The 143129-nt window shown below is 44.9% G+C and overlaps 4 protein-coding genes across 10 annotated transcripts in view; 1 reads left to right on the top strand and 3 right to left on the bottom strand.

The window, feature by feature from the left end:
• The window catches only part of BOK (BCL2 family apoptosis regulator BOK), a 23733-nt gene extending 4120 nt beyond the window's left edge, over nucleotides 1-19613 (bottom strand). Inside the window, exons 1-4 of one of the 2 annotated variants that reach the window (XM_041416412.1) lie at nucleotides 19391-19613; nucleotides 18169-18525; nucleotides 13146-13274; nucleotides 2894-3057 (exon numbers count right to left, since the gene is read on the bottom strand). In XM_041416412.1, coding sequence (XP_041272346.1) covers nucleotides 2894-3057; nucleotides 13146-13274; nucleotides 18169-18391 — 516 coding nt within the window. In that variant the 5' untranslated portion in view covers nucleotides 18392-18525; nucleotides 19391-19613. The remainder of the gene's footprint in view (nucleotides 1-2893; nucleotides 3058-13145; nucleotides 13275-18168; nucleotides 18526-19390) is intronic. The other variant, XM_041416413.1, reaches the window with a different exon arrangement.
• A 16353-nt stretch (nucleotides 19614-35966) lies between these two features.
• Nucleotides 35967-56476, top strand: STK25 (serine/threonine kinase 25). 4 transcript variants are annotated; one of them, XM_041416292.1, is made up of 12 exons: nucleotides 35967-36019; nucleotides 36747-36863; nucleotides 43029-43259; nucleotides 44418-44474; nucleotides 45530-45638; nucleotides 46826-46983; nucleotides 47232-47417; nucleotides 48107-48252; nucleotides 49085-49199; nucleotides 49492-49563; nucleotides 52920-53056; nucleotides 54362-56476. In XM_041416292.1, the coding sequence occupies exons 2-12, from the start codon at nucleotides 36834-36836 to the stop codon at nucleotides 54399-54401; spliced, it is 1281 nt and encodes a 426-aa protein (XP_041272226.1). In that variant the 5' UTR covers nucleotides 35967-36019; nucleotides 36747-36833; the 3' UTR covers nucleotides 54402-56476. The 4 variants fall into 4 exon arrangements, with proteins under 4 accessions (XP_041272226.1, XP_041272230.1, XP_041272227.1 ...); XM_041416296.1 differs by having other exon boundaries at nucleotides 35997-36015; XM_041416293.1 differs by lacking the exon at nucleotides 35967-36019 and adding an exon at nucleotides 36044-36154.
• Nucleotides 56477-57434: 958 nt separating this feature from the next.
• FARP2 (FERM, ARH/RhoGEF and pleckstrin domain protein 2) lies at nucleotides 57435-127751 on the bottom strand. 2 transcript variants are annotated; one of them, XM_041416316.1, is made up of 27 exons: nucleotides 127668-127751; nucleotides 123239-123462; nucleotides 108442-108546; nucleotides 106968-107010; nucleotides 104267-104345; nucleotides 102356-102453; nucleotides 100264-100378; nucleotides 93818-93965; nucleotides 92965-93054; nucleotides 91701-91864; nucleotides 91503-91571; nucleotides 90032-90089; nucleotides 89106-89358; nucleotides 78343-78515; nucleotides 73514-73603; nucleotides 72059-72192; nucleotides 71120-71201; nucleotides 69097-69334; nucleotides 68155-68285; nucleotides 67303-67371; nucleotides 66837-66926; nucleotides 66088-66170; nucleotides 65047-65165; nucleotides 64107-64270; nucleotides 61462-61569; nucleotides 60557-60708; nucleotides 57435-59057 (listed from the first exon to the last, which is right to left on the bottom strand). In XM_041416316.1, exons 2-27 carry the CDS (start codon nucleotides 123440-123442, stop codon nucleotides 58970-58972), a joined length of 3147 nt encoding a protein of 1048 aa, XP_041272250.1. In that variant the 5' UTR covers nucleotides 123443-123462; nucleotides 127668-127751; the 3' UTR covers nucleotides 57435-58969. The 2 variants fall into 2 exon arrangements, with proteins under 2 accessions (XP_041272250.1, XP_041272251.1); XM_041416317.1 differs by having other exon boundaries at nucleotides 89118-89358.
• A 10075-nt stretch (nucleotides 127752-137826) lies between these two features.
• Nucleotides 137827-143129, bottom strand: part of SEPTIN2 (septin 2) — a 21022-nt gene continuing 15719 nt past the window's right edge. For both annotated transcript variants that reach the window (XM_041416320.1, XM_041416322.1), the window contains 3 exons: nucleotides 142228-142285; nucleotides 140844-140956; nucleotides 137827-140437 (listed from right to left, as the gene is read on the bottom strand). In XM_041416320.1, coding sequence (XP_041272254.1) covers nucleotides 140852-140956; nucleotides 142228-142285 — 163 coding nt within the window. In that variant the 3' untranslated portion in view covers nucleotides 137827-140437; nucleotides 140844-140851. The remainder of the gene's footprint in view (nucleotides 140438-140843; nucleotides 140957-142227; nucleotides 142286-143129) is intronic.

Genomic DNA, 143129 nt, shown 5'->3' with positions numbered 1-143129 from the left:
TTCCCCAGACTGAAGGGAGCCCTCATTTCTAGAGGGAAAGCCTTTCCTTTTCACAACCCAGAGGTGCTATCAGGGTCTTGGAAATGGGCTGTATCAGAGCAGCCCAGCAGCCTTCACAGAATTGTCCTTGATGAGGGGCAGTGAAGTTCCCTTCCCTTCCTTAGGGCCAGGTCCCAAGAGCATGGATTCAGCAATTCCAATGAGAATGTGCTGTCCATCTAAAGAGGGATGGATGGCTGGCAGAAGGAGCCAGTGGTGGATTTATCTCCTCAGCTGCACAGAACCACAGAACCAAGCTGTGTTTGTAGCCACAAGCTCTCTTCATAGAGAGCAAACACGCACAACTTCCCAAGGGTATTTCCTGGGAAAGGCAGCAAGGAACCTCAGAGAAAGAGAAAACAATTCTTATCTCTATTCTCTGCTCCTGTTGTTTTTGCACGTGAAGAATGTGTTAAGAAGATTGTTTACCTGAAGGGGTTTAGTAATTAGATTCTAGTAATAGTTGTTTATAGTAATTAACCAATTAGGTCAAAACTGTGTCCTAACTGTCTTAAGACAGGCACGAGTTCTTCTTTAGTATTCTTTAGTATCTTTTTAGTATCTCTTTACTATACTGTCTCTCTAATATAATATAGTATTAATGTAATATAGTGTAGTTTTAATAAAACAATTATTCAGCCTTCTGAATCAATAGAATCAGAACCAGCCGTTCCCTGGGTCCTAAGACATACATACAATAAGTGCTGGTCTGGAGATGGGTTTTGCAGCTTGTTTGCTATGCAACAAATTTTTCCAAAAATATCCTTTTGGAACTATCCAAACATTCTGTTTTGAACTCTAATGAAGCAATACAAAAATGAAAACAAGATGCTAGCTTATCAGAGCATGCAAGTTTTACCAGAACAAAGAAAAAATAGTTGGAAACTAGAAAGAGATGCTTTCCTACACAACAGTTCTGTTTTAATTAAACCAGATCTTAGGGGGGGAAAAAGTTTCAGAGAATACATTTCAAGCAGCTCTACAGGTATGCAGTTAAAGAAAGCCTCAAATGATACTGAGGCAGGGACTGGCATTCACAGGCAGGAACAGTGTCACTTAATTCCAGGATATCCTCTTCACCTGCCTCAGCACAATTAATTTTTGGAACACAAAATGAAACAGATCAGGGCATTCAAATCAAAGGTGACTTTTAGCCCAACCAAAGAGTTCCCTGAGACAGCTGGCCTCCAGGCGACTCAGTTTTAGGGAGGGCAGGGATGATTTAAGGTAGGATTGGTACTTAGTAAGTGCAAGGGATCCAAAATCAGAGCAATGATACTTTCCCAGTTCTTCACACTCCTGAAGCAATCAGGGAACTGAACCAGCTACTGACACAGCCGGGAAGTCTCAGCACAAAGGAGCAACACTCAGTTTGGAAAAAGACACCCCACTCTCTCCAGTTCTGTATGGGTGAGGAGCCTGACCATTTCCTGACAGCTTAGGAATACATTTCACCTCTTGGAAAAGAGGAAACTTGCTGCTGTGGCTCAGTCTGGAAAGAGTGCCTGCCTTGGGAACAAGATGTCCTACTAACTGAATGGTGCCACAGGGCAACATTCTGCCCCAAGCAGCGTCTGCCCAGCAGCATGCCAGAGGATCCAAGGACTGTCTGTGTCCCTCCTGGTACACACAGACATCACCCAGCTGCCAGCCACTCACACAGCCAACCAGTCTCTCCAGTCAGCTGGGGAGGTCACTGGAAAGGTTTAGCTATGCCACAGCGCCAAAATAAAGTTCTTACTATGAACCATCCTCCACAGGAACCAGTGCTCACATTAAGAGAGACCAAAGAAGTCAGTGCTTAGAGGTGAAATGAGAATTAAGCTGGCAGGCCTCATTTTTTGCTAGTTTCTGGAAAACACTGGTCAAGAGCATCACAGAATCAAAGAATGGTTTGGGTTGGAAGAGACCTCAAAGATCATCCAGTTCCACCCCCTGCCACAGGCAGGGACACCTTCCTCTAAAATCAGCCTGCTCCAAGCCCCATCCAGCTTGGCCTGAACACTTCTAGGAATGGGGCAACCACAGCGTCTGTGGGCAGCCTGTGCCCATGTGTGGTATTTCTGAGACCCCATTGGAGGAAGGAAATTATGAATCTGACTCCATGTTCTTACAAGGCTAATTTATTGTTTTATATAATATTAAAGAATGCTACACTAAAACTATGCTAAAGAATAGAGAAAGGATGCAGACAGAAGGCTAAAAGAACTAATGAAAAACTCATGACTCTCTCTCCAGAGTCTGACACAGCTGGACCATGATTGGCCAATAAGTAAAAACAAATCACATTAAATCAATCAAACATGCACCTGTTGGTTAAACAATCTCCAAACACATTCAAAAGCAGCAAAACACCAGAGAAGCAAATGAGATAATATTGTTTTCCTTTTTCTCTGAGGCTTCTCAGCTTCCCAGGAGAGAAATCCTGGTGAAGGGATTTTTCCAGAAAATATGACAGTGACACCCCTGCCCCGCAGGAATGACCCTTATAGTGTCCCACTGTGACTGGCTGTTAGCTCTGGAGAACATCAGGAACACACCAGGTTCTGGTGGGTCAGGACTGAATTATTATTATTATCATTATTATCATTATGTCTCAGCTATGCAGGAAGCTGAGACAAGGATAACTGATGGTTTTGAGGATGGGACCACGAGGCAGTAACAGAGTTATGTAAGTTCAGCACAGGTGTGAGTGTAAGTAGGACAGCAGCAGCCACAGCATCGTGAAAGAGAATCTCACGCAGCCTTTTTCTGCACAAAGCTGCAGAGAGCGCACTCTCACTTTCACTAACTGGGATATCTCCAGGTCTGGGCACACAGAAGCAAGTGCAATGAGACATGCAGCATTTCTTACCCAGCCTCCTCTCCTCTTCAGCCACGTCACCAAGGTCTTGCGGACGAACTCGCCCAGGCAGTCCACGATGGTGTGAACCATGGCGGGCTGCGCGTGCCGCACGCAGTCCACGGCCAGCCCCGCCGCCACGGCGTACAGAGACACCACCTTGCCCCACGTGATGCCTGTGAGGAGCAAAAAGGACACTCATATTTACACACACACACTCTCTCAGTTCAATCTTGAACAGCCAAAGGAATGACTCTGCTTCATTTTGGGTGCCCGCGCTCCCTGCGTGCAGCCACAGCTCTGTACGAAAGAAATGGTAGGGGACCAGAATTAGGGAAAACTCTCCACATGGAGAAGCAGAATGAAATAATCTGAGCTTGGTGTGGTTTGATTGCCTCTCAGCAATGGCTGCACAGCTTTGGAAAAAAAGCAGCCCAAAGGCACCACTGGGATAGGGGAAATCTTTTGTATTGCTCTCAGCCATGCGCATGCTGCATAGGAGGTGACAGAATTCAAATAGTTTGAACAACCTGGGGGTTTTGTCTTCAATATAAAGCATTCCTGGTTTTCTCTATGTGACACTCAAAGCATACAAGATAAGCATCTTCAGTTCTAGAATGGCACAAAAGCAACACGGGGAGGCAAAGATACAGGGCCAAGAATAGAGGAGTCATAGAATCCTGAGCTGGGTGGACCCACAAGGATCATTGAGACCAGCTCCTGGCCTGCACAGACACCCCAACAATCCCACCTTGTGCCTGACAGTGGTGTCCAAATGCTGCTGGAGCTCTGGCAGCTCTGGGGCCGTGACATTCCCTGGTGTGCCTGTTCAGTGCCTAACCACCCTCTGGGGAAGAATCTTTTCCTGCTATCCAATCTAACCCCCATGACACAGCTTCATGCCATTCCTTGGGTTCTGTCACTGCTCACCAGAGAGCAGAGTGCCCACCCCTCCACTTGCACTCAGGAGGGCTGGTGTCCTCTTCAATGTAAGCATCAGGCCTCAGTCTGCTCCTGAAAAACAGGCAGCTTCGAGGATTTGGCCACTGCCTACTTAACATTGCCTGGGCTACCCCACTGCAGACAGCGCGGGGCTGGAGAGTCAGCCAGCTCTCTGACCTCCCAGAAGACAGCCTTCCTGCCAGGCAGACCTGCCTGCAGCAAGTGCTCACAGAAGTTGTCCCAGCAGTGGTGATCTTCCTGCTGGTGTCAGCAACAAGCACGGGGGGCTCAGCTCTAGGTACCAGCCAAGCTCCTGGGGGCTGCCCTGTGCTTCACCAACACTCCTGGGCATAAATCCTCCATGCTCAAACACTGCAGGCATAAATCCTTCATGCTCAAACACTGCAGGCATAAATCCTTCATGCTCAAACACTGCAGTCAGCTGCCCCTCATCAGGCTTTCCTCAGGAGCAGTGACATGGAAACACAACCCTTTAGCTGCCATACAGAACTACTGCTGCACAATTTACTTCATTATCTGTAATATCCATATTTATCAAGCATACTGGGAAGTATTTTGCAGTGTTGGGTCTCTATGGAATCTATCCAAAGTCTCTCCCAAACATAGTTAGAAGCCTGGTGAAGTTCTAATATTTAAAAACCACACAGAATTGTTCTTGAAGGGTCGTGGCAAGGTGAGAGGATGGAAGATGTGTGCAGTGACTAGATCTGTGGATCAGGAGAGGTTAAACACACCATTAGAAAACTGGATGTGCTCAGCAAGCAAAAATATAATTTAAATGGGGTAAAGAGCCTCCCTCTTTCCTTCACTGCACTCTCAGATCCCCAGGTAGCCTGAACCAGCTCTGGGATGGAGCTCCAGCCTCCCCACAGCAGTTCTCATTGCAGCAGAATGCCCTATATTCTTTAGAAAACATGCAGATTTCAGAGCATTTCCACAATTCTTGCATGAACTCTTGCAAGAACTCTTTAAATGTCAGCACTGGAATTGCAATTGCTCCAGCACCCACCCTTGTTAGACTGAAGAAAATCCATCCAGCATTACAAAAAACCCAATTTTTCATGACTAATGTAAGGTAAAAATCTACAGGTGAACCTTCTGTGAGGCTCTCACATGCTCTGTGATACTCTGTCCTTCCCCAGAACTACCCCAGAGATCAGAGGAAGTTATTAATGTAGCTAAAGTGACTGTTCTTCTTTTGGTGTCCCTGACACCAGCGCTGTCACTCAGGAAGTTCACTGCCTGTTTGGCATTCACGCTATTTATCTGCCTTTCTCACATTGTGTGTCACCATGACAGCCAGCAGAAGGAGCCAGCAAGAGGCTATGAAACCACAGAAGGCTAGACAGGGGTTCTCCCTGCAGGGAAGAGGCTGTCTGTGTGCAGGTCAGTGCAGTTCCACCCAATGAAAGAGGCTTTCAGGGGTTACCCTCCTTGCTGAAGACATATTCAGCACCAGAGCCTCAGCTGGCTTATATTCAGCTTTGGTATAAGTCAGTTTTACTGTTCTCCATCCCTGCAGAAATGTGCTCATTCTGCATCTTGAGTTACATAACAAAAGTTACCCAAAATTCCAGGGAAGAGTTCACTGGCTTACTCCCAAGATTTTGCTGACAGCACTCTTCAAATATCTGAAGCAAGTCCATTAGCTCTGAGATATTTACGTGGCAGTAACAAAGACTGACAGGGCTGAAGTCACTCTGCCTCAGAAAAACAGCTCCAGTCTTGTTTAATGTTGTTTTGAACCCAAGTTTCACTTTCCAAGAGAACAAAAGCATATCCACAACCTGTGAAAGACAGAGACCCATGACTTCCCCAGCACACAGGAAAGCAGTTTACTCTAGGGTACATCAGCCCAGAGAGGATGGAGAGGAAGCCCTTCAGCTCCAGTTTCCTGCCAAGATTGTTCCTGCTGCAGGACTTGCACGAGGGGAGTGCTTCCCTGGCACATGGAGAGACCTCTCCCCCTTTCACAGCAGAAAGAACACGAGTTCTTGGTTAATGCTTATAATGGTGATGGATGTGGAGGGCTCAGGGGTCACATCCTCCTCCCAGAGCATGCCCAAAGGGGTCAAAGCAATCCTTCAGTCTGCCTTTCCTGTTACCAGCAGTCAGTCCACGGGGGAAGGAGAGGGGGAAATCCCTTCCTGATTCCCATTTGTCTGAAGTCCCCTTGCCACTGCTGGAGGCAGAAGATGGAGACAGCAGGCTGGGCTTCTCACTCACCACAGCAGGGCACAGCTAATGCTCTTCTTCTCATATTGTAGGAAGCAAGGGAAGAGCAGGCACCTCCAGCACCTGGGTCATGCCTGTGGCTGGGCCCCCTGCCCAGGAGGGCTCCAGCAGCCACCCAGCCCCAGGCAGGAGAAGGCAGCAGCCATCCTCTGCACTCTCCCAGGACACCAGCTCCATGAGCTTTTGTCTCTCAAGGACTCCCTTGGCAGGGGCAGAGGAGCACAGTAACTAAGTGGGCACTGCCTCTGTCCCCCGTGATGTCCAGGCCAGGTTCAAAGTGACACTAGTGTGATACATCTCAGCACAAGCTGGGATTGCATCTGCCCCGTGCACATGAGAAGTGAAAACACATTGGCTCGCTCCAAATTCCTCAAAAGGCCTGGCTGTGATCCACACTGGGTGAAACAGGCACTCATCACCAAGCAAGACAATCCATTCACAGCTTCCCACTGCGTGGATTAACATGCACAGGAGCTAACAACAGCAGGGAATGGAAAGCTGCTCCAAAAAGGAACCAAAAGAGAGAAAGCTCTGCTCACAGACATGGAACAAAAGGATATGGAAAAAATGAAGGGCTGCTTAGAAGGCTTTATAAAAAATAAGAAATTCAAGTTTCACTCTAGGCCAGCCATGGAGCTGAAGGTATGTAAACACTGCTGAGCCCAGGGTAAAATGAATTAGCAGGACAGGAATGCTCTTGAAAGTGTTCCTGCTCATATGAGCTTGTCTGCCCCAGGGGAGAGATGAAGAAGCCATGAGACATGAAGTCTGCCATGTGCCGTCTCAGGGCACCACACAACCTGAGGTTATTCAAATAAACTTCCCTCTGCTCCACTCAGCACCAAAGCCCCGCTCACAAGTCAGACCTCAAAGAAACACCATCCACTGCTACACTTCAGCAGCTGGGAGAATACAGACACAAGCTTTGGTGGAGAGAAAAGCTGAGAGGGCTGTGCACCAGGCAGGAAGCTCAAGCCATAAGGCCTAAGTGATGAGGGATTAGCAGGATGCATTTCTAACAGCATTTCAGAGAAACTCAAAATAGTCTGGGTTGGAAGGGAACACAAAGCTCATCTCATTCCAATCCCCTGTTATGGACAGTGTTACACCCCAGTCACTTAATTTCAGGGTTAAAACCAAGGTTCTTTTGCTCTGGATAGATTCAAAGGAGAAAATCCCAACCAGATATTCTCAAGAGGTAAAAAACCACGTGAAAGTTTGCTGGCAAACTACAGAAAATTAAGGAACATTGGCAAAAGAGTAAGTGCAACATAACATCACTTACCATTGCGTAGACTTAGCCCACTGAACATAGAAAACCTTTAAACCCATTCAATGTAATGTTCCCAAGTATGAGAAAAGAGGAGAAGGGAGAAAAACAGAAGGACAGGAAAGATACAGAAAAACAGACATATAGCTACTAACTCCAGTTCCAGTGAATTAAAGCTCCAAAATGAAGGTAGGGTCAAAGGACAATGTGCTTGCCTCGTGGTCAGGCTTCTTAAAGCTTTGGCCCATCCTGGGTCTTCCTCCCATGAGGGATTTGCAGTTTCTTGGACACACTGGGGGCTATGGCTGGCAGACACTGGGGGTACAGGGCCAGGGCACCACCCCACCACAGCAAGGTCTGACCCACCCCCTACCATGCATTCCAAGCATCCTAAGATGTCTCAAAACAGATTCCTTTTTCCACTCTCTAGCAGGCAAGGGCACCTTCCACTGTCCCAGGTTGCTCCAAGCCCCATCCAGCCTGGCCTTGGACATTTCCAGGGATGGGGCAGCCACAGCTGCTCTGGGTAACCTGTGCAGGGCCTCACCTTCCTAGGGAAAAATTTCTTCCTTATATCGAATCTAAACCTACTACCTGTTAGTTTGAAGCCATTCCCCTTCACCACTCCAGGCCCTTGGAAAGAGTCTCTCTCCAACTTCCTTGGCTCCTTCAGGGGCTTAGAGGCCACCAGGAGCTTTTCTCCTCCAGGCTGAACAATCCCAGCTGTGCCAACCTTTCCTCCCAGCAGAGCTGCTCCATCCCTCTGCTCACCCTGGTGCCTCCTCTGGACTCTCTCCAGCAGCTCCAGCTCCTTCCTGTGCTGGGCCCCAGGGCTGGAGTGGGGCACAGGGGCAGAATCTCCCCCTGCTCTGCTGCCCACACTGGTGGTTTCTGGGTCCCAGTACACAGGGCTGGGGCATGCCCAGCCCTCACCCACCTGCACCCCCAGGTCCTTCTCCCAGGGCTGTTCTTGATCTGCTCATCCCCATCCTGGACTGATCCTGGTGGTTGCCCCAGTGCAGATGCAGCATTAGCACTTGGCCTTGTAGAACCTCATGAAAATCCCATGGGTCACTTCTTGAGCTTGTCCAGCTCCCTTTGGTTGCCAACCCATCCTCCAAGTGTGTCAACAGCACCAGTCAGCTTGGTGTCATCCACATCCACTTGCTCCTGCAGGGAAAGAGCTTTCTCCTCAGAAAGCATTTACCCTACATTCCTGTTACACAGGGCTCACTTCAGCCCAGGCACTCTTGATGAAAAGCCAAACCCAGTGAAAACCAGGCTGAAAGCTTTTAAAAAGCCCTCATGCCTAGCAGCTCTCATCAACAGGACAGAACTGCTTCCTTTAGGAAAGGAAAATGCCTCTCCCTTTTCTACTTCTGTTTTTCCACCAAGTGACCTCTTCCTTCTGGCATTTGTTTTAAAAAGTAAGGAAAATGTCAGCTTAGCCAGGCCCCAAACCAAAGCTTGTTGAAGTCAGGGGAATGTCTCCTGCCACCTGCACATGGAGCACACACGAGAACCAGTGGTAACATCACAGAGATGGTGCTGCAGATCCTTTACCACCAAAAGGAGATCAGGGCCCTGCAGTGCTTGAATCCACTCAGGTGGGCTCACCTCACCCTCAATAACTAATGAGCTGTATGGAAACAGGGGAACAAAATACAGCTTGAGTCTAAAGTCTCTTCTCCCAGATGACAAGCCATGGGACAAGAGGAAATGGCCCCAAATGGCACCAGGTCATGTTTAGATTGGGTATTAGGGAAAATTTCTCCACTGGAAGAAGAGGCATTGAGACAGGCTTAGAGCTTTGTCAAGACTTGTAGACAGTGTGGACAGGAAATGAGCACACAGCTACAGTGAGAAGACTCAAAACCAGACCAGAATGTGGAAGATAGACATGTAAAAGATTAAGGAGAAAACCTCTCCAGAAAAAAAGGGTCAAAATCCCCTGCTCCCTTGCTGGAAAGGCATTTTAAGTGACTAGTGGGGCTCCCCAAGCTGTCTAAGCACTGTAGTGTCAGACTGTAGCTGTTTTCTTAATAAACTTGGTAATTGGCATGAAAACTCACCCTGAACTTGAGTGTCTGGTTTCCTTCGCTCAATAAGAGCCTCTTTCCTCTGAAGTATGAAAAAAAAAAAAAAGGAATGAACGTCTGGCTGCTACAGCCAAGTCCAATTTGCTGGATTTACTGTTAAATGCTGAGTTTTGAGACTGCAGTGGGATCCAGAAATGTTAAAAAACAGCAAGCTCCTACTCCTTTGCCACTCAGCAAACTTCTACCTAGGAGAAATTACAATAATAAGTTGATAAAAGCAATTAAATACACAACTCCCAGCAGGGATGAGAAAGAATTAAGAACATACACGGAGAGCTCTGGGAAGGTTTGAATCAGCCCCTGTGCACCCAGCACACTAGAAATCATTTCTGCAGCAGGGTGGCTCCAGAGGAGGGGCAGCACTCTCAACAGAGTCCAAAGTCTCCAGCACTGTCAGCCCCAGAGGGCTGAGTCCAGATTCTATTCTTAATACCCTGAAAACCCAGGTTTAGAACTATGAGATATGATTTCTACTTTAATTTGAAACTACCCACACATTTGGCTCCTGAGCTGAGAAGCTGAAGAACACACACACACAAAAAAAAAGTTCTCCATGAAATTGTCAATACACACTGAGAGCAGAATTCCCAGGAGGCAGCAGGCTTTCTCCCCAGCATCATGGGTATGCAGCACCACAGCACACACAGTCTGCTCCCCCTGCAGCATTCCTGCCCTTCTGGCTTAGCTCTCTGTGTCACTCCAGCCCTGGAGGTGGCCAGTCCCAAGGCAGTCAGCTAAGTCACCTAAGATCACCTGAAAGGCAAATTGCACCTGAGCCTGCCAACCTGGCTGTTTTCTGTCAGCCTTGACACCAGTAAAGCTCAGCACTAAGGGACAGGACAGGCACCTGCACTTTGTACACAGCCACACTGAGACATTCCTGCCATATTTTCCCAGCTCCTGCTTTCTGAGCTCACAGGCCCTCCCAAGCCAGCCCAGTGCAAGGACAAGCTGCAGCCCAGGCATGCTCTGAAAGGCTGTTGAGGGCTGCAGTACCAGGCACACAGTCCAATCCCACCATTTCCAATGACACAGCATCAATTTCCCTAACCCAGGGAGCAAAATCTGCCCTGCTCAAAGTGCCAGAAGCCCTGCTTGGGCAGCTCCTCTCAGAAATCTATTTTGCCATCTCTTATGATTCTGGGGACGATCTGTGCTCTCCACCACAGGTCTTCAGTGCATGTCAGGGCTTCTCCAGAGTGTCAGTGGTTCCAGATAAAGAAGCACAGTTGATTGCAAGGATTAAAAGGTTTTGAGTGAGGTCACCTATTTGAAAGTACAACTGAAAGCTGGACTTCTATTCTGTAGCAAGTACTGCCAAAGGGACACGAGTCCCTGCATCCTGTGACACTTCCATGCTATTGCCACTGGTTTCAGTGGTTTCACACTGCTATGCTGCTAGCAAGTTTCTTTCTTTGTTTTGTTTTTTGTTTTTTCTTTTTTGGTTTTGTTTCCAATCTTTAACATCTACCATCCCTTCCACAGACAACTCAACAAGACATTGCAGAAAACCTATAACCGTGTCAGAACCTGCCTGACCTAAATCCCTCTAAAAGGCTTCTCTTCCCTCAATTCCCACAGGCTGCTTTTCCAGTTGTGAGCAGGGATTGTTTCCAGGAAAAGCTGAATGCAGCACAGGGCTTATTTTTGCTTTTGACCATCATCTCAGGAGCCAGTCTAACAGCAGCAGCAGAATATTCACACCTAAGCGGAGAGAAAACTCAAAGCACCTGCCCATGTGGAACAGCCTTAAGGACCAAGACTTCCTCAAGATGAGAAAGGAGAAGCAGCAGGTCTCATTACAGCTCTGGGTGTTGCTGTGGGAAAGGAAGCCAGGAGGAGAGGAGCTCTCTTGTGATGAGTTGATTCTGGCTCCCAGCGTCAGCAGCCTGAGCTGGAACAAGGGAGACTCCCAAGCAATGAATCTTCTGCAGTTTGCCAGTGGTGAGCAAAGAAGCTTGGAATGAGTGACCTCCCTCTGCAATGAGGTAACAACCACCTTCTAATGAGGAAGGGCAGGAGGTGCCTTCTAGAATGAGACAGAACCTACTGGGAGGGTATTACAACCCGGGCCATTTCCCTGACAGAAGACAGCAGAGAGGAGCTGTCATTAAATCATTAAAGCAGGGCACACTGCCAAACTGCCCACAGCCCTTTCAGAAAGCAGGCCCCACCTTGCAGGCTATGCCTTCTCTGAGAGAGGTGTTGGATAACACCCTTTTCTTGACTCAGAGATGGGGCACCTGAGAGGTGCTTTAAAAACTTTTATTCCATTTTCAGTCTCAGATGTTATAATTCACGCTACCAAAATCAAAAGCCAACTATTTCCTAATTACAGTACATTATAAGTGGTTTTTGGCTTATCAGCTTTTTACCACACCATGCTATAGATGCCTTAAAACCAGTCATCTAAAACTACCCCTCGTGGATCCCACTAGAATGCATCTTTCATAGGTCTATTTAGTCTTATTTGTAAGGCTATTTTTTGAAACTTTTTTTTTAGCTCTATTTCTCTCTCAGCAATATCTCTCCTATTCCATGGCATTTCTGAATCAACATTTCTTGTCTCAAAGTTCATACACAAATACATCCTATGTGGGCCTTCTATCGGGCCCTGAGAACTCTCTACAAATCACAGAATAATGAGGTTGGAAGAGACCTCTAAGATCATCGAGTCCAACCTATGCCCTAACACCTCAACTAGACTATAGCACCAAGTGCCATGTCCAGACTTTTTTTAAACACATCCAGAGATGGTGATTCTACCACCTCTCTGGGAAGAGCATTCCAGTACTTTATTATTCTTTCAGTGAAATTTTTTTTCCTAATATCCAGCCTATGCCTTCCCTGACATAGCTTGAGACTGTGTCCTCTTGTTCTGTCAGTTGCTGCCTGGTGGAAGAGACCGACGCCCACCTGTCTACAACCTCCCCTCAGGAAGTTGTAGAGAGCAATAAGGTCACCTCTGAGCCTCCTCTTCTCCAGGCTAAACAACCCCAGCTCCTTCAAACATTCCTCATAGGGTTTGTGTTCCCAGCCCCTCACCAGCCTTGCTGCCCTCCTCTGGACATGCTCAAGCATCTCAACATCCTTCCCAAACTGAGGGCAAAGATCTGGACACAGCACTCAAGGTGTGCCCTCACCAGTGCCGAGTACAGGGGCAGAATGACCTCCCTGCTCCTGCTGGCCACACAATTCCTAATGCAGGCCAGGATGCCATTGGCCTTCTTGGCCGCCAAGGCACAGTGCTGGCTCATGTTCAGCCGGCTGTCGACCAGCACCCCCAGGTCCCTTTCTGCCTGAACTCGTCCAGCCACACTGTCCCCAGCTTGTAACGCTGCAGGGGATTTTTGTGGCCAAAATGTAGAACTCGGCACTTAAACTTATTAAACTTCATTGGGCCATTGGACTTTGCCCATCTATCCAACCGATCTAAGTCTCTCTGCAGAGCCCTCCTTCCTTCCAATAGATCAACACAAGCTCCCAGCCTCGTGTCATCTGCAAATTTACTAATGAAGGACTCGATGCCCTCATCCATGTCATCTATAAAAATATTAAATAGAACTGGTCCCAGTACAGAGCCCTGAGGGACACCACTGGTGACTGGCCGCCAGCTGGAACCCATTTCCCACAGGAGGTGGCTCCATCCTGCTCCCTGGCAGGCAGCCCTGTTGGTGTGCGCGCGTGGGCACCGTACCTGCGGTGAAGATCTGCGCGGCCACGGCCAGGAAGGCGTCGGACACCACGGTCTCGGAGTGCAGCGAGATGTTCAGCTGCCGGGCGACGTTCCGGTACACGTTGGGGCGGATGTACTCCAGCTCATCCCCTGCCAACAAACAGCCAGCGCTCAGCAGGACACACAGCACCAAGCCCTGCTCCCACCGTGGAGGAGTCACGGCTGGGCTCGCTCCAGGGATGCCGTCAGACAAAGAGTCTGAAGGCCAGCTCCACCTGAGTTTAGAGTTTAGGCAGCCAGTGGAGTGCTTAAGGTTGTTGAGATGCAATTCCCCACCATCTGTGTAATCACATATCCTCTGAACAAAGAGATATAGCTCTCTCCCAGGGTTTTCCTGGGAAGCTGTGAGAAAGCTCAAAGAAAGAGTGAGAAATAATTCTTATCTCCACTTGCTGCACCTGTTGTTGTGCACATGTGGAATGTGTTATGGAGATTTGTTTAGCAAAGGGTGATTTCTTAACTGGACTCTGGTGATGGCGTGTTGGATTCATTGACCAATTGGATCCACATGTGTTGTGACTGTCTGGCAAGGGCAATGGGTTTTTCTGAATAGTATGGCATAGTATTGTGAAAAATGAGTATTTTATGATTGGCTTTTCACAAATATTAAAATGGATATTGCATGTGTTATGTTAGAAAGTTATGCTGTATTAATTTTCTTAAGTAGTGTGTTAAATATAGTTTTAGGTTATAACATAATGTTAAAATAGAAACTATGCTATGCAAGGTAGTTTTTTTCAAAAGAGAGGAACGAGGTACTCCCACTGAGATAGCAGCCACAGGACACCTAAATCTTTCAGAAAAAATAATTTATTGTTCACTTATCAGAAGAAACTACTTCCCACCTCTGTTCAGCCCCGAGGATGCCGTCAGGGACACCTAAATCTTTCAGAAAAAATAATTTATTGTTCACTTATCAGAAGAAACTAACTACTTCCCACCTCGTTCAGCCCCGAGGATGCCATCAGGATTAAGAGATTAAGAGGAAGAAGTTGACGCTGACCAGACAGAATCCTTTGTTTGAATGGAATTTATGCATCATGTATGAGGTGTATGAATATGCAACAGGCTGTTGTTTTTAAGGGTTAATCCTCTGTTAATGTGTGTCCTTTTTCAGGCTTATTTTGCCTAGAAAGAGGTACCTGGACTGTCCCTAACTCTTTGTTCTTATTGTCTTGTATTGTCCTAATCCTAACTGTCCAAATTTTTATTACTCTAATTATATTACTATTTTTAGAACCATTTTATTACTATTAAACTTTTAAAATGTTTTAAACAAGCGATTTTCACAGTATCATATAATAAAGTACAATAAAGCAATTGATCAGCCTTCTGCAGTGATAGAATCAATGCTAGTTATTCCCCAGCAGGGACTGCTGCTATGATCCATCTGCACCCTGGGACTCCTAAAGGGAGCAGAGGCAGGCAGTGCCCCGTACCCGTGGTGTGGCTGCAGTACTCCCTGAGATAAATGCTGCTCCCAGCCTGGCTGCCTGCCTTTCCTCCAACACAGGAGACAGGCCTCAGATAAGCAAAGCCATGTCATTTTATTTAGAAGTGAGAAGGAGGCATGTACATCCATGTAAGCTTTTGAGAGATACGCCCTTCCTCAGCACCCCATCAGGCTTGTACAAAAATGCCTCAAGTGCAAGAGAGTGACTCAAGAATGCTGAAGGCTGATGAAAGCCAAGGATCCACCCAGGGCTGCACAACATTAATTAAACAAAGAGACTGCCAGCTATTTTATGCTCACACAGGCACTTGAGAGTCAATCTGGAGTTCTTTCTCCCCTCCAAATGGTTAAAGAGATGTTCATGTGCATGGCTGACTGCTCAGCAGCAAGGTATCTGACTTTCACCTCCAGAGTGCTTTCTGCCCAGCTGGAAAATGGCAGGAGGTGTTAGGCCAGCTTGAAGACCAAAACAAAAAACACCAAGGACAAGCAAAGAACCTCCTCCTAAAGGACTGAGCTATGGGAAACAGCAGTAAAGCTTTTCATTTTGTAGCAAAACAAGCCATTTTTTTGAGTAGTAGAATTAATAAAGCCCAGTTTCCAAGGGATTTCTCTCTCTGCAGAGGTTCATGGATATTTAATGAAGGTTGCACAGCTGCTGTAGGAGCAGGACACAGTGCAAACATCACATGGGGCCAAGCCCCTTTGTGCACAGGGAGCCCTTTTTGGCTTAGATTTAGGACACACCGTGCTCTTCTCCTGCACAAGGGTGCTCTGGGAAGAGGAAGAGGTATCCCAACAGCTTTATATATCCCACTTCAAGATCCAGGTGACTTGGCCCAGCCAGAGGGCAACTGATCGTCCTCAAAATTTCATTTATATGAGAGGTAAAAAGGAAGATGTCACTGCAGTCAGGACTTTTTTATAGAGCCATTAGCCACTGATCCTTAATTCATTTATCTGGCACTCAGCACAGGCAAAACCCAGAATTCCACAGCTGAGCTCTCCCAGCCCTTTCTGAGTAAGGGATTGTCCGTGTTTGACAGAAAGAGGAAACCTGCCAACACATGGTCAGCCCTGATAAGAGGAAACCTTACTTGGACTACTCAACAGCTGTTTTCTCCTCACAGGCAGCACACAGGCTTCCTGGTAAATGTCAGGAAATGGGGATAGCCCTGGTTAGCTAAGAGGGAGGCACAGGAGCCTGGGAGCAGCACTTGGTAGCCTGCCACTGCTCCAACTCCTACCAAGCAGTTCCTGGAGGCCCCAGATGAGATCAGGGTTTGGTTGGAGGCACATATGCTCTGTTCTGCAGCAAGGCACACAGCAGGCAGGAGCATCTGGGGAAGGAAAGCACAGGAAAGCATTCCCATGCTTGGAGAGCCTCCCTTGCCCAGCGGCCCCAGGACCTCTACATTGGTGCTGGTCTCCAGTGTCCTTGTTCTGATGCCCAACTCTGCAACATTTAGAGCAATTTGAGGGCTTCTCCTCCTTTCTCCAGTGATTATGGAGGAATTAGCAGGGCAGCAGGAGCAGTTTCCATGTGCAGAAGCTCATTGCAGTGGTCAAAGGGCACCTCCCTGGGTCTTGGCCAGAGGAAATACAAGTTCAGATAAACCAAGCCTAGGACAGACACAGCAGGTTGGTCTGGGGTGCCTCATTTGGCTATACCATTAGGTTTTACCATGTCTGACTCATTAATTGCATTAATTAGCTGCTAAGCCTCACTGAGCTGATGGAGTCTCCCTCCCTATGACCTCCAACAGCATTGCCTGTGCCCAGGACTTCTGCTGGTCCACCAGGCAACTCACCAGAGCCTCTGTGTGCAAGTGGGCTAGGAAATACTCCAACTTCCCATCTCCACAGGCTTCTCAGCACCACCATGAAGGAAAATACTGGTGCTGCTTGTTGCACTGCTCAGGAAGTGGCTGAGGATTAGCATTCCTGGCAGGTGGCTGGATACCAGCTGGCCTTGTGCTGGTTACAGCAGCAAAGGGAAAAAGAAAGGGATGGGCCACATGACAAGTGGAGTTTCCAAAGAAACAGGATGGAAACTATTCTTCACCTTAATGAGAAGGACTGCTCACCTTTCTGGTTGCATGGGTACCGCATGGTGCTCTCCAAACACACTTGCTTAGAGAAGGCACAAAGTTTGTGGGACTATCAGCCAAATCTGTCCATCTGGCCAATCCAGGAGATGCCTTCAAATCCAGTGAGCCACCTGCTTGCCCATTAACATGTTCCTGGCCACCCACAGAATATGGGGTTGAAAGCACATAAATCTCAACCCCCAATGCAGGTGGAGAAGAAAGGGAGTACAAATAGCCAGTGAGATTGACAGAAGAACAAGAAAATTCCCCCAAAGACCAAACAATCACTGGAAACAAAAGCAGAAATAAAATCAGCATAGAAGAGAAAAGGTGAAAAAGAATGAATTAAAAAAAAAAAAAAAAAAGGCCTTTAAAACAAACACAGCTGTGCCTTAAAAAGAAACTTGGGATTGTATCAAACTGGTAGAAAGGGGAGAAAGCGGGACCACCAGCCCTGGTCCTGACTTTGTTAGGCCCAGCTAATGCTTACTTCACCAGACCTGTCTGAACTCTGATGTAGTTAAATCAGATGCAAATGCTGGTGGTAGTTTCCAGATGTGAGCTAATACACCAGCCTGCAGGCAAAGAGGGATGTTGGAAGCAGCTTCCAAGAATAAAGGTGTTGGTTCCCAAATGACGAACAGCTAGACTTGAGCACACAGGATGCTACACAACCCAAAACAAAAGGCCAGGCAACTGTTAATATTTAAAGGGTGCTCCAGGTACAAGCTCTAAAGCATATCTTCATGTCACCAGGCATGACCTTCAAATTGCTCTCCCTGAATCCCCCAGAGTTGCTGTGTGAAGGTGACACCAAATGGCAGTGTATGCCAGACAACATCAATCAACTCCTTCCTGCTCCAGCAAAAACCAAGAAAACTCAGGTCTTGCTGAACGACCAAGGTAGGCAAAGGAAAATTAAACACACTGTCATTAAAAAGCAGCTTTTATAAAATCTCCAACAACACATTTTCTGAGCATCTACTCCCAAATTAAAGCTGGGTGAGCTACTGCTGAAGCCCAAGACCAGTGCCCTAGAAGATGCCAGATGCATTGTGGCAATCAAGTCACTCACTCTGGGGAAAACACTGCAAGTCCAGTTAAAACACCCAGCTGAGAAAGACTGCTCTAAGTGCTGTGAGAACTGTTACACAGCTGGAGACCTGTGCACACAGAATCAGCTTGCTGCTGGGCTTTCTTAGAGTGCTTTGTGATTTTGAGCCGTTGCAAGTCCTCAAAAAAAGGCAACTTTGCAGAAACCCTGTGCTGAGCAGCGCTCCAAGAGACTGAGGAAACTCAGGCAAAGGAGCTGTTTAGGGAAGATCACCAAAAGCAGAGAAGAAAGACCTCTGTATCAACACATGAGGAGACTCTTCCAAGAAGCCTTAGTCTGGTGCAAATCACTCCACCCAAGCTGAGCTCTCCCCATGGCAGGACTCACCAAGTCGCAGCAGTATGGTGGACACCTCGGCCAGCTTACCCCCGGGCACTGGCGCGTTGTACTCGGGCTTGCTCCAGCTGACACCTGCCTGGATCAGCCTTGAGTTGATGTAGTCTCTGCAGAGAGCCTTGGCTTGGGACACAAGCTCTTTGTCAGTGGGAGACCTGTCAAAAACCTCCATCACCTCTGCAGCAAAGACTGAGGAGCGACGTAGCACCTCCATGCCGGACTGCTGAAGCCGCAGCTCTGCGTGCACCGACTGGAGGCTGAGCCAAAGCCTGGATCAGAATCTGCAGGAGTTGTCCTCAAGGTCTGTCAGAGCTCCCAGCAGCTCTTCTCCACAGGCCAGTTTTTTAGCTGGCAAATAAAAGCATCTGTAAGTCCTCTAGCATTGCAAAGATGTAAATCAGAAGCTCAAGAACACAGTTATGCTGAAGTCAGTAGCGTCACATTTTGCAAAACATTTGTCTCGGTCCATCTTACAGACAGGGGCAAAGTCTTGCATCTTTCAGCCACTGACTATCCCTGACAGCATGGTCCACAGAAGGGCTCCAGTCTGGAGCTCTCAAGGTGTTTCCTCTTTTCCCATTCAAATTTGGCAGTTCTAGAATTACCCATCAGAGAGACTAGACAGTCAGAGCATGGAAACACTTCATAGAAATTGCAGACAATCTCAGCTTGTTTCAATTAAACTGGGAAAAAAAATAAAAAGAACCCCAAATACCAGTTACAGTAACCTCAACCAGATGTCAACAGACATTCCAGCTCAGTAGGTCACGGATCTTTCTGAAGAAATGGCACTATTGCAAGAACAAGGGTATGGGAGCATTGGAAATGCCTTGTTGGAGACAGTTTTCTGAGACATATTCTCAGTTTAGGTTTTGGTTGTGCCACGCTTTTTCCCCAAAACAGCGCGCATACTACTACTTGAAAACATCTAGCAATAGCAGAGAAAGCAAAACAGAAATGTAGATTTTTGAAAAGGTTTAAGCTGTGAATGCCTAAAGGGAAACATCAAAATTTCTTCAGAGGCACCTGAATTCATCTGCTGATCTGGGTTTTTAACCCAGTGCTGGTTTTGAAGTCAGAGTCAGACCAGTCTTTATTCAGAGGTTAATAAATGCATTTTTCAGTCTGCAGTTTCAGACATCTACTTACAATGACAATTTTCAAACAAAACACAGCCAGTTATCTCAGTTTGCCCAAGGAAAAATATATTTACCTCTCATGTTGCACTTTTCCCAATTCAGTGCTTTCTTTTTGGGTTTGGTTTCATGTTTCTTTAGAAGATCTGCATCACTGGACACCTGGTTTAGGATTCACAGGTTACTGTCACCCTTCTCTGGAGAGCCCCTCTGCTGTGCTTTCCCCAGGGCTCAGCCAGCGCCTCCTGCCCGCTCCCTGTCAGCACATCCCGGCTCTGCTCCACCGGGATCCTCGGCGCTCGTCCTCCTGCTTTTAAGGGACCCAGGCGCAGAGGAAAGCTTCTGGCTTTAGCCTTGTAAGGAAGATGAAATAAGCGGGAGGTGGGGTTGCTGTGCCCGGAGGGAGACGCTCTCTCCTCCCCTTCGGTCTCTCTTAAGGAGGCTCTCTGCCGTTCTGCGCTGCCTTCGCTCAAGGGCCCGGCTGCAGGCTGAGGCTGCGAGCATCATTGCGGGAGCCGCCAAACAGAAAGTGATGAAGGCACGGCTGAAACAGGAATAATTCCTGCTGGATTCCCAGAACAGCCTCTGCAGGGTTGATGCTGGCCAGTCCTTTTCGTACGGTAGCCAAGTGGGGGAATTGTACGCTGTCATATTCAGCGCTGGGTTAGTCCTACATTTCAATCACTGCCGTCATTTTGGACTGTGTCCCTGCCCATGCAGGGGGTCGAAAAGAGATGATCTGTAAGCTCCCTTCCAACCCAAACCATTCTGTAATTCTACAATGATTTTATGATTAACGTAGAGAGCCACAGCTCGGGGCTAAGGCAAGCAGTGCTTGCAACTCCCCCGAACTGTGAGTACTCTGGATAAAAAAAATGAAGTGGATTTGTTGATAGGAAATAGTTTATCCAGAATGAAGTGTATTGCAGGAACTTGCCCACTTTATCTCAATGTGTTATGAAAAACATGTCAGTGAGTCCCAATATATTTATAAATTAATTTCAACGTCAACTTCTTGTTGCAACATTATCACATTGATGCCACAATGTTCAGCTTTCTTCCATGTGCATGTGTGATACCATTCCATCTCAATAAACCACATACAAATATTGGCTTTTTGTGTTACCATTTGAAACAAAAGAAGTTTTAATAACAGAAGTTTCCTGCAGCCAAGAAATTCTACCAGACCAAACACAAGTTCTCCCCAATAACAGTTTGTATATTAACAACTGGGTATTGGGCATGTTTGAAACACAATTTTTCCTGAAGGAGGTCAGAAGTGAGATGTAACTGTTGTCATCTTGTTGCCTTTAAGAAAAGACAGAAGCAAGTGCACCTCTCCAAGGTGTTGAGCACATAAATCCCTCCAGTACAACGTGCACCAGTGCTGGTCTTTATCCCTCCAAATCGAGGGATAAAAAGGAACAAATGAACTGCATGAAAAAAACCTTTTTATGTGACGTACTGAACTTTCTGGCCAGCATCCAGCGCACAGCTCAAGCACAGATTAACACAAAGCATGTTGGCTGCTGTTGACTGGATTGCTGGAACCTGCTTTGCTGTCTTGGAAAAGGGCTGAGGTACCTCACACCCTTCAGCAGCAGATCTTCTTTCTGAGCTGGCTTTTTCAAGGGAAGGAGCAGGGTTAAGGAGAGGTACCTGCAGTGATCCAGCTGGGACCCCAGCTCAGCTCAGTGGGGTCAGGGTAAGATGCCAATAGTGACTGTGCAGCTCCAGCACCAGATGTGTTTGCTCCAAGGCTCTCTCAGAAATTTGTTTTTATCCACTAGCCTTACTGAAATTTAAATACAGAGAAAGGCCTACCCCACAGAAGCTGGAATCAAGACTCCAGAGATTCTGTGCTACTGCCTACCCTTAACCCACCTATTCCCTGCACAGTGGGCCTGATAGTGACTTGGAAAATTGTATTTCTGCCTTTGCCACCTTGATGGCTGAAAAAATTATTAAAAATTATGCCTTAGCTTCCTGCAGCAGCTGACAGCTTGACACAGGGGCCCTATCTAAACTGTTCCTCTTCAGTGGGGCTATGAAATGAGGAGGAATGCTTAAATATCAGTATTGCTTAACTAATGATACTTTTTCCCAGAAATCTGGCAAATATGCAAGTACCACAGTGCTTCCCAGCTCCCTGTGAGTGCCAATCTCATCCCACATGTGTTCCCTGCCCAACTGTCACAGCATGCAGCACCCCCTCAACTTCCACCCTGCAGCAAAGACACAAAACCTAGAAGCATGAGGGGGTTGTGTACAAAAAAACAGACTTTGTATTACAAAACCCCCACCCAATAGTGCACGGCATTCTACCTATATTATTTACACATTTGTATTAAAAATACAGTTTCACACTGAAAGATGCCTCAATAAGTAAAAACAGATGAAACCACAGCATACCTTGCTCAGCTGACCAGAAAAGAAGAGGGTGTTACAATCCAAGGTGCTCTCAGTGTCATCAGAGCCCTTTTTTTTTTCCATAGAATATTTATGCTTAGGGACTTGATCTATAATGGGAAGACCCCTGTGGCAAAGGAATGACAGGCAACAGTGCAAAAAGCAGTTTTTATCACCCCAAAACGCTGTTTCCAGTGTAGCTGTTGCTGGCATGACAGTGCTCCAGCTGGAACAGGCTCCACAGCACAGCTCCTGTCTCAGGTGGGGTGACCCAAACAGCTTGGGGCACTTCTTCAGTAAAACCAGGGGACCACAAGGATATATTTTATAAGCATGTCAAGTGGGAGCAAACCCTGGAGAAGCCACGTCAGAGAGAATACAGACAGAGTTTAATTGTGAACAGCTTCTGCTCAATATTAAGCAGTTCAACTGCTGGAGAAAGAAGTCTCTGGGAAGGCTTTTCAGCAGTTGTAGTTGAAGGAAAATACCCAGTGAATTGTGAGCACACTGCAGAGGGTATGCATGGCATAGATGCCTGCAAGAGCAAGAGAACAGCCCCAAAGGCCAAGGAGGCCATTCAACATCATGTTCTCACAGCCTGGCTCTGACTGGAGCTCGTTGTGTCTCACCTTGCAGAGTTATCCCAGCCACTTCACACAGCCTACAATCCCAGCAGAAGCTACAACACAGATGCCACATTATGAACACCTTCAGAGTAAGGACTTGGAGGAGCAGATGGTTGCCAAAGACATCCAGTTAATCTTCAGAGAGCCTGGGAACCAACCCAGCCTCTACCTGCTGTAAGAAATGTCCCTTCAGAGACAAGATGCTCTGGCAAAACCCTGGCACTGTAGCCAGACCAACTCCTTTTACCAAACCAAGCCTTCTGCATTGTCTCTCCCACTTTTAATGTACAATCTTATGTGATTTTTGCAGCAATACTTGCAGTCTGTGTTTGTGAAGTTGTCACTTACCTCTGCAAGCCTGCTTACAATTTCAGGCTTTGTGCTGCAAAGCTGTACAGGAGGGCAGGAAGGTTGGACAAAACACTTCTTTTTACATAGAAATATTTTGCCAGGAAAACAATACATGGAAGCAGCAGCTTAATGGGACCTAAGTAAAACACAGAGGCTTTTTGAACCTTTTTCTTGTTTCTGAAGGCCCTGATTCAAAGCCTCCTCAAAGCCATGCAGTTTAATCACTTGCTTTATGGGATCACTTTGGAGGGTCACATACCAGACCAAAGAGTCTGTGCCGCAGTCAACTTATTTTCCACAGCCTTTAGACAATTCACAATTCTCCTTCACCAGGATACAGACCTAGTGACTTAAACACATCAACTTTAACAACCAAACCACTGCTTTGGTTTCTGACGTAGACTAGCACTGATACCCAAGGCTTTCATCTCTTAACCCACTGCCATGCCCACTGTCACTACAGACACAACTTCTCTGTTATCCATGTGTTTTGACAAAGACAGACCAGAGATATGGTGTACTCCAGAACTGATGTACAAACTGGGTGAAGGAGAAATTGTAGCAGGAATTTAATTTCGGGGTTGAATCATAGAACATCTCTACCTATATTCCTGAATCTTATTCTGGTAACGTTGTCTGAGAAGAGTTTAACCCACTGTTGCTACTCAGGTAGCAGTTAATCAGCTGCTCACTGCATGACAGCAGCTTCTAGGTACATCTAGGACTCTGATGTGGCTGCATCATCTGCTTCAGAACCTATTTCAGTAAATATAACTGGTTTGTTTGTCTCGTCTCATAATTTGCTGCAAAGTGAAACATTTTACTGAATGGATCAATCACCTCATGGCCACGAAGGCAGCAAACACAAAGAAATAAAAAGTTTTATAGTTGTTCAGCAACTGTAGCTTTGTTTTGAAACACAAATATTTACCACCAAAAAGAAAACACCAGATGAGGTCACTGTCCCCAAGAGATCAGAGCTCTCTTCCCTTTCAAGCCCTAATCAACAAAGGCAGAGGGCAAACCTTTGTCTCATTCTAGCAACTGACCACCAACAAGGTTTGGGAATCAGTTCCCACTCACACATGGGCTACATGCACGTGGACAGGTGAAGACAGGAAGGTGCCTCTGCCTGCAATGATCCTGAAATCAGAGAGCCTGAAGTGGGAGCAGGCCCCTGTGCACTGGTTCAGCAGCATTTGTGAGCTCTGACGCGTTTACGCGCGGCTGCGAGACGTGTGCTGGCACACAGACGTGTCCTACATAGGCAAAGGGATTGCTGCATCTGATAACACTGGGCAGGACTCTACCCTGTGCACATCTTCATGCCCTAAACTTGCTCCGAGGGATTTAGACTCAAGTTTTGAATATTCAGAATGTAACCTTACTTGTAATTAAAGCCTTGGTGACTTTTGGAGCGCCTCTTCAGGCTCTTCAGTCAGCCTCTTCTGCTGGGCAGGGCAGCTGCTATGGCTTTCAAAACCTTTCTTTTCAATGTCTCAGACAAGGAGGTAAGGCTGATGTCTCAAGTCTGCACAGATCAAACTCGAGTGCATGGTTTGCTCATGCACAGTATTATACCCTACAGCACCTCCATTAGGATGCAGTTCCACTCTAAGTGCAGCAAAACATTTTTTAAACACTTGATACACCTCTAGACTTTGTGGAACTCCACATTGGCACAAGTTTTCCTCAAGGCTGCACTGGTTGACAAGAGTGACCCCTCTTACTCTGTGGAGCAGTATAGGGCCGTTTTACTCAGCAGCAGGGTCAGCTACAGCCACCTTCATTCATGTCCAGCTGCTCATACCAATTCCTAAATCATCCTTCCAAATTGCACTGTGATAATTTAGAGATTGCTGGCACTGTGGACTGGTTCAGGGAGCTGGTTGGTTTTTTTTCATCTGGATGTGATAAAACCTTCCATTCAGAGCACATCTGCAGAGATGTATTAGTACAAGCAAGGTAGTTACAAACAAAAGGAAACAAATTCAGCTTTTCCATCAAGAAAAAAATGCCCAGGAAGCAATTGCACTAGTGTTGATTGTCCACATAAAAATGCAGCTGTGGTGTTCTGGAGCTTCCTCGTTCACTGGAGAAGACAGAGATATGCTAAGAGAAAGAAATCAACAGATCCTGCCATGAGTTCAGCATGTCTGGTTTTCCTGCATTTATAAGATGAGAGCTTTTGTGGCTTCTGATGGAAGAGACCTTAATCAGAAGGAGGAGGAAGGAAAAAGGAAAAAAAGAGATGGCAACATTCTATTACCTGACATTGAGGTATCCAAATCTGGCACTTGCAATAGCCAGGACAAAAGCAATTCCCACCTTCAGGCTGAAACGTGAGCTTGATAGAGTAGATGTCCAAAGCAGGGTTAACTTGCATTTGTTGACCAAGAATTTCATTGTCCCCCTTGCTTCACACCCCTTTGGGCTGGAGTGTTCCCACGAAAGGCAGCTGGGTGCAGTAGCTGCTCTAAGTGTTTGGGATCAGGTGGTCCACATGCCCACCCCTGCTCAGGGAAGAAGGAAAGCTCACCATCACCAGCAATCCCTTCTCAGGCTGCCTAGTGCATTCTGCTTGGAAAAGAACTGCCACAGGTCCTGGACCATCAGTTCAGCAAGAACCAGGAGGCTCTTGGTGCTCTGCTTCTTGCCCAGCCTGCAGATCTCCAGTGTGTCACTTAGCACTGGCATGACAACAGGAAACATCTGGCCAGATGTTAAAAAAAGTACGGCCAAAGGTGCTCAGGATGGACCCACTTTAGTCAAAGTGATTCAAATCAATCTCAATCGCATTTAGGAATCAGCAAGCAGGAAATCTTGTTTTGAAGTCACTAATTTGATCTGTTTCTGAGAGAAGGCGAGTCAGACTCACCTGTTCACTTGTACCTGAACACAGCTCATTGCTAGGGTTTCTCTCTCAGCAGAAAAGGAGAAAAGTGATGTGTATTGAAGCAATTTCACAGCTGATACCAATCAGAAATTGGAATATGTCCAGGGTGTTTTGCACTTATGCTATTTTAACTTCCTCTTGCTAGTGTATGCACCCTTGAACATTAAAAAAAAAGCAATTTAAAATGCAAGGAAAATAGAAATAAAATTATGTCTTTAAGTGCTAAATAAACTATCAAACATGAAGGGTTTTGGAATGCAGAAAAGCACTCAAGACCAAAAAAACCCCCATAACACAACTATTCTTATAGAGGTACTGAACTGAGTCAACTGTTGAAATGATTAAGCAGTTGGAAACCAAAAGCCTTCTCTGGGGACAAATTCAAGACTGCTGAGATGTTGCAAGCTCAGATAAGTCTTTTTTTTACTGAGTTAATTCAGTTTGTCCTTTGACTATGAGTAGCCAGAGAGGTAGAGGGGAAAAAATCTACTACATATTAGACAAGATTAATTACTTTTCACAAAAAGTCTGAAGAACCACCTCAACATAAGCAATGCTGGTTGCTTGTATTTTAAAAGTCACTAAAATTTCATGCCATGCTTTCCATCACTTCAGAATTTAAACAAATCCTCACAGCTCTGATAATTTTGTTTTGTAGCAAAGAAAGGGCTTAAATTGGACTTGACGACCCTAAGTGTCTTTCCAATCTAAATTATTCTATGAAATATTTACTTACCTACATGAATAAACTCTAAATGAAAATTTGCATCAAAAGATCCCTTTAGCATTCCACAAATTTCACCTGAGCAATGAACTCATCACCTGGACTGGCAATGAGTGCAGTGCCCCACAGGTGATTTTGGGGAGAAACCAGCAATACTCCAGCCAGGTTAAATCTGAAGTCTCTCAGCAGCAAGGAGGAGGTTAATAAGTAAAACAGAAATAGGGGAAGTGTTTTCAAAGAATGAAGCAGAAACTCATAAAACTACAGTTCTGGGGAAGAGAGGTATCTCATGCCAGTGACCAGTCTCAGCTGCAGTGTGGATTACTTCAGTATTTGCAAGTCAGCAGTTTATGGGGGAGCTGCTGCTGTTCAGCATCATTACATGTGGCAAAACCAGTGAGAAATAGCACACAGCCAAATCCCACATGTAAGAACTGCTGCACTGGATAGGAGCAAGCAATGAGAGGAACACTCCCAGGTAGCTTTTCACTGCCACCAAACCCTAGAAGCAGCCAAACACATCTCCTTCTCCGTGAGGAAGCCAGGCACCCGCTGAGCTGTCTTGTACATTTCCTGCCATGTGTTTGCTGTTACAGGGACAGTGCTGCCCCTGGTAGAAGCCTCAAAGTAGGGCAGATGAGCAATTTAATAGACAGTCTTGATATAAAAAAAAAGTAGATACTAGTCATCATGAGTTATCAGAGCAAAAGCAGCTTCACACAGACCTGCACAGGGTCTGTGTCTCTCACCAACTCCCAAAGCACATCTTCACTTAAGGTTCAATTTCTCATTTCCTGCAAACCACAGACCAGTTTCTCTGGATAGAAACCAAGGCAGGATACAAATTCATCCTGGCATTAACATACACACAGTATTTTGTTAGGAGAAAAATAATCTTTGTGACATCAGTTGTAGAAGCAGCCGTGAGTTCATCAGGCTCACACTGCAGTGGCCTGGAGTGATTTACACAAATGATGAGTGAACCTTGCAGAACCTCAGGGGACAGAGCTGCTAATGGTAGCTTTGGCCCAGACAGCAGAGGCCAAGGAAGTGTTCATTAATGAACAGAAGTCTGATGCTGGCACTAAGTCCCTCAACACAAAGAGGTCTAAAAGAGCAGGTAGCTTTGCAACCTTACTTTATAAGGAAACAGAAAGAAAGTTCTTCAGAATCCTAATTCAAGCAACTATTAACTCAACCATCTAACTGCATCTTCCTGTTTCGAAATGTTTCTGGATAAATCTAGTTGAAGATGTCCCTGCTCTTGCAGGAGGGTTGAACTAGATCACCTTTGAAAGGTCTCATCCAACTTGAACTATTCTATGAAATAAAAGGGAAGTCTTTCATTAATTTCTAGTTTTCCCTTCTACAAGATATGTTGGGAGTTAATGGGAGCATGGACTCAGTTCAGTTTAGTTCAGTTCTTTCCTCTGAAGTACATGAATCTGAACAATTGGTTTTACTTAGTGTTATATTCTAGTTTAATGGCTTGAAAAAACATGTTCTGGTAAGAAAAAAGTGCTGTCAGAATGGGGAATATCCGCTGTCACATCCTCTCCAGGTTTTTGTCCATGAAACCTTGCATGCTGAACTCAAACCCAGGGTTCAGCACTACATTGGTTTTACTTCACTGTGGTTCTTTACACACAATAGAAACCCTGAGTTTCTTTTCCAGGAGTCTCCAAATAGCTTGCACATGTTGGTGCTGGCCTCACAAAGCAGCAGCTGAAGCAGTGGAAGCACAGAAGGCATAATGCAATTTTCACAGGGGAAAGCTGGAACACAGAGGGCTCAGAAGCACCTCGGAATGAGTTAGGAGATCATTTTGAATTGCAGAGATCTTTGTAAATACATGTGTGACCACACTGTGGTTTTACCAGAATTATAGCTGAGTATTCCTGTTCCTAACTGGGACAGGAATGAAAAAGTAGGTGTTTGGCCAATCTGCACAGGCAATAGGTAACCAGAACAAGCTCATTTTCCCTCCAGCACTTCTGGACAGTACTATCTTTCTCCTTGTTTTTCTGGGTGGATAACTCAGAGGGCATTCAACCACATTTAGAAGCTCCAGTTTAAAAGCAAGTCTGACCCACTGAAGCACAATGCCACTTTATCAGTTCCAGCAGAGCATTTTTTCCTCTGTTTCAAGGAGCCTATAAAACAATTTTCATAGGTATTACTTGCTACCAGACAGGAGTTACCCCAAACTACTCAGTGAGTGCCAGGTCCATCACCCAGATAAACCATGTGCTGCCAGCAGCTATCCCTTACAGCTCTGTTTAACAGGCTCTCCCCACTCACCTGCACACAGCAAAGCAAAAATCCCTCCAGAATTACATTAGCCACATTCATTCCTGCCTCTGCACAGCACAGAGGCCTGCAAGAACCCAGAATTCAGTTCAGTCCTCTTGAACTGCCTGCTACCACTGCCCAGAAACATGACTTGGAAAAACAAGCATTCCATGCTCTGGCCTGGAGGAACAATCATTTAATTTATGGATTAGGTGCTGTGGGAAGAAAAGGGTTGCTGAGCCAACAGTGTCAGCTGCACTCTGAGCATTACAGCAGCAAGCATCACTCTTGCTTATTCCACTCTGCCAGGAAGATTGAGAGATAAAGGCTCTTTTCTTTGCTCAACACTCAAGACAGCCTTAAGAGCCACACTATCAGCAGAAAATCAGCCCTGTGCAGCCAATATTGCAAGATTTGTAGTGATACATCTGAAAGCAGGAAGGAGACTGATGTAGCTTTAACAGCCTGCTGCAGTCTCCATACAAGCACAGATCTGAAGAGCCATCATCAGAGCCAGTGATTTCCACAGTACCAGCTCAGACTGATCTGTCTTGCAAGGGTATGGATTTCTCTTTGAATTCTCCCTGGCTTTCCTACAGTGAGCACCATTTAAGGCCTGGAACAGCACATTACTGCCAAAACAAAACAATCACTTAATACTTATCCATAGCTGTGATGCACCCAAATAGGGCAGAACTAGTGTCCTATGCCTTACACCAGAGGAAGGAGCAATTTAGATTCAGAGTGCTCTCTGCTCCTAGTTTCCTTTGTTGAATTCAGGTAAGGTACTGCTGCACCTCAAAGTCTTCACCAAAAACAAAGGTGACTATGGAGAACATCCCCACTTAAAACTGTCTATGTAGCTTGCAAGCTCAGGCAGAAACTGTTTTGGCATGAGCTTGGCTAGCATCTGCTCTACAGAAGCTCAGGGGCCAAGTCCAGACAAAAACTATAATCCACAGCAAAGAGTAAAACTGCCAGTGAGTCCAGCTCTTGCTTCTTTCTGTATAAATGCATTCTTTCCTAGGGCTTGAAGGCTCCACTTTGCACTGGGAAAAACCATATGCCCTGGAAACAGGACAGACTCAAAAGGATCCCCTTGTCAAGAAGATAAGTTGCCTTCTGTTCCTATAGCACTAGTGTTTAACTGAATAATGCAGCAATAGTGCTCTTCAACATCAGTGCTCTCCACGATACCACTCCAGTCACAAACCACTCCAGCCTCTTGGTATCCAAAAGGAGCCAGAAATAGCTCCTCTCCAAACAAGCACTGCAGCACCAAGAGAGCTGTTCTTGCAGCACAGACTTTACAGGGAAGTTTGACTCCCATCTATCCTGCTAAGTAATTCTACCTTTAGGGAGAGCACTTAACACCCAGCTCTCAGGCTAACCACTCTGCACCACAGCTCTGTTTATGCTAGGAAAGTGCTACCACTTCTCAGGGCTCTCCAGGTGCCTTAAGCTGCTGCTGCAAATACTTGTAGAATCATAGAATGGTTTGGCTTGGAAGGGACCTTAAAAGTCATCTCATTCCACCCCCTTGCCATGTCCCTTAGTGACTCCAAAGCTAAAGTGTCAGACCCAATATCAGCCAGTCACCTGGTGGCTGCACCCATCTCCCTGCACAGTTATTGCCACCCTCCATGATACACCCCACTCTCTGCTGGCTCACCCTCGCCGTGCTGAATGTTTAATGTGATACCCAGGGTAGATGGAAGAAACGGAACCAGACTCGGTCCCACTGACACAGCAGGAAAGCTCACAGTCCCAGGACAGAGATCCAGGCACAGCCCACCACCCACCCTGCTGCTCCCTCCTTTGGAAGGGAGATGCCGGCTTCGAGGCTGGGTGAACAGCTCGGAGCTCCTGGCTTTGAGCATCGCTGCACGACCCTGGCAGGAAGGGGATGAGCAGCGACAGAGCGCAGGGATGTGGCAGGAGCAGCGCAGCCTTTCTTGCAGGGGACCGAGCGGGGCTGCCGGGTGCTGCAAGGAGCCGGGGCTGCAGGGCGCTGTTGCCATCTGCTGGCACCAACTCAGAGCAAACCAGGCTGGCTTCCAAAAAACCTCCTCCCTGCCCCAGAGCCATCAGTGCTCCCTGACAGCACGGTCAGCACGGCGAGGGCGCTGGGAGGGCTCTCCAGGTCTGCCTGGAGGGAAGGGGGAAGGTGGAACAGGGAAGGGGGGAACAGGGTGGAAAGGGTGAGCTGCCGCAGGCTGAGCAGCCCCAGGAGCCAGCAGCAGGCTCGTGTCCTCATCTCACACACAGAGCAGCTGCCCCATGCCCCAAGGATGTTTCACAGCAGGCCATTCCACGCTGCTGTGCCCAGCTCTCCCAAGGATACCCGCACAGCCTCTCCGACAGCAGTGTCGTGACAAGTTTCTCCAGAGGGACAGAACAATGCAAATCCAGGTATTTTGAGTAATTCATACAGAAAAATCTATCAGTGCTTGAACCAACCATGAATCCAGAGCAGGTAGGATGTAGAGCACTAGCTCTTGAGGTCCTTTTCTCATGTTTTAAAAAGCTGGAGCAAGCCTACAGTAGCACTAGACACTGACTACTGACCAGCATTCTTTGTTTTTATCAGCACGTGGGGCTCCAGACCAACCTTCCCTGAGAGGAGCACATACAAAGGGGGGCAGTGCAGCTGGGGAAGGGCTTGGAGCACAAGTCTGATGAGGAGAAGCTGAAGGAGCTGGTGGGGGCTCAGCCTGCAATGAGCTCAAGGGTGACCTTCTTCCTCTCTACAACTGCCTGACAGGAGGATGGAGCCAAGTGGGGTCAGGCTCTGCTCCCAGGGAACAAGAGTTAGGACAAGAGGAAACAGCCTCAGGCTGGGCCAGGAGAGGTTTAGATTGGATATTTCGGAAAATTTCTTCCCTAAAAGAGTGGTCAGGCTCTGGCACAAGCTGCCCAGAGTAGTGGTGAACTCCCCATTCTGGAGGGAGAGTGTAGATGTGGCACTTGGGGACACGGGCTGGTGCTGGGGGAACAGTTGGACCCGGTGGTCTGAGAGGGCTTTTCCAGCCTTTGGGATTCCATGATTCTGTGTCTTACCACCCATTTTCATACCCACCCACCCCCTCGCCCCTTTTCTGTCTGACCCAAGCAGGTCTGCAGCAGATGGGAATACAGTAATACAACTGCAGCATTTTACCTTCCAGTGGGAAGGCAGCTCTGAGGTATCCTGCTGAAAAGCTCCTTGTTCTCCAAAGCATAGACGGAGGGTAGGGAGCATCAGGAGAGAAGGCTACAGGTCCTCTGGTGATTCACTACACACTCTATAGCAAAAAAGGAAAAGCTGAATTACTTTAGTGGGACATTTAAGAACGTGTCAGTCAAAGTAACTATTGATACTCTTCTCTGGACTTCACAGAAACAGAGCCAGGTGTGTCAGCTCACTGGGCCAAAGCTGTAAATACATGGGTCAAGACTTCTCTTTTATGTGACTATTATAAGGGTTATCTCAAGCAGTGGTTGTTCACACTGTCAGCAAAAAAAGTGCATTTTTTAAAATAATTGCTTTTTTATAGAGAGAATAATTAGCAATTTTGACTAACACATCTCTGATAAAGGCTCCAGTTCTGTGGACAGGAAAAAGCAGACTCCATGGGACACAAAACTCACCATGGGAATGGGGGCTGCAGCACAGCTTACAAGTAAGTAGCTTTTATAATTGATGTGGGGTTTAGAGGCTGGGTGTTGAGCAGAAGACTTATTTAAATACTACATATTTATGTCACCAGCTTTTAACCAAGTTTTTCTTTTATTATTCAGGAGGTTAATCCCTTGCTTTAACAAAAGGAAATGGGGAAAGGGAGAAGAAAAAAATTAACAATCTTACCCTCTTGAAAAATCGCACAATAGAGAAGACATAACTTCTAAAAAGCAGCAAGAAACCCTAACAATAGAAGAAACCCCATACAAGAGATGCCTTTGTTTTTCAGCTTGGTTTCCCCACAGCATCAAGGCTAAGGCAGCCACTCAGCACACACAGCAAATATGTGAGCTTACAGGTACAGGTGTTTGATTTGTCCCTACTCACAGACCTTGACCAATTTTAAAAAGCATGGGAAGGGGACTAGGAACCCCGAAAGCACGAAAATCCTAAAATTTTGTGAAGCAAAAGGTAAGAACTTACTCATACTTGCCATGAAGGCAAAAACTAACCAGCAGCACCAGAATTAGCACAGAAGAAAGAGACAGCAGCAAGGCTGGCTCAGCTCTGAGAGCCACCTGCTCCATCAACAACATCAGCAACGAAGGACATCATCCCTACCTGCTCCAGGAACAAGGTAATCCCCCATACCACCCCAACAGACCCAGCAGGAGCTTACTCTGACAGCCAGAGGCAGGAGGCAAAGTCCTGCCCAAAGTTCCCTTTCCCACAGCCCTGTTTCCCAGGGCCAGGTGAAAGCTGTAACCCTGAACACTCAGCAGCTGAAGTCTTGGGAACTCCAGCACACCATTAGCTCTCTGGTGCTTTCCTGTAGCTGAAATACCTCCTCTACTGCACTTGCTTAGCTGGCTTTTTCCAAACATGGTTCTCCTGGAGGCAGGGACTGGGTTTCTTTCAGTGGAGGTAGATGGTGCAACACACAGGTAATTTTTGACGTAAAAATTATATCTATAGACAACCACAACTTGTAGTATGATTGTTCTATAGTCACAATTGCTAAAGTTAAAATAAATTTTAAAAAATAAAAATAAAAAAAAGGGAGAGAATGAGCCTGCTGTTAGGAATACAGCACTGACTGAAAACCAGGGAGCAAGACTTTGGCTCCAGGTGATACAGTCTGGAAATCAAATGGAGGTGATGATGGACACAAACATGCCATGAACAGCCCTGGAGAAGTCAGACACACCTGCTTCCCCAGGGTCAGCATTTGTTTCTTCATTCTTCTGAGCACATTAATAATCCTGTCCCTTCAAAACAGGCCCAGAAACAGGCACCTGACCACATAGCAATCATCTCCAGGCCCTGTACCCCAGCTTGTCCCAACCAGTGTCCAAAGTGACCAGCTACTGATCCATAAATGGTTTCCTCCAGGTGGTGGCCAGACCAAAATCCTGCACACTATCCCTCCTGCCCTATCCATGGAGCAACAGGCTTTGAAGCAGATGAGGAAAAACCATCCCAACCTTTGAACCCCTCTGTGTCCTGTGCTCCTGAGGCAGCTTTAGCAATTTCAGAAGGAATTGCCATGCTAACCCCACATGACAGTCAGCCTTATGAAAGCCTTATCCTGAACTGACAAAACAAATTAATTGCTGCTCCTGTGTGTATGTTCAGACTTAAAAACACATCAATTAATGTAAGACTTCTGCCCTTCGGCCTCATGCCAACAGTGGCTGAGTTAATGACCGTCCATGTGACAAGAGGTGGAGAGCTGAGGCATTGGGGTCAAATTAAATAACATACACAGGGGTGAGACAGAGAACAGTTCACCCCTTGGCCCTTGCTGCAGCAGAACCAGAGCAGAACTTCACTCCCCTTCCTGCTTCACATGCAGCTTTGGTTTCTGTCTGTTCCTGGATCTCCTAAGTAAAGCTGCCACGCTGGAATAGATATGAAGATATCATGTTGGAATAGGGCTGTTTTTGAGACAAGATGGTCTGATTTTGTGGGGCTAGAAGGCTGGTCCTGCAGGTATAAACTCACAGCTCCAGCAACCCAAGGATCCTACAGGCAAGAGCTTTGTGCAAACCTTCCAGTGAGGCACAGTTGATTTAAATACAATTAAAATACAAAGCCAGAATCTCACTGCAGGAGTTTTTATACCTGTACTCCATCCATTTGGTGTTTTCACGCAGGTACCTCAAAGTGCTGGCTGATTTGATCAGGGGCAGGGAAACAAAGAGAAGGGAGATGGATGGGGGAGGCAATGCAGGGGGGAATAAGAGGAATGTGGGGGAGCTGCTGGCTGCTGCCAGACCCATCTGTTCGTGCAGTGACAGTTCCAGGGGTGAAAAACGCCAATCACTTGTTTTTAGAATTTTAAAAGTTTAATAGTAATAAAACGGTTATAAAAATAGTAATATAATAAGAGTAATAAAAATTTGAACAACTGGGATTTAGGACGATAGGAGACAATAAAAACAAAGAGTTAGGAACAGTCTGGGTACCTCTTTGTGAGCAAAATAAGCCCAAAATAGGACCCTTGTTAATAGAGGATTAACCCTTAAAAGCAACAGCCTGTTGCATATTCATACACCTCATACACGATGGATAAATTCCATTCAAACAAAGGGTTCTGTCTGCTCAGTGTCAGCTTCTTCCTCTTAATCCTGACGGCAGCTTCAGGGCTGAGCAAGGCAGGAAGAAATTTGTTTCATCTGATAAGTGAGCAATCTTTTATTTTTCTGGAAGATTTAGGTGTCCTGTGGCTGCTATCTCAGTGGGAGTACCTCATTCCTCTCTTTAAAAAAAGTATCTTGCAGAGCATAGTTTCTATTTTAACATTATGTTATAACCTAAAACTATATTTAACACACTACTTAAGAAAATGAATACATCGTAACTTTCTAACATAACACATATAATATTAATATTTGCGAAAAACCAATAATAAAATACTCATTTTTCACCAGAGTTGCTCCTCTTGCTACAGCTCACCCTGTGCTTCAGGGCAGCACCAGCTCCCACTGGAAAGAGCCGGTTGTGATAAAGGCTTTGTGTGTCAGAGCCATGGAAAACCTCTGCCTGGTTTGTTCAATGCAGGACCAGCGTTGAAGCTGCCTGGCAAGAGGATAAGAAAATGGTTTGGTTCTTTTTTTTCTTTCTCAGGAAAACGTGAATCAGGCACTGACATTACAGCACATGAAGGAAAGCGCAGCCCCGCAGAGAACGAGGCCATGAGGGAGCTCCGGTCCCCTCGCCTCTCCTCCCGCCCTGCCGGCTCCCCCGGGGCCTGGCGTGCCGGGGCGGGGACAGCCCCTCACCCTCAGAACAGCTGAGCGCGGGCCTGCCCGGCGTCACCCGGGGGGCTCCCGGGCACAGTCCCGTAAAGGCTGGCGAGAGGAAAGCCCCGTGAGGTTGGGCTGCGAGCACAAAACCGACTGTCCCGCCACCTCCTCCCCGCCAGTGCGAGGAGGTGCGGAGCCGCTGGGCCGGGCAGCGCCCGCCCTCCGCCCCTCAGGACTCCCCGCCCCAGCCACCCCCGCGCCACCGCCCGCCCAGCGGCTCCGCCCCGCCGCTGCGCGCGCGGCATTCTGGGTATTGCAGTCCAGGAACTCGGTATCACTGCCGGGTGGCGCGGCGTGGAAACTACATCTCCCGGCGTGCCGCGCGGCGCGGCCTCTCCCGCCGCCGTGCCGTGTTGTTGCGCCCGGCCCGGCGCTCCCCCCCCGCCGCGCCTGGTGTCCCGGCATGGCGCTCCCGACGGCGGCGCCGCGCTGCCCGTAGGTGCGGCGGCAACCGGGGCCGGGCGGGCCTGCGCGGGCCGGCGATGAGCCACAGAGGGACCGTGAGGGTGCCGGGCGGGGCGCGCTGAGTAGCCCATGATGGCGAGGGGATCGCGGGAGGGGGGAGATCTCTGAGGTGTGAGGTGGGACGAGATGTCCGTGACGGGACTGGGGGCAGAGGGCAGCTGTGGGGCCGCACCGTGACGGGGATGCTGGGGTCGGGGGCCCTGGAGAGGGCCGGGCCGAGGGGCCGCGGCTCAGCTGCTGCTGGGGTGCAGGGAAGGGGCGCTGGGGAGAACAGAGCGCAGCTGAGCTTTGCCAGTGGCTGCAGCGAGGACAGGAGTGCTCCCAGTGAGGGTTTTGCTGAGGAGGAGCAGGAGAAAAGGGGTGTCTGAGGATGATGCTGGAAGTGGTGGTGAGGCACTAGAACTGTGGAGTTAGCTATAATAGTGGGGAGCATGCTGAGGTGATGATGGCAGGGAAAATGGAGCCTGGGACTTGGTCAGTGTGTGACATTAGAGCGAGGTTCCTTGACACATCTGGAAGGCATTTCTGTAAAGAATTGAGAAATGTGGTGTGCAAGGAGGGCCTAGCATACTTAGAACATGTTGGCAGGTTCAAGGAGCACTTCAGATCAAGGAGAGAAAAAAGATGCAGGTAACTCTTCAGGGGAATGAGCCAGCATCCAAGAACCTCACTTGAGAGCTGTGTATTCTTCCTTGTCACAGTTGACCAGTGGAGAAATCATCACTTTTCTGCTGTGCTGCAACATCCTAATCCTCCCTGATTTTGCAAAAAAACCCCATCCTGTAGGCATGGCTCACCTGAGAGAATTTGCTAGCCAGGTAAGTGGTGATTAAAAGTTTGTTTTAAAACCCTCTCCAAGGTTTTACATAATGGTGTTTGCTCTTGATACAAGGGTTTCAAACAAATAACCAGAAAATCACATTTTGCCACTCTTTATCTCTGTTGCACAGGTCTCAGCTTACTCCTGTTAGCTGATTGACCTGTGCCTGACTCTGTACCTGGTGTTGGGCTGATAGTGATGTGTTGCCAGCCATACAGAAAGTGAATTCTTCACCCACTGTGGAGCTTTTTTCTGGGATTAAGCGTGTTCTTTTTAGGGAGACAGGAGTCATTGGTTTTCTGAATATTTTTGGAAGGGGGAAGTCTAGAAATGGGAACAGAAAAACTGTGTGTGCTGGCCCTTCCAGACATACCTTTCTAAAGTGTTCATGGCATAGTCTCAGAAAAATGGTGCTTGTAACCTTGCTGTATAAGAGGCAGTGATATTTGATACTGGGTCATAACTCTTCCTAGAGATCTCAGCCTCTGTGGATGTGGTTAAATGCTGCTCTTGTGATGACATTTTCACAAGAGGAGTGTGGAAAGATGATGCCAGGATTTGGGACTGAAAGCTAAGCCACATTAATAGCATTGGCTTGCATCTTCTTCCCTCTGAATTTGGTTGTGAGGTGTGTTTGATTATTGGCAGATGTCAATACTGAGCACAGGTCTTCTTAAACCATGTTTTGGGGCATTATTGTGTTCTGCTCCTAGGTGTAGAATTACTAAAAGCTTTAGTGGTTTGAGCTAATGCTTTCTCTGAACCTTTGCTGATTTAAAATTGATTTGCAGTGCACCTTAGTTTGCATGCTGTCTTTCACATCAACTGTTTCCCCAAAGTGTGTGTGGAATTAAATGTAAATACACTGCCTGGCTGAGTCACTGTACAGGGAGAGAAAGGGAAGGATACTGTCTGATTAGGCTGAAAACAGTTCTGTAGTGCAGAGGAGGTTGCTCTGAAGCTTTTTATGTACACAGCATTCACTCATGAAGCTTATCAGCATTCCAGTGGTTTCAGCTCTGAATTTATTATGGAAATGTTAGGCATTCTCAGACCCTGTCATCCCATGACTGACTGGTCTTGGAATAGAAAACCAATCTGTGCTGTCCATTCCTGCAGTCTTTCCAGGAATCCCTGGTGTAGCTGAGGCTTGCTGGAAGGGCAGTAGGAACTGGCCTGAAGTTTTCTTCCCTGGGATTTAGGGAGCAGTGGGAGATGCTGTGAAAATCAAGAGGCTAAGACTTGCATTGGGCTGTCAGAGGCTTGACTTGTCTGTGATTCTCAGTTCTGGTGCTGATGGGCAGAGTTACCCTAGACCACTGCCCAGGCTGCTCTGCCTCTGTGCTGCCATTTCCCTGCCTCAGCTGGTTGTCCCCTCTCTTTCCTTGGCTCCCTTGTGCTGTGAGCAAACAGCACTGCAGGCCTCTAGTCTTGGTCTGAAGCTCTATCTGCCAGGGCCTGTATTTGTGTCAGTTACTGTGTTTAAAGCTCTGATTTGAGCTCTGTTTCTAGATTTGCTGTTCCTTACCTGACCTTGGAGAAGCCATTTAGGTTTTTTTGGCTACATAATGCTTCATCTCCTGAAGCAAAAGAATACTGTCTGTGAAAAGAGTTGGGAGTTTCAGACAAACAGTGTTTCAATGTGTTGAACACAAACTTGCCTCTTTTCTATACTCCAGAAATTCAAAACCATCCCAAGTTTTGGCAGCTGCAGAGAGCTATGCACAGATTTCATACAGACAGGGAAGTTTTCAAATGGTTCCAGGTACAAAGCTGGTTTCACCAGAGAGGCTGTTGGTAGCCCAGAGGTGAGTGTTTGTCATGCTGGGTGGGAAGCTGGGGAACAGAGGAAAGAGAAGAGCAGATGAGTTCTATTAAAACCAGCTTCCGTCTTCCACTGTGTTTGGCAGGGCAGAATTATGTTTGTTTGTTTGTTTGTTTGGCTGGTGGGAAAGTGCTCCAGTCAGAAATAACTCTGAGTGTGGCTGTAGTTCCACATAAACCCTTTGAAGCTGCCACCTTCCTGGTCAGCTTCAGCTCATAAAGTATTGTGGGCCTTGGCAATCTTCTGTTACAGAGCTCTCCAATACAGAGCAGTGATTCCAATTCCAACCTGCACCAGATTAAGGAGTTCTCATTTCCAAAAGAGTTTAAGCACCCTCGGTGCTTTTTGCAACAAATGCAGGCATGATTCTTGCTCTTGAATATTTTGCAAGTAAGATCCAGCTGGACACAGCCCAGAGAGAAGATCTTCAGCTGGTTCAAATGGTGTTTGCTTCTGTTCCCAATATGCAGCTTAACTTTTCAGGCAGCAGCTTTGAAATGAGGGCAGATAGTTACCCTTTTTCTCTAGTACTTATCCACATCTTCTCAAAGACTGTGGCTATCATGTCTCAGCAGCTGGAGGTGGCAGAGCTGCCAAAACCATTCTTCCCCCATGAAGCAGCTGGTGTTACTGCCAGGCTTGTCTCATAACACACTGCATTTCCTGATAGCTGATGGCTGCAGTGAGTTGGTCTGTTTTAAAACATGGTATCATCAGTCAGGATGGCAAACACTCCCACACCTGTCAGGACAGAGCATCCTTCTTTCCTGTGCTGTGAGATTGGATCCCGGAGGGCAGAAGTGGAGCGCATTACCAGGAAATTGTCATCATCCCTTTCATACTTATTCCCTTCCTGCACTAGCAACTGAGCTGGTGCATTGTGTGCTCTCCCTCCAAAGCCTGCCCAGGCCTGCCTGAGCCATCTCTGGTGCCTGACTGACTGCTCTCAGTGGAGAGGAACAGCAGGAGGCTTTTTGCTTCAGAACTGCCGTGTAACAAGGAGTCAGACAAGGAAAAAGTTCAAATGTAGTGATCATCCTTTAACGGCTTTACATGCAGTAGTAAAACATAGAGCAGCTGCTGCTGACCTGGAGCTCCATTTTTCAGCTCTGATGGGTTCTGTGAATGTGGAAGAAAAATGGGAAGCACCCAAGCTGGTAAGCAGTTGCAGAGGTGACAGGTCCTAATAAGCTGCTCTGGATTATCTGTGCTCATTGAAGCAGGTATAAAGCATTTCATCTGGATTCTGTTGCTTCCTACTAATGAAGTTTTCCAGTGTGTGTGTAGCACTGCAATTCCAGAACCAGGGTGGTTTTCTAACAAGATGACTGGTACTGAGATAAGTCATGTTTAGGAGAGGGAGGGATGGTGCTTGTTGCACCTCTCACCATGGTGCTGTGCAGGTGTGTTGGGGAAGGGGAGAGTCAGGAGGCTCATGGAGTGCATCTTTCTTTCTCCTGACAGAGCAGTGCAGTTCCATAGCTCTGCATTCCTGGTGGAACTGCATTTGTGCTGCTATCTGATGACTGCTGGGGCTTTTATGCCTACAGATCTGAACATTTTTGTTTGTCAGCACAGGTCACCATGTGGTGTGTCAAACTGGATTTTTTTTTTAATGGACAAGGGCTTTTGAACAATGTCCTGCAGACAGGACATCTTAGTTTGTTGTGGAAGTTCAGAGCTGCTGAAAATGCCACCTGCAATTTCTTCTGTGGTGTCCACAATGGTAATTCACAAGGTGTGCTCTTGAGCAGACATTGACCTGCTTGAATTGGGGATGGGCCTGTTTCCTCCTCCCTGTTTACAGAAAGGGAAGAAATTCATCAGCAAACTGTGCTCCTCCAGCAGTGTCTGGAGACTGTAACTGGGACTGGAATGACTCTGTAGCCCTTGGCCCTGTGCTGGCTCCCTGGCTTCTTTCTGTTGCTGGGTCTGATTTCTGCATTTTGGCCAGTGCATCGAGGGATGCTGGTCCTCAGGCCCTCCAGAGAGTCAGGCTCTTGCCCTGTCACCTGTGAGCTCTAAAGCATTTCCAGGTCAGTATTGGGAAGGTAAATCCAGTACCTACAAATGAAGTGTCCTCATGTTTCCACCCTCATGGGGGTGGGCCTGTCTCACCTGTCCATCAGTTACATTGTTTTCCTGAGTCCCTTGGGCAGAATTTCTGTCTGCTTGTCAGAGGCTTTGTCTCCTTCACCACACCTTCCTGAACTCCTTTGTTCTACAGAAAACAGAATAAACCAACATCCAAGTCTGGAAGCTTGTTTACAAAGCTGTCCATGATTACAGAGCCTACACATAAAGTGGTGGTTGTCCCTAAAGCTGCCTGCCACAGCCAATGCTCTTGTTTGATGTCTTGATCTGGATAAATGACTCCTGACTCCCTGTTGTGTCCTACCAAGCTGAGGGGGAAGCAATTACTTCCACTTTGCTGTTTGTTACCTCATGGAAAAGTTACATGGGAGGGGAGGAATGTTTTTTGAAGGTTTGCTTCCCTGCAGTATTCATGTGGGTAGTGTTTCTTGTTTCTTTTCTGAGCTGAGCAGGTGCTTCTAGGAGATGATCCTCTTTCTCTCCATTCTCCCTGACGTGTGGGAGTGGCTGATGTGTTGATAGGCATTTTTGGGGTGCAGTAGGTCACTGTGCACAGTCATGTCTGGGGCACTTTCTTGCCCCTTCCTCCAAGTTAGTCAACAGGTGGAAGCTGTTCCTGGTCTGTAGTGAGCCTGGACTAGTCAGGCTGTTCTCCCTGCCAGTGGCCATCACTCTCATGTTGTCCCCTAACATTTCTCAAGCTCAAATCCTCTCCCCCCCCACCTCCCTCTCTCCAGTCTCTGCTATGCATCTCCAGTTCTTATCTGTGAACATCCCTTCTAGTCTGTTTCCAGTGCATTTGTTCAAAGTACAGACTCTTTGGGTGTTGCTATGAATGCAGAAGGACATTGGGTTATCCTTCTGTATCTTGGGCTGGAGTTTGTGTGGAAATCCTGTTGAGTGAGCTGCCTGTAAAGCTCACCTGGGCCTGGCTTACAGCAATGCACAGAAGGCAAACAACCTGTGATGACAGACTGGCTTAATCATTAAGCAACACCTTGGGCTGCTCAGTGATGGCCTGCTGCTAGAACCTGGTGTGAGATGGAAAAATGCAGCCTCTGTGTTCTCTGATAAAATCTGCCAACTCAAGGCCCTTGTGAGAGGGCACTCTCACTGGGTGACGTGTTGGAGGTGAGACTGAGAAGTTCTGGGTGTGGAAAATTCCTTCTAATGGCTTGGCTGCTTCCTAAGGTCAGGCCATATTTTCCAGGGTTTGGTTTTTTTTTTTTCAAACTATTAAAAAAAAAGAAAAACTAATCACAAAGAACATTTTAGTAGCATGAAGCTACTAGTTGTGTGAAGGACCTCCTGGTGTGCAGGGTGGACTGAATTAAATAGCATGAGAAAATGACTGTGATTTATTCCCTTTCTTACCCACACTCACCTTAATGAAGAATTAACTGTGCAGCTGCTGTTAAAAAGTCTGTATTTTTCTGTTAGTAACTGCCTAGTTGATGTGTTTAGCTAATGAAGGAGATGCTATTTGCCTTTGCATATGATTGTGCCAGCTAGAGAAGAGGTTGGTACAGAAAAGGAGGTCAGCTAGATGGAGTGTCCATTCTGCTCTCCTGCCTGCTCCTTGCTGCTGACCTTCCAAAAAGATGTGAGGCTCCATCTGCAAACATCTGAGGAGAGCTGAGCTGGGAGCTGCCTGGAAATCAGGCTGCAGCAGAGGAGACAGTAAATGTGAATTCCTATTACTGTGATATTTCATCCTCCAGACAAGTAGGGAAGGGTGCAGATCTTTCTAATCATTTCAGTCTTTGAGTGCAGGAAGGCTAGCTAGGGAAACATTTTTATGGCCTGTTGCTTGTGCCCATTTTCTCATCAGATCTCCAAGAGAAAGCTGGTTCTGGTACCCCTTGCTGGTCTGTATTGAGTGTGAGCAGATGCTTGCTCGTGGAGCTGCTTTGGCACCAGCTGGTGCCTACAGTTGAGCAGCCCTGTCCCAATGGAGCTGGCACTTTCCACAGCAATGTTTGCTGACATTCTCATGCTGGGCTTCCCTCCTTTCCTCCCCCACTGTGGTCTGCAGAGTTGGGAAGCCTGTGGAAAAGGTTTCTTCAGTTCCAATCTTACATATTCTGTGCTGAGTTTCTAAGACCGTTTAAGATACGTGAGTTTCAGGTGAATTATCAACATAGTGGTAGGTGCACAGATATGGGGATGAGCTGTATGGGTATGTGTGGTGTGCTGAAGCCTGGGAACTTAATGGATTTCTCCCATCTCTGCTTCATGGTTTAGCACTCCAGGGTGGATCCTGAGGAGCTGTTCACCAAGCTGGAGCGGATCGGCAAGGGATCCTTTGGCGAAGTGTACAAAGGCATCGACAACCGCACCAAGGAAGTGGTTGCTATCAAGATCATTGATCTGGAGGAGGCTGAGGATGAGATCGAGGACATTCAGCAGGAGATCACAGTGCTCAGCCAGTGTGACAGCCCCTACATCACCCGGTACTACGGCTCCTACTTGAAGGTAGGACAAACCACGGCGGTTCCTTGCCAGTGGTGTGGCAATGGGGAGGGTTGCTCTGTGGATGCTGCAGTGGGTGGTGGCACGTGGCACTGCAAAGTGATGGGTGAGTGGCAGCATGGCAGCAGGAGCAGTGGTGGCTCTGCTCACTGCACTGATGTGCACTTGGTAGCAGACTGGGCTTTAAGGCACTTGCTAAGCACACGGAAGTGAGGTGCCCTGTACTTTGTGGTACTTGTGAAGAGCAGGGCACTTCACTGGAGAGCAAATTATTTGTTGAAGACAGAACTTACCCTGGCCTGACAATTCTGGAAAGGAAGTTGATGGAATACTTTTCCAGAATAGCACAGTCTTAAGGCAGTACCACTGAGGGATTTATGCCTCTGAAAAAAGGAGGAGATTGAAACTCATTCATTTCACGTTTCATCAGAAATGGTGAAAAGTATATGAACTGAGTCTATGGAGGACTACTAATACTGCTTCCACTGAGAGCAGGTTTAGGAATCCCTTATGGAAGTAGTGTTGATCAGAAGTGGCCTATGCATGCTGGCTGCTGGAGGTGAATGTAACAGTGGGACTACAGCAAAGAGTTCCTGAGCTCTCTGGGTCCTGAGAATTCCTCCCTTACTTTTCAAAGGCCATAATGTAGTTTCTCAGCCTTCTGCTGTAGTTTCATGGACCTGCTGCTTATCTTCTGTTGGGACCCTGTAACCTCAGCATGGAATCTCTTCTCTGAGGAGTAAGAGTGTCTTGCTAATTGTACCCTTCATGCTGGCAGCTCTGTTAATGAGATCAAAGGCTGCAATGCTCCCCTGCCATTGCCAAGAAGGATTTATGCTGGATGAGCTGTTGGAGAGATGTTAAAGGGCTCCAACCTGGGAATAAGGTTATCTGTGAGCTGAGCAGTCTGGTGCCTGTAGGAGCACTTGCCTATGTAAAACTGCAGACTGAGAGTTAGAAATATGCTGAAGGCAGGTAGTGCTGTGTCAGCAGAAAAGAGGGAGCCTGGGGCTCCTTCCTTAAGCCTCTGAGAGCTGCAGTGTGCAGCATCTCTTGGATTGTGTACAGGACTACTCTTGTGTCTTGCTGCCTCGTGGGTGTCTCACTTTTCTGTCTGCTTTTATCACTGTCTTTCCTCTTGATTTCTGCTCTTGCCTGCAGGGCACTAAGCTGTGGATAATCATGGAGTACCTGGGAGGAGGTTCAGCCCTGGATTTGGTGAGTAAGTGGCAAGTTCTGGACTATGAAAAATACTGAGTGAAGATTTGGTTTGTGAAATGCCCATAAGCCAGACACTCACTTGCCACATTCCATCATTTAGGCAGCCCTGTGCCCAAGGACTAAGCAGTGCAGGACAGACATGGTGGTTATGCTTATCCCAGGACTGAGGGAATGTTTCATGGAGCTCCCAGCACTGTTGTCCAGCATGCTGTGCTGCTGTATGATGGAAGGAGCCAGTGAACTGAAAAGTGAGCACAGCCAGTTGGTTTTGAGCAGTACAAATCTGTACTTCACCTAGTCAGAGTCATGGTATTGAGAACTATGCTCAGTGCTTGCATAGCTCAGTAAAGACTTGGTCTATGATTAAGTTACCCCAGATTTTGAGAGAATACAGATGCAGAATTTACCCATAGGTAAAGGTCCACTGAATTGGACTGAATTCTGTCATAGCATTTTTCTCTTCTCTTTAGGACAACAGTGCCCATTTTTCCAGAGAGGTAACTAATGATGTAGGGGAAACTGCTGAGCCTACAGTGACTTGGAGGATGGTGTAGTGGTGGGCTGTCATCAGCAGAAGTTATCTGAGTGTCAGAACCTTACTTGTTGCACTGAGAAGGCAGGACTTGGTTAGAGGAGAACTGATGGAAAGGAGAAGAGCTTTGATACAGTACTCCACAGCCTGAGGATTGATGTCTCAGAGGCTGAAATTCAGTACTTGCATGCTGGCAGAGAGACCTGAACAAGAGAAACTGTTAAAATGTTCTGTTGGCCAGTGTATTCCCAGGCCAAAGTGAGAGATAAACTGCTGTTTGTTTGGGAAGCCTTTAACAGACTGATAGACTAGCAGAAAAATCCCCCAAAGTTTTTCTACTGAATGCTGCCAGGTGCAAACACCCAGCATTCTGCTTGTAGCACTTAAATCAGCTGTGCAAGAAGGTGCTTCCTGCTGAGTATGACCTGCTTGGCCAAGGTTTCCAAGTAACAAACTGAAAGCCTGTAAAATCCAAGGCATCAGCCACCCTCTTTTAAGTCACCTTTCTGCCTTTTGTCAGCTGAAGCCAGGACCACTGGAGGAGACTTATATAGCTACTATCCTGAGAGAAATCCTGAAGGGTTTGGATTATTTACATTCAGAGAGGAAGATCCACAGAGACATCAAAGGTAAGATTGGAGAGCTCAGCTCCCTTTCTTGTAATGGGTGTTAGTAACGTAATACTCAGAGGTATTATATTCACCATAATCTGCAAGGTTTCAAAGACTGTTTCTCAGTGCTGCTTTTCTTGTTGGGTTGCTGTTTTCTGAATCTGATGCTTGTCACTGTATTACAACTCATGCTTTTCATGTCTTTAGGGTTTAGAGTAACAGTGAGGATCTGTAGCTCTCCTCTGGTACTTGGAGTTTGGACAAGTCAGGGAGCTGAAGTGGAGGAGTCAGGGAAAGGCATGCTCAGATATTAGCTGACTTTTCTGCTGGACCCCAAGGGTGTGCGTGCTGGTTATTGTGGTTGTAGCTCACAGCAGGAGTGAGCTGTCCTCATGCAGAGTTCACAGCCCTAGAAAATCAGGGCAGCTTGTGTCAGCTTATCCTGTTGCTGTTTTTTATAGTCACTGGCCACGTGTGGTGTAGAGAGAGCTGGCATCTGCCTCTCAAAGAGCAGTGTCCCAGCAAGCCCAGAGCATCAGAGTACTGCAGGAGGATGGAGGGACAGAGCTGTGGAGCTGGGCCAGATGCTCACTGCTCTGTCCCACTGCAGGAGGGGATGTGAGCAGGCAGGGCACAGAAACTTCATGCAGGGGGATTGGAAGAAAAGATTTTCTTGTGTATGTGAGACTGCATGTTTCTAGCAGTGCAAGATGTGTAGGGGTGTTGGCTGCCAGTGGTGGGGAGATGCTGGTAGTTGTTAGGTAGGGTCTCAGAATGAAACCCCCATCCCCAAACTTGCACAATGTTACGGTCTTATGAGTGAGTGGGAACTGGTACAAGAGTGGGCCTTGAGCTCTTTAGAAGGATCTGCTATTTAACCTGGGCTGAATGCTACTCTGGAAAAAAGATCAAGAGCATTAGAGACTGTGTTACCCTCCCTTCTCTGTGTGGCCAGGAGTCACATCTAATTCATGGTGTGTCACTTCACATCTGCTCCCTGCTCCACAACAAAGTGCATGAGCTTGTTCTATGTTACCTAGTGGAGTTCAAAGCATGAGAATGGGTCTGAAGCTGGAAATCCAGGCTGAGGATTATCACTGGGGTGAAGGGGGATGCCACAGGAGGGCTCTGCTCAGTATTCAGTTCTGTGTGGGCTGGAGGTGATTCAGAGGCCAGCAGACTTAATTGCTTATTTGTGCATACAGCTGCCAATGTGCTGCTCTCCGAACAAGGAGATGTGAAACTGGCTGACTTTGGGGTGGCTGGACAGTTGACAGACACCCAAATCAAGAGAAACACCTTTGTGGGGACTCCATTCTGGATGGCACCAGAGGTCATCAAACAGTCTGCTTATGACTTCAAGGTGAGCTGGGAGCCCGAGGATTGCTGCTTGGGGCTACTGTACATGAGGTGGTGCTAGGACAGGGGATGGAAGAGCTGCTTACTGCAGGAATTATTCTTTGCTGTTATGATGCAGAGTTTGCTGGAGAAGTTTGTGTATTAGACATGAAACTCCCCATCTGATTTATGTGATTAGCTGTCCTAAAACTGTGCTTTCATGTTATAGAATTGTTCCTTGCTGTTCTGTGTTCTTTTTCTTCTCTTTTCCAGGCAGACATCTGGTCCCTCGGGATTACAGCCATTGAACTAGCAAAGGGAGAGCCTCCAAATTCTGACTTGCATCCTATGAGGGTTCTCTTCTTGATCCCCAAAAACAACCCTCCAACACTTGAGGGTCACCACAGCAAGCCCTTCAAGGAGTTTGTGGAAGCCTGCCTCAATAAGGATCCTAGATTTGTGAGTATTGCTGCCCACCTATGAATTTGGGTAAAGGTCAGCAGAGGTCAAAAATGTCTTCAACATGAGGAAGGTTCCAGAATCACAGAGAGAGAGAATTGCTGAGCTTACAGGATGGAGACATGAGCTGGACTTCCTCATGAGGAGACGTGGAGAGGCGAACACTGATCACTTCTCTGTGATGACCAGCAGTGGGACCTAAGGGTCTGGAACAAGCTCCTAAGGGCAGTGGTCATCGCCTCAAGGCTGCCAAGAGTTCAGTATGAAAGGTCAGCAGAGGTCAAAAATGTCTTCAACATGAGGAAGGTTCCAGAATCACAGAGAGAGAGAATTGCTGAGCTTACAGGATGGAGACATGAGCTGGACTTCCTCATGAGGAGACGTGGAGAGGCGAACACTGATCACTTCTCTGTGATGACCAGCAGTGGGACCTAAGGGTCTGGAACAAGCTCCTAAGGGCCTCAAGGCTGCCAAGAGTTCAATGAGTATTTGGATAACACTCTCAGGCACTTTGCTGGGGATTGGTGGCATTGTTGGGGACTGTCCTGTGCAGGGCCAGGAGTTGGATTTGATGATCCTTGTGCGTCCCTTGCAGCTCAGGATATTCTGTGACTCCAGTAGAAGTCAGTGAGCTGATGTTTAGTGTGCAGAGATGGTTAGATGTGACATGCTTTCCTTACCTGCTCCAGAGGCCGACAGCTAAAGAATTGCTGAAGCACAAGTTCATCACACGCTACACCAAGAAAACCTCGTTCCTCATGGAGCTGATCGACCGGTTCAAACGCTGGAAGTCAGAGGGCCATGGAGAGGATTCCAGTTCTGGTGACTCCGATATGTACGTACATCTTTGGCATGGAGGCTCGCCCTGCTTGCCCCAGGGTCACCTGCTGCAAACAGCTCAGGTCTTTTTGCCACCTGAGGTCTTACCTTGGAGCTTTTGTTTGTGGGAGCAAGTGAGTGCTGTTACCTCCTGCTCAGTGGGACTCTTCTCTATTCTGGTCCTAACCTGTGGAGCCTCTTTGCTGAGTGTAAGGAATCAGAGTACTGACACAAAACTTTATCTGTGTGTAACCAGTAGAACAGGGCTCTTGTTGCCTGTATTTTATGCACCCTTCATTAACTACAAGAGCTCCAGGCTTTAGTAACTGTGGCAAGAGCTGTGTTGGTGTGTACGTGTACTGATAGGTAAATCTTTGCAATCCCTTGCAGGACAGTCAAGTTATGAGCCTCAGGTGGGGAAAGGGCCCTTCACTGCCAGACTGGTGTCACAGAGCTGCTCTTCACCTGTGGCAGCACTCAAGTGACCAAGCACTTGGGGAAATTGGCTTATGACATCTAAGTCTAGTCCCTCACATTGTGAGCTTGGGTTGTCTTGAAATTCTCCTAAATTTAACTAGCACTAGAAACTTCTTCAAGCTGGCTGGATCAGAGAGGTGACGTGGTGATTTGGAAACATGGTGTAGTACTTAGCTCAGATCTCTTTGATGCTGTACAGGTGTTGTAGAGACTGAAGGGATTTCTTTTCAGATTTTTTTCTGGGATAGGGAAAAGCCTGAAGGCCTGCAGCAATATGGCAGTCAGGTGGGGAGAACTTGTGATTCTGGGAAAGTATGGGCAAACCCCCAATGTATGGAGCTGAGTCTTGACTTTCCCCTTTTCATTTGCAGTGATGGAGATGCAGAGGATGGAGACCAGGGTCCAATCTGGACATTCCCACCAACGATTCGCCCCAATTCCTTGAGCAAACTGCACAAAGGAATGGCTCTTCATGGTTCCCAGAAGGTCTGTGTGCTGTCTGGTCTTTCTGAAGTGGACTGAGCTAACATGAGCTTTTGGGTGTCTTGGGGAAGCCACTGTGCCCTCATCTTCTGTCTGAAATGTACCTCAGTCTGGCACCAAGGGCTGGTGCTCCAGAGTTGCCCCTTGCACTTCATCAGGGTACTGTGACCTGTGGCTTTCCCAAGATCTGGTGATGGGATGGCTGTGGAGGTGCTGTGAATTCACCAAAGGCTGAGTGCTTCACGGGCCCTGGAAGCTTTTGCCTGTGCTTGTAACTTCTGTTGTTGCTTTCCAGCCTACTGAGCCCATCAAGAGGCAACCACGGTCACAGTGTCTCTCCACACTTGTTCACCCAGTTTTTGGGGAGGTGAGTAGAACCTTCTTGGTGTCTCTGCTGGTTGGAGATGAAAAGATACCTGAAATAGATAAGAAAATGGGAAGGATTTGGAGAAGGGAGGTGTGGAGAGGTGTCTAGTGGGGTTAAGGGACTCTGAAGCATTTGCACCAGTTCAGAGGGCTAGACCATATGTGGGGAAAGTGAGTGTGTCCCTGGTGTGTCCTCCTGAAAACACTTGTGTTTGGAAGAAAGGCCTTACCCTTCTGGTAATCTGTGTTCTGGTGAGGATCTGATAGAGGAGTATCTGTCTTTTATCTGCATCTTAGGCTTGCTAATGCCTGGGCAGCTCCAGACTCTGATGTGCATGGCTGAAGTGCAGCTCCTGTTAGAGCAGATAGGTACTTGATCTGCCTGTCACTGCATGTCCACAGCACAGTTACTGAGGGGAAGGTAGGTGGGTTAGAGCAGGAATGGGCTTTGCTGGTTACTAGGCCATTTCTTGATCTGTACAGACTGCTATTGGTAGAATGCCAGGACCAAGGAGTTCCCTGCCACCTAACTTCTGGAAGGCAGGCAGAGAAAATCTCTTTAGAAAACCACCCCACTTCCCCTGCCTTACAGTGTGGAAGGGGATGTGGAGTTGGAGTGAGAGCTGCCATTAATGACAGGATGGTGTCAGTATCAGCAGGGAGGTGACAGCTCACCTTTCCAGCTGGGTGATGTTGTCAGGGAAGAGCAGGATAATCATAAGGGGGCTGCTGGCTCTGAGCTCTGGTTGCTCTTTCCAGCAGAAGGGTAGGAAATGAGATTATGCTTTGGAAAAAAATCAATTGGATGCTGCATGTCAGGGTTCTGTTCTTGAGATGCTGGTGACAGACACCCTTTCTCTGGTCCTGAGGAGTTCCTCTTCTGGATCCTGATGGCAAGGCCCAGCAGAGAGCTGTGCTTTTTCCAGGAATAGTTTCTGGACTTAACTCTCTCTTCTCAGGTCTGCTGCTCTGTGGAAGGAGGGTTTGCTGCATGGCAGGCACCAGAGGTCATTGTGGAAAGCAGGCTCTTGAGACCATTCTGCTTTGGAAATTGGGAGTGTATCTAACCGGCCTCTCTGTGCTCCACGGGCCTTGACTTTCAGAGGTCAGAGCATGAGGCCACTGACCTGGCTCTTGTAGGCCTTGAGCTGAGATGAAACCACATTAAAACCATGTTGGCTTGTGATGCAGTTTGTTTGTGCAGCACAGTCACTGGTGTCTGGGTCTCTGTTCAGTTCAGGAGCCTCCTGGGGCAGAGTGCTCAGGGCTGTGACTGTACGTGCATTTTGTGCTTTTCCTTACTCACCTTGCTGCACCAGTTCCAGGCAGGAAGTGGCTTCTCAGGCATTTCATTTCTGCAGGTTTCATTCCCTTGCCCCAGTTTTTTGATCCCCCTTTCCTTTGATTAGACTTTTTCCTGGCTCTAAAAATCTCACTGAGCAAAATTAGGAGCAGGAAGGGTTCTGGGCAGTCTCAGAAATAACCTGGCTTTTGTGTGCAGTAGAGAGGGCCTGAAAGAAAACTGCTCCAGGTCAGAAATCTGCTTTGCTGCTGGTTGCATGTGTTGTTCTTTGCTATTGGTAGGAAACTAGAACTGAAAACTTGGTCCTCCTCACTGTTGTATGATTGCATCTTAAACCAGCTAGGCTTGATCCCCTCATTCCTAAAGGGGCTGAAGCTGGGCTTTGTGAATGGAAATCTGAGATGTTCTTTGTAATCTTTCATCTGCCTTCCCTGCACGTGTGTTATTGGGTGTTACCATTGAGAACAGCTCGTGAGGAGTCACTAACAGCTGTGGACAGCTGCAAATCTGCAAGCATTGTGGAGCAGGGAGGTAAAATGACTTTTGGGCTTGGTAAGGTTGAGCTCAGTGCAGAGCTCTAACTCCTGCAAGCCTCCAGAGAGCTCTTCTGCAGTGGGAAGAGGCAGCCCAGCCCAGCACACACTGCTCCCATCACAGGCTGCTGGGCAAGCTGAAGTTCAGGGGCTTGGCATCAAAGGCTAAGATAAACTGACTCCTCACCTCCAGGGCAGACCCTGTGCTCATTCTGGGGCAGGCAGCCTTTGGTAGGAGCACATCAAATCCTTGGCTATAGCATCACAACTATTTTTGGCCTAAGAAATCTGTATCCTTGATGAGTAACTGAGTTGCCCTCCGTGTCCCTGCCACTTCTGACTGAGCAGGGGTGTGTGTGGGTTGTTCCCACAGCTTTGTGCTAGGGAACAGGTGCCCCACTGAGGAGGCAGTGGCCCTTTTTAGCTGGGAACTGTTTGTTCCCAGCAGGGAACTTGGTGCACAGGAATGACTGCAGCTGGGGATTAGCATTCACATTATTCTGCCTTCTGAGAAAAGGTGAGCTCCAACAACAGGAAAGGCTGATCCTAGAATGGAGGGAAAAAACTGCAAGACTTATGTAAAGCCCTGTAATCAGCAGGGCCTAATGAGAGCTTAATTGAACTGGACCAGATGTTGCTTGTTTAGCAAGATGCTTGATTGTTGTTCAGCTCCTTGTGTGATGGTGCCCTGGGGAAGGGGCTGTCATATCAGCAGCTTGTGGGAAGAAGGTGGGGAACTGCTGCTGGGGGTGGAAATGTGGGATTTCCAGCAACAGACTCCTTCAGGCTCAGCATCAGTGACCTGTCAGGCATTCCCTCTCAACAGAACTGTAGCTATTTCAAATTAACAACTGGAAGTATGTGCAAGTACAGGCCTAGCTGGAGTGCACCATGAGAGATGAGAACTGATGAGGCAGGCTGCTGTGTGTGGAGGTCTTGGTGTGTGGACTTTCTTCCCCTGCCCCTGGGTAAAGCTCTCCTAGAGGGGAGTGTTGGAGGCCAAGGGACTCAGGATCCCTGGGATGGCAGTTTTCTGCCTTGGCCTCCCAGTCAGCAGAAGCAACTCGAGACTTTTTTTGTGGCTGCTAAGTGGTGGTGACTGACTCCTGGCACTGGGTATATTCTGCCCAGCCTGCCTGTGAGCCTGTGTGTGTGTCTGGGTGCTGGGCTGTCATTAGCAGCCAAGGTGATTGTGCTGCTTCAGATACACCTGGAGTTCTTTGTGCTGTCATGAGTTTTCAGGGCTGTTGGTCCATTTCTTATAACATTTAGTTTAAGAGTTCATCCTGTTAGGTAAGAGCTTTGATTGCCATTAGTTCCTGGAGGCAAATTTGAACTCCAGATGTTGGACTTCCACCTTGCTGACCTACAAATGAGCTCTTTTTGGTTCCTTTCAGTGGAATGTGGGTGCCTTCCTACAGCCTGGTGGAGTGGGAAAGGGTCTTAATGTCAGTGCTGCACTTCTTGACCTGTGCTTTCTGCAACAAAATGAGGACCTAATGCCCTGTTTCTGGGTTTCAGCTGAAAGATAAGCACAAGCAGACTGGAGGCAACGTGGGAGCCATGGAGGAGCTGGAGAATGCCTTCAGCTTGGCCGAGGAGTCCTGCCCAGGCATCTCTGACAAGCTGATAGCACACATGGTGGAGCGGGTGCAGAGGTGAGGGAGAGGTGCTCAGCTGAGGCTGAGCCGGCACCGACCCCCGCGGCTCCTGCGCCCACGGCCGGGAGAAGTGCCTTCCCAGCTCCTGTGGCACTTCTAACTGCTTCCATTTAATGGCAACAGTTCTTTTGCCTCAGAAGCCTTTCCTCACACTGGACAGGTTTTTGAAGTGTAGGTGTATGTTGCAGGGCACAGCAGGACGCTGCTGTTCACCTTCATTTTGCACATATATCTATGTACACATGGTGTCCTGCTGGTCCTTTCCCAGGCAGCAAGGACTGTGCAAATTCTCATTGGGATCACTTCTGGGATAGAAAGTTTCTGTTAATAAATACCTGTTTCATTGCAAGGAATGTGCTTTAAAGCACTACGTGCAGCTAGTCACTGCTTGCCCACCTTTGCATGTACACAAAAGTGTACTTTTCCTGACAAGAATTATTTATTAAACCAGTGAAGGAATGTAGTCTGGTATAATTTAGTTCTTTGCTGGGTCAAACTTGGCTCCACTGCTGACACCAAGTCCAGTCACATCCACGTGTTGCAGGTTCCAACACAGCTAACATGGTCACAGATTTATCAGGCTTTATTTAACATGAGTTTGGCTTTTCTCTCTTTCACAGTGGGCTATCCTAAATCCTTACCATGAGAGAAACTTAACATTTGGCTCCTCCCTGGTTAGCAGGCTGGAAGTGTTTTACCATACCAAAAGAACTGTTCTGTGCTCTGGCTGCCCCTATAAACACAACCCAGACTAAAATCTTTACACCCTTGAACTTAGGCTTTCTAAGCATTTCTTTCTGCTGGGTTAATGTTTGTGCCTTGTTACTCAAGTACCTATTCAATAGAACAGAATCTTTAAGGTTGGAAAAGATGTCCAAGATTGAATCCAGCCTTTGACTGCTCCCCACTGTGGCAACAAGAGCAGCAGGTTGACTGAGGAGGAGGTGCACATAGAGGTGTGTGGGTGACTGCAGACAGGTTGTTCCAGCATCATCACTTCTGTCAGCCTAGAAACCACACTGCTGCACAGGGCAGAAACACAAGATCATTGTTTTCTGGGGGCAGGCTTGCAAAGCCTCAAAGACCTGGTTGCTTTCTTACCATAAAACATTAGTGCTGAAAACTTATTAGGTTGAAACCGAACCTTGAAAACCACCTTGGCTTTTTGTTAAAAGTGCTGGTTTTGTGTGTCAGGACTGCAAAAACTGGCAGTGCAGTGGGAGTGGGGTCAGACCCAGGCAGCCTGACCCCTTGCCCACAGCCAGCCCTGACCTGCTGTCCCTTGTTGACTCTTCCTTGCAGGTTTTCACACAGTCGGAACCACCTGAGCTCTGCCCGCTGACACTCGTTCCCTGCTGCTGCTGTCAGGGGGGAAGGATTTTTTCCAGCTTCATAAGAACTACATCTCTAATCCAGACCACCATCTGTTGGATGTGACATTGTGATGGACCCCAGGACATTTCAGAGCCTTCATGTTAGCCGTGTTTCCATGATAACCCAGGGTGGGGTTTGCAATGCAAGTACAATTTAGACCTTTTGCAGAACCCGAGATGGGTGGTCTAATTGTTTTTACAATGTAATCAAATGCAGTTTTTAATTGTTTTCCTACAATGGATGTGTCCATTTTGGCTTGGTTTGATTCACAGCTTGTTTCTGGTAAATGCCTGGCTGCTGGAAAAAGGGAGATTCCCTTCCATTGGTAGATGTTTCACAGGCAAGTCTGATGGGTTTAGTCTCCTGCCCTTCCTAAAGAAGTGTTTGTGAGCAGTCTTGTGTGAGTGCAGGGATGTTGAGGAGCTCTTCAGGCATTTAGGGCCTCTGGGAGAGTCAGAGCAGCTCTCCAGTTGTTCTGGAGGATCACTTCAAGCCCTTCACACACAAGTAACACTTTCCAGTGCTGCAGCAGCTGAGCTGATACACGGTTGCTCTTTCCCAGCCTGTCATTTCATAGGAGGATGGGTTTGCCGATTGTTCTTTTCTTGGCTCTGGGACATCATTTTGTATTAGACCTTAGCTCATCTACTTCAGGCAACAGCAGAACTTGCCTTGGGTCTCCAGGGAGCAGAAGGCCAAGTGGGTGTATTTGCAGTTCCTGTCCTTGGTGCTCCTGGCAGCTGACAGGCAGGCTGGGCAGTGCTGCTCTGAGCTGGGCAGGCCCACAGGGGCCAGAAGGGTTAAAAAGGGGAGTGGGGGGAGCACAACAGCTGCAGCCAGCAGCAGGGCTTTGGTTCACGGGGCAGAGGGACACTACACAGCAGCTTTTGGTGCAAGAACCCGTGCTCTACAGGAAGACATAAGCTGGATGGCCCACAGCAGTGTGGTGGGGCTGGGGGTTCCCAAAAGCTGCTCTAGGCCTCCCTCTCCTCAACCTTCCCTTTGTGGCTCCTCCTTCAGCCTGGGATCCAGACTCGCTGCAGCCAGGGCTCTGCTCCAGCTGACAAGCTGGGGTGGTGTTTGGTAGCAGAGAAACCACAGCATCTACTGCTGTGTTGGCTGCTTAAGGTATCCCAGCAGAGCCATCCCCAGGAGCTTTGCTTTCTGTATCATACTAGTTTATAAAGCAAATCTTTAATTCAGGTAAGCACACAGATCTTAAATCTACATTTTAAAGGTCTAGAAAAATAGACTTAGGAGAATAACCCCAATAGCTGGTTGCTTAGAGAGCTGCTGTGAACTGAGATTGCCATGAAGTCAGTAGGAACTCAGTCACCCAGCTCTTTGCCTGGCTGTTTGTATGTGGATGGTATGGCTCACCCCAGAGCCACTGAGAACAAAGGCTGGAGCTGTTCAGCATTTTTTTAATGACAGGCACTTGGTTAGAAACAAGGCTTGATTTTTGGTACTTAGATTCAGACCTGCAGATTTGAAGTGCTGGGCTTCAAGTAGCTCAGGGGGACCACACATTCCCTGATCCTGGTGTATGGTGTTCACTCTACCTTATGACTATCCTTTATTTATCCTGATGGATAAAATCCTTTGTTTATCCTGATGGATAAAGCCAGGCTCAGCAACACTATGAACTTGTACAGTAGAGGAGAAGTGCTGCTGTTGGCTGTCTGATGCAGAGCAGTGTTCTGTGGTGAGAACCAGCTCTGAGCTTGCAGTTAGGAAGAACAGAACAAACCCACTTTTCCCTCAGGAGGAGAAGTTAATGTACAGACAGGAGGCTTGGAGAGGGGGAAGGCAGAGGCTGCAGGCCAGCACAAGGGCCCCTGCTGCTTTTAAAGCTGCTGTTCACAGCAGTAGCAAATGGTGTTGATAAGGTACCTGTGTCGTTCCTGGCTCTGCAGTGTAACGAGGAAACTTTCTAAAGGAAACAATCCCCACCCCCTTCGCCCAGGATTCAAAGCAACAATGGGTTTAGTTTTCAAAAACATTGAAAGGGATCTGCCACTTTCAATAAAGTAACAAAACAAATGAGGCTGGTGGAACTGTGTCATTGGGGGAGAAGGCTCCAGGGTGACAAGGAGGGAAGGGCTTCACGCTGACAGGGCAGGCTGAGATGGGATAGTAGGAAGGAATTCTTCCCTTTGAGGCTATTGAGGCTCAGGTAGCACAGGCTGCTTGGAAAAGCTGTGGCTGCCCCTTCCCTTGGAAGTGTGCAAGGCCAGGCTGGCCAGGACTTGGAGCAGCCTGGTGGAGTGGAAGGTGTCCCTGCCCTTGGTGTGAAGGGGAGGGAGGGGGTGGAACTGGATGGTCTTTGAAATAGTGAGACCATGGCTATTATCCATGCAGTCCCAACTGCATCTCCCCCTTACACACACCTTAGCACCACAGCAAGAAATAAGGAGCTGTTTTAGTTCTGTTCTTGCCTAATGCTCCTGTTAAGGAAACTTCTCATGTTTGTAATGAAGACAAAAATACTCCTGGAGAATTCTGGAAAAATGAAGTGTTTTACAGAACTGAGACACCACTGAAATCCTCACCATTTTTAAAGTTCACTGAGGTAAGGCAGTTTTGCTAGGAATAGCAATGTTTTTTCTTTCCTAGCCTGAGCTCCTGCACTTTAAATGCACAGACATTTGAGCTCAGCATTCTCAAACCAAGAAGGGACTTCAGCTGCCTGCTGTCCTTCCAGAGGCTCTGGTTTAGAGACCCCACCTCAGCCACTGCATCTTCAAGAGAAATGCTGAGCTGTGAGCTCAGCACAGAAGCAGCTAAAGGATCATTCACTCAGCAGCCCACAGACCTTAAGGGAAGACTCTTGCTCACTGTGGGAGCCCCAGTTTGGATGGAGAGCACTTGGAACAGGGTGAGCTGAGATCCAGAGTCATGGAAAACTACTGAGTAACGTGAACCTGGGGTTGTGGGCCCAGGAATGGGGATGGTGAGCTCAGGAAAAAGAGGCTGAGAGAGTTTTATACCAAGATGCTATTTACTTTCAACAGTCATATTCAGCCACAGTATAACATGTCTAATCAATCCACATGGATACACCTATAACAGGTAATTAAAAAAATAATAAATGAAGACACTAATAAATTAAGTACATTTAACTTAGATGGGACAATGGTCTTTGTGACAGTGGTGGCAAAGGCTGGAGCTGCAGTCACTCTTCTAGGATGCAAATGCCAAGCAAGAAAATCCCTCTGGATCCCCCCTCCCTTCAGTCCTCATCCCACAAATGCTTGAGACCATAACTGAACACTGGTGCTGGCCTCTGCCCATCCCATTGTCCCGTGGGATCTCCACGTTCCTCCATCCTCAGAGCATGCTACACTTTCCTTTTGCTTTCACTGCTTCACTGCATTGTTCCTTCCATTAGTACACAAACACTTCTCTATCTAATACAAAGCAGAGTCCCCACAGCCCCTCAAAGCCACGTCCAACAGCATCTTGTGGCACTTAGCAAACGTCAGTCCTTCTGTGGAGGCACCCAAAGGTGACAGCTTTACAAAAGAGAACAAGCTGCAAACATTTCAGATTTAATACAGAAATTTAATAGAGTCCACAGACACTAATGCTCCATCTGGAATCCAGTGACTTTTACCTTCATGAGAAACAGAAGATGGATCCCACCCCAAACTGAAATAGAAGATTAGGGATTTTCACAAGTCTTTGCATGACAAAAGCACAACCAACAGTGACTTCCAGAGGCTTGTTCTCCTACAGTGCTTAAATACCTTGAAAACAGCACCCACACCAGAGTGGAGAGTGCTTGCCATCCCATGCCTTACTTAACTCCTACTACAGGATAAAGAAACTGGAGCTGTGATACGGAAACAGTGATTGAGCTCAGAGGACAAACCATGCACCCCCCTGCACCGATCCACAATCCACCAACACCTCGACAGCTCCGCAGAGACCGTCTTCCTGCTTGCCTGGAAAACTGCTGCCTTGGCAGCTCCTGAGGAGCAGAGCTGTCCTGGGAGAGCTGCAGTGGCTGTTCAGAACGAGCTGGGAGGGAGCCAGCCCGTGGTGTGTTCCTGTTTGTCCGAGGCAGCTGTGCCACACGGTTACAGCAGCAGCAGGACAGGTTGTGCTGCCAGCCCCACGAGCACCCGGGACAGGGAGCCCTGCACCCACTGCTGCCAGCCAGCTACACCCCTGGAAGCTGCTGCTTTTCTCCCACGTGTGCTGATCATCCAGTCAAAATGTAAAAAGAAGGTGGGACCTGCCTTCAGGGCAGGTAAAGGTGTCACTGTACAGGTACAATGGAACAAGAACCCTTCCACGATGTGTGCACCCAGCACTGCTGTTGTTGGGTTCTCTCTAAGTAGGTTCAGCTGGAACAGACTGGCCCCTCTTCCACACCACTGGGGATGGATGTGATCCCTGTCTGCAGCCCCTCACTCCCACTTTCCATTCTGGGGGGAAGGAGCCTCCTGGTCTTTGCTTTGCCAACTCCAGAGCCTCCTGTTCCCGCCTGTTTTGTTGGTGTTGCCAGCAGAGATCCAGCTCTGCCCCACGTCACTCTGTGTGAGTGTCCTTCTCCTTGGGAAGCAGCAGGCTCGACCTGGCAGGAGAGCTGGTAGCTCTTTTGATCACCTCCATCCACCTGCCAAGAAAAGACATGAGAAATGTTTAACCCTCACTCACAGGGAATCTTGTCCTTTGTTATGAGCTGTACCTATTTCCCAAACCTCCAAAACAGCCATTTTCTTTGTCTTACAAGTCTTCTGGAAAATTAACTCCTCAAAGGGACAGCTTGAGATGTGGCAAATACTCTGCAGAAGGTGATTGCCTGTCCAAGTAACAAGTCCACAGTGCTCTGAGCTCCAGAGAACTCTCATGAGAGCTCACTGTGTTCTCTCCTCAGTGTTATCAAGGATGACAAGCTGACAATAATTATTGCTTTTCTTAACAATAAATTAGGAAATAGGTAACAGCCTTGCTTCTGTGAATTGCACATTTTTTCCCTGAAATCCCTACATGAGCCCAGTGCATTAAAGAGCACAACTGATGGCTCAGGTAGCTGATTCCTCAGCTGTTCACAAGTGTGTGACACTCTCCCAAGGAAGGGGGACATGTGACACCTCAGTAAAACCACATTCCAAAACCACCAATATGACCCTGCACGGCAGGACCCAGTGCAAGGGTTCTCAACATAGCAAAGTTTGGTACGTGGTGCATTTCACACAGTTTGGACTCTCTGTGGAAGCCCCTAAGAGCAATTAATTGTAATTATAGAGAATAATAATAAAATGTATTACAGAGAAAGCAAACAAGTGAAAGGGAGCCCTGCTCTTGTTGCTCTCAGCCTTGTGTTGTAACTTCTGCTCCCAGAGATGCTAGATAAAAACCAAAAAACTCCACAGAACCTGGAAATCCAACTCCCAAAGAGCTGGAGGAGCTGAGCACCCACAGCCCTTCCCCTCCCTGGCTCCAAGGAAGCCCCAGACTCCTGGCACAAAGCACAGCTCACAGGTCCAGGTGTATCCCAGCTCTCCCACAGAGGAGGGTTCTGTCAGAGGAGGGATCTCCAAATGTCATTGGTGGGGAGAAGAAGGGAATGTTATTGCTGAGAATGCACTGGGAGATCACTCAGGAGTGATCTAGTGACTAGGAAGAAAGACACATTCACATTCTCTGAACAGAGAGAGAGAGAGAGAATTCTCTCTCACAGGATTTTTCCTGGAGAAGCACAGAGAGAAGAAAAGAAACAATTCTTATCTCTACTTGCTGCTCCTGTTGTTTTTGCACATGTGGAATGCGTCAGGAAGATTGTTTACCTGAAGGGATTTGATAATTGGATTCTGGTGATGGTTGTTTACATTAATTAACCAATCACTCAAAGCTGTGTCCTGACTGTTGGGAGACAGTCACGAGTTTTCTTTAGTATGTAATTTAGTATAGTATAGTATCTATTTAATATAGTATAATATGTTCATTATAATATCATTTTAATAAAGGAATTGTTCAGCATTCTGAATAATGGAGTCAGATGCCAATCATTCCCTATGTCAGGGGTACCCTGATCACTATAAGAGAGGATGAATATCCAACCACTGAGTTAAGAGCAGGTTATAAATAAAGACAGAGGAAGGAGAAAATTACCTCTCAAAGGTGTATTTGCTCTCAGCCCTGAAGAAATACACGTGGGACTTGAACTGCAGCTTGAAGACATAATCCTTCTGAATGCCATCTGCCTCCACAGGGCAGCTGACGGTGTAGCCGAGCAGGGGGAGGCTGGCCAGGGGATAATCATCCTGCAAGAGCCCAAGAGGCCAGCCCTGAGTGCCAGGCACCCCTGCCATGCAGCCTGTGTGCCACAGGGGAGGGCTGTGCACTCTTGTTCAGGAGGCAACAGGAGAACTCTTCTGCAAGGCCACCAATAGTTTATAATTAAACCTTCCCCCAACTCCTTTCATTTTTTTATGGTTATTTGCTTCTGCTCCTCTGCCCAGCGCTGCCTCCTGGGCTCCCTCCTCCTTCTCTGCACCCTTTCTATGGAACCTGAAGCAGAGATCTGACCAAAAAAAGTGATGTAACCCTCACAAAAGAAATGTGACCTCAAGGCAAGAAGCCAGAATAACCCAATTACTGGGTTAACACAGTTTATTTGGTTAACAAGATGAAAAAATTTCACTGCACCATGCAGGTGCTGGACGCACCACGAGCAGAAAAATCCCTGGAGCCTGTCAGGCTGAGCTGAAGCCCAGCACAGAGAGAAGTGGGCAAAGAAGGGCCAAAGGCTGCTGTGTCCCTCACATCCCTCAGTCACTGCATGAGGAGACATTTCCCCCTCACCCACAGAAGTTCAGTCCCATCAGAACTGGAAATTCTGATTAAGTCCCACAAGAAGTGCTCACAGCCTGTCTGAGACCAGCTGCACTACGAACCACCTCCTCTTTCTCTTGTAACTCTCCCTCAAACAGCAGTGCTTGGGCCCTGGAGCTGAAAGCCAAGGACCCCCAGGTCCCCCCACACCCTGACCATCACCCTCACCTCCACCTGCCCACCTGGTGTGTCTTGTAGAAGAACAAGCAGAAGTTGGTGAAGACGACCCACAGTTTCTGCCAGCCATTGCTGTTCTTGAACTTCCTCAGCAAATACCCAGAGAGCTGGTTCTGGCACAGGGGGAAAAGAGAACTGCCATGAAATCACAGGCTGCCATCCTGCTGCAGCCCAGTGCTGCTCCTGCCCTCGCTCCCTCCCAGGCATGGTGACAGCCACCAGGGTCCCTCCCCTTCAGCCACCCTTTCTGACATGCAGAAAACCCAGTGGAACACACTGTGTGAGAAGGGAAATAAAGCAAGAGAGGAAACAGAGGACTGCAGAGCTGGGAGATAAACAACACGTGGCAGCTACACGAAGCAAAGCTGGCGTGGAAGGGGCTGCAGGGAGGGGAACACCACTGCCTTGGAGTCAGCCAGCAGGACAGGGAAACCTCTGGCATGGAATGGCAGCACAGGAATTTTGTAATTTGACAAAACGACAGCATGTGGCAGATTTACAGAGAGAACCATTTTTTGAGGCCTCAACAGGAGGAAATCCTGCCTTAACAAGGCAATGGTACACGTCTGCTTTTGAGAACGAGGATCCTCACGTGAGCAAGGAAGCAGGACATTTTCCTGGGCATCCCATGGCTTCTCCCCACCAGCACAAAATGTGAGAGGCATCTTTACCTGGATCATGCACAAGTAATCAGACAGGGATAGGCTCTGGTTCCGGTACCAACAAACATGGGTGATTGTGTTGGGCCGTTGGGCCTGGCCCAGCAAATAGCGAGGAGGAAGCTCTGGAGAAACAGCAAGAGAGCAGAAAACTGAGCAGAGAAAGGGGGAGAGAAAGAGAAAAAGAGAATGTTAGGGTGAGAGGAGTGATGCAAGAAAGTTGGCTGTCAAAGGAAAATGGATTGTGAAAAAAAATGACGGTGTTAGAACATGGAACAGATCAGAGAGAGAGCGAGTGCAGGAACTCACACATTCCATCCCAGAACCTGTAGCAGGGTGGGTTTGTTATCCATGCACAGAGCTGTGAACTGTCTTTCCCAAGGTGCCAGCAGGGAAAGGCCTGTCCCCTCCAAGAGCAGCCAGCTCAAGTGCCCAATGTCTGTACCTCAAGCCCAGGTCACACCTACAGCACTTCCCTTACCAAGCTGATCACACGGTCTCTCTATCAGAAAAACACAGGAGCTCCAGTGCCCAAACTTTTAACTCCACTAAAACAAGAGCCTCAAGAGCAGAGCAGGACAGGCAGGCACAGACACACGCTGCAGCTCCCTGCCCCATTGCTTTTGTCAGGTTAGTGACCTCCTTTTTCTGTCCATGTTATTTAGGGTCCTTCCCACTTCATCCAAGCACGCCAGCCTGCAGGCAGGTGTCCTACCCTGCCAAACTGCTGCCTAAAGTAAAACCATAGAGTTGGTGCAAGCAGTGTAAGGAGTGCTGAGCTGATCAGCCTCAAAATCTGCAGAATTCAGTGCCCAGATCTGCCACCAGTGCTGCCTTGAACTGTGAGGAACAGCAAGACTGCAGGTACCAGTGGCTCACAGAATCCCAAAAAGGTTTGGGTTGGAAAGGACCTTAGAGCTCATCTGGTTCCAACCCCTGCCATGGGCAGGGACCCCTTCCACTAGACCAGATTGCTCAGACTCCCATCCAGTCTGGCCTTGGACACCTCAGTGAGCACATAATAAACATCTCTGCCCAGCATAAAATGATGCTGCCATGAAAAGACACTTGGTTATTCAGTCCTGCCAGTGAGGGAAGGGCAGAGAATTCCAGCTGAACTCCTTCTCCTGAATTCTGGGTGCAGTACAGCAGCTAACTCGGTACAGCATAGTCAGTCTCTAAAGGAAAATATCATGGAGAGGGAACCATTATAATCATAGAACCACTAAGGCTGGAAAAGACCTCCAAGATCATCAAGTCCAACCTTTGACCAAGTCCCACTGAACAATTTGGCAAGGTGCCACGTCCTCACATACTCGGAACATTTCTGGGGATAGTGACCCCACCACTGCCCTGGGCAGCCTGTTCCAATGCTTAACCACTCTTTTTGTGAAGAAGTTCCTCCTGATTCCCAACCTGAATCTCCACTGTGCAGCTTGAGGTCATTCCCTCTTGTCCTGTCCCTTGTTCCCTGGGAGCAGAGCCTAACTCCCACCTGGCTGCCCCCTCCTGTCAGGAGTTATGCAGAGCCAGAAGGTCCCACCTGAGCCTCATTTTCCCCAGGCTGAGCCCCCGCAGCTGCTCCTGGTGCTCCAGACCCTTCCCCAGCTCCACTGTCATTCCCTGGACACACTCCAACCCCTCAACGTCCTTCTTGCCGTGAGGGTCCCAAAACTGATCCCAGGATTTGAGGCGCACCAGCAGTGCCCAGCACAGGGGATGCTCAGTCCTCCAGCAAAGCAGAGTGACACCCAGAGGAGCAATTCAGCCCCAGCGCATCCTGGTTTCCTTTAAACCTTCCCTGCTTTGGTCCCGCTGCCGAAGCAAAGCCCTGCTGCACGGAGAGCGGACACACAGACAGCCGGAGAGGGGACAGCATGCAGAGGTGCGGGTGGCCCACGCTCTCCCTGGGCACAGAACCTCTGCCAAGGCCGACAGGGAGGCGGGGCCGGGCCAGGAGGGACGGAGCGGGGCCGGGCCGCCCTCGGTACCTCGACGGCCGCGCTGTGGTCGGCCATGGAGACGCTGGTGTTGCGGTACCAGCACACGTGCACCGTGGTGTTGGCACGGTGCTGGCTCTGCCTGTCCAAGGAGCTACGGGAGGAGTGAATGTCATCTTCGGACTCCTGCTCTACTGAGACCTCATCAGAGGATCCTGGGGGAGGAGAATTGGGCAGTGGTTTAAGAAAACTGTGCAATGCAAAAGCAAGAGAGGCTGGGTTTCCTGAGAAAGGCGGTTTTCTCTTGCCGTGGTCCAGTTTGAAGTATGTCCAGCTGAACTGGTTACACAGCTCCTACACCGCTCTGAGCACATCAGTCTGGGTTTCATCACTCGGTTCTGCCTGGGGCAGCTGACTCACAGGATCAAAGGATGGTCTGGGTTGGAAGAGACCTTAAAGCTCATCATTCCAACCCCCTGCCAAGGGCAGGGACACTTTCCACTAGAATAAAATCTGAGTGGTTTGAGTCAGTGCTGCGTGCAACAAACAAAAATGACCACACTTCATCTTCAGTCAAGGAAAAGAACAGAGGTCTCCAAGAAAAAATACTCCATGTTTCAGCACAGCCATAACACCACCAGACAGGCACAGGAATATTGGGCTGTAAAAGCTGACCTCAAGGGACAATTACATTTTGGACCAAAAAACTCACCACATAGTTAAATTGAGAAAAATCTATGTAAAGGGTGACTAAGGGACCTTACAAAATTAACAACTCTGCAATGGGAGCATCTCTGCTGCATTTAAAGCTACCTTGAACATCAATCTAGGAAGACAAGCAAATCTCTTTTGATTAAAACCAAAGCCCAATTAATTCTCCATTATCATATGAACTATGAAAATATGTCATTTATGTCATCCAACTCCCAAAAGGAAAAGCAGAAAGGACAGGAGAACTGCTGCTTTCGAGGAGGCAGGGAGCACCACTTACTGTTGGAGCGGCTGCAGACGGAGTTTTCCAGAAGCATCTCTGATTTCTCTGTAGATTTCTTGGCCATTTCAATGGCCACGTTCAGGTCTTCCATCCACTTGCCCATCTCCAGGCGGGTACTGCAAGGGAAGCAGTGGGAATGGGCACCTGCCAGCCCAGAGCTGTGCCTGGGAGCTGAAGGCACAGGTCACTGCCCAAAACAAGGGACAGTATTCTTCCATTAGAAAAATAAAACCAAAATCAGAATTCCTCCAAAGCAGGAGCTTTCCAGAGAGGAAACTGACCCCACACAGCCTCCACCTCTATAGTCAAGCCTTGAAACAAGACTAAATTAAAAATTAAACACTTGGACTTTACAGCAAATAAAATGAACAGACAGCTGGCAGGGGTCAGGAGAGGAATTCTGGAGATGGGGGATATGAGCCATGATTTTTTTGAAGGATAAATGGCAGCCTGAAGCACAGCCCATCTTTTAAAGAGCACCTGACATCTCAAGCCACTAAAACCCAGCAGAGAAAGAGGAAAATTCCTTCCCCCTGGCCAGGATCCTACAAGGTGAGACCTGCACAGGCCTTCAAGGTGTATCTGTATCCACAGGGATGCAACAGTGGAAGGTTTGGCCTTAGAGAGAGACACAATATTTCTTTGTTTTGGTAACCACCTCTTTTTTTTGAAGGTTTTTAATTTAGACTGAAAATTCTACACGTGGTCTAAGCCTAGCAGCAATTTTTATTTTTGACAGGTAACAGCTCCAGCTCCTTCCTGTGCTGGGCCCAGGGCTGGGGCAGCTCTGCAGCTGGGGTCTCACCTGAGCAGGGCAGAGGGGCAGAATCCCAATCCCTTTCCTGCTGCCCACACTGGGGATCAGCCCAGGATAAATTACTCCTTCCCAAAAATCAACACTGAAAAAGGAGCTGTGAAGAGTCCTGGGCTAATTTTGAAGTCCAGAGGATGCATGAAACACCCCTCTGGCTCTGCACCACTTGAGCAGTAACTTTCTGGAGAAGGAATCCATCAAAGCCACAGGAAAATTAGGATTACCTGGCTGCCACCACTATGGTTTTCTGTGCAGAATAGATTGTGAAGCAGTGTGGGACAGACCATTCATTCTCACTCTCCTCCACCTGCAGGAAAAGAAAGATTTTTCTCATCAGTGCTCAGTCACCAACAAACACTAAAACTGTCCTGTGCTGGCTGGGACTGGAGTCAAACAGGATTCCAGCCCGGCTGCAGGAAGTGCAGAACAGCAACTCTTTGATGAATACCAGCTACTTTCAAGTCTATTTTGGCTCTATATGAAAATCTATGGTGTGTTTCTACTGCAGGGGCACAGCACCACTTCCAGCAGGGCAGGGAAAGGAAGGGTTGGAGCAGATTTGGCTCATTACTCACCGGGGGGTCGAGCACTATCAGCTGCAAACCAAAGACAGAAAGAACAATCCTGTTAGAAAAGGGGTGGGGAGGCAGAAGGATTGGTTACATGCCCCAGGTGTGTGCAGGGGGACAAAACACCAGGATAAATAAATCCCTGTTTCCAGATCAGCCTCTCACAGCACTGTGAAAATGAATGGGCAACAGGGTGTGCTCCAGCTGTTTTGCTAATGTGGAAGAACAGACTCATCACCTGCAGATAAAGAAAGCTCTGTTTGACACACATCAAGGTCCAGATGCTGCTGAGACCTGCCTTGGAGCAGTTTGTGGCTTTGGTCCTTGTGGCCTGAAGGAATTCCTCAGCCTGCCTTAGGCAAAGCCATTTCCTTAACCCTGTGGTGCAACATGGAACCACTTACCAACATGCCATGCAGAGAGAGGTGTCCATGGATTTTGAACTGATTTGTCCCTGTGACCCCTTTGCTTGTGTACAGTAACATATCTGAGAACTGGAAAGGCAGGAAGAGAACAATCAGTGTTCTGAAAGCAGCAGGGCCAAGGATTTTTTGACATCTCCTTAAAAATCTGTTATTTAAAGGCCACTGTAGATCCATGAAAAATGCCATTTCTCAGTCAGTTTGGCCAACTACCCTTCCAGCCTCTCTTTTTTTTAGTTTTAATTTTTTAAATTCGGTTAAAACTCTGTACCATTAAGGAACCAAGTTGAGCAGAGAGTAGTGCCACAACCACACCCTCTAAAAACATTGCTTAGAGTGAGCTTTCAGTCTCAGGTGCTGATTTTCAACACAAGCACATGAAAACACACTTCCCCAACAACTTTAGCTTGAAGACTTTGGGTTTATAAAAGTCAGGAGCAACACCCACCAGAAAGAACATCCGCTGCTGTAAGCCCTTCTTAGTGAGCTTGTACAAGCAACCTTCCCGGATAAACTCCTGCAGTGGGAAAGAAAAAGTTAAACAATGTTTTATCTTTCCTGACTTGAGGGAATTTTATTTTCATCCCAGAGTACACAGATGTTGATTGGTGCCCAGCAATGGCCACTAACAGATTTCTTGGAGGCCCGATGACACTTTCCTTCCCTTTTTTTGTGACATGAATCAGCTCCGTGCTGCAGCCAGCATTTAAATCAGTGAAGGAAGAGAAGGGAAAGGAGCAGAATTCCTGTTGGACACCAGCAGTTCACCTATCACACTTACATCCCACTGCAGTGACTGCCATAGCATCCCCAAAGGACATGCGATGCTCCTGTATTTATGCCCAGTACATCTATCAAAAACAAAGAAACAAAAAACCAGGCAGGACCTGCACAAACTCCTCTAATACAGAGGCACCCACACCAGTTCAGCCCAGTGCTGTGGCTCTCACCATCCCTGGGCTCTCTGAGTTTGCAGCAGGCAGGCACAAGCAGAGCTGGGAGTCCCTTTCCAGTAGGACACAGCAGCTCCCACTCACACACAGAGCACCACACCCCAGTACACCCAGTATCTGTACTGGAAACACAAAACTGCAGCCAGAGCTTAAGCAGGAGCTTTCCTGATCTATTCCTCAGAATATGACCAAGGTGATGACCCCATCATCCATGGCATTCACTAAGGGACAGTTACATGAAGCCTTTACATAGACCAGAGGGGCAGTGATGGCAAATCCACGCTTCAAAGGCACTTCCTTGGAGACAAAACCAACAAAGGCTCTAAAAACTGAGCAGAGGCACTTACCCTGCCGGGTGCTGTGAGATTGTCTATCCCAATCAGGTCATGCTGCAGCTCTGTGAGCTTCTGGAAGTTTTCCAGGCGGATGAGGCTGTGCTGCAGCTGTGAGGTCATTTCTGTGACTTCCTTCAGGGCATCTGTGAGGAGAACAGTACCAATGGGACCAGAGCAGAGCAACCCAGCCCACCTATTTCACCCTGCAAAACTGGATCTGAAATTTAGGCCTGAAATTTATAGCCAATTCTAGAACAGAATGGTTCATATGGAAGGGTCCTACAATGATCACCCAGTCCAAATGCCAATTTAAGTGTATTTTAGAGAAGGGTAAAAAGAGCAAGTGACTTCACAGCATTTCCTACGCTTCTGGAGATCATTGTGTATCTGAGATTTTGCTTAAACAAAAAGTATTTACCATGTAACTGAAAGTAAATGAAAAAAATCAAACCATACTATTTCTGCCAAAGATTATTTGGTCATTAATGGAATTTTCTACACACGCTTCTGATGCTGCAAAACAAGCATTTTTTGGTCACATTTTTACATCTAAATGACAAAAAGTTTGTAAAAATAACTACTCTTTCTTTCCCTGCTAGGAGACAAGAAAAGGACTAATTTTCCAGTTTTGGTTGAAGTATTGGATCCATCATGAGAAAACCACTTCCTGAAATGCCAGCAAAAAGAAGCACTTACATTGAATTAGTAGACATAACTGAAAATAATGAACCTAAGAGTCCAAGGCAAGGCTGGACAGGGCTCTGAGCGTCCTCATCTAGCAAAATTACCCCTGTCCATAGTGGAAGGGGAATGAGATGAATTTTAAGCTCCCTTTCAACCCAAACCATTGTGAGATTCTGTGAGTGTGTAATTCTCGTTTTGCCAGGGCACAGGCAGGGTTTTGGATGTGCCTGGGGAGGGGCTGCAGCAGGGCAGGGCTGGGCGCTCACTCACTGCGGCAGTCGGCGAAGTCCCGGTGCTCTGCTGTGTAGTGCTTGCACAGCCTCCCCAGGATCAGCTTGTAGTGCATCAGCCTCTGGATGGGTTTGAGCAGAAAGGTGTTGAGGGGCAGGTAGCAAACCTTCTGCAGCTCAAACTCCTTATAAACCATCTCCAGCTTCTTGAGGCGTTTGGTTGCTTTCTCCAGTTCCGTCAGGACCTCGTCGTGTTTCTGCAGGTAACTGGTGAACTCCTGGGGAAATGGACAAAAAGTGGCTTGGATCAAAGGAGAGCAGTCTTTCATCAGTAGAGGAAGTGGCAGGCAGCTCCCAGTCAAGGTCAAAATAGGTGTTGTATGGCATTGTGCCCGTGCCTGCTGGGAATACCAAATGCTGGTGGTGGAAATAGCAGTCCCACACTCCTGCACTCCCATTCAAGCCACTGGTTTTAATTAAATAATTACTCCACTACTGCAGCACTAATGTAAGTGTCCTACACAGGCACTCTGCTCCAAATAAAGTTGACTTCATTTCAGAAGAAATGATTCTGCTTTTAAAATATATGTATGTTTTCAAATTAAATAACCTTGTGAATGAAGGTCTCAATAGGGGAGCGAAATAAATAACTTTTCTTTGTTTTCTGCTCAATAATCAACAAACACCTCTTATCAAAGTAAATGTAGGTGGCTAAATAAGCAACAGTGATACAAAACCTTCCTGTAATTATTTTACCATGTTTTCTTCTAAAATTGTTTCTCAACAGTAACTGTTTGCAAGTTACTTCAAGACTGACTGAAAAAGAAAAGGTTTAGATGGGATATTGGAAAGAAATCCTTCCCTGTGAGGGTGGTGTCAGATACTAGAATCTGACAGCTCATGGCTAAAAACATTGTTAGGAACCTTTTGCCTGTTATGACAAACTGTATAAAGAAGCTACAGCCACAGAAGCCCAGCCCTCCCTGAAGATGCCTGACTGGAACTTTGGACTGAGAGTTGAGATGCCTTGGTAAGATAAAGGGAACACTATTAGACCCATGATTCAGTAATCATGGGTCTAGTGATAATAAACAAAGCAGAGGGAAAAGAATGCATGCCCAAGAAAGCCAAACCCAGCAGAAAATCAGTCCTGGCTGGTTTGGGTGGGGGAGGCCATAGCCAAGAGGCCAGGTTTGCACAGAACCCCCAAACAAAGGAGAAAGGAGGAGAGTTTTGGGTGAGTGGTGAAACATCTGGTCAGAGGCAGTGAACACCCATCCTCCCCTACAGCAACTGGATCAGTTGTAAAACCCCCCAACCCCAGGAAGGCCACATCCATGGGACATGCACACGGGAGGCAGCTGAGGGGGGTCATGATCCATCAAAGACCCCCCAAAGTGCTCCCCAGACTCATTCCTGTGGCCTTGCACCACAGGACTGCAGGGGATGCAAAGTGATTCTGCTGCAACAGACTGTGTAAGACTTGCCCCTCTCCAGGGGAGGTACCTGGGCATTCCACCTGGCCTGAGCACATTTTAATCCCTTGGATTCTATATTTTGGGGGGGATCCTCACCAAAGAAGACCAGCTGGGCATGCACAGAGTGGTGATATTTTCTTTAATCTGTCTCTGTCCCTCTCTGTTTCCCCTCCTCTTTTCTATTTCTTTCTCTTCCCTCTCTCTCTGATATTTACTATTAAAAAGCCTATACTACTGACTTTGCCATATGGTCTCATTTGCATTTCTAATCATTTGAAGAACCAGACCATAGCAGGTGGTGAGGCCCTGGCACAGGTTGACCAGAGAAGCTGTGGCTGCCCCTGGATCCCTGGAAGTGTCCAAGGCCAGGCTGGACAGGGCTTGGAGCAGCCTGGGACAGTGGGAGGTGTCCCTGCCCATGGCAGGGGTGGGACTGGATGGGCTGTAAGGCCATTTCCAACCCAAACTCTCCTGGAATTCTGTGATTAATGGAAATATTAACCCCGAGCTCTGATCTTTGACAAAACAAAACAAAACAGAAGACCTCAATAACCCCCAAACTCCACGTCTTGCACGCTGTGTTACCTTCAGAGAGCGCATGTTCCTGAGCATGACGTCTCCGATGCGCTGGAAATCCCCTTTCACGTGAGCATTGCTTCTGCCTTCCCTGAGGAGGAAAGAAGAAAGCAACACACATGGGGGATCAAGAAACTCCTGTTTTCTCCCTCCATCTTCCCTTGCATTTCATGAAAATCTCTAGGCATTTGATATCCTATTTCACTGTTCAGATTGAAGACTTGGTACATTAAATTTGGATGCTGCACAAAACAGCAAACATAAAGACATGCTTAAAAAACTGAGAAAGGACTAGAAAGGAACTTGTGTGAAAGTCTATTTGAGAGTTTTATGTTTCAGACCTCCACGTAAATGTCCTAACATGACCCCACTTGATTTTGTGAATTTTTTTTTTTGTTCATACTTTGCTTATGTTGATTCACCTCCTCTTGAAAGGGAGTTATGCTGTATATAACATAATGTCAGGTCAGGAGAAAATAATACAAAGTTTAAAATACTAAAAACATCATCTGTGAAATAAACTGCATTGCAAGAACCAAACTCCCACTTTATTCACAAAAATTTTTCCTAGATTTTCACCTGGAGATTCATTAACTGGAAGGTGTGGAAAAAATACATGCATCCTGTTTTTGATCTTGTGTTCCTTCTTTTCTCTAAGGCTTGAGAGACATTATCAGATTATATCAACAGTTTATGATCTTAAAGGTGTTTTCCAAGTTAAACGACTCTGTGATTACAAAACCCTCAGTCTGGTGCACAAGTCATACCACTACAGGATATTATACACAAAGCAAAGTTTGGAAAGTGGCCTTTGTGCAACGCAGTTTGTACTTTTTTCATAGCTTTAATTTCATAAAAGATTTCTCCTTGCTTCCATTGATGCAGAAATATCAACTGCAGTCTGGTTTTGACGTGAGGATGTACAAAAAGGTTCCCCTGGTCGCTTACCAGAGTGAGAGCCTCTGTTCAATCTCCTTCAGAAAGCCTCGGTGGAACTCATAGATGGGGTCTATGTTGGAGAAGAGCAGTGTCATCAGGCCCTCTGGCATGGCATTCTCCTTGATCACGGCACTGCGGAACCACTGCCACAAACCCAGAAATTGCCATCAATGCCTCTGCTTCAGAAATGCATTGTTACTGTGAACATTCCTGCTCCTGCAGTGATGGGGGAGGAGAGAGTATGCACAGGGAAAAAGCAGGAAGGAAGGAGCAGTATTTAGGGAAGAAGTAATTTATGAAAAATGGAAAGATGGGATTTTTTTTTCCTTGCCAAATATGAGGAAGATGAGGCCCATGGCTGGCTCTGGGCACAAGCTTGTTTCTGAATGCAATGATGGGATGGTTGGGGACAGCTGAGTGACAGTCAGTTACCCAGTGGCTGCCCCTGCTGCTGCCACTTCCACGCAGATAAAACTGCTCTCAGAGGCCTGGAGCCCTGTGCCAGTCACTCAGCTGAAGACATCTCCTTGAGGTCACATTCCACACTTTAGCGCTTCTGGCAGGGACGGGGATATTACAAAAATCCTCTGAGATTTTTCTGAGGGATTCTCCCTTCTTTTAGGAGAAGTGCTGGGAAGCCTGTAGGAGGAATTGGAGTGAGATGGTGCTCAATGAGCTTGCAGAGAACACCTCCACTGAGGCCACGCAGCGTTGAGGGACTCAAGCTTTTCTTTAATGAAATGAAAACAACAGCTTATAGAAAGGCAACAGCCACAGTGCTCAAACATGGAGCTCACGAACAAAAAAGCTCTTTTAGAAGCACATGAACTAGAAATTCATCCTGCCCTCCCAACTGGGACTCACTTGTCTATTCTGGTGAAAGGAGGAGGAAGAAACAGAAGCAACAAAACAAGAAAAAAAACTCTTCAAACCCCCATGGGTTCGATGCCCTTTGCAACTGTCATCTGCTCACAGATCCAAAGGCACAAGGCTAAAAGCTTTCCAAGGCTAAAAGCTTCCCAAGGAAAACCACAGAGAAGACAGCCAGGTTATAAGCAGAGCTGGCAGATATCACTGAAACAGAATGTTGTGCAGTTGCAACACAAAATCAGAGTTAGCTTGAAAACACAGATTACTAAAAATCACATAATATTAACAAATTAATCACTATTCAAGGTAAGGGACTCCTGCAAATTGTTTTTAGGCTTTCCTTGTTCACAGTTTTCAGACCAAAAGTTTGCCTAGATCATCAGGATGGCACAGGATGCAGCTGCTGGAGCAAGTGCTGGAAGTCCAGAGAAGGTATCTGCTCTCCCACAGAAGGAGCTATGCAACAAGGAAGGGGACAGCTACTTGGCTCATGGATTATGCTACATCACAAGAAGAAATTCCAAGTTTTTCCAACCTAAAAACCACAAATCTGTCTAAAAAAAAGGGGAAATAAATAAAGTCAAGCCCACTTACCACTGTAATGACCTCCAGGTCCTTTAAATAGGTGCGTTCTGTGGCAAGGATCTCCTTTGCTATGAAGTATGCCTTGTCAGTGGGGCAGCGCTGGAAGGACACACAGCCACCAGTAAGTACTGAAACACAAACCTCCATTTCCTCCTGGGCATCAGCTCAAACCCCACATCCACTTCCCCTTGCTGTGTGCAAATGGAGCAGCTCATTATTAACAGGACATCTCTTTGTTCAGTATCACATTCCCAAATACTGACTTTACTATAAAATATTCTTTATATTGTAAGAGTATTAAAAAAAAAAAAAAAGCCAATTATATGTCAATTATAGTAGAATCATAGATGGTTTAGGTTAGAAGGGACCTTAAAGTTTATCTCATTCCAGCCCCCTGCCATGGGCAGGGACACCTTCCACTACACCAGAGTGCTCCAAGCCCTGTCCAACCTGGCTTTGAACATTTCCATTACATGAACTTCCATCTCAAACCAAGGGATTTGAGATGGAAGTTCATGTAATGGAAATGTCATTTCCATTTTACAAAAGTATGGAAACACTTAATCCAATATTCCTAGATTTTAAACACTTCTCTAACCAAACACAGCCCAACAGATTTGCAGTCCTTTTCCAAAACTGTTTCTTTCCACTTACAGCTTTTACTCAAGCTACTCCTTTGAAGACCATATTAATTAGCTAGGAAAAAAGGAAAATCAAACTGCAGCAGTTGTTGGCTGCACAACTGCTCTGGGCTGCTCTTTAAAGAGAAGACAGAATGGATATGGAAAAACAAAGGAATGAATGGCAGCAAGAGATGTTGTGCAGATAGAACACAAAATCAGTTAGTCTGAAAACATACATTACTAAAAATCATGTCATATTAAGGAATTAGTCACTCTTCAAGGTAAGGGACTGCTTTGTCTCCTTAGCTTACTATGCTGTGCTGTAGTTCTGTGCCAAATGCCACTGAGTTATGTCAAAATTTGGTCTCCTTCATCTCTGCCCCTCCTGAGGGAAACACTGCTTTGAAAATTCTTTCTTCTGTTTCCTTGTTTGTTCTGAGCTAATTCATAATTCTCTTTATAGAGTCACTTTGAGATGCCTTCAGTGCTGTCAGCACAGCCACTGAGTTTTTCCCAATGCTCCAGCTCAATATTACCCATGGAGGAGACATTCTCCTGGTTGCTCAGTAACCTCTCTATTGAGTCCAGAGAATCCCTAGAGGAGTGTATCCTCAAATAATTAATTTTGAGACACTGTCTAGTCTCTTTTCAGGTTATTTTATACTAGTTATTGTAGTTCCACATGTCAGCCCACTCTCTGGAGGAAGCATACTCAACTCACTCCACAGCCATCCCCTTCAATCTACCTGTCTCATGCTGTCAGGCAAAGTCCTACCTAATCCTGGCTTTTTTCCTTGGACTATTTCCCTCACTGATCTTTCCTTGGACTATTTACCTGACCTGACTGCAGGCTCATATGCTGTGGAACCTCAGTGGGCTCCCTCCATAAGCAGCCTCTTCCCAAAGGAAACATCATCATTTTTCTGGCTTCCCTGGAGCCTGAGGTGACCCAGTTTCACCATCTCACTTCCCAGCCTCAGCAGTTCTTACAGACAGGAGAGTTTCTGCTATTTTACATAGCCCTGGGTGCCTCCCCTTCTGGACTATGCACAGGATCTTACTGCACTTCTTTGAAATCTTACAGAGCATGCAGGTGTGTGAAAACATGGGAGCGTGACTTTTCCACAGGCAGGTAGTGACAGGGGAATTTTAAAAACTAAAACCACACCATGGTCATAACCTGTCACTTCTCATAGCCTGCATGGATCATGTTTTTCTCCACCTCTGAACACTTCTGCAGGTTTCTGCTTCATTCTCCAGCTGACTCTGTGCTCACCTGGGGCACAAGAGAGCTTTTATTTTTCCCAGGCATCTTCTCTTCCTTTCTCCCTCTCCATCACATCAGCCCTTTCTGTTTATTCTCAGAAGTTCCTGCTCTTTCCAAATTGCTCCCTGGTGGAAGTTAGTGCCCTTAACTTGCTTTTTTTCAGTCTTGCAGCAGTCCTAAGTGCATTCCTTGTGCTGAGTGTTGGCAGCAGCTGCTGGGCAGACCCTGAAGCAGAGTGGAAAAGCTGTCCCAGTGCACAGGGGCCCTGCCAAACACCTTCACTACTGCTCAGGCTCTGCAAGGGGAAAGAAAATCAGCTCATGCCTCAAAAGCCAAACACAAGAACTCTCTGAGGTGGCAGTCTCCTTCTAGAGTCCAAAGAAAATGTTTCTACAACCATAGCAGGCATGCAGGCAAAGATCCCCACTTGGAAAAACTGATGTTTCACCGTATACTGCACAAACAATCCCACCTGGAAACCTCCAGCACTCACCAAGCAGCAAGCCCAGCTTGTGGGGAGTGAAGGGCTCTACTCTGAACTTGTAATGGCCAAAATGTCTAACTTTTCACTTCAAACACCAGGCTTCAGAAGTGTTAAAAATAACTCTGAGTGGGGGAACTCCCCCAAAAAGCCCAGCTTCAATGCCCTTTTTAAAGTTGATTGCCACAACCCACTTTAAAATGCCCATTAGAAAAGAAACAGGGATAAATCTACCAGTGAGATGAAAGAAAAGCACAGTGATTTAAAAAGAAAAAAAAAACCAATCCTCATATTTCGAAGGTATCAGTACTGGACCAGCAGCACCATGGCAGCAAAGAGCAGACAGCACACATTCTGATGACAGGAGAGTTTGCAGAACATGCCCTGATTAACCAGGTGGAACTACAGCAGTATCACCTTCAAATCAGAGCTCTAGTCAGAGAGATATTGTAAGATTACATTTTTCTTGTAGAACAAAGCTGTAAAGCTCCTGTGAAATTTAACCAATTTCACAATGGTCTCCTCTTGTGTCTGTATCACTTAAAACAATGTCTCTGATAGACATCAAAGCCTTGGAATACTCAGCAGTTGATCAAGCTCAAGATCAATCCAACAGAAAGAGGTTCCTTCTAAGGAGTCTCACTTTCATAAATCAGTTTCAGCCTGAAGGAGAGCACAAGCTGCCAAAACACCAGACCTTGCAGAATGTGGCAGAAAGAGTTGGGCTTCACATTTAAGTCAGCTAACACAGTCTCTGCTCATTATTTCCAAGCTATAAGGATAAATGAGAGGAGTTATTTTTAAAATAACTCTGGAAACTAACAGTAGAGTGATCAGCCAAAGCTATAAACTCCACCTCAAAAAGTCTAAATGAGACAGGGAAGCTGCCAGTGGGGTGGGTTGTCTGCAGCCCAGCTCCCACTCACTGGTTGAACCTTCCTCTCTCTGGCAAGCACTCACACCACGTCCACACCATGGATGTCTCTCAACAGCATCACAAAACTGCCTGGAGGTGCCCAAGAATGTGGTAAAGACACCAAAGGGCAGGGGCCTGTGACCTTCCTGCCTGAGGATCCTGACCCTGACAGAGGTAAGACAACCAGAACACTGGATGGGGCAAGCAGAAGAGCAGAAGCAAAGACCATACAAGGTGGTTTCTTCTTCTTTGTGGCTGTATGGAAAACTGCAGATCCCAGTGTGGCCACAGACTCCATACAGAACTGAGTTTGGACAGTGGAGCCTTCCTTGCACTGTAATGGAAGGCCCTGGATCCTTCTCAAGCACCAGAGCCAGCAAATCTCTCTGCAAGCAAGGCAAGGAGAGCAGAGAGTCTTCCAGAAAAATGATCATGGAACTCTGCTGTGGAATTCTTTATCCTACTGGAAGAAATGCAGCAAACCCTGAGCTCTACATGGGAGTGAGGAAAACCCCACATCATGTGGGGGAGTCCCTGGTTAAAGCAACCAGTGCTCACTGGTAGCAGAAAGAAAGCAGCGAGGCCAAGGAGCAGCACCCAGACATTAAGCACATCTTGAGGATCTAAAGCTATTCCTGGTTTGAGACTCACTGCACCTGCAAAAGTCAGGGGCATTTCTGTCCCTCTCTTTCCAGAAAGTGAGCCTCAAGCTTCTGCAAGGCCACAGCACTGTTCACCTCTCTCCAGACACAAGGGTCAGCCTTCAACAACACAGCCAGCTCTGCTGACCAAGCCCATGATGATATGGATGTGAGAGAATTCCCACTGGGCTCAGGCCCTCCACAGTTCAAAGGGAACACCACAGGACCCCTCTAACGGGACCACAGGGCCCATCTAAAGGTCCTGTTGTGATCAGGAAGCATGATCTGCAGAAACAATGTACGGTGAGATGGAGCAATGAGACTGTGACAAAACTGCATGGGAAGGAAGGAACCCAGGAAACTAACTCCTCACACATTAACAAATAAGGATCTCTGAGGATCATTGTGTCCAGCTCCCCACTCCTTGCAGATCCACCTGAAAATAAACCATATGACTAGGGGCATCATCCAGATATTCCTAGATCTTTGTTAGGCTTGGTTCATAATCACTTCTCCAGGGAACCTGCTCCAGGGATCAGCCTCAGGGTGAAGAACCTTTCCCTAACATCCAACCTGAACTCATTTCCATTCTGGGGTACAAAAGGTGGATTTTGAACACAGTTCCCTGACACACTGCTCCTGCTGAAACAGAGGCAGGTGGTCCCAGTGGCCATGCCAAGAAGACACAAGAAGATGCCAGGAGGGCACTGGAAACTCCTGCCACAACAGCACAACACATCCGACCAACCTTCAGCACCAGAGTTCTGCCAGAGCCACCACAGAACAAAACCCAAGCAGCATTCAGCTCCTCTCTGGCACCTGCAGTGCGCAGCACAGCTCCCACCCCACACCTTCAACAGCCAGCACAGCTCCCACGTGGCACCATCATTCCCCAGCTCTGTGCTCTTACCTTCCTCTTCATTTCGTCATCCTCTTCTATCCTGGCGCCGCCAGCATCACTGAGGACAGGGCTCAGCAGAGGGGACGAGCCCTGAGTGACTGCATTCACCTGAAAGGCTGGGGTCAAGCCCAGGGGACTCTTCAGCACAAGGGAGGACAGCTGGGGATGGTCCACAGGCAGGCCTGGGTGGGAAGACAGCAAGAAAATGGAGTGGAAAAGGAGAGAAAATTATTTCAAAGATAGTGCAAATAAGGTGATTACCCACTGTTACAGCAAACCAGCATTGCAATCTCATATTATTTTTAAAAAGGTACAAGAGCAAGAAGACATACAAATCCAAAGACTTCAGTGTGTATTTCAAAGTAAAGGGGGTTCCCTGTATCCCAGAGGTTACAGGGCAGTGCAGTAAGGACAGACACAGCAACAACCATAGTGAAGGGAAGGATAAATTGCTTATTGTCACAGAAAAAGTGCTGCTGAGTAGCAGCACAGTTCACAACACAGGGTTATACTGTAGGGACTGGAATACAGCTTTTAATTTTTGCTTTTCAATATAAGAGTTACCTTTCAGCACAGGGAAAAGCTAGGATGAATTATTCCATTGCTTGCCACTCCACAAGACATGTTAGAAGTACATTCAGAATTTAGGGTATCTCCAAAATTCATCCAAAGGGAAAGGAAAGCCTATTGCTATACAATGAGGGAGTGCAGAAAAAATTTATTTCCTGGCTTTTCTAAGTATACAAACAGAATATTCTCAAGGAAAACAATTTTGTAGCACTGAGTATTAACTGAATCCACAGCTAAATCTGTTAGAAGCAACAGGTACTACTTTGCTTTAGGTTACTGAACTTTTTTTAACATTTTTATTGTACTATTATGTGGACCCTTTAGAGATTTCTGACAGGTCACAGTGAATTTAAGCCCCCTCTTTTCAGCATGTAGACCCCGCCCCATGGGGGTGAAAATGACCATTCAAGATCAGCTTTTTTGGACCAAAGGAAGGTGACAGACACACTACACCCACAGAATTCCTCCTAATCTCACATACTATTTTTCTGATCTTCCCTGTGATACACAAATGAGTTTTGTCAGATCAGGCAACTAGACAGGTATCAGCACTTAAGCAAGTACAACTGAAACACCCTCCCAAGCCTCCCCAGCAGGATTTGTTGTGTCACGAGTGCTGAACCACCCACCCGAAGACAAATGGGGAAATCAACAGCCAACCCCAAACTGCCAAATCATCACTTCCCAGACTACTCAGAAATCATCACAAAATCTTAACATTTAAAAAAATCAGCCCTCACGGATATGCAGTATCTGCTCACAGCGTCATGGGTGCTGCAGGAGGAGCTGGGAGCTTTCGGTTCCCAGCTGCTCAGGCTTGGAAAGCACACCCAGGGCGAGGCAGCCCAGCCTGTGACTCCACATGGACAAAGGCAGGAAGCTAAACAGAGCTGCACTCGGTCACCTGGAAGAGATTCAGATCATCCAGGCTGCTCAGTTAACTATTTGTACACTAGTCCAGCACCAATTCTGGAGCAGATTTTTGATTCTCCCTAAGCATTTTGTTCATTCACCTCAGGAAAGCAACACTGAAAAAAATATTTGTTTCACCTATCCAGGCACAGGATTCAAGTTTGATTTTACATGCCAGGAATGCTGAAAAAACAGCTTCCAAACAAATGAGTTGCAGGGGTGAGGAGCTTCTTTAAGTTCTTGGAATTTAACATGAAGTAGCAACAAATTCCAGAATCTGTAACTTGAATTGCTTCCAGACAGCCTGAAAGCTCAGACAGAGTGGGAGCAAATGGGATATCACTTGCTATAAACCACCCTGCTTTCTTACTCTGGTTGTTCTACCTTTTATCTCCTCCAACAGAAGATGGCCAGGAAATTAACTGCAAACATTGAATCTGAAAGCAAGAACTGCTCCCCAAAGCCGGAGTGCCTGATGGAAATGAGGCACGTTCACAGAATCATAGAATGGTTTGAGTGGGAAGGGACCTTAAAGCCTATCCAGTCCCATCCCCTGCCATGGGCAGGAACAGCTTCCACTACACCAGATTGCTCCAAGCCCCATCCAACCTGGCCTTTAACACTTCCAGGAATGGGGCAGCCACAGCTTCTCTGGGCAACTGTGCCAGGGCCTCTTCACCCTCACAAGGAAGAATTTACTCCAGCTAGAACTTCCCTCCTTCAGCTAAAGGCCATTCCCTCTTGTCCTGTCACGTCCCTTTTTTTTTTTTTTTTTTTCCTAGAAGAGGCTATAAGAAGTCACAGAGAAGCTCAAGTTAGCTTTGTGGCTAACATTTATTTAATTAAATATTTGATCTAAGCTCGGTGTGATGGTGTCTTGGCAGATGATATTACAGGTGAGGACTGAAATTTTCATTCTCAAAACCCAAGTCTTCTCCACCAGAGCAGCACAAGAGGACTCCAGGCAAGCAGGTAGGATGTACAGCAATTCCTCATTCTCACAGAGAAGGATGGTAAAGGGAGAAGCCATTTCAACTGCTGCTCAATGTAGAAAACTCCTAATTAGGTTTAAATATTGATGCGAAGATCAAAACATGTGAATGATTCCCTCTGACATCAAACCTTGGCGCTCCGAGGTCTTCCCTTCCCCACAGGCAGCACTCTCCAGTTACATTTAAAGGGATTACTCCTTCAGAGGGATGTTTCTGTGTTTCAGTGTTCTGCATCAAGTGGAAATTTGTTCTCTACAAGTCACACAAACATCCCAAATTGGTATCTGTAAATGCTGGGAGCACAGCCCTCCATGCATTGATGTAGGAATTCAAGGCTGTAGCCCAGACTGTCAGACGTGGCTGCATCCTGTACACAACAAATTTCTGCCTCTGCACCACACACAAAGGCACTTAAGGCAACATACAAAAATGCTTCAGCTCAGTGTAATATTCCACATACTCAAAGATCTTCAAGTACACTAATACTGCTTAGTTACACTACATAGTTAGAAACATGCCCTTAAGCAAACAAACACTGTTTCACAGAGCCCAGCATACACCTGATAGAAATAAAAAATAAAAACTAATGAACATTGTTCATTAGTAAACAAACGTTGTAAAAGCTCTGTAGTATTCAAGAGCACAGCTACAGAAGCTGGTGAAAATGCAGCTACTGTGTAATATTGGTCTCACAGAAGCAGGCTCCATTTGATTTTCACTGAGATAACAAGCAGAATATTAAGATAACAAACTTTTGGCATCACTTCCCAGTTTTTTTCTCAGCAGGTATTTCCATTCTTCAATCTAAATTCAATTCCTACACAGAAAGCCAGATTTGAGTGTACAGGCTGGCCAAAACAAAAAACACACGTTCTCTAAGCTTTATGCCTGGATGATTAAAATAATTCAGACAGACCACTAAAATAGTACCCCAATAATACTGAGCATTATGGGATGCACAAAAGCTATGTGAGGGTCAAATGTCAGCAACAGCTCCTTATCAAATGGAGCGTCTCTTGCATTTGACAGAAAACCTTTAGAGATACAACTTTATTATTATACCATTGCTATTACTACTGCTTCAAAAGCAGAGATTATTTGCAGGCTAAAGCCCTGCAGAGGCTGACCAGAGGACAATGGGAGCCTGCTCTGAGCCTCCCTTCCACACCATGCCCTGCTGAACCCATCACATGCACAGACCAAATTATTATTTCCAGAGTGAAAGTACACAGTATTACTTCCAGAGTGAAGTCACTAGCAAGCTGATGTACCACAAGTAAAATCCTGGATATTTTCCCTATCTTCCTTATTTCAAAACAACACAACTAGCAGCTTTTCCCTCTGCAAATCTTCCCTTTAAAAAGATGAGAAATAGTTGGGAGATAAGAGAATCTTGAAAATTATCTGAGAGCCTGAAGAACCAATGCAAGAGAGTTTTTTAAATTCAAAGATCTCTTTTTTATCCTCCACCAGGTACAGGTCACATGAAACATTAAAGCACATTTACAGCACTTGGCATGCACCCAGTGCTGTGTACCTGTGAAATCACATACCAGAATCCCAAGGTTGGCCCTGGTTTTATGGTGACACCCATAAAACAGCTGAAATAATCCCAAATAACCATCCTCCTTCTGCTACCTTTCCACCTTGCAAAAGCCCTGTTTGCAGGGAAGAGGATTTACCTAAACATTAACCACAGACACCTGAACAGCGTGCCAGCTAGAAAACATGCAACCACCTTCACATGCTGTGTTTGCAAAAAAGGACAATCTTCCAACAAAAACAGATATACAGGAGAGAGAGTTCAAGGGATATAGCCAGTTTAAAGGAGAGGTCTCCACAATAAATATAATCCCTACAAAGAAATCTGAGCTTCTAGTCCCATTTGTATTCCAAGCAAAAGATCTGCACAAAGCAGGAATTTGAAACCCACACACACCAGTGTTTGCCTACTGTGCTCTACTTCCAATGAAGTGCTACAGGGGAAAAGCTGTGTGGAGAAAGCTGAGAATAAAACTATAAGATGCCTTGGCTAGGAGAACAAATATTTATTCTATGTCAAAGGTAAAGGTAATAAAAATAAAGCTAAAAAGCCCATGTTGTCATTTATATCAAAGTTTTCCTTGTTTTATTGCATAAACAATTAAAATTATGAATTAGTACAAATCTGTAGGTTCATAATTGGCAATCTGAACAGACACAAAGATACTCAAAACCCCAACATATAATTCAATAAACATTTCCCATATAAAAGATAAAGTTCAAGAGATCAATTAAAAAATTCCAGCTCTCTTTGTTTGAATGCAATCTTTTCCTGGCAAGAGTAGCACCTATGGAACTGGGGAGTCCCTCTAACCAAGGCACACGAAGCCCTGTTCGTACCGATAAACAGGAATTTTGGGATTCCAGCAACTGCAGAACATTGTGATTTTTGAAAATGTACAAGAAACCTTCCCACAGACCAGGTTCAATTAATCATGTTCCAAATTTTAACTTCCAAACCTCCTGCTCAGCCACTGGAGTGAACCTATGGGAGCCCATGGGCAGGTGATTAATTAAGAGGATTTTATGAGGTGTTTGGGACTGAAAGGTCTCCCCATCTTCAGACAGAGGATGTATATGTACAGCCATACATATACACACAGTCCCTGTGACAAGTGAGGTGTAAGAGTCCCTAAAATGACAGGCAATGACAGCTAAAGGACTGCATTGACACCTGTGATTACACTCATTCACAACTGAGTAATTATGGATTAGAACATTTTGCAAAATGACAATAATGGGAATGACTTACCGACAGGTTTGCACCAAAAAAGCATAAAATTATAACAACTTTTATTAGTGTCTTCACAAAATCTTATCCCTACCAAGACTTGCAACTAGACAAAAACTACCACCACCACCACAAAAAAAAAAAAAAAAAAAAAACACCCAATACCAAACCATAGCCAAGCCACCAAAAAAACCAAAATAAAAATCCTTTTAACAAAATCACCTATGAACACAATACAAATAAGCACAGGAAAAAGGAGATCAATACTTGGTATTATCCAGATTATTCAGCAACTCTGAAATTCACTGGAAATTAAAGTGAAAGTTGAGGGTAGCTTGATATATCACCCTATTCCACCCTAAGATAATATGTGGCAAGTCCTGGGAATATACAGCATGTATTACTTAACTAATGAATACTTTAAAATTACAAAGTCTACACACAATAGGTAACACAGGTTAGTAAACTTAACAAAGCTTAACCAGGTGGTGGATAGGCCAGAGAATATTCCATGACCCATGCTTTGTGCAAATTAAGTTTCATTAACTACATAGATGATGATTAAAAAAATGCTCTGATGTAGTGCTTTACATTTAAGCATCAGAATGGTTATAAGTACACACATAGAGAAGTACATGTGGGGATTAAATTGCTCACTCAAAACACCCATTTTGCTTTCTCTCAGTTGCATTGCAGGGTCCAGTTGAGCACTGCAGAGCTAAGCCCAGCAGCCTGACTGGGCTTCCTCACTTTTCCCAGCGAGGACTTTTCTCCTCACTGGGAAAAGCCACTAACACTGGCATGCATCCTACAGCTGCCTGGCTTTGCTAAAACAGAACAGAGAGATGTGGAGGGATGGAAAAGAGCCCTGGCACACTCCTTTGCTGAGCTGCAAACAGCTGCTGGCTGCACTGTGTAGAGCAGGAGAACACACCTGGACACCCTGTGGTTCTCCTGCTGGAAAAACACAGCACCAAGACCTGTGCACTGGCTGGAAATGCTCCTACCTGTGTGTGTCCCCAGCTCCCCACGGGGTGGGAGGCACAAAGCAAGTGTGCAAGAACCTGCAGAGGTGCAGACTGGGAGGAGTGGGGGCACGACCACTTGCTGGGCACAGCACAAAGTTTACACACCTAGGTTTTATCTGCTCTACCTCAGCTCCTCAAATGCTGCTTTCTTGCATGTGATACTTGACAAAGATCTTCTCCATCTTGTCATTCTTCCTAAGTCATTTCCCCTGTCTCCCATGCTGTGTGGTTCCCGCAGCAGAGGTCACTGCAAGGCTCCTGGCTCTCACACTGCCAGCTCACCTTCATGAAAGGAAAGCTTGTGTTCTCAGGGCACAAACAGAAATCAGTACCAGCAACTGAGTTTCAGCATCAACACTGTAACAAAAAATAAAACGAACCCCAGGGAATAATGCTGGAAGTTAAGCAGCATGGCCAGGACTCAGGACACACCACACTGCCCTACAGTTCACTGCTCCCCTCCTGCTACCCAAAAGCAAATGAAGGGGACAGAGCAGGGAAAGACATTCCTTGTCCCAACTTCTCCTGCCACCTCGGGAGCCAGCCAGGGGAAAAGAGACAGCTCCACTGCACTGAAACAACCCACACAGCTCCCTGGGGAGGTCTGAGCTGCTGCATTCCCTTGAGGGCAGCTGGTTTTCTCTCCATGTCTACCAGAAAGTGAATCTGACGTCTCTGAAGGAAATGATGAAGAACCTTTGCTCACAGCTTTCTTGCTATAATAAAAACTCTACTTATGGACCAAATTTTCTGCTCTTTTTTGTCTGTCTGGGAAACCTTGAACAAAACAACACAGCTCAGCAAGAAAAGATATTCTCAGAAGCCATATGGCTTTGGAAATCAAGTGAAGCACAGAAGGAAACCATGACAGCTCTATGCTATCAGTCAGCCAGAGCACAGATAGAACTAACAGAGGCACAGCAGCAGCTCTGAACTCTCATTGTGTACCTAAAACCTTCACCTAAACACATCTGTACCAGGGTCAAAGCTCCCCTCACCTCTTCCTCACCTGTGGATCCACACAACTTGCCCTAAGATAGAAGACTGGAATCATAGTCACTATCATTCCTTTGGAAAACAAAAGGGGCACTACACAAAGAATCTTATTGCTTCTTAAAAAAAAAAAAAAAACATCCCTGAGAGTTAGAACTGCCAATAAAAGATCTGCACAGTTTAAAATAAAATAATAAAAACATTGAAGATGTCTTCTCAAATTATGGTGCAAGAAGGCAAATTAGCAAGCCTGTACATTGAAAATACAGGCAGCTTTTTACTAAAATCTTTTGAAAATGAAGAGAACTTAGTTGCATTTATTCCCTATTCTAAAACATTTAAAGGAATGCTTGTGATTGAGGCACAAGACATGAAACAGAGGCAGACACAGTTATATGTAATAGCTGAATCCTGATCCTCTTTTAAAAAGATCAAAGATATCAACAACCTTTCTCTACATCTTTATCTATATACTTGTTCCTGATGCCACCACCTGTTATAGAGTTTGCAGACAGAATACTGCATTTTTGCTGATTTTCTTTCTCTTCCTTAGGTTACATAATGTAGTTCAGTCTGGGAAGAAATCGGACAAATCACCTAAAAATGTACTTAAAGCTCTCTACACCAGCTCTCTACACCACTACAGACCTCCTCCAAGCCCTGTGTCAAAATGTCACACCACACAGCCATGACATCATCTCCACAGGCCTGAATGAAGTCCCACAAAGAGCCAGAACACACATTCAACAGGCAAGAAATAAAATGGAAGCAACATACAGCAAGAAAAAGAGCACCTTGTAGTTCATTACTGGAGATCTGAGCTAATATTTTGTTCTCAATGTGCTTTGTCTTTCTGTGCTGCTGGCAGAGGGGACAGGTTTCTCATGGGACAGCACACATTTCAATCAAACACAAGATAAAAGCAAGCACTGTGCAGAATAGTTATACCTTGGTAAAACTAACCTGGAAGAAATGGGTGACTAAAGGAGGTTTTACCTCCTCGAGTTCTGCCTCATGTTGAAAAATATTCTATCAAAGTTTTAGTTATCAGAATTTTGAGAAATAATAGTATTTTTAAAATGCTTGAGTAAACAATTAAGGTCTTTAATGATATATCAAGACCATATTTAAACTGGTAGCAATAATATTGACCATAAAGTTATGTTTGTAACTAAGCTGCTTATTTTGGAGGCATCAGCTGTATTAGTACTGCACCCTCACTGCAAAGGACTGAAAACTGGGCAGAAGGGAACCCCAAAACCAAGTGGCTGAAGATGATGCTCTCCATCACAAGATTTGGGTCAGGTGCTATGGATTTCCCATTCTTGCTTGCATATGGTCTAAAAAATGCTCTTACAAGCTGAAGGTCAGAATTTCACTCCCACAATCCACAGCAGTTGGGAAGGACATTTCACAACTTTTGTTGTTTTGCCTCAGTAAACGTTGCTAAATTAAATGTGACCAGTTAAGCAATAATTCAATTGTCTTTTCCATTACACTTTCTAACTTACAGCTCATGTCTCACATAAAAGTCACCTGTCTAAATGAATTTACAAAAGCCCTGAAGCTCTAACTGTTGTCTATAGTATCTACCTCTCCTAACAACTCAATTTCTCAGAAAAATTACAGTATTTTTCTGAATACAGTCCATATTTTAAAGAAAAAGTTTAAGCTAACACCAGGTTTACCACCAGGTGTCCTCCACAGATACTTTTCTGAAGTACTTTGTATTTTTATGCAGAGTAATTAATAATGGACAAGAAGGGAAATGTGATGGGGGTTAAGTGCTTTTATAGTCTCTGTATATGTCCAAACTGCTGCAAAACGTTTGCTGCTGGACTGTTGAAGGCACCTGGAAGTCAGAAAATAAGCTTGTCTTCACAAGAAGTTTGGAAACTGCTGTTTCCATTTGGTTGTATACACATTCCCTCTTCCAAAGGTAGGTAGAGGCTATTTATTCTTCAAAGCATACCACAGACATGTTGCATAGGTTGGTATTTTAAAACTGTCCTTCAGAGATGATTTGAAGATTCTTCGGGGTTTTTTTGATGATGGAAACAAAAAAAAACCAAAATGAGGATCTTGTTACAGTGCAGGAAAACAGGCAATTTAGTGGATGCAGCTGCTGGTTAACAAGCACGTGCAGAAGTGACTGTTTTATTTGGATTTTGGAGGAACAGCATATTATATGAGACTCTTGCAGATATGTCTACAGCTGAAGAAATCCTTCAGTATACTGTAAGTTGTGACGTCTGCATGAGCCAGTTGATACTTAAAATTCTCTGAAATCAGTGTTTTTCCTAAGTGTAGTATTTTCCAACATTGTAGCCTGTTATAACCCATTCTTGATGTAGTGTGATGCACAGAAACACAGCACCAAAACTTGGATGCTTTGAGGGACACCAAAGAGGCGCACAAATCAAAAAAAAATTTAAAAATCAACTATGTTTTCATTGACTGATACCACACCCTATTGACTTCCAAGCCTGAAAAGCAGAGAGGAATCCATCACAAAAATCAAGACCAATCAATTGATTTGCGACTTCTCTGTCCAGTCTTCTTGCGTGAGATTTTTTAAATTATTCTGAAAGTCAAAGGCATAGTTGTCCCCCGTGCTTTGAGCAAAGGGGTTACTAAAGAAAAGGTTCACATCCAGGGGTGCAGCTGTTTCTGAGTCCCAGGAGTCGGTGTCCGTGCTGCTGGAGTCTTCTGTGGTGGTGGGAGGGCAGCTCAGCTGCTCCAGCTGGTCGATGATGTCCGTGAACTGGAAGGCTGAGCTGGACTCGGAGCGCACGGAGTAGGCGGGGAAGTTGAGCATGGAGCTGGCCTCGGAGTGGTTGGCAGAGCCGTAGGTGTGCAGGGAGCAGGTCCCGTTCAGGGCCAGGTTGTTGAGGGAGCTGCTCTCGGAGCGGTTGTTGATGAGGGAGCTGGTTTCAGAGGGGCTCAGCAGGCTTTGCATTCTGCTGGCTTGGGCCTTCACCTCAAACAGCTCCGAGGTGTCCGACGGCCTCTCATTGCCATTGAAATCGCTGCCTTCTTCAAATTCAAACTCCTCTTCCATGTTCATATCCACGGCCTCGGTTGAGTACCTGTCAGGGCTCGACTGAGCAGAGACTGAGCTTTGCTGGAGGGCATCTGCAGCTAAACCAGCTGGCTCTGACAGACACTTGGAAAACTCAGAGCCCTTTAATTCTAACCCGCTGTACACGTAGGAAAATGCCTCAGAGCCCCCAGCAAAAAAGGACATTTCTGCTGGGTCATCATCAATAAACTCCTCTGACACCTGTAACTGGGAATTTGTCAGTGTGAAAAGAGGGGCCCCACGGCTGCCACGCTGCTGCTCTTTTTCAGCAATGAATACACCTGTGGTAAAGTCATCCTCATCATTGTCATTTTTACAACCAGCAACCCTGCTCTCCTTACTACTTCTCACTACATCTACGTCTACACCGCAACCACTCTCAACAACAGGACAAGACGGGTCACAGTTTCCTGCAACACTACCAAACCCAACACCTTGGAGCACGGGAGATCCAGGCTGCTGCATCAGCTTCCTCCCCACTTCTTCCACTGGTGCTGCAGTGGTTTTGTCTGGAATCCTTGTGTACGGTGCTCGGGGATCCAAGGAGGAGGGACTGGGTTCAGCAAACATGGGCAGGATGGAAGCAGGACTGGCCAAGGAGTGAACTGAGTGGAAGGGGGCAGCTGTTGAGGCAGGAGACCCTGGAGTTCTCAAGCCCTCAGTGAATGGGACACTCTAAAAGGGGACAAAAAAGCAGAAACACAACAGATAAAAAGGGTTTGGTAATACACAAAAACAAGTGTAACATCCAGTCACATCCATATGCAGAAGAAATATATGGTTCACAGGAGCTCACTTTACAGCAGACACTGTACAGAAGCTGATCAAGCAGCCCAAGAAAAAGGCAAGGTTTTTTTCCTTAATTCTGATAACTGAATGGAAAGCTAAAAGCATACATTTTATAGCTCAACAAGCATCCACAAAGAAAAACAACAAAATGACAGTGAAATTCTGTTATGCTACCTTAACCTCTCCCATGTAACACAAGAGCATTCAGTGAAATGATTGTTTCTTGCCATGTCCTGCAGAAGGCATCTTACAACAGCTTTGAGACTGCCAGAGAGCAATCAGAGAGTACCTAGAGATAACTAATCCTCTGAAATAACATACTAGAAAGTCCAACACTTCCTTTTCAGTTCAGTGGAACTTTGAGTAAAATATTATTCACTTCACACTCCACAGGCTACAACTATCAAATCAGTAAAAGCAACAAAAAGAACTGTGCAGCAGACAAAGAGCAAACAGCGGCAGCAATTCTGGTGAGTTGACTCCTTCACTACCACCTCAGAAAGCTGTTTGCCCATGCCCCTGCCCACAGCCACAACCCAGAGAGTGCTGCAGAACTGACCTGCTTTGGCACGTCTGCGTTCGAGGTGCGGGTGGACGCTCTGACCTTGCTGTGCCTCCTGTGGAACAGAGCAGCCTGTCAGCATCCAAGACATGCACCAGCCTCATTTCTTCCCCCACCACTTATGGCCGTGCCAGTAGCCAACAGAAACATCTCAAGCTCTATTTTATCTGTGTTTTGTTAATAACTAGTTCAAGTTTTAAAAGGTCAAAAGAGTTGTAAATTAAAAGATGCAAGATAAGAAACGCACAAAAATGGAATAAAGCAAGATCCAGATCATTCACAGAATCAGAAAATCATTAAGATTGGAAAAGGCCTCTAGGATCATCAATCAAGTCCAGCTGTTCCCCCAGCACTAATCCGTTTCCCCAAGTGCTTTATCTCCACCTTTTTTGAACACTTCCAGGAATAGTGACTCCAACACTTCCCTGGGCAGCCTGTGCTTTCAGTGAAGAAATTTTTCCAACCTAAACTTCTCATGGCATCACTTGAAGCCATGTCCTGTCACTTGTTACCTGGAGAACAGACTGAACCCCACCTGGCTGGTGGGGATCTCTTGGTACCACTGAAGGAGACTTCAAGAACAACTTGGGGCTGAACACAAACTGAATACTAAACAGCACATTTTAGTTTAACTCTACCCTTTTTCATTATTATAAACATCTACAGAAGAATGGCTTCAGAACCAGAATGAACTAATCTGCAACAATTGTACAAATTTTTAAAAGTTCAGCCAACCACGTAAAACTTTGTATGTATGTTAGACTCCAAAAAGTGGTATCCTGCATTATGCTCATGGTTAGATTCATTCTATATCAATAATTAAACAGAAAATCAAATTTTCAAATAGAAAAGGAGCTCAACTGGAGTCTGAGACATTAACAATATCTATTAATAGTAGATTAATGCAGACTTTTAAAAATTCCTATTGAGTCCCTATAATCTTTTGTATCAGGAGTAAGAGTTTCCCACACATAGTTTGGATTTGGAGTAGGAGGAGTTTCCCACATGTAGACTGGGCAGCACTAGAGTCAAGTAAGGAAAAAACTATTTTATAATGAAAGCACATATTCTTAATTTATATATTTATATGTTAGAAAGAAACAACTGAGTATTTTAGATCACAGTTTCAAACTTGCAGATCCCAAGTCCCAGTGCTCTGGCACTGGCTGATTGCACAGCTACAGTGGCACAGAGAGGTCCCCACAAACATTATGGAATCTTCAGCATGTGCTGAACTTTCAGACAGCTAAGCACATTATCCATAGACATAAAAATGTGGGACCAAAACTTTGAAAAGCCTCTTATATCATCACAAAATAATAATTTTTACATTTTAGTTCAGCTACCTTACATTTGGGAACTGAGAATGAGCCTGCCTCCAAGCAGCATTAAAACACTGACATTTAGGCAAGAAGGGCACTGTGAAAGTCTCAGCTATGTTTTGCCTTACAAAGCCATTTCATCTTACCTTTCATATGGGGTTCTCTTCATCCCACTGTCCTTAATATAATCCACTAGTTGCTTCTGTGTTCGTCCACTGTGAACCCACAGAAGTACAAAGGTTATCAAACACAGGGATGAGCATTAGAGATGGAATGTTTTTAGAATACTTCTTCCTTTTGCTCTCATTTTCTAAGACAAATGAGTGTGCTCTGTTTCTCCCTACCTGTATCTGAATGATGACCCTCTGGTGAAGAACACTGCTTTAGCCTTTGGCTTTGGCTGGTCGAAGAGCCTAAAGAATGTATGATACTCTACACAGATTTTCCAGAAGTTTTTACACTCATCCCTACTTCCCAAAAGAAACTCCAATGTATCTTGATACGGGCCCTAGGGAAAAAAAAAAAAACATAGAAGTTCAGTAGCACCTAAAATGACGGTAAAGAGAAAAGGAAGGCACAAATGTGTGCCAACAAAAAAGCTGCACTCCAGCAAGATGCAGGATTTCCTAAATCACTTCTCTTCTGCCTTAAAACAGTGGGAGTGATTCTGAATGCAGTTAAAAATTACTTAATAGCTGTCCAAAATGTTTGCTTACCTTGAAACTGTAAATGTGTTTAAAAAGTACTTGACTTTAGAAACATGCTCAATATAACCCACCTTTAGAAAATTCAAAGAAATTTAAATTTTTAAGTGAAATAGTAGCTATTTTAAAATAATATTCCTTTTTTAGGACTTCTCATGCTTGTCTCCTGGAAATTCAGACAAAACCAGAAAACACTGCATATGTCAGAGTACAGCTCTCACATGAAATTTCCAAGGGTCTCTTTGTGACATCATGTCTGCTACATCAGCAGACAGTGTCCTGTTTCAGGTATCCTTGATACATGAAATTATATTATGTCCAAAGTTGGGATTTTGTCTCTGTTTTAATATAATTTAAACACTGAATGCAATCTAGTTATCCAGCATGGAAGCAACAATTTTGATGACATCTGCAATGAAAAACATCTACTGTAAATCAGCCAAGCATGAAAAATTACACTTGTGCTATAGAGATGTATAGAAAAGATGAAGCAAAGGTAATCACACCATCCTTAAAATTAAGCTACAACAATATAATTTCAGCAACCTATTCCGACCTGAGGTGTATCAGATAATTTTCATTTGAATCAAGAAAGTGGATGCAACTTTTTCAAAGAAGTACTGAGAAAGGCTGCACCAAATACTTGGGTCTAGTAATTTTTTTTTTTGTCTTACATGTGTAAGCTTGTGTCAAGGATAAGCTGAGAGTGAAACACAAAAACTAAAGATCCTAAGTTGTGGGGAGAGAAAGGAAAGATTGACACTTGATTGATGCAGACCAGCTAAGCCTGCCCGCTGAGGCTGTTTTATAAAATCACAAACTCCAGAAATGTTCATAATAAAACGAGGCACAGGTATTTTTTTCAACACTGACCAGTCTACATCACAGTAAAAGTTACACAGACCTCTGGGTGGAGCTTAATAAGGAATCTTTTCCTCTTGAAGCTCAGCTTACGGACCTTGGACCAGTTGAAGGTATTGATTTTCGTGTTACCCTGAATCAAAATGAGAATGATCAAATGTTAGCAAACATTTCAGAAAAGCAGAGTACCAAACAAAATTCTGTTGTGGGTATACAGATGCATATGTGGACATATCCAGCTGGATTTTTACTTCTGGTGACAACATTCCCTTAAACAAGAGAGGCCACTAAGCAGTCTGAGAGGGTTTGCAGGACTGATATACCTCCAAAAGAAGCTGCCCCACAGTAACCAAAGAGCAGGTAAGACACAGCTGAGCACCCAAATGGAAATATTTCAGTAAATCAGCTGCCTCTGTATTTTGGGGAGAGGAAAACCCTACCACTGCATTCATAAATAGGATTCTGAGCACTGAGTTGTTTCTTTAATACAACAAACATAGTAACATTAATTGGTCCAATCACTGCAATCAATCAGCAACAATGAGAGCAACAATATCCCAGCAAAAATCCACTGGAATATTAAAAGAAGAGAAACCAAACCAAAATTCCAGGATGACAGACCTGTCCCAGGGCTGTTCCAAAAATGAATTAATTGATGATTTCCTCTCATCACACACCTAACTTCAAACAAAGCCCCTCTACTTCAGTATCACTTGGTTTTGATGCTCTGCACTCTGCACAAGAACAAGCTGCACCAAACAGAATTTTGGGGGCTTAAATGACACTCCTTACCACAGAACACATTAAATTTTCAAGGCATCAGAAACAACTGATGTTAAAAAGAGAGACTTACTCCAACATGCTAAAGGACAGACAGTCTGCCATCCCTGCCATACCTGGAACACCAGCACACCCATGTGTGAAACTGCCAGATTGATTTTGGTGCCCTCACGGTCAGAGGCGAGGTGGAATCTGATGCCATACATCTCCAGTTTCCGGGCAATTTCAAGCACTTGAAAGTCAGATTCAGCAGGAGTTTGACCCCTATAATGAGCAAGAAAAATAAAGTTTTAAGAACAATCTGATTCTACAACACTGCCAACACGCTTAAGTCTGAACTCTGGGCACTAAATAATAATTTTCTGTCTCATCCAGTTGGGTGGTTTCACTCCATGTCGTGTGTCACACTGAAAGTTCTGTAATGACACAGCTGATGGCCAATGTCAAGTGCATCCCAAGACAGATGCTGAGAGAGATATTCATCAGCTCAGAGCTTTTACAGTTGAGAAACTATAAAGCTGAACAAATCCAAATTCAATCCATAGTGCTCCTCCTTCTGCTTGCTTGTGTACACATTAGCATTAACAAAGACAAGAAGTGAGAGCTGGTAGAGTTGCACAGCCAGCAAAACAGAAACAATGCAAACATTGCAACAGAATGACCCTTTTCAGGTCAGGTTTTGGGACCATGAAATCATTACTCTATTACCACCAGGTGCCTTTGGCTGGATAATTCCCTCCCTGCCAAGGAATCCAGAGAAGGATCTTTAAAATGAAACCTCATCTGCTGTCAAAATTACATTAAAAACAAGAGGAAGCTGTAGACAGACAGGGGCAACTGCTCTGTAAGGGTTCACAAGGTCCAAAACAGCAACACAGAGACTGTTCATGACCTGTCACAGTTTCAGCCCTCACTGACTGCTCCCCAGCTTAGCTGACATCAAATAATAAATACCAAATTACTTCCATGTGCAAGTTCACTAGGATAAATGTAATGATACACAGAAGACACGGGTGCTAAAAAATTATTATTCTATTTACAAACAACCAGTGCTGAAACCAGATTAGATTCCTGCACACACACAGACTAAGCAAATTTTACAAGCCTTTTTTTCCAAGAAGAAAGTGGCCTTCCTTCCATAAATCTGCATTTCATTTTATTAAAACAGATGACAAACTATTTTTAACATTACCTATTTTTGTGTACTATGCTGTGCCACCCACAACATCACTACTAAATAAATTCTCCTGGTCCCTTGACTGGCTTTTCTAGTCATACTCCTTAAAAATGCCTCCTACCTACCTAGAGTAATGTGTTAGATCAAATAATTGTTTAGCTCCATATGGATTTTTTTTAAATACAAATAGAGATTACTGAAGTTAATTATTACATTTGAATTAACAAAATTAGGGATGATGACAATACATATTAACCCCAAGTAGGAACTGTCTCTACAACTCAGAATACAATTATGAAACTTATTTCATATGCTACAGTTTTAAAAAAAGAAGTTGTTAGAAAAAGCAACGATTTTTTTATACTTAGTAAAATTCTCTTTAGTGTAAAACACACACATACACAAAATGCCCTGAGAATGTAAACCTGAATGCACACAACAGCATTTCAGCAGTGTTCTGTTGCCTTGTTCATTCTGGAAGGGAAAACAAAGAACCTAAAACACTACAGCAGGAAATCACAAATTTATTTTGCCAGCTGCACAAGGCAGAGATTCAATGACATTCCTGACTTTACAAGCTCAGTCCATAATCCACCCTTATCCGAATGTCAGTATTTTGTGACCATGTAATAGAAAGGAAAGAACATAAGAGGCACAAAAACCTGATTTCAAATGAAAACAGACATGCCAAACAACAGAGAGAGCCATTTCTACCACTGTTACTACTACATGGACTAGTTATGTCTAAAAGCTCAAACTGCTAAAGCAGATTTCCCTTCCCCTCACTGAAATGAGTAACACTGCAGTAAGTGCTTTTAACACTGACTTTAACTGTTGCTTCCATTTCCACCACAGATTCCTCAAGTACACCAAAAATGCTGGAGTACCATGGTTCCTATTTATTAAATATACACAAGACAAAAGAGGTAGATCATAAATCCTGCTTTTGGCCAGGGCTTCCTGAGTTACACTCTGAGCACTGTGTGTAACTCCCACCCACGCTAATTCCTGCTATAATTCTTCTGAATACAGCGACATTAAGAATGAAAGCAGGGCTTTGTCTTTTCAAAAGGGTGCTGAGGTTGGGAAGGAGAGTTGGAAGGGAAGGAAGGCAAAAAACAAAAAATGGCAACTAGAAAACTGGAGCTCTAAAAAAATTCCTCATGGACAGCCCTGTGTAACTGATGTAGAACCACTGACTCTTATTTCATGTACCATTACATATGATTCAAAGCACAGCACATCTCAGGAAAAAAAAAATAAGATAGCAGCCAATTTTAAGAGTGCTCACTTGCACACAAGCTGCCTGCAGGCAGCAGAGAAGGCTGAGCCTGGTGTGGAGGAGCTGGGAGCAGAGCCAGGCAGCTCTGATTGTGCCACAGACAGGTACCAAGAGAGGCAGCTACAGAAATTGCCCTCAGATGCTGCCTGCAGGCTTAGCTGCACAGCCCAGCCCCAAAACAATCTGCTCTAATTTTGTTCAGCCATTAAGCAGATAAATCTACTTAATCTTCCCCAGGTCAATGGATGACACGCTACTATCAGTATTTCCAGCAAAAACTGCTGTCAGTGCAAAAGGTGTTGGTGTAGAGGTTCCTTACAACCACCCAACTACACAAATATTGGTTGTGATAAAATATTCCCATGGCAGTGAACTCAAAATAAATGCTGTCAAGTGTTAAGTGATTTACAGAGCATTTAAACCCAGTGATTAATATAGAACTTTAAAGACAAAGTGTCAAGTTAGAGTTTTTCTAATCTACAGGCAATTTAAAGAATTTAAGTTCATGGACAATTAAGCTAACAAGTTGTGAAAGGACGTGAGGGACAACAGTACACGTAAATATAAATCTATTAAATCTTCTACTTCTTTCCTGATTTAAGTATGCACAGACAAAAAAAACCACAGACATGTGAACACAGGCCAAATGTGTCATGTTGAATCCTGCACTCACCTTGCAGTAATTATTCTACTACTCACAGGAAGGCAGGAAATATTGTATTTTGGGTGTCTGGGTGTCAGGAATTAACTGCACCAGCACCAAATACACCATCTACAAAATATACATCTTTACATCTTTATTTTTAATAAACTATAGAAATAAAATAGGTTAATTCAGGCTCTTGCTGAAGCAATAACTAATGTGCTATACCAAAAATATAACTCCTCTTGTTTACCATTACTACATTTGCAAAGTATAGAAACTATACTTTATGAAAGTAAAAGAAAGGATTTACAAATGTAAAAGAAAAAAAATATGTTTAATAGAAAATAAGCATTCAATTGCCATCTTTCCAATTACAACATTCTCCATTTACAGAATGGATTGGATTGGATACACAGGTTCTGTTTTACTCAGGGTGATGATGTTCTCCCACTTCTAATAGCTACAGTGAAGCAATAAAACAAAAATTTAAATTTAAAAAAAAAGAAAAAAAAAAAAGACAGGCAGGCAGAAGGAAAGTGCCACAGAAACAATCTGGAGGAGATGAGCCATCCTGCCAGAAATAGGTTTCTCTTCCTGAACACCTGGTTTGTACAAGAAATCTTTCAGGAGCAATCATCAGTGGAAAAATCACAGAATCCCAGGATGGTTTGGGTGGGAAGGGACCTTAAAGATCATCCAGGTCATCTTCTACTATCCCAGGCTGCTCCAAGCCCCATCCAACCTGGCCTAAAAAATATTAGTCTGCTAAAGGTAAGTGGGGAAAAAATAAAGTAAATTAAAGGAAATAAAAAATTAAAATAAATGAAAAAAAAAAAGTCAAAATGTGACACACCCAAATAATATGAAAAATAAGCATTTTTGTCTGTCCAATTGCACCGTGCATCCTCACCAGGAAAAGCCAAATGCCCAGGTCCCTGCTCCTTGGAACAGAAATGAGGAAAAGTGTGACTACACTGAGAAAACTCAGAACTCTCCTCAGCTGCTGAAGATGGGAAAGGGTGGTCAATATTCCCTGAGTAAGGGAAGAGGGAAGGGATGTGTGTGCTGGTTTGGGCCTGGGTTAATTTTCCTCACAGTAGCTGGTACCAGGCTGAGATTTCTATTTGAGCTGGGGACATGTTGATAACCCAGGGGTCTTTTCCTTATTGCCCAGCAAAGCTCACCCAGAGCCAAGGGCTTTTGTGCTGTACACACAGCTCCCTGGTGGACACACAGCCAGGAGAGCTGATGCCAAGTGACCCCAAGGATGTCCCATCCCATATGGCCTGTGCTCAGCATACAGAGCTGGGGGAAGCAGGAGGAAGGGGGATATTTGGAGTGATGGTGCTTATTTTCCCAAGTCTCTGTTACCTGTGATAGGATCCTGCTTTCCTGAAGATGGCTCAACACCTGCCTGCCAGTGGGAGGTAAGGAATGAATTCCTGGTTTTGCTTTGCATGTGTGTGTGTGGCTCTTGTTCCACATATTTAAGCTGTCTGTACCTCAAGCTGTGAATTTTCCCACGTTCACCCTTCCAAATCTTTCCCTCAACCCACCAAGGGGGAGCCAGCAGCAGCAAGGGGCTGAGCTGGGGTTAACCCTTGGAAGCCACAGCTAATTTTAAGACTGCACTGCTTGCAAAATGACATCTCTCTAACAAAAATGTTTCCAAAGGCACAGGGGAAATTTGAAATGTGCCTTCAAGGTACGCAGGTATCACGAACATTCAAAGGTAACCTTTTCTAATCTCATGCCTCAGCTGTTAATCTGAACATGGCTTGCATGTACACTTCTAAAAAACTGCCTTAAAATAAGATTTACAAACATTTTAATAATATGGCTGTATTAAATGCAATTCTTAAACGAACTTTGAAAAGTACTTTTATGAAGCAAGGAATCTTTACCTATTAACCTTCCTGACAGGCAAAAATGCAAACTTTCCTTACTGTAACCAATGATTAGAAGTAACTTGTTTGGAAAAAAAAAGCTCAAATCTATTTAACAGAACTACCAGCCCCTGACTCAGAAGGCAGTGACCACCTTCCCATCAAGAGAAGCAAACCAGGAAAATTCCTCACAAGCAGAAGCAACTGAACAGAGTCCTGGTATGTGACTAATGCTGGGCTGTTGTGTCCATGCTGTGGGGATACTTAGATCTAAAAATCCCACATTTCTCCTCAAATTTGAGAGCCATCAGCCTACCCTGCATGGTGTCATCAAAACCTTGCATGACCCATTGGTAGCTTCAGACTCCACAGCACCTTGCAGTAGTATCACAATGCTGCTGCAAGTTCTATGAAAAGGATGTTTCCCCTTTTAATTTGCTTTGAAATTACTAATTATTTCAGCACTTCTCTTGAGACAAGAGAAAAATAATGAAATTAATGGTTTCCCTACTCCAGCTACTTTCTCCCAAGGTGAGGAATCCTAGCATATATTTTAATTGACTTCAAATTACTTTAAATGACTTAAACATTTCTTTTGTTTCTTCGTCATTTCCACAAGCACCTCAAAGGTTCAAAAGCAGAAAAAAGTAACCACCTGATTTTATGAAGAATTGACAAAGCTGGAATTTCATCATTAGCAATAATTTCAGTACAAGTTTAAATGACTGATCACAAACAGCAAATATCTAATTAATGAAATTCTCAGGAACTAATTTCCCAATACCACAGGATGTGTCTTTAAACGTAGATGCTGCCCTGAAAAACCTTTGTTCTGTCTTAAAAGAAAATCAGTCAGCAACAATCCATGAGTTCACCCACAGAGAGCAAAGGAAAATCTAAGTTTGGATTAAAACACAATAAAATGCATGTGTGGACATTCACAATTTTTAAAAGAACTTCAAATTGCTAAATCCTAATATGCAAGGTCTCAAAAGTTACAGAAAAATAAGTTCCTGCAGTTCCTGACTCCATGTTGGAAGTAATTTCATATTTGTGGCAGAGTTTCTTTGCCACCAATAGTCTTCCCTTATTTCAAAAATACCCAGCTGTAAGATAAGGTATTGCATGAATTCTGATGGAAGTTATTTCTTCCCCAGTCCCTCCATCCTTCTCCATCTCCTTTATGCTTAATGTATAGCAAAAGAATATGATGCAATTGATTTCTAATTACTTAGACAAAAGCAAGAGCTCTGCATATGCTGGCAAAATTGAGCTTAAACTTTGTAGAATGGAAACTCTAAAGAATTATTTTGCCTAAACCCATTATTACATGTAAGCTTTCTTTGGGACCTTATTAAAGGCACACTGCAAAATTCACCTGAGGAAAAATTACTGCCCAGCAACTCCATCCTGACTATGTAACTATTGCTACACCAAACTTGCTCAAGGTAAATGATGTTTAATTTACACACTCCTAGTGTCATCCTGTCATGCAGCTGCTCAACCTCCCCCAGGCAAGCCCATCTGCTGCCCAGGGGTTCCCTTAGTGGTTTACATTAACCCTCACTTACACATGCTTCCTGTGGAACTCCAGGATCTTTCCTTCAAGTTTTTCCTGGTTTGGCAAATATTGGTTTGTTTTAAGGTGTTCTCGATCTTCTGATTCATCAAAGTCTCCTATTTCAGCTACAACAGAAAACAAAACAATGTTAGAGTAAGAAGAAACAATGGAAAAAGAACACTGACAAAATATTTGGTAAGGAATTAGGGAGACCTTTAAGTGCTTCAAATTTGTGCATGACATTTTGTATCCAGCTTCATTTTACCAAAAATCACATTTATGTCAAGCTGACTTCCTGGGGATTACAATGTTCAGATGTTCAGCATTTGAACATTGTCTGGAAAATGCAGACTTCTTAAGGGTGCAAGATGTGAAACTTGTAGAAGACCTGTGAAGTGGTCTGAACATTTCCTCCTTACAGATACCTTATACTAAATACCATATTTCAACTTATTTTTAATTATATATATGTAAAATAATAATAGACAAGGCTACTCAGGAAGATGGCAAGTTGCAGATGGAATTTTGGTCTCCACATATCCATGTCTTTCAGATGCAATGCTGTGAATTTAGGAATATTTACAGAAGAAAAAAGCATTATTGTCATCTTTCACCTGATAACAACACAAAACAATCAGAAGCCTTTGGCTTGGAATACAAAAGCACAAGGCAGGCAGAACATGTGGCAAATGTATATAAAAATTACAAGTTGAGTAAATAAATTTTAAGAATTTACTTTTTCTGATAAAAAAATGAGGTTACAACATTAACTTCAAAACGAAAAGGTTTCAAAAGATAAAAGCACATATGTGTTGTTGTCCTAAAGACTTCCCAAAATCTAAGCTGGGAAGCTCATTTCTGTGGAAGGATGCAAAAAATATAAGAAAATTCAAAAATTAGACAAATACAAGGACAACCAAACAAATGCAGAGTCAGTCTGTGGAGCTGTGTGTGCACTGATTATGGGATGGATGGAGAAAAGGAAGAGTTGCCATATGCTCGCTCTGTGTCTAAGGGCATCTGCCATCAGCTACTGTCAGAGAAAGGAATGGGATTATTCCTAACAAGAACACAGCAAATCCTGTTTAAAATCTAGCCAGCACATGAGAAAAGGAGTAAAAAATAGTGAAAGGTGCTTTTGTAAAATAATTTCTGTTGAAAATGAACCTGTTCTTTCTGACATTTTCCAGAAGAGCAGGATCAGGCTAAGCAAGGCCTGATGGTGAGATTCTCATCAACTCCACAGTGCTGGAAAACCAGGAGCAGGTTTTAGTGGTGCCACTCACTGATGGCACACATACACAAGACAGATTTGCTCTGCCAATAAAATCACCAGAAGAAATATTATTATAACTGTATTGTTATAGTGCATTGCAGAATTAGACAACCAATAACTATTTAGCAGTGCACATGTGAAAAAAAATCAGCTTTTGCTTCCAGCCAGCCAAGAGCCACCAAAGGCTCTGTCTGCAGGTTGGGTTGCAGACCTGTGAACACTTCAGCTGCTGCTCCAGCAGTTTGGTGTCTGAACTCACTCAGGGTTTCCAACCTCCTCGTCTCAAAGGCCACATTTTAGGTCTTTAAGCATGTACAGACTGAGCCAGCAGCAGCATGGAGTGCTTCAAGATAAATTGCTTCCCATTTCCATTTCCAGTCCCAGCGAGGAGGAAAGCTGCTGACAGCCCTGCTGCAGAACCTGCTCCAGCATGGCTCTTAGCTGTGTTTCAGCCCAGCTCCTGTACAGCCATCTCCTCCCAGGCACAGGGAAAGTGAGAAGTGGAGCCAAGGAAGCACCTAGACAGGTGGGAACAGCTGTCTGAAGATGTGGAGTGCTGGCAACAGAGCTTGCAGAGCCAGGGAAACAGCAAGGTTTTGTACTACCCCTCAGAAGCCAAATCTACTTCATACATAAGCACCAGCTGTTCCTCCCCACACCAGCTCTGATGACCATCCCAGGGTTGAAAACCAACAATTTTACAGTGTGTGGAGAAGGAAATACTGTGAGACAGAGACTTCTTTTAGTTACCAAAAGCTTCTATGTGTGATTTCATGAGGGTTAGCAGTGGCACCATCAGCAGTGCCAGCCCAGCTGGGATACTCACACTGCAGAAGGTGGGAGACCAGCAGAGCAGCTGTGTTGTCACTGCAGGTCAGCCTCTCCTCTGCCAGGTCCCTCTTGATTTGCAATGCAAACAGGTACCTGCAGGAGAGTACAAGGGCTGGAGTTACACACACCATCCTGACACGTGAAAACACAACAGAACAACTGAGCAGGAGCTTATAAAAAGCAGCACCTCCTGATCCTTCTGCTCTCCAAAGAATAACACAACAGCCTGGCTACCAAGGAGCCAGGCCAAATCAAACCAAAATAACCTGTGACTGTTCCAGTGCAATTTATCAGCACAGAAAGACTCATAGGAACAAGGAAGAAGGAAAACAATGTTTTAAGCACTAACTGTGCAGTAACAGCAGCTGTCATTTTTAGCTGGAAAGAAACTTAAAGGACACTTTAAGTCATCTTATCTATTAGAAAAAAAGATGGAAGAACATCAAACAAGGAAGAAGGAAAACAATGTTTTAAGCACTAACTGTGCAGTAACAGCAGCTGTCATTTTTAGCTGGAAAGAAACTTAAAAGGACACTTCAAGTCATCTTTTCCATTAGTAAAAAAGATGGAAGAACATCACTGATTCCAGTATTTTGTTAGGAAAACTGATAAGCATTTCTGTTAGCACTCAACTAATCTACTCAGCAGTTGTATTTTCCAGCCTACAAAGACAGTAAGAAGTTCAATTTACTTTTCTTATACTACTATATTAGTCCAACTGAAATATTTCCCATTCAGTTGTTAAAGAGGAATAAGTTCTCTTTAACAGTTTTGTATGATGTTCCTTTTACTTGGAAGGAGATACACTAAGGACTCCAGTAAAGAGGTGACAACTCACTACTATAAACCTTCAAACTGACAAACTGATTCTTCTTTACTGAATTACATCCTAAGATATAGCAATAAGATTTTTTTAAAGAAGAGTTTATTTTAAAACTTTATTCCTGAAGTAAAAGGTACTAACAGTTCTAAATTTTGAATTGTAGGGATTTTGTTTTTAATTTTTAAGTACTGTAAGTATGTATTAAAGGCTTCTCAAAAAGTATGCTCTGCTTTCTGTATGTCTGATGAGCTCTCAGTTCCTCTAGTACACTCACAATAAAGAATACAATATCATTAACAGCATCATTAAGTACCCAGATGCTGGCAAAATACAGTTCCTGCTCTAAAAAGCTGTATTCCTAATGAATTCCCTATATGAAGCAGTAGTTAACACAAGAAAACTAGGTGCAAAGGAAATATTCAGAGAGTATTTCTCCTTAGAAGAGACAGTCACAACTGTTATTATGCTGGCTTGTTCTTAAATACATCTGAAGGATAATAAGGAACCTCTCTGAGAGGAATTCCAATTAAAAGTAGTGAAACTGTGAAAAGCACTAAATGAGCTCTTTAAACACCAACATCTGGGTAATGTCCTTGTTAGAGGCAGATTTCAAACCAGGTCCCCAGGTGCTAGCAGGTGGATAGGGCTGCCTAACTGGCCACTGATCCATTAGAAATCCACAAAGAAAACCCATGGTGAGCACGGTAAAAATTGTGAACAGTAAAGTGTGTTTGCAAGTGCAAAGTGTGTTTGGAAGTTTAGATCACTTATTAAAATATGTACTGATTATTTTATATGTATTTTTTATAGACGGCATTTATAAATGTTAGTATTTTCTGTATACTCTGACTCCCTTGACACCAGGATGCTGGGAATCCCTAACCTGTGCTGTTTTCTGTTTTGAAAAGTATTTTTTCTGATAACATTCATCTGCCAACACATGTCTGCTGACACTCTAACATTCACTGAAAGTGCTCTTTCACTCATCTTCCACCTCAGCTTTGCTTGGAAGCAGCTGTGCTGCCTTCCTACTCTATTAATTCAGTATATAAAGCCTGTCCAATAATTCTAAAAATACTTCACCTAGTGTATTCCTCTTGGAGCTGACCCGGGTCAGGAGGGAAAAACTTTACAGCCAGACGAAGCATTGTAGTCTTTGGTCCTAGAAGAAAAGTTGGTCATTTCACAAAAACACCCCATGTTCTTCATAAACACATGCACATTCTGTTTGCCAACAGGCAGAGAAATAATCCAAAGAAATTCTAGCCAGTTTCAAACCCCAGCTAACCACAGCAGGCTCTGGTGTTGATTGTTCATGTCAAGTGAGATAAAGCAGCTGTTTTCCAGAAGAGCTTGGATGCCACTGACAAGGTGAGTCTGCAGGCTGAAACTGGAAAAACAGCTTCATGCAATGTGAAATCTCTAATACCCCAAAGCAGCTGCTTGGCTGCATCGAAGACCATCAGAAGTGACCCAGGGAGAGGGTCCCAGAAGGGAGACACGTCCCACAGGCCCCCAACACCCCCCTCCACCATCAGGAGTGATGCCAGCAGACCTGATGCCCTCCCATGGAGATAAAAGTGTGTTTGCACCCTGCTCCCAGGTGTCTGGTAATACACATTTCCTCCCATTTCCTGAAAACTAATTTAATTTTCAAAATTAAAGAGAACCCTTGGTCACTACTGGGAACAGTCCATAATGCTCTAAATTACCAGTTCCAGCATCACAACTCAGCCTGTGGAGCCACAATCCCTGTTTCACCTGGATTTCTGAAGGAATTCCTACAGGGTACAACAATCTCTCACCATGCCAGGACTGGGCACCACTGTTTTCCTATTGTTTTTCCAGCCTGAAGGCAAATGAGGCCAAGTATTGCAGAGGCAGGCAAAGCACTGGGCAGGCTGTGCTTCCAGGAGCCTGCTGAGCATCCACCTGATGTGCACAGGCACCCTCTGGACCACAGCCAGGCTGTGCCCCCAGTGTCCTCGTGCCACTGCTGTTTCAAAGTAAACTTAGCCAAATTAAAAATAAATCAAACTTGTTGGAGCACAAGCAGCCTGCTTTTTAATTTATTTTAAGCACCAGGATCTCTCAAAGCTTAAAACAGTCCATTTTAACCCCATCAACCCCAAAGTACACTGATTTCTTCTGCCTGGAATATCTGATTCCCACAGGCCAAACATTCCTTCACTCATCCTCTCGTCTGCTAATGAGAGAATAAAAAACTTTGCTTTTTGACAAACAGCTGGGAGAACTTGCAGACTATCACAGCTGTGACAAGAGCAGCTCCCAGCCTCCAATTCCAGAATTACCAAAGCTTTGGTCAACAACAACAAAAAAACCCAGAAATCCACATCCTAATTACAGTGTAGTATCTAGAAATGAAAGGAGGCTGCAAATAACACCCTATAATGACACAGAAAGCCCACATTTGGCAGAGACTAAGGATTCTACAGTTCTAGACATAGACCAAGTGAGGGGAAATAAATAGTTTTAATGATTCCAGTTAAAAGACCAAAAGTTTACATCAAATTTCTGAAAATACTCTGAGCCTCTGGAAGACCTTCACAAGGTTAAGAACAGTCCTGCACATTACTGATGTCAATCAAGTGGAAGTATTAATGTGGGAGCAATATTGGAAGTGTTTCAAGCATCACTTACATCAAATGACAATAAATATAAAAAAATTAAAAACATAATACTGCATGTTTGCTTCTATAGCACAACTCTCCTCTTTTTGTTTAGCCAGTCTTGCCTTTCCCCTATGAATAAGTTCCACTCAAATCAGGAAAATAAACATTTACCCAGACTTAATCGAGACGCAGAATTTATTTCAAGAAGCCAAGTCTGAGCAAAAGTAAGAAACAAAAAGGATGTGAGAAAAAATTACCCAGGCAGGAATGGTGAATACAACTCTGATTTACATAAAGTAGCAGCACCTCAGAGAAGGTACCCAAACAGTGCCAACAAAAGTCAAAAATCATGACCTTAAAGTTACAAAATGAGCTAGAATTGATGATTTCATATTTTCTGGCAATCAATTTTAGACAGAAGAGTAGCTAAAAGCTACTTCCCAGTACTCATTTTCAACATATTTCAATCAAGATTTGCAAAGGAGTAGGAATCCACCACACCCTCCTGATCTTGCTCCTCCACAAAGCCTCTACAATCAGAACCACAAAACAAACAAATTGCTTAACTGTGTTCTACAGAGAAAAAACAAAAAGCTGGATCTAACCGTTCAACATCTGAAGAACCAACCAGCAACCTGCATTCTTCAGCTGTTTTGGGCCTTTAAATTGCCTGCCACATTAGCACTTTTTAGGTGGTATAGAGACAAGACCACACTCCACAGCCACGGCAGAGGCTCTGACACTGCAGCCACCACCCAAGGTGGGAGATTCCCACCTCTGCTCCTGAGCATGTGGAAAGAGCTGCCATGGGAATCAGCCAAAATGTTCCTTTTTCTTCCCACGGTATGACAACACAACTTCCAAAAGCTAACACAGCAAGTGTTATATTTCACTTCAATACAACACCAACTGAGCCAACCTTTCCAGATATTTATCAGAGAAAGAACCCTGCCCGCAGGAAGTTTCCATTCCACCCACCACATACTGCCTATTAAAATGTCAGGTTAGCATGCCCCAGCAGGAACCACTCTCACCCCTGCCATGTGTGTTTTACAGGGAAGCATAACCAGTAAATCAAGTAGTAATTGTGAAAGCAACCCACATAAAGAAGATGCAAATTAAGGAAAACTTCCTTTTTTAAAACTACTTACTCCGTACTTGTTTAATAACAGGTTTCATAGGTTCCAGCCAAATCTGAAATTGAAGAGAAAAAAATTACAAACTTACGTTCCTATTTAATATAATATGAAAACATCAAAAGTAAATTCAAATTAAGCAGTAATTTATGAGTAGCATTTCTTCCTCAATGCAGTAATTCCCTTGCTTTACAAAAAGTGTACTTCTCTATTTGAATTGACATTTCTCATGCATCAATACAAAAGCCACTGATCTGTGCTTAAAGCTCATCTGGACAGAAGAAGAGCCAGGTCAGCAAAAGCAGAGCCCCAGTGCCAAGAGGGCAGGAGTCATGCCAAAACCCACAGTCTGACAGGAGCCAGGCTGCAGCATTACAGAAAGTCTGCAGAACATGAAAAGGTCCAATGTTTTTTTTCCCTTCTGTGCTATTTCTGTCACTCTTCCCTAGCTACTTAAGGCTTTTTACTCCATATTAACTCCCCACCATTTTTTCCCTTTTGACAAGCATGTTTTACAAGAAAGACTATTGTTCTAGTAAAAGGAGAATCCACAAAAGCAATGCAAAATACCCTGGAAGCTCAACCTTTTATTTTTCCCACTCTTCCAAACAGAAAATTGTTACAAGACAATTATGTTTGGTCCTTACTAGTTACTGCTCTGTTTGTGAGACAGCTGAGGATTTTAAGAACATTATTAGCTGCAGGAGCAGTTTGGACACCATGCACAAGCAACAGAAGCTAAACAAGCTTCAGTGTATTTCCTCAGCTCAAGAGCAGCATGGATAGTGCCATTAGCATTCCCTGTGTTCTCAATCATATTCTCTGCATGTGAGTCCTAAATCTTAAAAAAAAAAAAAAAAAAAATTTAAAAAGTTGAAAAAACCAAAACAAATCAAATGAAAGGAAAGTTTGGGGAACATTTTCTAGTTTAGAAGCCACACTGTCCTCTTTGCAAGGTACAGGATAAGTGACTAGGAGGCTTAAAGATGTCAGCATTGATCTAGATCAATGATTTAAAAAGCTTGCAGGCCTGTGTGCCTGCTGAGGTTTTTGTTGATTAGAAAGAGGTTTGGAATGGCTCTTCAGGAAAATTAATTGAAGACTGAATTAACTGAGGATAAATATGAACACTACCAAAATTAAACACCATAATTTGATTTTGTAAGTGCTCTGCAGAGTACACTTTGAGTTCATGTTTCTGCTTTCAGAAGAAAGGAGGATTTTATTTCTGTCCCTGCAAGTAGGAACATCAGCAGCTATTTAACTCCTTTATACAATTTCTGAGACTTAACAAGCAGGATCTGATTCCTCCCTTCTTCTTCAATAGCTCTTGTCATTCTGCTGAGTGAAACAGATTTACAAGAATCCAAGAGATAATCCCACAGGAGACTACAGGAAACTGCAGCAGACTGAGAAATTTTTGTCACTCAAGGAACTGCATTCACCCAACATTTTTATTATACCAGATTTGTCAGGGAACTGTACTCACCCAATATGACTGGATATTCTGAAACTCAATTCCAAAGTAGTCTGATTCAATCAAATTCAGATGCTTGTAAACTTCTGTCAATAATGTCTGGCCGTAACATTTTGACTAAGGAAGCAATAAAAAAAAAGTTGCAGTGAGATTAATAAGAATAAACAAGAATAAGTTTACATCAAAAACAAATGGCATCTGTATAAACTGGAGAGAAATATCACAAAGACTGTTCACATTGTTCTTGTCACTGTAACATGCAAACATCTAATAGGCAAGAGTCCATACAAAAATCCTTCACAGAAGCAGAGGAACTGAAGCTGGCAGGGGCCACTGGAGGTCACCTACCCGCAGCCTCCTGCTCCCAGCAGGGTCAGCAGAGAGCTGAGACCAGCTGCGGGCTATTTGCGGCTCCCTCAACAAACCCACACGTTTGTTTGTGTAGCTGAGTGCTGTGGCCTGGAGCAGGAGCTGCCAAATCCCTGCTCCACACAGACCCCTCACTCCTTCCCACAGCAGGAACCCCAGGCCACAAACAGCCTTTGCACCAAGCAGGCTGGAAATGCCTGCGGACAGCGGGAACCCCACCGAACCTCCTCTCACACCACGCTGCCTGGGGAATCCTTTCAATGAATCTCTCCCTCAAGAAACTCACTCACTCACTAACCCTTTCTGAGAGCCAAGCTAGGGGCAAAGGCACAAACATCAGCAGAAAGCAGCTACAGCAACACAGGAGAGAACGGGGGACTTGCACAGCGCACCCAAACCAGCGACACTTGGGGCTGCTGGTTCCATCACCCAGCTGGCTCTCAGCACCTCTGACTGCAGCAGGTGCCAGCAGAAAAACAGCATTTCTGAACCCACACATCAGCCCACCTGCATCACTCAGCAAAGAATCCAAAACGCTGTCACAGTCCATTCCAGAAACACATAAAACCTAGCAGGGTGCAGCAGGAGTTGCAAGGCCACCAAGCTCCACCTTGGGTCACGAAGCAGTCCCCCAGCTGTGGGGACAGAGTGTGACACCATTCTGGATGACTGGGTTATCCAGCAGAACACACTGGCAGCCTTGATGACACCGTGGTTTTGTTCATTTTGAAAAGCCCAGTGATGGAAGGCTCTATGACTTTCCCATCAAAGCAGGAGCAGAGTTCTGTGATGACTCCATACACTCAGAATAGTACCTACTTTAAAAGTATGAGGCATTATAATAAATTGTCACAGAATCACAGGATGATTTGGGTAGGAAGGGACCTTAAAACTCACCCAATTCCATCCCCTGCCATGGACAGGGACACCTCCCACTATCCCAGGTTGCTCCAAGCCATGTCCAACCCAGCCTTGGACACTTCCAGGGATCCAGGGGCAGCCACAGCTTCTCTGAGCACCCTGTGCCAGGGCCTCACTATTCTCACAGGGAAGAATTTCTTCTCAACATTTCAACTAAATCTACCCTTCTTCATTTTAAAGCCAAATTAGTGATAGAATTAGAGTAATTCAATACAATGCAAATTAAAATACCTGAGAGCAAGGATGTGTTATTTTAGGCTTAAAAGATAAAAACAAGGGGAATATTGGGGAAATAGTTTCACATTATGAGGTGCATAAAAAATTCAAAAGTAATTGCTTCTTACAGGAAAAAGATATGAACTGTCAGTGTTTTTAGAACCCTGCAAATGCCTCTATAACATTTAAAAAAAACCCTAAAATTTCATAGAGAAAAGTCTGATAGCCCTGCAGTGCTGCAAATCTGAAAGAGCTTTGGTATCTGCAGTGGTATGAGCAAAGCTGACTGACTCCAACCCTGTAAACTCAGAGAAAAGCACAGAAGCAGGACAGAGAGTGACAGAAGTTGGGTTTGTATCTCTCACTCAGGCTTTCACCAGCCATGGTACCTGTAAGAGCAACCACAGCTTCAGTCAGGTGAATTCATCTGGTGCAAACACAGGTCATTCAAAAAGTTTCTTGGTATCACAATGCTCAGGCCACTAATGCTGAAACCCCTAAATAAAATTGCCAGTCAGGAGAAGTGATGCAGTTCTTGGTGCCTGCAGATGGTACAGAGATGCCAGGCTGAGTGCTGACATGGTACATGAATATGAGTACTCATCTCTTTTTCTGAACAGGTTTTGTGATGTATAAAAAGGCATTTTCTTGGTAAGAATACAGCTGCACTTTCTTAGCCAAAATCTGTGCTTCCAGAAGACACTGTGGGTATGGGTTTTGGTTTTTAAATGGTGACAATGAAATAAGGAATGATACAGGTAATGGCAAGCCACATCTCCAATAAATTACATTCTTTCTTTGCTGCCTCCTGCACATTTCCCATGCAGGTTACAGACTCTCCCACAGGAGACATTTATGCCTGGAGAAATGAATTTTGGAAATCAAGGTTTTTTTAATTTTTAACTGAAACACATTTCTTGCTATTCACAGAATGACCAGTCTGGAAGAGACCTTAAAGATCATTGAGTCCAACCCAGCCCCAACACCTCAACTAAACCGTGGCAGCCAGTGCCACATCCAGGCTTTGTTAAACACACCCAGGGATGGTGACTCCACCACCTCCCTGGGCAGACCATCCAGAATTTTATCACCCTTTCTGGAAAAAACTCTTTCCTAATATCCAACCTAAATTTCCCTTGGCACAGCTTGAGGCCGTGTCCTCTGGTTCTGTCAGTGCTGCCTGGAGAAAGAGCCCAGCCCCAGCTGAGCACAGGCACCTTTCAGGGAGTTACAGAAAGTGATAAGGTCACCCCTGAGTCTCCTTTTCTCCAGGCTGAGCACCCCCAGCTCCCTCAGTCGCTCCTCAATGGACTATGCTATGGACTTGTGCTAAATCTTAAAATACTAACAGAAGAAAATATCCTCAAATATAGTAGGACTCTTGTTTTTTAAGGTCCACACCCACACATCCGTAATTGTACACCTCCTTTTCCCAGGCCCCACAGAAGGGAACACTTTTCAGCCAGCAATGTTTGTGGGGAGGCAGCAATGCCCTGACCAACCTGATGTGCAGAAAATGGGATATGAACCTTGCCTTTTCATGGTACAAACCTTTAGAAGCCTCTGAACAGGACGTGTCCTGTAACCCAAGTCCCTGATTTCTCATTTGTGAAACAAAAACCAATTCTGGTTCCAACCACCTTTTGTCAGAACTGACACACTTGGATTAACTCCTGAAAGATGCCTGCTAACAATCAGACAAGTTTTACAGCCAAACTGTGTGCTGCACTGCTCAAGGAATCTGTGTGCAGGACTAGTTCCACACAGGCATTAAAATGATCCCAACTGGATTCCATTGCATAGCTTTCTTCCATTTCAACTGAGCCACGTCTCCTGGCTCCATCAAGTTCCGTGCCTGAAGACAATCTAGCTGCCTTCATCTCTCCCCAAAAAAAGAGGCTTTATGGCACAGATCCCTGGCACATCTCCCCTTCCACTGTCAAGTCCACGCTCCTTCAAGAGAAACTGGGGATGAAGAAATCGAGATGGTTGGAGCTAGAAGCACTTGGCAACCAATTAAATGATAAAGGTGCCATCCAAATGTTAAAAGTGTAAAATAATTTTGCTTGGGCTACCAACTGTAATTTTGGGTGTCACTCACAATGAAAAGCTAAGAAAAACCCCAGTTCAAGCTCAGTATCGTTTTGCATCCTTCAAAGGATAAATGTCACATTTTGAAAGAACAGTATCAATTTTATTTTAAAATAAAAATGGGGTTTGAAAACTTGAGGCAGAACACAGTCTTTTATTCTTTTTTATAATTATTTTATTATTTTTGCCTCAAATTCTTTGGGAAAACTCCTCCTAGAACTATTTGGTTCCTCAAGTTGTTTATTGCATTTATAACCATCCTTTCCAAAGAGCTGAACATTTTGAAGTAGACAGAAATGAAAGTAACATAGTGGGCAGCTCCATGTCATTGTTTAATTTGCATAAAAGCAGCACAAAGCAAAATATTTGAAGTAATTTCTTAATTACTGTAATTTTGACATCAGGGCAAGTAGCTGCATGAATACATTTCATAAAGGTCCTGCTTTCAATACAAATTCACAACATGGCATACTTTCCATTCCAAACTTCTCAATTACTCTTTATTTTCTGCCAAGACAATGACTACTGATATGGCTGAATTATTTCACATTAAAAAAAAAGAAGAAAACATGGGACAAAAAGCTGAAATAGGCAGCTAACAACAGCTTTCCTTGGTGACCCTGCTCTAACTGTACTGTAGATAATTTTAATAAGTCATCATTAGAAGACTGATAAGTATAATAGAGTTATTTCAAATTGATTTCTGTAGTAAGATCAAGCTTTAAAAGTTCCCTCAGAGCTGCACAAGTGCCAGAAGGGTACCCTAACAGGCAGTAATGGCACAGAGAGCCCTGTGTGGCAAAAGAAACCCCAAACCAAATCCCAAAACCCTCTCAGTGCCAAGACAGCATCAAACAGGAAAAACCATTCCCAGCTGAATGTTCTTGCCTCAAGGAGATATCTCTATTTTTTACTTTATCAGAAGAATAAGCATATTTAATGTTAAGAATGCTTAGGACAGAGGAATAAAATATAAGTTATTAAAAAGTAGTAACAGCAGTTATTTTTGTTTTATAGAACATATTTAATGTTAAGAATGCTTAGGACAGAGGAATAAAATATAAGTAAGTTATTAAAAAGTAGTAACGGCAGTTATTTTTGTTTTATTGAACAATATAACCACAGGATGGTTTGGGTGGGAAGGGACATTAAAGTTCATCTCCTTCCATCCTCTGCCATGGGCAGGGACACCTTCCACTGTCCCAAGTTGCTCCAAGCCCCATCCAGGCTGGCCTTGGACATTTCCAGGGATCCAGGGGCAGCCACAGCTGCTCTGGGCACCCTGTGCCAGGGCCTCACCTCCCTCATAGGGAACAATTTCTTCCCAATAACCCATCCATCCCTGCCTTCTGGCAGTGGAAGCCATTCTCTGTGTCCTGTCACTCCATGCCTTGTCCCAGATCCCTCTCCAGCTCTCCTGGAGCCCCTTTTGACACTTGGAAGGGGCTCTGAGCTCTCCCTGGAGCCTTCTCTTCTCCAGGCTGGACAATCCCAGCTCTCCTAGCATGGCTCCAGAGCAGAGGGGCTCCAGCCCTTGGAGCATCTCCGTGGCCTTCTCCAGACTCACTCCAGCAGATCCACGTATTCCTGATGGGGTCTCACCAGAGCAGAGCAGAGGGGGAAAATCAAGCCCAGTGTTATTTGCTATTTTCTCAAATATCACTCCTACATGGCAGATCTCTGCTCTGCCATAATGTCTGAGCTTAGGAAGAGAGAAGAACAAACTCATAGCCTAGGATTTTCAGTAGATCATAGCTCAATATTATCAAAATCATGGCTTCCTCTCTACCTCCCAAACTTGTCTTCCAGAACACCTTAACTTTCTGCTTCTACATATTTTAATTTAAAAACCAAAATACCCCATATTTTCGTAAGGCCTAGTACTCTCATCTTCCAAAACTGGCAAGCTGTCCTTTCTCCAGCTTTCCAAAAAAGAAATCCACTTTTGGCAGCAGATAAGCTGGAAGGGAAAATCAGTCCAAAAGTCAAGAGTTTGGAAAAAAGAGTTATAAAGCTGAGGTACAGAATGGAAACTCTTGTGCAGCCAGAGCCATTGGACCCTAGCACCAGCAAACACCTTGGATTTTTGTGTCACAGAAATCTGCATCTGTCAGGAGACAATTCCTCTAGTTAATAGTGGATGTGCATGAGAGGCAGAAGTTTAGGTTTGACATCATCACTCACAAGCAGCCAACACAGAGCACCCTGTGAATGGCCAAGGCAAACTAAACTGATTTAAATAAAGGCCACTTCAACACAGATTTTTATTGGTTTTTCTTCTTTGGGGCACTTTAAAAGTTTTCCTAATGAAAAAGTGATTTTTCACTTTATGGCAAATTTTAAAAAATAGACAATTTGCAACTAAACATAGACTTGTTATTTCCTTTCTTAATCAGAAATATGCAAACATTTTGGTGAGTTTATAGCTCTGTTTATCTCCAACCCTTCTGTAATCTGTTAGATCTCTGTCCAAATGAAGCGTGAGACAGAAAAAACACCCCCAAAACTCCCTGTTAATAATCATCATTAATGCCACATATAAACAAAACTGCATTTCTGAATACAGGGTGGACATCAGAATCTTTATTAGAAAGAAGGAAATAATCTAAGATGGCAAGGAATACCAGCCATTAACTTTGTGCTTTCATGGCTAAAACAAGATGACCTTACAGCTCCATATCTAGTATTCAATCTGCAGACTGGAAAAGCAGTCTTCCTTTTCAGTACTTTATTAGTTTGCTCAATTTTGACTGGAATTAGTAACTCCAATGAAAATACTCCCTGATTCCCCACAAAAACAAGCACCAGGTAACAACTCTGTCAAACACTGTTTTCATGTGCTCAGCCAAATTGCTTAAATACTACTTTATTTTGATCATGTGAACATCTAACAACTTAAATTGAAAGACTTGAAGCTTTATTCTTTTAACTCTTGGTGAAAAAAAAGGGTATTTTAAATAGATTTATTTTATCCACCCTTCTATACTGACAGGTCCCAACTACAGGTTACTTTACTAAGACCACACCAAGAATATTCTGCAGAGCTTTTAACAGCTTACAGAGCACAGGATGCAGCCTCATTATCACAAAACGAGATAGAGTGCACTTTCATCTTGAAAGTTCTTCTTTATGAAAAAGAAGTAATTATGTTACAGAAAGAAGAATTATTGTGTTACAGTATTTCCACACAGTACTGAAGTATCATTTACTCAACTATGGAAGCTGCAAACCCAAATAAAAATCTCAGAGCTATTTTAAGTTCCATTATTACATTCCATATTGGGCATTTTTTGTTTAGGAAAAAAATAAAATTCTAAGGCTCTCTCCCCGTGATTTTTTTTTTGTCCTCAGATTTCAGTGGTTGGTTTTGATGTGGTTTTGTCAGGGTTTTTTTAAGCAGAATCCACAGCCAGACAAATTATGCTAGAAATGGAAGCCTCTGGCTCATTTAATTAAGGGTAGCTTTAAAATTATGATCATTTAAAGGATCATTTAAGGCAATGTCAAAGCACTGAACCAGCTCTACCCAACAAACAAGCTTTTCCTGAGTGGCTGGACTTGCTGGATGCCTGGAAGTAGGAAAACAACAACTGGTTGACATGGGAAGACATTCCCAAAAGGGAGGGAATTATGTGAATGAGATTGGAAAATGTATACTTAGATAGAGAGCATGTAGAGACAAAAAATGGTCCTAGGTTTTTAGAAATGGTGCTGTGCTGAAATACCTGGACTACTTGGAATAAAACTGTAGACTACTTGGGGAAGAAGGAAGTCGCTTTAATTAACACCATGGGCCACATCCTTGGACAGAGTTTCACAGGTACTGCTGGATGATTTGGCACCAGAGCTCCTGCTTGTTAATAATTAAACGTCCAGGTGACAACAGTGACAGTAACACAGAGAGGAGCAGCTTTGGGGTGGCTGATCCCAAATTCAGGTTCATACCACAAAGTCCAAGCACCTCCTTTGTGCACACAAGGTAATAAAGAGAACGAGAAGTCAGGAGACTGATCTCAATTCTTTCCCCCTTGAGCTTTGCTCCTTGCACAAACCCCTGAACCTCTCCACAGCCATTCCTCAGGCCTGGCCACCCCTCACACTCAGACTGTTGGGGCTTCTGGGACCTCGCACAGCTTCATTTCATATGCATGTATATGTATATAAATAAAACTCCATATTTTAAGTCATTTTAAACATAGAAAATACTCCGTTTTTTTTTTTTAATGAACAGAGGAAAAAGAAAGAAAAAAAACCCCTCACTAAAGTTGCAAGTCTTTCTCCATTAATTACACTTTTGCCTCAAAGCCATCATCCATGCCCACACTCACCAGATTTTATCTGGGTTTTCATAGAATAAAAGAATAGTTTAGGTTGAAAGTGACTTGAAAAACCATCTCATTCCAACTCCTACCATGGGCAGGGACACCTTCCACTGTCCCAGGTTGCTCCAAGCCCTGTTCAACCTGGCCTTGGACACTTCCAGGGATCCAGGGGCAGCCACAGCTGCTCTGGGCACCCTGTGCCAGGACCTCACTATTCTCACAGGGAAGAATTCCTCCCCAAAATCCCATACATCCCTGCCCTCTGACAGTGGGAAGCCATTCCCCCTTGTCCTGCCTCTCCAGAACCTTGTCCCAAGCCTCTCTCCAGCTCTCCTGGAGCCCCTTCAGGTGCTCAAAGACCTCAATAAGTTCTCCCCACAGATTTTCCTTCTCCAGGCTGCACAATCCCAATTCTCTCAGCCTTCTCTCCTAGGAGAGGTGCTACAGCACCCAGGTACTGTACTTCCCCTGCAAGGAGTTAGGCTACTCCAGACTGACACTTCTTTGAGGAAATCTGCCCAAATAAAATAGTTTAAAATATTCAGAAGACAGTTATGACAGATTCTTTGGACAAAAGACAAATACAACTTGGGTATTTTTACAGAAAAGGCCAAAACTCCCTTTTGTTTTGTGCAAAACTGAAATGGTACCAGCTGTCCTAACATCACTCCCCACTGTACTTTGAGCAGAGGTTTGATAACATAGTGATGGGTTAATGAATACCTACAAGCCAGATTAGATAAGGCCAAGCTTTTCCAACTTCCCCCTTGCCAGCAGGGGTTTCCTACACGAATGCCTTCAAGCTATCCACCTGAGAAGTGGGCTGAGGGCACAGCAACACTTTTCCTTCATTATTTCAATTGAAGACATGTCAGACAGCTCTAATAAGAGTCTCTACAAAGCTTTGGGGTTTTTTCCCTTTTCTAATTCTTGTTTTTATTAATGAATGACTGCTCAGTCACAGAGGGGCCCACCCCCCTCCCATATCCAACATTCCAGCCTTGAACAGTAAATCTCTCATGCTAGGCATTTCTACCATAGCACAGCTTTTTAAATATTCAATATATATGGTCTCTCTTTTACCCAAGTAGGCAGCACTGCCCTTTCCAAAAAGGAATTTGGCTGCAAGGAGAAAGGGCTGACACACAGGTGTGCTTTTGCAACCCTGTTTAACTAAATGCACATCCCCAAGCCCTGAGAGTACCACGACACACCATCCTTGCCCAACTCCAAGTCCCGTTTTCCAGTAGGCACAAGCCTAAAATTTCTCTGATCTGCCTCTCAGCACACTGAACTTCTGCAGCTGTCTTTAGCTGCCCGTGGGTTGATTCTTGGTTTGCTTTTGCGGTTTTTTTTCCCTTTCAGGCTCCCTGTATTTTACAGAATTAGCCATCTGTGGGCCCCACCCTGAATGTCACCCACACCCAAAAAAGGTTTACAAGGTTTCCAGTGGATTTCTTAATTTTGGTTTTTTATGTAGAATACAGCATTTCCTACAGCCATTTTGGTTGAATGGCATAAGACTGATTTCAGCTGATTTTCACTATCCTACATCACTAGATTATGAAAACAAAAACAAACACCTGCCTAGCCATACAAACTGTTATGAATTCAATCCACGACATTAATATTTCAAGGACTGTAATAACACTTGATCAACATTTTCCTAAATGGTTTCTGTGTTTTAAGATGAGTGCATATAATCAACCTTTTGTACAGGGATATTCAGATTGTTTTTTCTTTATTGCAGTACAACTCAATTTTCTTTACATATAATGTGACACCTAAGGTAAAGAGAACTGTAAAATAACAATTTTGGCTTACATAATTTAAGTTCATATTTTTCCTAAAAAAAAAAAAAAAACAACCAAAAAACACTTGGATGAACAAAACACACACTCTAAATGTCTGTCAATAAAATGGCTGTGGTTTCACCTTTCCCCACCCCATACCACATTCCTACGTAGCATCAAAAAAGTCAAGCTTCCAAACACAAAATAACAGGCCTAAAAAATATAGAGTGGAATCAAACAGCACACAAAATGCAAAGCTTTAGTTACCTTCTTTTTAAACCCTGTAATAATTGCAAATTTAAAATAGTGAATTACTAACTTTCTCTTCTGAGGTCAGATAAAAATAAGTCCTAAGGCAGCTTATTTGCCATATTTAGGAGACTCAAACTGAAGCAATGACAAACATCTGGCTATGATTCTTTCTGGAATTTTGACTATTTCTTCCTGACTAGGGAAGAAAAACACTGTGAGCTGCCCACAGCACCTCGATTCTCCAGCACAGCACTTAATAGGATTCAGCAGCAGACTATTCCTTGACTCCTCACATATTTAAGCTGTTAATACTTTCACAGCACAGAAGGGGAAAGGCTTCATGAAAGGAAGGGCTAAGCAGGCACAGGGAGAGCAAGGCAGAGGCAGGAGGGCACAAGTGCCAATGCCAGAGCCAGGACTGGGCTGCCTGTCCCACCAGCAGCATGCCTGGGGCTCCTCAAGGCACACAGCAAGTGCTGTTCAGTGCCCACAGCATCATCCCAGTGTTTAACATATACATATTTCTTACTTAAAATTACTCGATAACAGCAGTTAAAAGTTGCATCATTTTTGCACCATCCCCATGAAAGTTCTTGGGGGCACTAATGCTACCAAAAGGCTGCTACTGAGAGCAGCATTTTGCCATGTGCACAAGTGGGAAGCACTCCCCAAATCATGGGAAGGATATTGCAGCCAGATTGCTTCCTCTGCCATCCCAAAAACTTCCTGCAGCCCTAGCCCAGCTCCCGATTTCAGGGCCTCCAATGGCTGGTCAAAAACAATGGGCATCCCAGGGGAAGCCACTTTCATGGCACCTTTTCAATCACAGATAACTGCAAACTGCACAGGAACCAGAATAACCAGAGTTATTCTATTCCATTCTAAGGAATAGAGGGATTGAGAGTAGCTTTGCACTTTTATTAATGCAATTTATAAGTTTCAATAAGCCAAGGAAGTGCCCAGCAAAGACACTATCACTATCAGAGTAATCACCAAGTACACATTTTCAGTTTAGTATAGAATAAGCCACTTTAGTTTTGCAGGGTACATCAATGAACACCAAAATAGACAAGAGCAGTGAGAGGACACTACTTAATAAGAAAATAAAGGGGGGAATTACAGTGTAATCTTATCTAACTAGCCTGTTCTCAAGAATGGCAGTGGGGTGGAGCATCTCCCTGCTAGGAGTTCACTGGTGTCAGAGGGAGAGGGACACATCAGACAGCATGGCAAGGATGCAGAACATCATTACTGCATTACATACCAAAAAAATTTAAAAGAACAGACTTCTGTTCTCAAAACAGTCCAACAAAGATTAGCACAAAAGAAAAAAATTCCAGTAGAAATTTTCCCTTAGAGTGGAGCAGGCAGGCAGACCCTATAATAAAATGTACAAATATTTTTGATTCCCAAATTTCATTTGACATCCAAGCAGAAAGAGAAGAGGAAGTACATGCCATTGAAGAAGCACCAAGTTCTTCCCAAACAATTCAGTAAACTTGAAGCATAACAATATAAACTACTTTTTCTGGGGCACTTCCTCATAGCATAGAGAATATTTCATGTAAAAGAATTTCCTAAAGGACACACATTTCTTACATAAGGAACAACACACAGGCCAAATATTAAACATCATCTGATGGCAGCAATTCCATTAAATGTCATTTTGGTGAATTCGACCCAGCCCAGACCCTTCTACTTAAGAGTCTGCCACATTTTTGTGCTGATCAAAAGCCTCCGAGTTTAATCTCTTCAGAAAATCTGGAAAGCTGGCAGAACTTCTGCTGTAAAACCCTGATTACTTTGAAGTGTGAACTAAACTGAATTTGCCAATCATTCATCTCGTAGTCCGCAAAACCACCCTTTGGGCAGACTTAGTTTGGAGAGAAGAGGCCAGGTACCCCATGAAATGGCACATGCAAGATTTGAGCTGACTAAACAAGCTGGCTGTAAAAAGGGGAAAAAAACTCATGGAAATAATGAATATTGCAGCTTAGCTTTGAATGGATATGTTTCATTCTCTCTTCTGTTTTGGAAGGGAAAGGAGAACCCATAAATAGCCCATGTTCAGTTTTTTTAAACTCCAGAAATCATTGAGTATTCCTCCATCCCCTAATATTCAAATCAAATTCACTGGAGAAAGGCTCTGCACCAACACACTTTAAAGAATAATTCCCTCTTAGTAATTACTAAAATTCCTACTTAGAAATCAAACCTTATGAAGCAGATGGGGAAAATGGACAGAGACAGTGGCCTTAAAAGGTGGTAGAATGTAGTTATGTGGAAAATCAAACCTTATGAAGCAGATGGGGAAAATGGACAGAGACAGTGGACTTAAAAGGTCCACTTTTAGCAAACTGTTCCAGGTACACCAACAACACAAAGAAAAGACTGTTCTTTCCCATTTTGATCTCTCTCCATCCATTACATCACTCTGTCAGTCTCTTTTCTTGCTCTTTGGCAAGTTAAGATGTCAAGTGGGCTACCAAAAAGGGCAACCACCAACCCCTGCCAGGAGAGAAGCAACTTTTTAAATACATCTTGGAGAAAGGAAGGGAAGACAAGGTAAAGCTGCATGGATTAAGTTGTTACTGTGGCTACTCTGTTCATCCCATATGGTTAAAAATGCTGCTGTGGCTCATTTTAGGCAGGGAGGTAATAAACAGGGCCACAGGCTACTGCATCAGGTTCCCCACCACACTGCACAGGGAAGGGTCTCTCCAGGAGCTGATCCTACTCTCAGTCTGTCCTTCCATTGACACACCACTTTTCCCAGTAAAAAGTCACTTGCCATAGCTCTTACAGACAGAAGAGAAAATAATTTGAATAGGAGGAAAAAAAATCCCAGACCACCTTTTGGGATCACCCACATCTCCCCAAGCAGGCAGTGCCAAAACCCCACGGGAAAGGCCTGTGTGCCACTGCACTGACAAACTACTGCTGACCTGAATCAAACACAAACCCACAGCATCACACCTCGTTTTCACATCTAATGACAAAAATTACAAAAGCAAAGGGAAATGGGCAAGTGGCAATCTGAACCTGCACTCCTCTAGGACAGCTGCTTGGCCACCAGTTTCTCTAGCTGCTTTTTGAAAAGTTACTGTGCTAGCACACACCACCTATTGAGCAACATCACTGCCTTTTCCTAACTCTTGCCCTCAATCCCAAATGAAAAATTCCCATTTTCCATGACAAACAGCAGTCAGCAGTTCCTGCTATCCAACAGCTCACCAAAGAAATCAGGCAGATGGTCACAGTTTAATACCTCATGCCTGTTTTCTATCATTTGCTACCTTATTTAGCCAAAACTGAAAGGCCATGGAGGCAGTGTTAGCTGGACTGTAATGCCACAGCTGCTGACTCTGGACCTTTTTGTGCTCAGTGCTCTGAAGCTGACCCAAGGCTGACCCCTTTTCCTCATCACTCACAGCATCAAGCATGATGCTTCTAAGTCTTTCAGTTCCAACTGATCTCATAAAGAAAAGCAGCACAATATTAATTATGGCCTCAGCATGCTAGTGCCTGAATTTGGGTGTTTCTGTGGGTGCCATAATCAGAGAGAGCTTTCCAGGTAAAGAAAACTAAGACAGCTCCTAATTATGGGAAACACATACATCACAACCAGCTGAAAGCCCCATAAACCTGGCCTTGCACTGACTTTCAAAATTACAGAGCTGAGGGTGTTGCTTGGGGTTTTTTTTCTTTTTTGAATCAAAACACAAAAGCACCATCTACATCAACTTGGATAAATAAATAAAATTATCATTCAAAAGAACCAAAGTCAGCAGATTTTCTAAAAAAATATTCTAACATAATGTAAAGGGAAAAAAGAGGCTTTTGTGTTCTATGTGGTACATGAGGGATGGGTGGGTTTGCAGTACCAGACACTGTGTGCTCAAGTGGAAGGATACAGGCACAGCCTCACTCTTAAAAAAAAACAAACCCACAAAAACAGATTTCATGTCTGAGACTTGAACAGCTGGACAGAATCTGTGGAAGACATCCCCAAATCCAGTATTTCTTCAGAGTTCCACAGACATCTTTTTCACTCTATTCGAAGAACCCTTTTTGAGTCTATGCAACAAACTAAGGCTCCAAGTGGTAATAAATTACTGTTTACAGTTTGATACTAATGTAGAGTATCTGATAGCTGAGTATCTTCACTACAGCACAGTTGTTTTCTAACAGCAGATCTCAGGCAAACTAGAATTAAACTCAGAGGTTAACACTGAAAATGTAACAAGATTTGGAAGAAAAAAAATAGTTTCAAAGCAGAATCTTCTTAATTTGTGCATGGCTTTTATGTCTTATGGCAGATTTCCCCAAGCATGCATTTAAATAAACATTTTCAGAAACACTGAACTGACACTGCTTTGGTGCATCCCTCCTAAAGCATGCTGGCAATCAAAGACTTTCAAATAGGAGCAAGTTTACTTGGAGAGGATACAAACCATTGAAATAATATGTATCAGTAACTAAGGCAAAGCTCCTCTGCTCTCCCAGCTGCCAAACTGACAAAGCTGCATGTGGCTCAGGAAGCAAGAACATTTTGGCAGGAGACAGTTGGTGTTCCCCCAAAGCAAACAACAAATAAAGACTCTCCTTAGAGTATGTGCTTGTATTTGAAGTCTGTTAAAAACACAAAACATCTGTTATACTTGAAAGATTTTAAAAAACAAGCCATGAAACTGCTATCACTACTAGTAAGCAGGTAAATCCCAATAGGAATCTTCATTCAGATATTGCCTCAAACTGTCCCAGCTCTTCACAGAGGCACATCCTTGTGAGCTTTAAATTATCAGAGGCTCAGTGTACTTGAACTCAGGTTCAAACATCTCTTACCTCAATGTCAAGAACTTCCACTGTGTTGTCCAACATCTTGATTTTGACGGGGAGGTCGCGCTCGTGCGCTTTGGCAGGCGACGATGCCATGGCAGTCAGGAGGTTCTGTCCTGGCTCCAAGGTACTCACTCCTGAGCTCTTCTGGGCACCCAAACGAGAGCCCGGCGTCTGCAGAACTCTGTAGGTTCCCTCTATCTCTCCCATCTTCCAACAGCAAGCAGAGTCTGTAGAAACATGGAAGCAAATAGAGGGTTAGGGTTACAGCCTGAAAGATTTTACACTGATATTGTGTATGAAAATACCACCCACTGAAGCACTATCACAAAATCCCTATTTAACACTCTTTTTCCCACTAGCAAAATCAGTAATAAGGTTAATGAAGCTCTGGACAGGGCTTGGAGCAACCTGGGCTAGTCGAAGGTCTCGCTGCCCATGAGAGAGGTTGGAACAAGATGAGCTTTAGGGTTCCTTCCAACCCAAACCATAATGACTAAAATCCAACAGCTGGGAAGAAAAAGCAGGAAAAATTAACCATTCTGAAGCATGGTTAAGAAATGGAGCAGGCAAACCTCTGCATTCTGCCCTCTCAACACGAACATTGTTGTTTCTGATGAGGTCTTTCTGCTGAGGAGCCTCCTCCCACCAGCAGCATGAGCACTGGGGACAGGGAAGGGTGAGGCAGGTACCTCTCATGGGTACCCAACCATCCCACTGACTTCACACTGAGATAACGAGAACTATTAACTTCCTGCATCCCCAAAATGATGACTCAGGCAAAACCCTAACTGCTGGAAGCTCAGAGCCTCCATCAGGCACTGCTACAAGGTAACAGTTCCTCACTTCACTAGCAAATTTGTGCTATACTGAGAATAAATCTGTGGGCAAAAATCTCAGTTACAGAGACTGACACCAGTGAGCGTAGGCTGACTCCTACACGAGTCTTGCTGTCATTGCTTGGTGGCAGCTGTGCAGAGCCAATCTTTAATTTGACATGGGGAAGATGTCCCATGAGGCTCTCCCCAGCTCTCCCATGCCACCAGAGCAGTGGTGATATTTGCATGGGGACCCACAGTGGGGTTTACACGAAGGTGAGGCCTGTGTGCTCGGAATGCAGCACAGCCTCTGCCCCGTGCCCGCCGCTGGCACCGAGGATTTGGCAGCAAGGTGCAAGGCACCCAGCAGGAACACACAGGGAGGCTCCCTGGGCCTTTTGGGTGCATTACCCAAACACCACACTGTGTCCCAACAGCCCAGAGTGTGTGGGTACTGCAGTGGGACAGCCTTCACATCCAAAGGAGTGACAGGTTAGTGTTTTGTAGTAAATGTGTTTTGGCAGAAAAGAAGCAAGGCAGCCCATGACAACACTCCTTTGTCTCTCTGTGCTCAGAGTAGGTAGGCAGCCTACTCCAAGGATTTGAATGAAGCCAGCCCTATATGTCCTTACAAATTACTTGGGGGTAGTTTATGTTTCAGTTCTCACACACATCAACACTGGTCAAATGTCTTTCTAGCTTGCAGCCCAGCACATTTTAACATTTTGGGGGTTAATTTTTATACTTGTAGATCCCTGTAGAGATAAACTTACTCCAGAAGGGCAGACAGATGCCTCCCCACCTAATCACACCCACCACAAGACTTGTGTGGCTTCTGAGCCCCTGCAGAGCCCTGACCAAGCAGCACAGCTGAGACCACCCAGAGATGGCACCAGCCTCCCAGCTGACAGCATGCAACAACAGCGTGACAATCACAGAATCATTACAACTGGAAAAATTCTCTGACATCATCAGGTCCACCCCTAACCCAGCACTGCCAACACCACCACTAAAGCACGTCCCCAGGTGCCGCATCCACACATGCTTGAACACTTCCAGGGATGGGGACTCCACCACTGCCCTAGGAACCTGTTCCAATACCTGACAAACCTTTCAGTGAATACATTTTCCCTGATATTGAATCTAAATGTCCTCTGACACTGCTTGAGGCTATTTCCTCTTGTCCTGCCTCTTGTTCCCTGGGGGCAGAGCCTGACCCTCACTTGGCTGCATCCTCCTGTCAGGGAGTTACAGAGAGCAAAAAGGTTCCCCCTGAGCCTCCTGTTCTCCAAGCTGAGCTCCTCCAGCTGTGCCTCATCTGACTTGTTCTCCAGACCCTTCCCCAGCTCCACTGCCCTTCTCTGGACATGCACCAGGGACCTAAAATCAAACCCAGCATGAGCTTAACCTTAAAAGTGGGCACACACTGCCCTGTGCCCAACCTCCCAGCTTTGGGTGACAAATAATCAGAAAGTCTCTTTCTTGGGGTGTTTTGTGTGTGTTCTTTGGCTTTCTTGGGGTGTTTTGTGTGTGTTCTTTGGCTAAACTTCTTGGTTCATGCGGCCACACAGCCAAGGAGAAAAACGTTTAGGTCATAAATTTTAAAACCACCCTAACAACAAAATTCAGCAGAAAGAGATACCCAGTTGACACCTCTAACTGCTAACCTGAAGAGAAACCAGAGATTGATGTGGTCATCTGCATCCCCTTGATATTGTGTCTCTTATCAGCATGGTAAATTTTTGCTATTGCCATTCAGAAGCTGCCCAGGATGGGTCACACTCCTCGTGGGGCTCTTTATTAGCCACTCACTCTTAAAATTAGTGCTCCAGGAGCACTCATTCCCTTCTGAATAAACAACTCCTGGAAGAGAGACACTCTGCAGTTACTCAAAAGGAAAAAAATGCAAGCAGCATCAGCTGAGGCAGCAGAAGGAGCAGCCCTGCAGAGACCTCAGCAGCCTCCCCTCCAGCTGGAGGCAGCTGCTTCCCCAAGGCAAGGCAGCCAGGCCACCCAAGGCTGGACTCAGGAGCAGCTCCTGGGCACTCTCTAGCTTTGGTCACCAGCCAGGAGAGAACAAAGCCATACCAAACAGAAATTGCACGTGTCAAAGTCCTTCCCCACAGGTGGTAACAGGAAAAGTGAACTCAGTGGGGCTTGAACTCACATCCCACTGATGACATGTTCCTAAAAATATTTACGCCGGCCAATATTCAGATTTTAAAGGCCAAACAAGCACTAGGCAGAACACACAATGTGCAGAAGCAAGCATGATGCCCGGAAGAGCAGTGGCCTGCTGTGCCAGCTGGGAGCATCTCCCCCATGCCACATCCTGTTCCCTCCCAAGGTACCCCACTGATGCCACCACAACTACTGACAAGCCCAGACAGCCCAGTCTGCTCCCTCTGCCTTCAGCACCCAATGTGAGACGAGTGCTAGCCAAGCCAAGCACTGTTTCCAGTTCCACCACATGAGTTACATATCATGTTTTAAGTACTCTGACTACATATGACATTTCTGGACAAAAACCACAGTGTCATGGTTCAGGAAACATTTCAGTTCAAGGGGCTGAGTACATGAAAGGAAGGGGAAAATGAACTAGAGACAGGCTGCAAGCTCCAAGAACACAGAATTTCTACAGGCAGAGTGAGCATCCCACCGAGAGCCTCCTGCCATGGGTGAGCCACAACAAGATCTCAACAATGCAAAACTGAAATACAATATTACCACAACACTGGTGTTCTGGGATAAAAAAAATCTTCCTTGCATTGCCTCTCCCTGAACTTGCTTGCACCTAGTGTTTATCCTGATAATTTCTTACAAAATGGGACTAGGCAATAAAGCTAAATCTGCTCCCTGGAGCACAGTGACTGAATGAGTGCTGCTCACAGCCCTAAATGAAGGAGCAAACAAAACAAAATTTACAAAATTTAGATAGCTGTATATAATTTTTTTTTTTTTTTTTTTTTTTTACTTTTTGTACCAGGTACTTTTTGAAATAGCTTTTAAGTCACAATGAGTTTCTACCTGGATGGAATAAACTTATTTTTCAGAAGCAAGACAGCATTTTCAACTACCAGCAAATCTGGAAAGGCAACTTATACCTGAGGATATGCAAGATCATAGAAACATAGAGTGGCTTGGGTTTAAAGGGACCTTAAAGTCCACCTTGTTCCAACCTCCTGCCATGGGCAGGGACACTTTCCACTAGACCAGTTTACTTCAAGCCCCATTCAATCTGGCTTTGCCCACTTGGATGACACCAAGGGCTTTCCAAGGAACTCCTCTGAGCACGGTGTCTTTTGGCCAGTGGCAGGGTCCATGCTCCATCCCTCACCCATGCAGGAGGCAGACTGAAGTGAGGCCAGTTTCCCAGCTGCTGAGTGTGAGCAGGGTGGTTCCTGCCTTCCATGGGAAGGGATCGCTACACACAGAGCAGCAAGGAAGCAAGGAAAAGCAAACTTTCCTCTTTTAACTTTTTAAGCCATAGCCACCCGATAGCGCTGCTACACTGAGCTGACACAAACGATGCACCAGGAATCCACCACCAAAGCAACGACGGGTGAAGATTCCGAGCGCTCAGTGGTGAGAGGAGCGAGTGTCTCCCTGAGCCGTACCTCGGGCTCCTCCACGACCCCGGCCTCGAAGGGTTTCATGGCTCTCCGCTGCAGAGCCGCACGGCCACACGCCGGCCGGGACGGAGCCGCCTGGGCGGGGACAGCGGGGAATGTCCGCGGCCGGTCCCGGCCAGGTGAGCGGCGCTCCAGCAGCGCTTCTCGGACCGAGCAGGACCCACCCGGCCCGGGTCCCCTCACGGAGGCGGGTCCGGGTCCGGGCTGTGCCGGGGCGCGGCTGCCCACACACTCGCAGCCCGACAGGGCAGTGGCGAAGCGCCCAGGCCGGAGCTGCGGCAGCCCCCTTCCAAGCGCTCTCCGAGCCCCGGGGAAGCCGCTCCCCAGGCCCCGGCAGCCCCCGAGCCGGAGCCTGGTCGCGGGGCAGGCAGAGCGCGGGCCGCAGACCCCGTTCCCTCGCCCGGCCCGGCTCCCACAGGAGCGCCGCGNGCTCGCTGCGCGCACCGGGCTGCGCCGCCGAGAGCGGCACGGCGAGACGCGGAGCGAGCCCCGCCGCCGCCCCACCGCCCGGCCGGTCCCGCCGGGATTAGGGGATTATTTTATACCGAAGCGTGGTTTTGCAGCACGAGGAAGGCTTTAAGAGAAAATTTCCGTGCGAGGCTGAAGGGCAGCCAGCTCACAGGCTGCTGCGCAAGGCCTGCACCCCAAAAAGAGGTACATGAAATCCCCCTATGCCGCCCCAGACATCCATCAGGCACACCCCACAGGTCTCATTTTCTATGGGGAACACCGTCCTGCAGGACGACAGCAGGCCAGCAACTAGCCCCAGGCCAAGTCGTGAAAATGTTAGGTCTTCACTAGGTTAAATTTTTCACATATAAATTTTAAGTGAGGATAGAAACAGACTCAGTGCTGCAGAACGGGAGAAAATGTGGGTGCTGCACAGGGGCTTCGGGCAGTGTTGCTGGCCAAAGGAGCTGAAGACAACAAAAGCAGCATCCTCCTCCTCCTCACTCCCCAGTCAGCTAGCCCATCCCTCACTGACACATAGAATAAAACACTGTAGGAAATTCAGCACAGGACAAACAGATCTTTGCACCGTCTGGATTTCATCAGCTCTAAAGCCGAGGCCAAGGCTGGCAGATAACAGGATAGCCAGGAAAAGAGCTCTTCCTGAAAAGGGCCACCCTTCACAACCCTGAGTCACCCACAGCTCACTGCAGTCTGCTCTTCAAGACAAGAAGCAACAGGAATGAGAGAAATCCCTGCGTTTCTCTAGATATGGATTGTTGGCCAATAGCATGAGAAGTGCAAGGAGCCATCTTGTTTCTGAGACTCGACCTTTTCACAGCAATATGAAAAACAAAATACCGGCGTAGCATGTGACTTTTGGTAATAAAAAACACATAAATTATGCAGAACAGCACTTTCAAACAGAAGCAGCTTCATGACTCTCACTCACAAAAAGGCAACTTGCAAATTTAGTGAGTAATTCCTGACTAACAGCATTCTCATCTCTTCAAAAGAACAAAAGACACAAGGTTTTAAAAAATACGCCCCATGATTTGTTCTCCTTAAAAAGTGATGTGGAGCTGAAGACTCTCATGGATACAGAAAAAAAAACCCATAAATAGGAAAGCTGCAAAAAAGTACACAACATTTTAGACAACTCCATTTATAAGATCGATGGTGATTTCAGTCAGGTGAAGTGCTTTCATTACTGACAGGCTGTTTCAGTACCTTATTTGCATGGCTTTTTATTTGCAATTTAAGTGCTAATACAGTTTCACATCCTTCAAAGTGCAGACACTTCAGAATCATCTTCATTTCAATCACTTTCTTTAACATCTAAAAAGAGCACTAAAGTTTTCTTGTGCAAAAAAGCAGCTGCCACTAAGAGAACAAATCTGATGTGATCACTTTAAAGCCACATACCAGCACACTCAGGTGAGGAAGCAAAAATTACAGATGTGGCAGAGACTTTAGAAACATCAACACCCTGCTGCTGCTCTTTATGCTTCACTCAAGTCCTGACTTTGTTGCTTACCCAAAACACAACTTACTGAACTGAAACAATGCAGTAAGGAAAAGGCACAAAGGTTCAGTGTTTAAGCATCCTCATCCCAAACACCTCTGTTTCCACACACAGCTCATTTCTGACCTGTCTACTCACACAAGCAAAATGAAAAAAATTCCATCATATCAGAGAATTCCAGAATAGTTTGGGATGGAAAAGACCTTAATTGTCTCTTCTACCATGGGCAGGGACACCTTCCACTATCCCAGGTTGCTCCAACTTTACAGGGGTGGAACAGCCACAGGGTACAATTAGGAAGGGCCATATTAGGTTGAACTTCTGTTCTATACACTCAATCATTTTATAAATCCTCAGCATCTATAACAAAAAATATGCTTGAGATGTGGTGTTTGGTGATTTTGAAAACTAAAAGAGGGAGTGGATTGGTTATCTCTACCAGACTCAGCAGTATGTTCTTCACAGCTGTCTACAAAGACTTTTAAGTTTCTCTAACAGCCATGAAATCAAACTTTTCAGCCATCCAAACAGTGTTTGAAGCCTTTACAGAAGGAGGAAGAAGTTTAGAGACCAAAACTAGAAGAAGAATGTCATTACACATGAAAGGCAGCTGTTGCTGTTGGAAGGATGCAGTGTCAGGACAAAACACAGCTTTCTCCTTTTGAGATAAAAACTGGTAACAAGGTGTAACTCTCTCACTCAAGTAATACAACAGATAATCTGCACCACATTCTCCTCTTGGCCTGAGCAGGACAATTAGAATTACCCTTTCACTACACTATAACATCATCTTTTTCTTTAATCACGCTCTGGATGAGGTTTGAGGAAGTCCTTCAAAGCAGACTTCTTATCCAACCAAGATAACAGCTGGGAAAGCTTCTTTTTGTTCAGATCCTTCACCATGACAAAGAGAAACTCTGCAGACTGAAAATGGTGATTTTGTCAGCACATATTTTCCAAATACACACTACAGAGCTCTGTCTCTCAGAGGTCTCCATCTCATAAGAACAAGGCAAGCAGTTTCAAATGCTTACATTGTGTCTTCCCTGCTGTCTAGAGCAGCAAGTTGGCATAGCTGAGAGCAAAACTATTTACAGCCACTTAAGCCAGCATTTTATACCATGTACACCAAACTAACTGGGCCACATGCCACCAGTTCACTTCTCCAGTGTGCTGTGCTGGGACTTCACAATGACAACACACAGGGGCACATCAAGGATGAAAAGAGGAAGATGGATTGACATGGGTTTCACTGCAGGTGGGTCACTGAAAGCACCAGGATCCCTTTTGGGGCAGTTCACAGACCTTTGACTGCCACAGTTCACTGCCATTTTCCTGCTTTAGTTGAAGCCAGAGCCTTGTATGACAATTCTCCCATCTGTTGCTACCTGGAGATATTCAATTTGCTGTAGGCATCATTAACCTAAGCCTAAGCAGCATCACTTAGGACTAACTGGAAGGGCTGAGAGCTTTCTCCACAAGATGATCACTTTTGAGGACGTGGTGACACTGCACCATCTGCAGAGCACCTCAGAGGTCCACCAGGGGAAAAAACTCACTTTTCCACAACTGTGTTTACATGTTAGATGCAAAGTCATGACAATTAGTGACCACCCTGGCCATGTGTCTGGTCTGGAAGTGTTTCAGCCCTGAAGAGTTCAGCCTGTAATGGCCTGTGCAGCAGAACCAGACAGAGAGCAGTTGTCTTGTCTTACTAACCCATCCTCTGGATTGCCTCCCACATCACCTTAGACATCTCAGTAGGGACTAGTCTGAAGGATCAACAAGTTGTTCCTCAACCTGCCTCATCACTGATTAACAAGTTCTCTACCCAACAGTGACAAAGACCTTAAGTTTGTTTCTTAAATAGCAAAAGAAAGCAAATTTCAGCAATTTTAATCAGCTGCTCTGTACTAACAGCCCACCAGTACCCCAGATGGTAGAAAAACTGAAAAGCGAGAAATCATATAATCTGACCAATCCACTAACTCTCATTAGCAAATGACAAAAGACTCAAATCAAGGTGAACAGGAATTGCTGGATAAGCAGAGATAGGATCCACACGATGAGCACAAAGATTGAACAACACAGCCATCCATACCTGTACATGCCACTTACCAGAATTACTCTTACTCCAGGCTCACTTACTGTTAAAATTTACTGAAAGCATAGCAGAAATATTGTTCTTCAACAGCAATGAATGAAGATGCTTCAAAAGTGGTCAGAATGCACCTCATTCTACTGGCAGAGATGGAATGGCAAAGGCACCCAGCAGTAGCAGTACCTTGCTAAACCAACTGATTTCCATGCCACAGATACTTGTAGCCTCTGTGGTTGGGATTTTACACTTCCAATCTTAAATAATTCTGCCCCCCACAATCATGCTCTAGCACTTCTCCCAGAAGGAGATCTTTGAGCTTTTCAGATATTCCCCTTTGGAGTATTTTTCAAGAGCCCTTCTACACACACTGCAACTTCTAATTACATTGGCCTTTATAAAGCACAAAGTCCACCAGCCTTAGACCATGACCTGGAATTAAACCCTCATTATTAACCAATTCTTTAGAACAGGCCTGGGTACTTATGTACAGGGAAAACTGCTAACAGAAAAACCCCAAGAGGCTGCGATCCCTTTTTGCAATCACCTACTTTGACTTTCAGAATGACATCTCTATTTTAACTTGGCTCTCATGGTGAAGGTGGCAATTAGAACAAGTAAATTAAGCACAGCATATGTTCCTACCTGCACACACACAGACACACTCACTCAGCAGCTTCTCTCTGTCTGACTAGTGAACTTGTCCAAGCACGTCCTCCCTGCTCAGAAGGTTCAGTCTGTAGCCAGCAGCAGTTCTGAAGCCACAGCATAAAAATCAAGAGCATAGACAAGCTACAAACTGCAACAAAACAGAGCTGCTGAGCCACAACACTGGGACAAAAGTCCAGGCAAAATCTGACAGCTGTGTCTGCTGTGCTCCTATCCACAGGTAAAAGCTGACACAGACAATCCCTTATTGCCCCCACGTGGTGCATCAATCCTATTGCACAAAAGCACTAATATGCCCAGAATTCCTCTAAATTTGCTTTTTAAATTGAATCCAAAGGTTTTTTGATAGATGTTAGTTCTGTGACTGTAACAGCCTAAACGTTAAGCTGCTACCAAATAGTCTTTTCTGCAATTATATTGATTTATTCCTCTCTCACACTTAATAATGTCTGCACAGCAAGGGCAACCAAGCATGTCTGAAGCAGCAAGGCCTGAACATCACCCCCAACAAAACTGGGAGTGTCAGAAAGCTTACTCTGCCTTTTTTTTATTATTATTTTTAAAATCCCATTGAGGTTCATCTCATTTCCCTGCCCATTAAATCAGCCTGGCTTTTGTTACCTCAGAGAAGTTGCTCAAGGGTTCAAGTCAGTCATGCCTTGTACAATGCCTCAAAGATTGACATGAAAAATGTCTGTGTGTGTTTGGGGTGGTGGGGAACAAGACATCCCCAGACAGAAACCACAGCTCTCCCACAGTCTGAAATTCTGACAAGAAAAATCACCTCATCTTCACATATCGATCAACTTTAACCAACAAGTCAACAAATGCATAAATGCCCAGTTAAATATAAAAGAGAAAAAGGCCTACTTCTATTTCATGGACAGGAAACTTAGAAAAAAATGATAAATTTAGGATCTCCAAACACTAGACACGGATAAACTTGGCAATTATTTTACTGCCAGATAAACCACAGTTGAGGCTGTCAGTAACACCAGCTCTGGTGCATTAAGTCAGAAATGAGGCAGCCAAACAGATTGCTGGCAAAACAAACTGGTGGATTCCCCACTGTGCCCTCACCCCCAAGGGCTGTTCCAGCTGTTTGTGCCAGGACACAGAGCTCAGCAGTCCCACTGCTGCCAAGACACAGCCCCTGAGCTGAGCCCAGCTGTCAGACACATGGACAGCCACCCCTGCTGTGTTTCCATGTTCCAAAGCAGCCTGAGACTACTTGCTGGGCAGGAAAAGAAGATTCAAACCAGTTTTCTTGCTCTGAGTGCAAACTTTCAAAGAGACTGAAATATTCTTGGAGAGCCAAATCACATGTTCTCTGCAGGGGAGAAGCTCTGAACTCAGAGGAAGTACCACTACAGGAACAGCTCAACCTAGGTTTTAGGCTCTCCTGTATGGAAATGCTTCTTAAAAGTAAAAAGAAATAAAAAATTTAAAAACCCAGGGGAATTGGAAATTGCAAGGCACAGAAGTGAGCATGTTCTGAACAAAGCCTTTTACTGTCAGTTCCTTTTTTTTTTTAAATAAATATGCTATTGAAGCAGCACAGGATCTGGTTTAATGAGTGTTTTGCATTAGCTCTCATGGGTGTGTATATTTACCTATTTTATAGAATACACTGAGTTACCTTCACAACACGTGTGGGCTCCTATGCTTCCTACATGGGTTTTTCCCCAAGAATTTTTGGCTTCTGGTTTAAAAATGAGGTGATTCCTCATTGCCCCACTAGCTTCAAATTATTTGTCAATAAAAAAACAGGGAGACAGCCAGGCTGAAGCACTTTAAGCCTGATGCCTCAACATGGTGAAGTTGCTAATGGAATGCACATCTTGTAACTCAGGTCTCCCTGACTTTTTGTCATATCTTCCTGGATGTGTCTTACAGGGCTGAACAGAAATTTCTATCTGGCAACGTGGGTCACTCTTGGAACAAAGCCTTAAACCTGACACCATTCACATCACCACAGATGAGATGTGCAAAGCTGAGAGCCAGGGAGGGCTGGGATAGAGCAAAAACAACCAGCTCCATCAGTTCCACAGAACTGTTTACAGCAGGTTTCAAAGGGAGCAGGATAAGCCCCAGGCTTGGGAGAGAGAGTAGAGCTCCTCATTCTTTTCCTACCTAGGAGTTCAGTGTTTCCTACAGCAGGAAGTGCTGCTTTCTCTGTGGGACTGCTCCATAAAGCCAGGCAGGATGGCTGCAGGGCTGGGTCTGCTCTCGCCAGGGTAGCTCCCCAAAAGTGTGTTGTTCTCTCTCTGAGGTAGCTGGACACCTCCTCTGCTTTGCTGGACTGACAGGCTCTCATTCCTGTGGGTGGGAGTGAAATTCATTTGCCTTCTGCATTTCAAGCACCGAAACTAAACTTGCAAACACACAGCTACATCAGATCTTGCCTTGCTAAATGCTGCAGAAACTCCACAAGGCACCTGAAACTTGGGCACACCCTGCTGTGGCTGTGAGCCAGGCCCAGGTGATCCCATCATGTCTGGGCTGCACTGGCAGGGTGTCTGGCCATCACAGCACTCCTCAGACAAAGCTCTTCCTCCTCATAATCCATTCCCACTTTCTGGGCTTGACCTGTAATGACATCAAATGTAACTTCACTGCACATGGGCTCACCTGGGCACTGTGACAACAGCCTGGTGCCAGCATCCTTCATGTCTTCATATAAAAGGACACACAAGCAGGTGACAGCACCTCCCATTTTTTGGATTATGAATTTTTTTAGGAAACTACACACCAAGGGTTGCTCCAGCACAGAGACAACCCCTGCTTCACTGGTAAACTGACCTGCACTGCCAGCCACATGCCTTTGGGGCTGTCCAAAGGAACAGCAGCCCAGAGCCTCGCTCAGCATCTCTGGGAAGAGGTGGCAGACATGGCAGGAACAGGGCTTCAGAACAACAAGCTGCTGATCAAACTGTTATCTCTCCTGAGAAATTGCCCTTGGGAATCGTGGGCTGTGGGAAAATCTCTATGGCAAGCTGAGTTATGAAGTGTTTTAATCACAGCTTTCTTGCACTGCAGGAATCCTTTAAGCATTTCTTTCTGGCTTTCTCTGACAGCAGAAGACCTGTGTTAAGCTCTTTCAGCTCTATTCTGTACACAGCATTGAGAGAAAACAACAAATAGGGAAGAGCACATAATTCCATGGAGTCCTTTGCACTGAATTTCAGTACAATGTCCTTCCAAGCAATAGTTTCAACTCTTCCCAAAGCCTTTATGGATTATATTCTTGCACATTCCGAGCAGCTACCACCTCATTTGCCCTCTAGTTCAGACACTTCCCTAAAGCATGTAGCATTTCAGGATCTACTACAAAGTGTCCAGAGAAAGGCAGGAAAAGTTACATTTCTCATTTTCTTTACTCAGATGTCAGGAAACAAAGGTTTATAGATATTTTGTTCACTTTCTTTTTGTAACCACTAAGTCTGTGTAACAAACTAGCAAAATGCTGATAGAAATCCTTCTCCAAGGCCCAGAAGCCAGACAAACCACAGAGAAGCCAACAAAACAGACACATGAGGTGTGCTCAGCCCTGTCCAAATACTCAGAAAGATCCAGGCAATATTTGGCAGTGTGGAGCAGGAGAGTTGCCTGAAAAAGGCACTTCTCTGCACTCATGCTGTCTACTGAGACAAAAACAGCAAAGGACTCAACTGACATCCAAGCTACAACCCATGAATCTGAGCTTAATTTCTTTCAGTCCTGAGAGATTTCCTACTAAATGCCTTCTGAATATAGTTGGGATTGGTAGCATTTGTTAATGAATGCCAAACATTCCCTTCCACTCACATCACAGGAGAGCTTTCTCCTCAGCAGCTTACTCTGAGGTCATTACAGTGTGTATGAAGACAGAGGTGTGACTAATTCATCCACAGGTGTCACACAAATGGGAAGCCTGGGAGCAAGCAGTGTCAATTTAATCTCCAGCCTAGCCATCATCATATTCAAAACCACCTGAAAAGGCTCTGAATGATCTTTTTCCTCATTCTTTGCTGAAGAGGCCAGGGATGGCCAGGGAGTGAACTTGAATTACTCTCCTCAGAAAAGGGAACATTTGGGCATACAAGCCACCATCACTCTAACCAGGACAAGTGGAACCTACAAAATGCTACCCCAAAAGTATGGATGAAATACAAGAAAAATGCTGGGAGCTTGCAGGATCCCAAATGGAAGGAGCAAAAAAAGGGAGACAGTCTAAAGACAGCCATGGTGCCTGCTGCTCTGCTTTCCTCCCTCTCACCAGAGGGTGCTCTAGTGATGAGCAGGGTCCAGGAAATAAAGGCCAGGGCTCAGCACACTGCAAGAAGTTTCTCCTCTCTGGAGTTTCTCCTTGCAATTATTCTGTCACTTTAAAAGGGTCCTGTACTTCTTTTTAAGGGAACTTCCAAACCACAATAGCAGAGAATTTTCCCAAGACCTGGCCCATTTTCTCCCATGCTATGCATGTTTAGTCATCCTTGGGGGCAGATCTCTGAATCCTCCCTAGAAATCTCTGTCCTGACTCTCAACATGGTATGGAGCCCACTGAGTAGACCTGGCAGACTTAGCAACAAGAACATGCTTTCCTTAACATACAAAGGGAATTCAAAACTCCCAAAAGATGTTGTAACAGGCTGGAGGGAGGAAAAAGGGGTGAAAAGCTGGGAAAAATCATCCTTCCCTGTTCTCCCTGCATAGCAGCACTGATCAAGTCACTCATCAAGTGATCCTCATTGTCCTCAATGTTATCATGTCATAAAGTGGCATCCCACAGTGCAGCAATAAATCAATCCTGATTGCTCTCCCTGCCCTGATCAAACCCCCATGAGGAGCATCTATGGCAACACATACAGAGTTAGGCACCACACCCAGGTGAACAGACCAAGCAACATTGTGACCACAGACAGAAAATGCTCGGGTCAAACCTGTTTCCAACCTGCTCTGGGCAGATCTGTTGTTATCTCACTGCTTTGTGCCCCACACTGGGGCTGAATTAAGGCTGTCCTGGTTTAAGAATTGCATTCCCCAATTTAGTGCTCCCACTGAAACTCCAAACCAGGCTGCCAATCACTCACTCCCTCTTCCTCTCTCCTTCTTTTCTGCATTGGGATGCAGAGGAGAACTGGAAACACAAAATGTTGTAAGAACAACTTACTGGAAACAGCAATGAGATAAGAAAAGGAACAGTAATAGCAACCACATTAAATAACAAAAAGGATACAAAAGAGAGAGTGCTTCACAGGGAAAAATGCTTACCATGGAGCCCAACCCCACTGCCACTCCAACACTGCCCTTCCTGGCTGCCCCAAAAATTAACTCTGTCCTGGCTGGAACAGGGTACTATTTCAAACATATCACCACAAATTAATATTGAGTATAATAAAGAATCACAATACACACAAAACAGCTTTTTAGCATTTTTATTACAGTTTTAGCTAATTGTAGTACATAGGTTATAACAGGTTTTTGTACCAAGAACAAGTAATTTTTGCTACCAACTATAAAGCTCTGCAAATTCAAAAGTATTTTCACTCCTAAAGTAAAAACCATCAGAACACAGTAAAATAAAAAGAACTGTGGCCAGTTCAGCAAGCCACCAAACAGAATCTACCTTTTGTCCCCAAGCCTTTCTGCTACTCATTTCTTTCTTTTACCACAAGTTTTTCTGAGAAAAGTAGTATTGCTTTTCATGCCTTAGCACAAAACCATCCATTTCAAGACCATCCCAAGAAAAGTGAAGGAGAACTAGACCTTCAGAGACATCAGGCACACTATGAACAATTGTCCCAAAGGCTTGGGAAGAAACAGTAATTAATTACCTGTCTTGAGTATTTCAGCTAAAATGGCTAGTACCACAAACTTGGTTTTTTCCCATTAAATGCCAAAACAACATACAAAAAATATTTCTCCTGTTGAATTTTTACATCAATTACTTATTTTTTGCTTAATAATTATATGAAATGCTTTATCCAGATCAAATATTTTAATAGATATGTAAATATTCCAAAGAAATAGTTTCACAGATGGTGACCAAACAGCACTAAACAAATGGACAACGTGCTCTTGTTCCCATGTTAAAAATAGAGGAAAAAAACCCTATCAACCCAATATACACAGTGAGAGTGACAAGTACAACCAGGCCCCTGTGCAGACGTTTTACATTTCACAGTTTTTCTTCAAGTACAGGCTCATGGTAATAGAAATAAATAAGGTGTTGTGGAGTGCTCTCTGACAGTGCTGCTACATTACTTTGGTCCTACAACTTCTTTTGAAAAAGCAATTCAAAAATTTAGAAGCACATATTTTTCCATCCAAGTTTTATATGTAGAGATTTGACAAAATGGGATTTAACTCTTCTGTGCATACAAAAACGTTCTCATTTTCACTTTTGTCAAGGTTAGAGAAGGTCAAATGAGTCATGTCAAACTTTGATAGCAATTACTTTGGAAGAGAGAGCTACAGTTCCCCAGGAAAGGCTGCAATGCAGGGTTTTACTTCACATTTTTAGAAAGATTCAAACATAGAACAGTAGTTTCAGGCAGGTAAAAAATTCAGTTGATTAATAGCTTTATATTTAATCTAGCCACTGAAGCACCACTGGAATTATGCATTAGCTGTAGAAATTCTATTATTTTTTTCCACAGGAACATTAACAAAATTATAAAAGTCACAGCTGCACCTGAGCTCAAAGAGCCAAAAGAAGTTGCAACTCTATCTATTTGTTTATTAGCTGCTCAGATAAGGATGTTTTGTGATAGATCAGATGAAGAAATCTGATTGTTGGCTTTATCAGGAGCAGCAAACAACCCAGGATGTGTCACTGCTTGCCCTGTCAGCCACCACCTGGGCAGTTGTGTTGACTTATTTGCTGCAAATACAACACGAGGCCTGATCTGCAGCACAAGCCCAGCCAAGCTAAAAACAGTCTCCTTTGCTCCCAGGATGGAGAAAGTGACCCTGGCCTGATAAAAGAAAACAGAGTCTCTCCTGAAGTAATACTGCTGACTCCATCCTGGAGCAAGAACTTAAAATACAGCATTGATCCTGTCAGGAACAGGTCACTTTTAAAAAGAGAAGTGTGCTAATATATATATTTTACTACATGTAACAGTTTTCAATGCCCTAAAAATAGTAAGAAAATACTTATTGGGAATTATAGATCTTCTTATCCTTTGGATATAGGAAACATCCATGCATAGAAAAACTACTCTTTGGAGTTTACCTCATTCAACAATAAAATCAGCCTTATTCACCTTTACTTGGCTACAATAATGCCAGAAAATAGCAGGAGTGATTTGTGATGGCCTACAAGAAACTATTCAAAATTAGCTGCAATAGAGTAAGATATTTTAGGAAAACAATAACCCTCAAGGTTAAATCTAGAAGAAATAATGCCTGTCATGTAACATACAGTGTGCCTCTCACAGAGGCATTTCATCTTCTTTCTTTTGCTAAGACACAAGGCATGCTTGAATTTTCATTTGATATTTTGCAGAGGCCAAGGAAATCCTCTGCTGTGAGCAGAGACAAAGGGCTGCTGGTGTCACACACACATGTAAACACTGCAATATTTATAAAATTAACCTTGCAGGGGTGCAGCCTTAGTGAGGTGACTCTTACCTGGCACTGAACAAGGTATCACTGACAGCTGTTTATTTCTAAATGGAATACAAAGTTAAAAGCAAGGAGCTAATAAGGTACATTAAAAAGTATTATTATCTACTGCTTATCAGGCTAGAAAACGTTCAATGACTATTTTGTATCCCTAATAGGAAATTTAAAATAAGCTCAAGAAAAGAAGAACTAAAGAAAATGAAAGTCAAATGTGTATAATATATAAAAATATCAAATGACTACATGTTATGAAATACATCTCACAAGATGTTACCACAAAACAGTCCCACTTTAAACTCCACAGCAAGCTCCAGATCACATGGAAGCAAGAGGCATCCTTTTCTCCTCCACCACTGCAATCCAGCTCCAAAAGGTCTCCTGTGAGTCAGGGGATAAAATCATCTAAAAACAAGACAGGATAATACCATTTCAGATCAGCAGTATTCTCACATTAAGAAACCTGAAAGAACTGCACACATTTTATAAGTCACAAGTAAACAATGACTTCATAATGAGATTAAGAAACCCAGTTAAACTATTTCAAAGACTTCTTCCATAATTCTTACCAGGATATATTGTATTGACTTTCTGGGAAATTTTCATATGTATGGACACACACCACCACACTGTTTAGTTTGACTCCAAGCCATCTAACTTTGCAAACAGCAGTTAATCCTTCTAAATTAAAATTCAGACTGAAACCTATGGAAACCCATCTCATTAACATTTTTCCAAAACTTCTTAATACCAAGCACATTAGAGAGCAGCTAAAGGAGAAGCCCTTTAAGTGGCTATTTCAGCATCTTACCCAAGACTTTACACATGGTGCCCATGAACTGCACTGCTGTCACCTTCTCCACTTTGCATCTGCATCTGCATCTGTGCCTGCATTCTTGCAATCATCTCCTGCATGCGACGGAGCTGGAAAAGCAGCACAGAAGAATTTTGCAGCCCAATCTCACCTCAGAATATAATTCTTCACTGTCACCACTCTAATACTTATTTTATTAAAGAGGGATCACCTATCTGCATTTTCTTTATCTGACAGGTAATGTACTCAGGTTATGGCACCTTCTTTTACTGCTCTTCATCACTGAAGGGGCTGGCATTTACTGACTGAAATAAATAGATTTATTATTGTAGTGTGGGATGGGATTTTTAAGCACCCCAAAGTGGAAGTCTCTGAAGTTACATGCATAAAAATTATGGTTCTGAAGTACTGAACAAGCATTTACACTTCCTAAAGTTTATCAGGAAAAAAAAGCAGCCTGGTTATGTCCCTCCAAACTACTCCTGTATCTGTCATCCCCTCCAAAAAATTTGTCAGGATTATTCCCCAACTCCCTAGCTAGGGATGACTAGGTGGAAGCAAGTATTACAGGCAAACCATCCAGTGAGACACAAGCATGAATAAACTTGGTTGAAGCTCAGTTTCAGAGTATTGCATTTTAGAGTAACAGACTATGTTAGAAGTAGCTTTTTAAATTGCAATCAACCATCTATTAATCCAAATAACCATGACTTCTTGCTTGTGTAGTAGATTCCCATTTGTCCTGCTATCTCTGATCATATTAGTCCCTTTCCCTTCTGTCATCTACTGCTCAACAAGGCTGTTAATCTCATCTACCCTAGCACAGGACCTGCTTCAGGTCTCCACTTCAGCCTTTCTGCCCACATTTTACTTTTCATTGCACTTTTTCTAGTCTTGCCTATCTCTAACCTTTATAGGTTAGAGGAACAGGAAAAGCAGCATTAGATCTATGCATTATGGATTTGTCACAGTGGCAGAATGAGAATTTCAGTTTAATTTTTTATTTCTGACCATTTTTGCCATCATTCTCTTTTGCTGCAGAGCTGAACTGACTGTGTCCCAATCTGCAGCTGTTAACTGCAGAACCATTACTCCCATGAGGATGGCTCTCCTTGCCCACACAGTGTGTGTTACATCCATTGCTGATCACTACAGTGGAATCATGTCTTACCACATTCCACTTGCTCCAAAAAATCCCTATCCTGAGTCTCCTCTCACCTCTTCTCATTCTGTTCTCTTAGTGAACCTTAAATAACTTTATATTGGCATATAACTGTTTTTCCTTTATGAATTACCAAGATCATATAAATATTTGCTCTAAAGTAGCAACAGAAGAACAAAACCTCCCCCATTACAAGAATATAAACTTCTGTCATCTTACTTCTGCTTCCTTCTCAAGCAGAATCTGGTCTTTATTCACTTCTTCATCTTCTATTTTCCTAAAATAATATTAATATTGTCAGAAACATAAAATCATTAAGGTTGGAAAAACCTTCTAAGATTGCTGAGTCCAAGCATTAACCCACTATTGTGTTCACACTGCACCATGTCCCCCAGTGCCACATCCACAAACAGTCTGAACACCTCCAGGGATGGCAGCTCCACCACTGCCTTGGGCAGCCTGTGCCAGTGCCCAAACACTTTTCTGTGAAGAAATCTCTCCCTTTATCAATCTAAACCTCCCTGGTGAAACCTGGGGCCGTGTCCTGTTATTGCATTACTTGTTACTTGGGAGAAGTGACTGCCTCCCAGCTGGCTTTATTCAGGATTTCCTACCACTTTGCTAATAGCTTTCTCCTTCTCCACAACAGCGAAGATCTACTAATGGAGCTAATCAAGCAAGTGCCATCAAACATGCAAAGCAAACAAACTGGTGTTTGTTAAAAAGTTAACAGAGAAATACCTTGTAAAAAATCCTGTGTAAATAAAAATAATTAAATTATTGTAAATAAATACATTGTAAAAAAATATGCTGTGCCCCAAAACCTCTGGGATCATTAGTGAGTACAGCCAACACCTATTGTCAAGCACTCCTGGTAGCAGAAGTGCAAGCTTGAAATAAATTCACATGAAATTTACCCTTACTTATAGTAAACCTTACTATGTTCTAGTACCATTTCAGAAATGTGAAGCAAGGGCCATGGTATATGGGCCACTTAACTAGAAAATGTACAAAAACATGTTCTAGTTTCACATATCAAACTTAACAGCAACTTGAAATCCTCTAAAAATTGGATGATCTTAGGCCACATTACCTCTAAAGTCTTAATACACACCTATTGG

The sequence above is a fragment of the Onychostruthus taczanowskii genome, unplaced genomic scaffold (assembly GCF_017590055.1).
Source record: "Onychostruthus taczanowskii isolate IOZ18803 unplaced genomic scaffold, ASM1759005v1 scaffold51, whole genome shotgun sequence".
NCBI classification, from domain to species: Eukaryota; Metazoa; Chordata; class Aves; order Passeriformes; family Passeridae; genus Onychostruthus; species Onychostruthus taczanowskii.
This window is presented reverse-complemented; position numbering and strand designations above follow the sequence as displayed.

Excerpts from the sequence above, each read along its gene's own strand:
- FARP2 (XM_041416316.1), bottom strand. The coding sequence starts at position 123,442 with ATGGGAGAGATAGAGGGAACCTACAGAGTTCTGCAGACGCCGGGCTCT. Across the intron at positions 89,359-90,031 it reads ACGCAGACGTGCCAAAGCAG|AGTGTCCCATTCACTGAGGG; the intron begins GTCAGTTCTGCA and ends GTCCCCTTTTAG. Across the intron at positions 66,927-67,302 it reads AGCAGCGGATGTTCTTTCTG|TTCTCAGATATGTTACTGTA; the intron begins GTGGGTGTTGCT and ends CTGCCTTTCCAG.
- STK25 (XM_041416292.1), top strand. The coding sequence starts at position 36,834 with ATGGCTCACCTGAGAGAATTTGCTAGCCAG. Across the intron at positions 44,475-45,529 it reads GAGGTTCAGCCCTGGATTTG|CTGAAGCCAGGACCACTGGA; the intron begins GTGAGTAAGTGG and ends GCCTTTTGTCAG. Across the intron at positions 53,057-54,361 it reads ATGGTGGAGCGGGTGCAGAG|GTTTTCACACAGTCGGAACC; the intron begins GTGAGGGAGAGG and ends TCTTCCTTGCAG.